General features: G+C 56.9%; 4 protein-coding genes across 7 annotated transcripts; 3 read left to right on the top strand and 1 right to left on the bottom strand.

Annotated features, from left to right (window-relative positions):
- Nucleotides 1–452: 452 nt before the first annotated feature.
- LOC102453225 (squalene synthase) lies at nt 453–18362 on the top strand. The gene is made up of 9 exons (XM_075923235.2): nt 453–643; nt 3419–3536; nt 4119–4216; nt 8016–8199; nt 9814–9942; nt 11397–11588; nt 13426–13602; nt 13845–13997; nt 17803–18362. The coding sequence occupies exons 2-9, from the start codon at nt 3435–3437 to the stop codon at nt 17983–17985; spliced, it is 1218 nt and encodes a 405-aa protein (XP_075779350.2). The 5' UTR covers nt 453–643; nt 3419–3434; the 3' UTR covers nt 17986–18362.
- Nucleotides 18363–27081: 8719 nt separating this feature from the next.
- On the top strand, nt 27082–33138 carry NEIL2 (nei like DNA glycosylase 2). Of its 3 annotated transcripts, none has more exons than XM_025181102.3 (6): nt 27082–27165; nt 27375–27446; nt 29615–29812; nt 30781–31127; nt 31529–31725; nt 32450–33138. In XM_025181102.3, exons 3-6 carry the CDS (start codon nt 29675–29677, stop codon nt 32776–32778), a joined length of 1011 nt encoding a protein of 336 aa, XP_025036887.2. In that variant the 5' UTR covers nt 27082–27165; nt 27375–27446; nt 29615–29674; the 3' UTR covers nt 32779–33138. The 3 variants fall into 3 exon arrangements, with proteins under 3 accessions (XP_025036887.2, XP_006115887.2, XP_025036886.2); XM_025181101.3 differs by having other exon boundaries at nt 27095–27179; XM_006115825.5 differs by having other exon boundaries at nt 27089–27446.
- A 2880-nt stretch (nt 33139–36018) lies between these two features.
- On the top strand, nt 36019–61422 carry LOC102453483 (squalene synthase-like). Of its 2 annotated transcripts, XM_075923232.2 has the most exons (8): nt 36019–36178; nt 39924–40021; nt 49951–50134; nt 50341–50469; nt 53263–53454; nt 54909–55085; nt 55319–55471; nt 59269–61422. In XM_075923232.2, exons 1-8 carry the CDS (start codon nt 36077–36079, stop codon nt 59488–59490), a joined length of 1257 nt encoding a protein of 418 aa, XP_075779347.1. In that variant the 5' UTR covers nt 36019–36076; the 3' UTR covers nt 59491–61422. The 2 variants fall into 2 exon arrangements, with proteins under 2 accessions (XP_075779347.1, XP_075779346.1); XM_075923231.2 differs by lacking the exon at nt 36019–36178 and having other exon boundaries at nt 39649–40021.
- A 4212-nt stretch (nt 61423–65634) lies between these two features.
- CTSB (cathepsin B) lies at nt 65635–96797 on the bottom strand. The gene is made up of 11 exons (XM_089776985.1): nt 96648–96797; nt 96082–96189; nt 80464–80613; nt 79112–79197; nt 77482–77596; nt 76748–76866; nt 71143–71228; nt 69712–69858; nt 68839–68955; nt 66890–67018; nt 65635–65863 (listed from the first exon to the last, which is right to left on the bottom strand). The coding sequence occupies exons 3-11, from the start codon at nt 80587–80589 to the stop codon at nt 65766–65768; spliced, it is 1023 nt and encodes a 340-aa protein (XP_089633111.1). The 5' UTR covers nt 80590–80613; nt 96082–96189; nt 96648–96797; the 3' UTR covers nt 65635–65765.
- Nucleotides 96798–121896: the final 25099 nt, after the last annotated feature.

Below are 121896 nucleotides of genomic sequence, written 5' to 3'. Positions count from 1 at the left end.
CAGCGACATGCCAGCAGCCACACGGAGCAAGTGGGCAGGAAGCCACTCCAGCCCTGCTGCATTGCCAGTGATGGCGGGAGAGGGGCATTTGAAATTGCCCTGGGGTGGCAGGCAGGCCAGAGGACACATGGTGGAGGGTGGGGGCGCAGCACGCAGGAACGGGGAAGAGCTCCAAATTTAATTGGAGCCGGACCCCTGGCCCAGGCGTATTCTGCAGCCCGGGCAGCATGGGTTCATACCACTCGCCCCCCTGCATCGCCCAGCGTCAGTTAACCGCTGGAACAGCACGAAGCAGGGACCAGGCACTTGTGACCCACCCGGACTCTGCTACCAAAAGCCTCCAGCCCCGAGCAATGGGGCGCACAACCGCTGAGCGTGCAGCACCCGCAGGGACCCATCTCCAAGGGAAGAACCCCGGGGGATCCGCTGGGTGGGGCCGCGTTGGCAGGTGGCAGTTGGGGTCAGGCAGTTGGTCCGGCAGCAGGATCGGGGCCGGGCAGAGCGGAGAGGGAGCCCGCCGGGGGATACAAGCCGGGACAGCGGCCGTGCAGGCCCAGGGCCCGGGCTGTCCCTGCGATCCAGCTGGACACTGGGCGGCTGAGGGCAGCTGCTCGGTGGGAGGCGGGAGCAGGCGTAGGGTTGGGTAGGACCGTGCCTCCATACACGGGCAGGGAAAGCCCCGGGGTGATGGGGCGGGCTGGGCTGGGGGGAGGGGGCGGCTGCCAGGCCGAGGAGGTGGGGGGCTGTATTGGGGTGGGGCCGCGAGGACGCAGGTAGGGTTGGGGGGGATCAGGATCTGGTGGGGTCAGGACAATGCGGGAAGGGCAGTGTTTGGCCGGGGGAACAATGGGGCAGCTGGGGCAGGGGTCAGTGTCTGAGGGGGCAGTGGGGGAGGGGCAGTGGGGCAGTTGTAATGTGTGGGGGTCAGTGTCTGAGGGGGCAGTGGGGCAGTTGGGATGTGTGGGGGTCAGTGTCTGAGGGGGCAGTGGGGGAGGGGCAGTGGGGCAGTTGTAATGTGTGGGGGTCAGTGTCTGAGGGGGCAGTGGGGGAGGGGCAGTGGGGCAGTTGGGATGTGCAGTGGGGGAGGGGCAGGGGTCAGTGTCTGAGGGGGCAGTGGGGGAGGGGCAGGGGGCAGTTGAGATGTGCAGGGGGCAGTGCCTGGGGGGGCAGTGGGGGAGGGGAAGGGGGCAGTGTGGGGGTGTGTCAGGGGGCAGTGGGGAGGGGGCAGTGGGGCAGGGGCAGTGGGGCAGTTGTAATGTGTGGGGGTCAGTGTCTGACGGGGCAGTGGGGAGGGGCAGTGGGGCAGTTGGGATGTGTAGGGGTCAGTGTCTGAGGGGGCAGTGGGGGAGGAGCAGGGGGCAGTTGAGATGTGCAGGGGGCAGTGGGGGAGGGGCAGGGGGCAGTTGGGATGTGTGGGGGTCAGTGTCTGAGGGGGCAGTAGGGGAGGGGTTGGGGGCAGTTGAGATGTGGGGTCAGTGTCTGAGGGGGCAGTGGGGGAGGGGCAGGGGGCAGTTGGGATGTGTAGGGGTCAGTGTCTGAGGGGGCAGTGGGGGAGGAGCAGGGGGCAGTTGAGATGTGCAGGGGTCAGTGTCTGAGGGGGCAGTGGGGGAGGAGCAGGGGGCAGTTGAATGTGCAGGGGACAGTGGGGGAGGGGCAGTGGGGAAGTTGTAATGTGTGGGGGTCAGTGTCTGAGGGGGCAGTGGGGGAGGGGCAGTGGGGCAGTTGGGATGTGCAGGGGGCAGTGGGGGAGGGGCAGTGGGGCAGTTGGGATGTGTGGGGGTCAGTGTCTGAGGGGGCAGTGGGGAGGGGCAGTGGGGCAGTTGGGATGTGTGGGGGTCAGTGTCTGAGGGGGCAGTAGGGGAGGGGCAGTGGGGCAGTTGGGATGTGCAGGGGTCAGTGTCTGAGGGGGCAGTGGGGGAGGGGCAGGGGCAGTTGAGATGTGCAGGGGACAGTGGGGGAGGGGCAGTGGGGAAGTTGTAATGTGTGGGGGTCAGTGTCTGAGGGGGCAGTGGGGGAGGGGCAGGGGCAGTTGGGATGTGCAGTGGGCACTGTCTGTGGGGGCAGTGGGGGAGGGGCAAGGGGGCAGTTGTAATGTGTGGGGTCAGTCTCTGAGGGGGTAGGGTAGGGGCAGTGGGGCAGTTGGGATGTGCGGGGGTCAGTGTCTGAGGGAGCAGTGGGGGAGGGGTTGGGGGCAGTTGAGATGTGCTGGGGGCAGTGTCTGAGGGGGCAGTGGGGGAAGGGCAAGGGGGCAGTTGTAATGTGTGGGGGTCAGTGTCTGAGGGGACAGTGGGGGAGGGGCAGTGGGGCAGTTGAGATGTGCAGGGGGCAGTGTCTGAGGGGGCAGTGGGGGAGGGGCAAGGGGGCAGCTGTAATGTGCAGGGGTCAGTGTCTGATGGGGCAGTGGGGCAGTTGGGATGTGCAGGGGTCAGTGTCTGAGGGGGCAGTAGGGGAGGGGCAGTGGGGCAGTTGTAATGTGCAGGGGTCAGTGTCTGAGGGGGCAGTGGGGAGGGGCAGTGGGGCAGTTGAGATGTGCAGGGGTCAGTGTCTGAGGGGGCAGTGGGGGAGGGGCAAGGGGGCAGCTGTAATGTGTGGGGGTCAGTGTCTGATGGGGCAGTGGGGGAGGGGTGGGGCAGTTGGGATGTGTGGGGGTCAGTGTCCGAGGGGGCAGAGGGGGAGGGGCAGTGGGGCAGTTGGGATATGCAGGGGTCAGTGTCTGAGGGGGCAGTGGGGGAGGGGCAGTGGGGCAGTTGGGATGTGTGGGGGTCAGTGTCTGAGGGGCCAGTAGGGGAGGGGCAGTGGGGCAGTTGGGCATGTGTGGGGGTCAGTGTCTGAGGGGGCAGTGAGGGAGGGGCAGTGGGGCAGTTGGGATGTGCAGGGGTCAGTGTCTGAGGGGGGGGGCAGTAGGGGAGGGGCAGTGGGGCAGTTGGGATGTGCAGGGGTCAGTGTCTGAGGGGGCAGTGGGGGAGGGGCAGTGGGGCAGTTGGGATGTGCAGGGGTCAGTGTCTGAGGGGGCAGTGGGGCAGTTGGGATGTGCAGGGGTCAGTGTCTGAGGGGGCAGTGGGGCAGTTGGGATGTGCAGGGGTCCGTGTCTGGCAAGGGGTAGCATTTGTCAGGGGGACAATGGGGCAGTTGGGGCAGGGGTAGGGGCAGGGCAGGCAGTGGGGGCTGGGCAGTGTCTAGGGAAGGACACGCTGCCCCTGGCCTGGTTTTCCTCGGGCTGTCGGATGCCTTCTCCCCACAGGGCCCGTGGGGTGCCGCCTCTCACCCTGCTCCCCCCCAGCTCTCTCCCTTTGCGGGAGGAGGGCAGTCGATGCGTGTCAGGAGGGGGCTGGGGCCTGCCCCACGGCGCGCAGGGAGGGTGCTGTGGCCCGGCAGCAGGTCTAGGTAGACATTCTGCGCGGGGCTCACTCGCCCCCAGGTGCCCTCGGCTGCCCATGGAGCGGATGGAAAAGTGGCTGGGCCGCCCGCGGGAAGCCTACAACCTGCTGCGCTTTAAGGTGGGCGGCGGCGCGCCCGGGATGCCCCGGCAGGACCAGGTGAGCTGAGCGGGGTGGGGTGCGGGCCGGGCGGCCACGGGGTGTCTCGGCTCTCAGAGCTCCGTTCTGGTCAGCCTAACAGCCGCCCTGGGAGGTACCAAAGCCCCACTAGCCCCATTGTACAGACAGGGACTGAGGGGCCGGTGGCGAAGTGACTTGCTCCCCTCACTCAGGAAGTCGGGCGTGAAGCTGGCCCTACAGTCCGGGTCTCCAAGTCCCAAGCGGCTGTGCCAACCACCGGAGCCCCCGCCCCTAAGGGCAGCGCTCTGGCGCCTGTTTTCTCGCTCACTCAGTAATACCAGCCCCATGGGACAAGACAATTCCATTCCCAGCCCCTCTGCCTGGCTACTTCATGACTTCCCTGAGGGCATCCCCAGAATCACCGCCACCCAGGCACAACTGGGTACCTGCCCCATCCCCGCCGCCATCGGGGACCCCTTGTTGGCTCAGGCCTCTGCTTCGGCTCGGGCGGTGGGGGAGCCAGCTGGCAGGCCCCGCCAGTTTTTGCACCAAGGCTCCCTGCCGGGGGCTGGCCTGATATCGTCCTGCTTCCAGCCCCCACCCCCTCTGCTCTGCCCGCAGGACGCGCTCAGCGACAGCCTCCGCGCCTGCTACCGCCACCTGAACCAGACCAGCCGCAGCTTCGCCCCCGTCATCCAGGCCCTGGACGGGGAGCTGCGGTGAGTGCCGAGGGCGGGGGGGGGGGGGGTGCTGCGGTGAGTGCTGAACAACCCAGGTCCCAGTATAGACCCCTGGGGACACCGTTACTTGTTTCCTTTCTGAAACCTGATGGTTATTCCTACCCTTTGCTATCTTTTCAGTTACTGGTCCGTGTGCGGACCTTCCCTTTTATCCCATGACACCTTACTTTGCCTAAGAGCCTTTGGTGAGGGACCGTGTCAAAGGCTTTTTGAAAATCTAAATACACTATATCCATGCATCACCCTTGCCCACATCATAAAAAGTCTCTGAGAGGTCACCAGGTTAGTCTGTAACTGTACAAACAGCAAGTGGTCCTGTAGCGCCATAGGGTACGTCTACACAGCAGCGTTAAATAATAAAGAGCGCGTCTACATTGCAAGCCGTTATTTCGAAATCATGGTGAGCTGGAGGACTTCTTACTCCGATTCCGGTAACCCTCATTTCACGCGGAGTAAGGGAAGTCGAAGGAAGAGTGCTCGTCCTTCGACTTCCAGCTGTGGAGACAGCACCGAAAGCCGAGTTAAGCTATTTCGACTTCAGCTACGCGATTGATGTAGCTGAAATTGCGGGGCTTAATTCTAGTTTTGTCCTGCTGTGTAAAAGTGCCCTTAGAGACTACGAAAAGTATTAGGTCATGAGCTTTTTGGGGCAAAACCCACTTCATCAGATAGGTAGGAGTGGAAATTATAGAATTCGGGGTATATCGAACAACAAAAGAAGGTACCTGTCAATTGTAATTTCCACTCTAGCTCATCTGATGAAGTGGATTTTACCCATAAAAGCTCATAACTTAAGATGCCATAGTAATGCTTATTGTCCACATGTTTTTTACCCTCTCAAGGAAATCGAATAGATTGGTGAGACTTCCTCCAACAAATTGTGTTCTTCTGTGTGTCTGATAACTATTCTTTACTATAGTTTCAACCAGTTTGCCTGCTACTGAAATTAGGCTTCTCAGCTAGTAATTGCCAGAAGCATCTCTGAAGTCTTTACAAAATTGGTGTTACTTTAGCTCCGGTCAACTGGTACCGAAGCTGATGGAAGTGATAGGTTACAGAACATAGTTAGTAGTTCTACAATTTCACATGTGAGTTCTTCTGAAGCCTTGAGTGAAGAGCACGCCTGATCTGACTCCTAGTCCCCTTTAATATTAGGCAGCCAAGTTCACCCATCTTAGTATACCAGCACTTACAAAATGTGTCCCTTTTTAGTTGTTGGCCTTTATGGGTGTAATGGGATGCGACCGTTTTTCGTTTGACTGTTTCTCTTCAGCTTCTACCTGTACTTTATCGGCTTGTATCCTCTCCTCTTTACGAGACGTGACAGCATCTCTCAAGGGTGCCTTCTGCTGGTTAGGTGTGTCTGAAGTCCTTAAACAGTCCTGGCCCTGAAATCCGGCCATATCCTCACAGCTTCCTCCCTCTTCTGTTTTTTGTCCTTTCTGGGTTCTCTCCAACTAAGTAGTGACCATCTGGGGCGTTATGACAGTCCAATTGTAGGTCAAATCCCGCATGGTCCGTGGGGAGATCCAGGCCTGCGCACTATTCCCTGTCCCATCCCAGGAACCGTAAGAATAGTAGCCACATGCCACTGTGTCCCTTGAGCGAAACTGCCTTCAATTCCCTGGAAAAACTTTAAAACACAACAAATAGTCTAGCAACACCTTAGAAACGAACAAAACCGGTAGATGGTCTCATGAGCTTTCGTGGGCACAGCCCACTTCTTCAGATGACTGGAGTGGTAGAAGTCCAGATCCAAGCACAAATAAGGAAAGGTCGGGAGGGGGGGTGAGGAGAGGGAAAGGATTTAACCAACCAATGGATACTTATAGAGGTGCAAATCGTTCTTATCAGCCTCTTGTAACTTGAACAATCCAATTCACTATTTTTCTCTTTTTTTCCCCTTTCCCCACCCCCCACTTTCCCTTATTTATTCTTGGATCTAGACTTCTAATACTCCAGGCAGCTGAAGAAGTGGGTTGTACCCACAAAAGTTCATGATCCCAGTGTGACATAGTGGTTTGAGCAGTAGCCTACTGAGCCTAAGGTTGTAAGTTCAATTCTTGAGGATGCCATTTAGGAAGCTGGGGCAAAGTCTGTGAGGGATGGTGCTTGGTCCTGCTGTGAAGGCAGGGGACTGGACTTTAATGACCTTTCAGGGTCTGCTCTAGGAGATAGGCATCTCCATTCATGTCATTTACCCCCTGGAGCTTTTGATTCCATAGGCCACTTCCCTGTGGCCCCAGCCTTCACCGAAGCTTTGTCCCAGCAGGCAGACTGGAGCTTTTCCTCACTCGGAGCCCTGCCAGCGTAACCCGCATGCCTGCTGGGGGTGGGGCACGGTCCCATGGTGTGGCACTGAGCCCGCTGACAGAGAATGAGTTTGCTCTGCAGCCTGAGCCCAGCCTGGGTTCTGAGCTGTCCCTGGTGCTGCAGTTCCCTTTAGCCAGGCAGGAGCAGCATCTGGTGTCATAGAATCACAGAACCCCAGGGCGGGCAGAGACCTCAGGAGGCATCGAGTCCAGCCCCCTGCCCAAGGCAGGACCCACCCAACTCCATCATCCCAGCCAGGGCTCTGTCCAGCCGGGACTGAAACACCTCTAGGGATGGAGATTCCACCCCTCCCTAAGGAACCCAGCCCAGGGCTTCCCCACCCGCCTAGGGGAATGGTTTGTCCTAATCTCCAACCTCGACCTCCCCCTCTGCAACGTGAGCCCATCGCTCCTTGTTCTGCCACCTGCCCCCACTGAGGCCAGCCTCTCTCCAGCCTCTTTGGACCCCCCTGCAGGGAGCTGAAGGCTGCTCTCAAATCCCCCCTCACTCTTCCCTTCTTCAGACTAAACAAGCCCAAACCCCTCAGCCTCTCCTCGTAGGCCATGTGCTCCATCCTGAATCATTTTGGTTGCCCCCCGCTGGACCCTCTCCAACGCGCCCACATCCTTTCTGTAACGGGGAGCCCAGAACTGAATGCAAAACTCCAGATGTGGCCTCCCCAGTGCCGAATGCATATGGTCCTCCTGGGCCCTGACTGGCTGTTTCCCCTGCAGCAGCCGTGTTAGGCTGCTTGGATGATCCCTCTACTGCTTTTTTCCAGAGATGGGGGTGGCAGGACACTCAGGTGAGCGCTAAAAGGCCTCTGGGCCTAGCCCACCCTGGCACACGATGATACAAAGCAGTGCTCACCAATCAGTGGATCGGGATTTCCTGGCAGATGTTGGAGTATCCGACAGGTGACCCTGCCTGGTTTGGCTGGGAGGAGGCCAAGTGTCAGCACTTCAACTGCCCTGCTGCTCTTGCCCTCTGCTTTGGAGCCTGTGGGTGCTGTCTCTCCTTTTTCTTCTTCCAGAGAGTGAAATGTGGGTCTGTGCATTTCATCATTCTCATTCCTCTCTTCTGCCAACAGGCGATTCTTTTGTAATTCTTTTGTAAGTCAGTGAGTTCTAAAATGCCTCACCTGGAGTAACCATCCCTATGCTAATTATGTAGATATGGGCACCCACAATTCCACCAAAAACAACCTGGAGCCAGTCACTGAAGATGATGTGGCTAAAAGGACCAGAGTCTGGAGCACAAGTAATGTTCCGCCCAGCCTCCCTGGTGAAGGAACAGGCCCAGGCAGGGACTGCCAGATCATGGAAGTAAATGCACGGCTGCGCAGGAGGTATCCGCGAGAGGGCTTTGTCTTCTTTGACAATGACCCGCTCTTCCAGAAAAAAAGGATTTTTTGATCAATAGGGACTTCCGAGTAATAGGGAATCCTTTTCTTTCCCTCCCATAGCCACGCTGTGTGCATCTTCTACCTGGTTCTCCGAGCCCTGGACACCGTGGAGGATGATATGACCATCAGTTTAGAAACCAAGGTCCCCATGTTGCACAATTTCCACTCCTACCTGTATCAGCCGGCCTGGAGATACACGGAGAGCCAGGAGAAGTACAAGCAAGTGCTTGAGGACTTCCCAACGGTGAGTCGCTCAATTCCAGGAAACGATCCCGCAACCCATATGGTGAGCAGCGTCCTTCAAACCTCCTTGCAACGTGGAACATAGGAATTGCCAGACGACTGAAGACATGGTCACGGGCAATGCCTGCTGGCGTGTCACTGGGTTTTATGGGAATAAGGAATGCAGAAAACAACTCCTTTGTAACTCTAAACTGCCCTGGAATTTCAGTCCCTTCCTAGTTTTGACATGGAGGGCTGGGGTTTAAAGACCAGAGGCCCAAGATCATGTCCACTCACATAGCTACATTTACGTACATTTCACTGCGGTTGTGCGCCATTGTGGTGATTTTAAAGGTTGTCTTACTGGTACATGGGACTCCATTGAAAATTGGGGGGGCCTAAATGCTGATAAACTCTGCTTGTGCGCAAGTGAGAGCCACCCGCTGAAAACTTGGCTCTAAAAACCATATGATCCCTGAGTTTTGAAACAGGAGATCTGCTTCCTGCAGGGAAATGACAGACGTGTCGGATCTTGCCCTCTCTGCCACTAGACCTCCGGGGTGACAATCTGTCCCCCTGGCAGGAAAGGGGGATGACAACACCTCACTCTGTGATCTGCTGATGCCCAGTTTATGAAGGGAGTTGTTTTGATGGAGGCTTTAAGAGTAGGGGTCAGCAAGATCTGGCCCAGGGGCAGATCCGTCCCACCAAGCCTTTCAATCTGGCCCGTGGCCCACCCCACTGGACCCACAGACAGGGAGCAGTTCCAGGGCTCAGCGTGTCTGGCTGCTCCATCTGCCTCTCTGCACTGAGGGGAAAGGGGAAACTTCATGTACTGAGAACCCCTCCTTCACCCAAACTCCCTCTCAGACCCCACACCCTCTCCTGTACCCCAATTCCCTACCCTGAGCTTCCTTCTGCACCCAACCTCCCTCCCAGATCACAGCTCCCCCGCCATAGAAAAGTGCGGCCCTGGACCGCTTACCAAAATGTTGAAGTGCCCGCCCCTGCTGTAGAGAGCCTGTTACTTACAAGAGTCTGGAGCTAATTCTATTTTGTTTATCAAAGTGAAGGTTCCGACCAGAGCCAGTCTTAGGAGCGGGTGAGCCGGACGGTCGCCTGGGGCCACCATTTTCAAGGGGCCTCTGACAGAAGAAAGCCTTTTTCAACAGATCCTGTAAACCTCCTTGCAGGAGGCAGAAGGGATCGGTGGGAAAAGGCTTTCTGTCTCGACAGATCCCCCTCTAGACTGCTGCTTTTTGCCGACAAAGTGCTGAGTCGCCAAAACGCGGTGGCCATTTTTATGCAAATTAGGCGCGGGATATTTAAATCCTTGCCTCGTTTGCAATGTCGACCTGCCTAATCTGCATCCCTTTGCCGACAGAGGGATGCAGTCTAGACATACCCTTAGAGACGAACAGATTGATTTGAGAGTAAGCGTTCGTGGGGAAAGCCCACTTCCTCAGATGCTTTGGAGGAAATGGTTTGTACCCCTGAAAGCTGATGCCCAGATCTGTTAGTCTCTAAGGTGTCACCGGATTCCTCAGTGTTCCTGTCCGTCTCTTAGCCCACAAATGAATGCCAAATTCAGCTTCACTTCCACACTACGTCTATTTCCTTGTGGTGTCTGCTGCAGATCTCTCTGGAGTTCAGGAACCTGGCAAAGGTGTATCGGGATGTGATTGTAGACGTTTGTCAGAAGATGGGAGCTGGGATGGCAGAGTTCTTGCAAAAGAAGGTGGATTCCTTGCAAGATTGGGATAAGGTAAGTAAATCTGTAAGTGAGCAGCGAGAGAGCCACACCCACAGGCAGTGCTCCCTGTAAGTGGGCACTAGTCTGAGAGTCAAATGTGGCCCTGTGGATTAGCAGAGTGCCCACAGCTAGGTTTCTTGTTGGTGCATGTCTGCACCATTCTACTGGTGGTGCACATCTGCACATACCTTGGTGCACATAACAAAATTTATTCCTCACGTGGATGGACAAGATTAGAGGGAACATTACCCATAATTCTTGCTGGAGGCCTGGCATTCTGCCCTGGCTGCACATAATAACTAGTTTCTTCTCCCCTGGGGTTGGTGATGCTTATCCAGTCGTACCTAGGAACCCCAGATGAGAAAAGGACAAGTGTTAAGTCCGAGTCTGGCTACTTGCACAGCCTCTTTCCAGAGGGACGTAAAGCATATTTTAGTGATGAAATCCCTGTGTACATTTCACCAGGCATTGACTAGCTTCTGTGTGTTGCTACTGATCTTTGTGAATGGCAATAATCGTAAGTGTCCTCTTGGACCAGGATGGGCCCCTGGAGCAGCTGCTCTCATATGGGTCTTTCCTCTGGAAGGTGGAAGCCCCAGGCCGTTAACGGCTGTGGATGACACATTTCCTCTTTTTTCTGAGCAAAGCAGAGCTCGGCAGAAGCACAGTGCTGGTGGAGGGAGGCTGCCTGTTACATACAGACTAGGGGAGATGTGCCAAAGAATGCTCAGTCCTTGTCACTCAAGACACGAGGAGTCATTCTTCCACTCTGCTTTGCGCTGATTAGGCCTCCGTTAGAGTTTTGTGACCAGTCCTGGGCACCACATTGCAGGAAAGAAGTGGAGAAATTGGGGAAGGTCCAGAGAAGAGCAACAAGAATGATGAAACATCTAGAGAACATGAGCTATGAAGGACGACTGAAGGAATTGAGTTTGTTTACTTTGGAAAGGAGAAGACTGAGGGGGGACATGAGAGCGGTTTTCAAGTATCTAAAAGGGTGTCACAAGGAGGAGGAAGAAAAATGATTCTCCGTGGCCTCTGATGACAGGACTAGAAGCAATGGGCTTAAATTGCAGCAAGGGAGGTTTAGGTTGGACATTAGGAAAAACTTCCTGCCTGTCAGGGTGGTTAAACACTGGAATAAATTGCCTAGGGAGGTTGTGGAATCTCCATCACTGGAGATATTTCAGAGCAGGTTGGACAGACACCTGTCAGGGATGTTCTAGACGGTGCTGGGTCCTGCCGTGAGGGCAGGGGACTGGACTCGATGACCTCTCGAGGTCCCTTCTGGTTCTAGGGTTCTATGATTCTATGAATTGAAAGATGAAATCAAATACCACTGCCACAGTTGTCGAAACAAGGAAAGGCACGTCCGGCACATTCTCTATGGGTGTACGTTTGAGGCAGCCATTGGGACTAGGGGAGAGAGATCATTCAACATTTTTCTCCTTTTCCAAACCTCGCAGTATTGTCACTATGTCGTCGGGCTGGCGAGTATTGGCCTGTCCCATCTGTTCTGTGTGCTGGAGTTAGAAGACCCCGTCATAGGAGAGAACACCGAGCTTGCAAATTCCATGGGTATCTTCATTGAGAAAACCATCATCATCCGTGATTATCTGGAGGACCAGCTGGCCGGAAGAGAGTTCTGGCCCAGAGAGGTAACGGAAACATGCCCCTTTTGAGATGAGAACTTCTGCCTGAGATGGCACATTAGAAGGGCTGACGTGGGGATGCAGCCGACTCATCTGAAAGGGGCAGGACTGGGATCGCTTGGATGCAGTTTCGTCCTAACTAGTTAGAAGATTTCTGCCATAGGCTTTTCTTGCCATTCCCAGTCTGATATAGAAGCCTTAGGGGTGTTTTCAGAAAAAATGTGTCCACGTCTGCCATTAGGCTAAACTCTTCTGCCATTGAGTTCTAACCACGCTCTAGCTGAGCCGGCCGACTTAGCAGTGTGAGGCCTCACAGGGCCTTCGCTCTGTTGCTAATAATGACACCTTTGCAGACCTGTCACTGCCATGGCAAATGCCTGGTTCGCAGCCAAACATCTCATGAATGTGCCCATTAAAGCAAAACTCAGAGGAGAACCTGGAGCGTCTGGGGTGGTTTTCTGTCTCACTGATCATGACCCAAAGCTGTGATCTAGGTGATCATGGTTATTAGCCTGGTTCTGGTGTCTGATCAGCAGAGCCTCTGGAGAAACTCTGTTGTTAGCGGACATCCTGGAGGCGTCGGCGGTGTTCTATACACCAGCCCCGTTGGCAGGACACAACCTCACTGCTGCAGGAAGCGTGGAAGTGTGTTGCTCAGTGGCCTGGGGGTTCCCTTTCAGAGCGCCCATGTGGGTTCAGGACATCTCTGCAGAGTGGGATCCACGTGCCTTTGTCTTGTGTCTGTCTAGAAATTCACCACTTTGGTAGGACTCTCTTCTAGAAGTGAATCTCTCTCTCCCAATGTGGCTCATTGAGAAGGACCCTGTAATGGGGCTGAATGAAACCGACGACCAGTGTAAACTTGAGCGTTTTAAGGGCCCTTCTGATTGCAACAAGGTCTGCTTATGAGAATGAGGCAGCAGTCAGAAATAAGAGTTTTATTTAAATAAAAACAATGAAGAGGACTGTGCCACCTTGAAGACACTAGAGTTCTAGGTTGGATCAGGGCCAGACCAAGGGATGGGCTAGCCGAGCAGCTGTGCAGGGCGCCAACCTACGGGGGGCACCCAGCTCCCGGTGGGCTGCAGCGGCCGCCCGGGGCAGGGGCCGTGTTAACCCCCACAGCACTGACCAGCAGCGTCCTTCTCCCTGCGGCCACAGGGCCCTGCATGGCCAGGTGCAGCCCTCTCTGGGCTGCACGCCATCAGCAGTGGCCGGGCTGACTGGGCAGCGCAAGTGCCGTGTGTCCACCCACACACCCTGGGGGTGGGCCCGTGCATGCGCCGTGCACCTGGAGGCGGGCCGGGCGCCCCAGGGGGCAGCGCCGCACACCAGGGACCCAGGGTGCCAAAATGGCTTGGATATGGGTTGGATATTAGGAAAAACTATTTCCCTAGAAGGGTGGTGAAGCCCTGGGCTGGGTTCCCTAGGGACGGGGTGGAATATCCATCCCTAGAGGTGTTTAAGTCTCGGCTTGACAAAGCCCTGGCCGGGTCGATTGAGTTGGGATTGGTCCTGCCTTGGGCAGGGGGCTGGACGTGATGACTCCTGAGGTCTCTGCCAGTTCTACGATTCTCTGATTTGGCCATAAGCTTCCCTGGGCTGGAGCCCACTTCATCAGATGCACCAGAAGTTAGACATGAGCTCCAGGCCACAAAAGCTTAGGCCCAAATACATCTGCTAGTCTTTAAGGTGCCATAGGACGCCTCATTGTTTTTGCTGGAAGAGACTCACAGGGCGACCCCGTGGAGGTTTGTGTGGCTAGTTTGATACAGGCCCCCTTTGAAAATGTCTGGAAAGTGCTAACTGCCGGGCGGGGTTACTCCACACTCTCGCCGTCCAGGTCTGGAGCCGGTACGCCAAGAAGCTCTCGGATCTCGCCAGGCCGGAGAACACAGACATGGCCGTCCAGTGCCTGAACGAACTGATCACAAACGCTCTGCACCACGTCCCCGATGTCCTCACCTACTTATCGAGACTGAAGAACCAAAGCGTCTTCAACTTCTGTGCTGTCCCGCAGGTGGGTTAACGTTGGCGGCTGTTTTACCCAGGATCTTCTAACTGCTCCAGCCTCTCCCGTGGTTTCTTTTGCAGCCTACACAGAGTGGTCAGTATTAGCACGCTTTGGTAGCTGTGCACACATAGCCTGGAGCTCAATCAATAGCTCAATCAATGGGCCATCAGTTTCAAATGGGGCCAGGAGCCCATTCCGCATGCACTGCTTACAGCAGAGTACAAGTTTGTTTTCTCCTTTCTCCCTAGGTGATGGCCGTGGCCACGCTGGCTGCCTGTTACAACAACAAGCAGGTGTTCAGAGGGGTGGTGAAGATTCGGAAAGGACAAGCGGTCACGTTAATGATGAATGCCACAAACATCAAGGCGGTCAAGGGCATAATGTACCAGTATGTGCAAGAGGTGGGTTGGGTGGCTTGCCTTGAGTGACGAGCTGTATCCGTTTCCTCTTTGCTCTATGCACGGCAGCCCTCTGTTTTGGCAGCTTCGTAACTTTCATTTTGCTTTGGCCAAAGCTGCTGACCATCTAGAAACAAGGGCAGCGTGAAACAGCTTGGCGGAGTCAGGTTTGGAATGCGGCTGTTTTCCTGGTTGCTTTAGATTCTCGGTCCTCGCTCATGACAGGCTCTGATGTCATTCAGATCCTATACAAATGGTGTCATGATGCAACACCCATATTATACACCTGCACGCAATTACATAAGAACAGCCTGACTACTTAACCCAAAAGGTCCATTTAGCCTGGAACACTCCCTGTGACAGGGGCCAGTGCTGGGCGCCCCAGAGGGAGTGAGCAGTACAGGGAATCATCAAGTGATCCCTCTCCTGTCACCCATTCCCAGCCCCTAACAAACAGAAGCTAGGGACACCACTCCTACCCATCCTGGCTATTAGACAGGGATCACCAAATGAAACGAATAGGGAGCAGGTTTAAAACAAACAAAAGGAAGTTTTTCTTCATGCAGCACAGAATAAACCTGTGGAACTCCTTGCCACAGGGTGCTGTGAAGACCAGGATTTTATTAGGGTTCAAGAAAGAGCTAGATAAATTCATGGAGGTGAGGTCCATCAATGGCTACTAGCCAGGATGGGTAGGAATGGTGTCCCTAGCCTCTGTTTGTCAGGGGCTGGGAATGGGTGACAGGAGAGGGATCACTTGATGATTCCCTGTTCTGTTCCCTCCCTCTGGGGCATCTGGCCTTGGTCACTGTTTGAAGACGAGATACGGGCTAGATGGACCTTTGGTCTGACCTGGTCTGGCCATTCTTATGTAGTCCGTGATGGATCTTTCCTCCAAGAATGTATCTAGCTCTTTTTGGAACCTGTGTAATGGGTTCATCCTCTTGTGAGCACCCCCTTCGGCCGAGGGCATGTATCTACATACTCCAACTCCTTCTCCTTCACTCTGGGATTGGATGGTGTCCCAGGTGCCCCTTCCTCTGGATTGCCTAGGATCAGGTTTCTTTCTTCCCCTCCATTAGCTACTGGAGGATTAGGGGGGGAAAGGGGAAGAGACCCAGGCCTGTCCACGTCTCTGGTCCCACCCAGGGACCCTGTAAATAGCAGTTGTCTGCTGATTGCCAGTCCTTAAAATTTCACTGCTATTCTCCCTCCTGGGGCCACTTCCCCATGGGTCTGCACCGTCCTTTCCCTCACCTCACGGCTTTGTCTCAAAAGTTCCAGCAACACCCAGGGTCCTGCAGCTCTTCCTACCCGCCACGCCCAGTCTTCAAAAACCAGCCCTGGGCTTCAGCCGGGTCTGCAGTAAGCTCCTCACACTGAGCTGTCCAAAGTACTGCCACTTTCCCAGTCAGCCTGTCCTTCCCTCTGCAGGCCTTGAGCTCCCTAGAGCAACTGCCTGGCTCTAGCCCAGCAGCTTCTTTATACTGGCTTGCTGGGCCCTGATTGGCTGCTCTGCTGTAGCCACTCTAGCCTGCTTGGAGGACTTCCCTCCTGCTGTTTTCCGGGGGCAGGGTGTGGTAAGGCCACAAGCTTCCAGCAGTAGGCTTTGGGGCCGAGTCCATCCTGTCGTAATTGTGTAATATGGGTGTTGCATGATGGTAATACAGTAGAGTTTCCTAGTGAGACAACAGGGAATTTCCATTTCATTGTGCCTGTCTGGAATGTGTGTGTTTCCAGAGCATCATGGAAAACAAAAGGCCTTTAATTGCTATGACTGTGCAAATTGGCCTATATACAGGCCAGAATTTTGGTGGTTTGACTCACCTACTACTAAAACTGTCGTCTCCCAGCGGTACCGTCCCTTGCGTAGGCACCGCCGCAGTCAGTAGGAGCTCTTTGAAGGGTGCTGGATGCTGTACAAAAATTAAGACGTGGTTCTCATCTGTAAGGAGCTGCTGAGCAGCTGCCAGCCCCAATGGCACGAATTACGGTTTGAAAATCAGGCCAGGCAAATTTGGACTGAACAAAACCGTTCCTGCAGGAAGATTGCTCGGGGGCAAAGCAACCCATGCACCGTGTGCTGGAACAGAATCTGGACACCGTGTATGAAGCAAGCCGGAGAGTTTTTTACACACAGCGCTGGTGGAGTGTCACTTCGCTTGTTAGGCTTGGTGAACACTGCCAGACAATAGGTTACAATGAATTATATAAGATGCCGATGGGCGAATGAAGTGATGGGGGGAGAGGGGGAAAATCCCAGACCCCCTGGATAGATGCTAATCATGAGGCAAAATGAAAGCAATAATCTAAAGGTTACATAGTGTTTTCCGCCCATAGCTTACAGAATACCTTATACAGTAGACTTCCGATAATCCGGAACCTCTGGGACCTACTTGAAAGTAGGAATAAGAGATCCTCCGGAAAAGGGCTTTATTCCGGAGGATCGCGCCAGTCTAGACGCTTTTTTTCCGGCTTTTCCCCAAGCCGGAAAAAAAGCGGCGGACATGTTTATTTAAATCCGTGGGGGATATTTAAATCCCCTGCGGATTTCCCTATGCTGACTTACCTGCTTTGCATCCCTTTTCCGGAATTTGGGGCCAGTCTAGACGTAGCCTTATTGTCCATTGGTTTTTCCTAGGTTGATGGGGACCCTCAGATAACTGGAATTTTTAGATAACCGGAATGCCCTAATGCCCGAGCATGCTGGTTAACACAGATTTTACTGTATAAAGAATAACAAGGAGGAAAGAGAAAAATTGTTCTCAACCTCTGAGGACAGGTCAAGAAGAAATGGGCTTAAATTGCGTGCGGTATGGGAGGTTTAAGTTGGACATTAGGAAAAACTTCCTGCCTCTACCTGTCAGGGTGGTTAAACACTGGAATAAGTTGCCTGGGAGGTTGTGGAATCTCCATCCCTGGAGATATTTAAGAGCAGGTTGGACAGACACCTGTCAGGGATGGTCTAGATGGTGCTTGGTCCTGCCGTGAGGGCAGGGGGCTGGACTTGACCTGTCGAGGCCCCTTCCATGTCTAGTGTTCTATGAATAACTCCTTATTAACAGGAGTATTGTGAGCAAGACACGAGAAGTCACTCTTCCGCTCTACTCTGTGCTAATTAGGCCTCGGCTGACGTATTGTGTCCAGTTCTGAGCACCACATTTCAAGAAAGATGTGGAGAAATTGGAGAAAGTCCAGAGAAGAGCAATACAAATGATGAAAGGTCTAGAGAACATGAGCTCTGAGGGAAGACTGAAATAATTGGCTTTGTTTAGTCTGGAAAAGAGAAGGCTGAGAGGGGACATGAGAGTAGCTGTCAAATTCCTAAAAGGCTGTTATGAGGAAGGAAGAGAAAAATTGTTCCCCTTGGCCTCTGAGGACAGGACACGAAGCAATGGGCGGAAATTGCAGCCAGGGAGGTTTAGGTTGGACATTAGGAAAAACTTCCTTACTGTCAGGGTGGTTAAACACTGGAATAAATTGCCTGGGGAGATTGTGGATTCTCCATCACTGGAGATGTTTCAGAGCAGGCTAGACAAGCATCTGTCAGGGATGGTCTAGATGGTGCCTGGTCCTGCTGTGAGGGCTGGGGACTGGACTTGATGACCTGTGGTGATTCCTCCCAGTTCTATGATTCTATGCTGAGAATCCCAGTGAAGCTTTCTAACTGGGGAATTTACCATTGGCCTGTTTGAATATACATGGCCCAGCGCCTGTGAGGGAGGTCCCATATCATGTTTGAGGGGATACTAGACGGTGTGGTGTTTCCATGGTTACGGCCTGACCTTGGGTGGGTTTTTCTTTCCAGATCTATCGGAAGGTCCCCAGCTCTGACCCGTCTGCCAACAAGACCCAGCAAATCATCGTGTCCATCCGGACAATGTGTTTGCCCAATGGCACGGCGGTATCCCGTAATCATTACTTCCCCATCTGCCTCTCGTGCGCCATGCTCCTGGCAGGGCTGAGCTGGCAGTACCTGCGGGCCGTGTAAGACATGTTGGAGGAGGACGTCCAGGCCAGCAAGAACTGAGGGTTGGTTGGGAGAGGGAAGGCAGTGGGTGGGTTACAGCGGGAACGGATTCGTGTTTCTTCCCTATTGGGTCTGCAGCCCTGCGGAGTTCCAGACCGGTGTGGGGCCTTGCAGCTGGGGACAGAAGGCAAACCGAAGGTGCCGCTTGCCTTGCAGCTGTTGGGTGTGTCATCACAGCTAGTTCGTAGCCGGCCGCCTGACTTGGGCACGTTGGTTTCGGATGAACAGGCTCCAGATGTGACAGTTGGAGTCGCCCCTTTCCTCTTTGTGCGAAACAGCGTCCCCCTGGACTCTAGCTGGCATGTTTTTCCAATAGAAATTCAAACGGTCTCCCTGCATTTTGGTTGCCTCCGTTGATTTTTTGACCCTCCTTTCCCAGTACAAGGCTCCGTGAGTTCAGCATTTGTGGTCTTCCTCTCGCCTCCTCCTGGTGCCTTGTCCTCCTACCCCCGTGTCTTCATTGCTCTGCAGACGAAACCGTCCCACTCTGGCCCACGGGCGGAGAAGCTCACCTATCCTGAGCCGGAGCTATGCTGGGGAATCTCTCTTCTGACCCCCATCTGACTAGGTGGTGGCTTTCCATTCCAGGGGTGCGTGGGGGCGTGCTGGGCCTCCCATCCTTGCGCTAAAGATCGCAGGCTGGGGGACGAAGTTGTGCCCCAGAGCTGTCACGAGGCAGGAAAGCTGAGCTATTTATGTCACATGGCCATCATGCCGCATCTGCCACTTTTAAAGCCTCCCCACCCCCACCCACACAAAGGATCTCCCCCAAGAAAATGCAACACCTGGGAAGCTTATTCCTCACGTGACGTGCCCATAACTGGTCACTTCAGCTCCTTCCCTGGATTTAAGAGCAGGAGTACAGCAAATGAGCATTGCACGGCTAGGGCACAACTAGCCACCTTCCAATCTCTTTGAGTCGGGCCCAGCTATCTGATCTGACGTGACATTGGGTGAGAATGACCTGAAGAAAGCAGCACCAGCGGTGTCAAACTGCTGCCGCTCCTCTGTGCTTTCACACCTACTAGCATCGGGGTTAAGAACAGGGTCACGTGCTCCTGGAGCGGAACGCCATGGCTTCCTAGAAACGATTCCCAACCAGAGGGGATTTCTCCACCTGCCTGGCTCCTTTTCCCGTTACGCCACTGCCCTGTTTTCCTTCCCTCCGTATCCGTTCCTTCTAGCTTCCCGCCATGTGTCAGTTTTACCTTCTACCTTGTGCTAAATATGAGCCAAGAGAATATGCTACTGCAAAACCAAATGTAACCCACACATCTAATGTGGTTCACTGTCCCATGCAGTGGCACCTAGACCAAGCAACAGCTAAGATCAAGAGACCTCCACAGCAGTGTTTCTTAAACTTGTTAAGTCTAAGGAACACACCAAACAATATTTTCTTTTATGAGGAACACCAAAGATTATTTTGTTGACAAAAAAAAAAAAAAAAAAAGTAACCTGCCCCTTGAAGGGCAGCCATTTTGAACTCTGTTGTGCTCTGCGGCACACCTCCGGCTGCCGCAGCACACCGGTGTGCCGCAGAACACAGTTTAAGAAACACCACTCTACAGCAGGGGTTGGGAGTCAGCTGTCTTTTAGCTCAGAAGGTAGAGGCTCCTATAGTAAGCTCCAGAGGTCCCGGGTTCAAATCCACTTGGTGGTGATTACACAACACCCATCATTCTGGGATATAGTAGCAGGGTTGCAGGCAAGACATAAGCAGTAATTCTTCCTTTGACTGATTCGGCCTCACCTGGAATATTGTGTCCTGTTTCGGGTGCCACCTTTCAGGAAAGATAGAGACAAACTGGAGAAAGTCCACAGAACTGGTCCTGCTTTGGGCAGGGGGCTGGACTGGATGACTCCTGAAGTCTCTTCCAGCCCTAGGATTGGGGAGGAGTGAGCTACCTTTTCGAGGAGGGGAGCAGAATAGCACACTGTAGCTTTGGGCTGGCTGGGGAGGGGAGAAGAGTGAGCTAAGAGAGGTGACTGCTTTGCAGTTGCCTGTACTCTTCTCGCTCCTGGCTACTAAGGGAAGGGCCTGGGGCAGCGCTCCCTGTCAGCAGGGCGCGTGTGCGGCTGCCCAGGAGAGATGCCGATGCAGCCCAGCAGATTGGCAGACCGCCCACAGCTAGGTTCGTGTTTCTATTTGTGGTGCACATGACACCTAACTTGGCGCACATACAAATTATTCCGCACATGGGTGGAAGAAATCTGCACGTGGATGGAAAAGAGTAGGGGGAACGTTGGGCAGGAGACAGCTTCTTGGGATGGTAGGAAAGTTAGGGGCGGTTGCTGCTTCTCCACTGCCCCCCCGCATGTGGCGCCCTTGTGCAGGAGCTGGAGAGAGGCGAATGGAGTTTGTCGGCATGGCAGCACATCTGTGTGAGGAGAGAGGCGTCCTGTACCGCACGTGGACCCAGCTCTCTGCCCCCACGAGGCTGGCCAGGCGCGTTGCCTTGGTATTCTCTGCCTCATCCCTCGCCCTTGGGGCTGCCAGCCCGGGCTGCCTGGGGCCAGGCAAACTGGACCCCCCCCCCCCACCCCCGGCCAGGTGCACTAGGGCTTGGGCTTTGGCTTCCCCTCACTGGCTGCGGCTGGACTCCAGCTCCCCCCCGCCCAGCACTGGGCCAACTTCTCCCTGACCCCAACTCTGCCCCCTTCCCCGCTCGCTCCTCGGCAGGCCAGTCGAGGGCTCTGCTGCCCCAGCCCAGGGACTGGGAACCCCCAGCAGCGTGGCCAGTTACTGGCAGCATGGCAGGCCAGGCCACCCCGCCCCGGAGTGGAGCCCCTCCCCGGACCCGGCCTGCCTGCGCTGCTCCGTCTCTGGAGCCAAGAGGAGGGAAACACCCACCCGGGTGGGGAAGGGCGGGTCTCACAGTGGCTGTGGGGGCTCATTGGCTCTCACACATCACACACACTCACACATTTGTGTGTGTCACCAATGGGGAGGGGGATCTGAGGGTTCCCGGTTGTGCCCCCTTAACACACGGGTCAGTGGAGCCACCCGGGGGAGGGGCCCCCCTCAGTGGAGCAAAGGGGCACCTGTTGAAGAATACTGCATAGGAGTGTGTGACAATGCATCGGGGAGCCCCCGACCCTGCACCCCCCGTCCACAGCCAGAGGTGACTCTGAGTCAGGCAGTAGAGTAGGAGGCTTTTCCTGGGTCTCAGAGACACAGCACAGCACAGGCTGGCTGCACCCATAGCAGGGGGAGGGATAGCTCACTGATTTGAGCATTGGCCTGCTGAACCCAGGGTTGTGAGTTCAATCCTTGAGGGGGCCAGATAGAGAGCTAGGGAAAATCTATCAGGGATGGTGCTTGGTCTTGATGTGGTGGCAGGAGACCGAACTTGATGATGTCTGAAGGTCCCTTCCAGCTCTATGAGATATATAGGAGCCAGGGCAAATAGCCTTAGTTCTCCCGGGGGGAAGGGTTCACAACGCTGTACTGGACTTAGTCTGCTTTCTCCATGCCTGCCCACCTCCCAGGCCCTCTCCCCCCTGCAACCTGGTGGCCATCTCTGCCTTCCTTCCTTTGTCTCTGGGGAAGAGCCTTGTACCTTGTTGGCTGGTCCTATAGGTGTGTGGGCCACTACAGGAGTCAATGGGAATCACACAGCCAGGAGGGAACACTGGGTTACAAAGCAGACAGCACCCCCACTACATCACATCAGGGCCTCCTTAGGCCAGCCTCCACTGCTAAAAATAGCAGTCAGCAGAGACACACAGCCAACCTCTTTCCATGTGTGCAGAATAAATTTTGTCCTGTGCACTGACAAAAATGTAGATGTGGACCATCCATAGAAACATCCTGCCGGCTGTGGGTAATCAGCTGGGCAGCACTTGAATCTCTCCTGGGCAGCTGCCCAAGTGCTCAGCTTCCAGCAGGGATGGAGACCCTCAGGCCCAGGGGCTGGATGGGGCCCCTGCCTTGCCTGGATCTGGCCCCCAAGGTTCAGGGCTCCCCCCAGCATTGAGGAGCCTGCACTGTGCTCCATCCCTCTGTGGGACTGGATCACACAAAACCCACTAGTCCGGGTCCCCCCGGCTCTGATGTGCAAGGGGAATGGTGGGGGAGGGTCTTTCTCCTTCTCTGTTGGGGGCCACCTCATTGACGGTTTGGGGGTTTTTCTGCTTCTCACTTGTGTGCAGCCCCCGACTGATTTTTCTGAGGATCAGCAGCCCCCAGCCCCAAAGGCCTAGCCATCACTACTGGGAACCGAGCGCCTGGCCCAGCAGGCGTTACACCAGGGGTGGGGAACCTTTTGTGGGGCGGGGGCCACTGACCCACAGAAAAATCAGTCGGGGGCCAGGGGCTGGAGCGCCAGCGCAGGCTCCCCAATACTGCGGAGGCCCTAAGCTTGGGGGGCCAGATCCAGGCAACCCAGGGGCCACATCCGGCCCCCGGGCCTTAGGTTCCCCACCGCTGAGTTACACACAGAGTCCCAGTGTATGTATATATGTAGCCCACACACCTGCTAGTTGGCACTAGCGGCTACACCTGTGCACAACAAGCCCCTGAACAAGGGAGGCAGTGCAGTCACACCCTTTCTCAGCCAAGACCTGGGCTCTGCACCGCTCTCAGAAGCAAGCTCTTATCCCAGCCACCTGACACCTCCTGGTCCAGTGCCAACCGCCTGGCCCCACGCTGTTCAGCCTGTCTGGTGACAATCCAGTGGTACCGCCCAGACAGGTCCGTGACACAGCACCTCCCGCCTCCTCTGCTGCCTCAGGAGCAGATTTCACCTTGGGCAGCCATGCAAAGTACCGAGGGAAACTGAGGCAGGCGTAGGCATCATCGAATTACTGGAAATTCCTACTTGGTGATGCCACTTTCGCCATTTAGTTCATTGGACCATTTATGAGGGGGATTAGTGCTGTGGCTAAGTACAACTAATCCGTGGGTGGTGCATAGGCTGATGTAGGACGGGACCCAAGGAACAGGAGCTGGATAAGTATTTCCGAGTGATGAATTAGGTGTGAAAGCAAAGTCAGGCGGTAATGCAAGACCTACAGGCTGAGGCATGTAAGTTTGCAGCAGACCGCCTGGGCAGGAGTGCCAGTTACAGGATGACTGTAAAGAACGTGTCCATGGAGAGTTTGCCGCAGTGCACCTGGCTAGCCCCCGTGTGGAACCTCATGCTGTCACAGCGGATTGCTGCGGGGACTCGTCTACCCACATGCTAATGAGAATCAGGGAACGAAGGAGGCCAGCCTGTGAAAAGTGAGAGACCCACAGCGTATGGGAGTGGAAGTACAGACAGAGCTGTCCCAGCCATAGGATGGCTTGGGGCACCCGCCCCAGGTCCCGCACTTTGGGGCAGTCCCGCGGCCGCTGCCCAACTATTCTCTGTAGAGGATGGTCCCCCTTATTGAGGGTCACTTGTAGGGCTCAGAGCAGCCTGGGGGATTACTGGCAGGGCCTGAAGCCGGCAGCAGGGCTCAACCAACCCTGGCATTAGGGACCCGGCCATCTCGCCGTTGACGAGGGGAAACACCTCGCTGGGGGTAAGCCGGGAGCGGCAGCTGTTTCTCTGTCGCTCGGTGGCTGTCTTTCAGGGATAACACGCCCATTTCCCCGGCCTGGCTCGGGGTGCCGCTCAGGGGATGGGCGGTGGGAAATACAAGGGAACCGCAGCTGTGTGATGTGAATGTTTGTGATTTTCAAAGAGGAAAGCGCGGCCTGGCCCCACGAGGAGTTGCGCGGGGCGTGGGAGGTGGGGGACTCCCCAGGCTCCTAGAGGAGTGGGGTGGGGCGGGGGTGAAGTGGCAGGGAGGAGAGGGGGAGAGGGGAGGAGGGATTGCCACGCCCCCATGAGGCGCGGTGAGGGAGGGGGGCGTGTAGGGTAGGCAGAAGGCGGGAATCCTCAGGCCCCGTAGCAGGGTGTGTAATGCCCAGACCTTGTAGCTCAGGAGGGGAGGGGAACCTTTCCAGTAGAAAGTGGTCTCATGGGTGGTGGGTGAAGCCCTACCTGGGGAAGGCAAGACCAAGGCCCACCTCTTCTGCCTGAGGCCCCGCCCCTGGAGCCAAGCCCCACCCACCTCCAGCCGGATCCTCCCTGTCCACGTGGTGAGGCCGTAGTCCCAACCCCAGCAACCAGGGAGCAGGGCTGCTGTGCCACAGCCCCAGCCTTCCTGGGTGGCTGGGGCATATAGACAATTTTGGGAAGGTTGTGCCTTCCCTTGTCTACATCACCAGCCACCCATGGGTGGCTAGGGTTGCCAGATGCTTAAAAAAAAATTGCTTGAGCAAAAAAAAAAGGGGGGCACAAAAGAAAGGCACCGTGCCTTTAAATCCCCACGCTAACTGCTCCCCCCTCCTTGCCCCCGCCAGTCGTAGCAGAGGGGAAATGTCCCAAGTGGTCTTCCATCCGAGAAAAACATAAAATACCAGGCCACTACTGGACACCTGGCAACCCTAGCTGTAGCCTCTAAAAACTCTTAGGCTGTGTCTAGACTGGCCAGTTTTTCCAGACAATCATCCGCTTTTCCAGAAAAACTTGCCAGCTGTCTACACTGGCTGCTTGAATTTCCGCAAAAGCACTGACTTCCTACTGTCTGAAATCAGTGCTTCTTGCGAAAATACTATGCTGCTCCCGTTCAGGCAAAAGTCCCTTTTGCTCAAAGCTTTTGCGCAGAAGGGCCAGTGGAGACAGCTCAGATTTGTTTTCCGCCCAAAAGCCCGGATCGCAAAAATGGCGATCGGGGCTTTTTTGCGGAAAAGCGTCCGTGCCAATCTAGACGCTCTGTTCCGAAAATGCTTTAACGGAAAACTTTTCCGTTAAAAGCATTTCCGGAAAATCCTGCCAGTCTAGACGCAGCCTTAAAGAGGCTGAGGGCATCAGAACCCCTCTGGAGGAATAAGTCTTACTGTCTTTTCACAGGTCCCCTGTGCTCACAGACCCAGCCTGCAGAACTGGGTTGTCGTCCCTATTTCCAGAATTTAATCGCCGGTGGAGACGTTAGCTGCTCTGTTCTTCCATGCAGGTTATTCTATTGACTTGCTAGGGCTCTCTGTGGTGCCCGGTGATTGTTCTGGCTCCAACGCCCTTGCTGCAGACTCTCTTTATTCAGCGCAGGGTTTCTGACGGTCCTAGGCATCCAGACACAGGTTCCATTCCCTGCTCCTTCCCAGACTTCCTGGACAAGGCCGAAGCTGCTCCAGCTGCCGCTGTGGAACAGCCCCTGAGCTTCTGCAATCCCAGATCATGAGACTTCCTGACTCTCGGGCTAAGATGCTTGGAGGCACGGTTCCCAATCCGCGGGGGAGGCTGGGTGTGAATCGGAAGCGAGGGCCCGGCATGGGAAGTGGCCTGGACTAGGCCTCTCAAGGTCCCTTCCAGTCCTATAAGTGTGGGGAACCAATGACCTACGAGAGGGACAGAAGAGAGGGGAGACAGTGATGGAGGCCCCAACCCTAGCCAGGCCGGAAGCCAGAGCCGAGCAGTGGAAAGATCTGCCCAGGGAACCCAAGCAGTTGTGGGGAGCCCCGGGCGCCTGGACCCTCCACTAGTCCTGCAAGGTGGGGCAGGGGGCTGCATTTCAGCACCGGCCCCTTCCCACAGCACGACAGGTTCCTTGAGCTACCATCACCCAACTCCAGCCTCCGGGCAGGCCAGGGGGCGTGGCCTCAGGGGGAAGAGGGAGGGGCAGGTCTCTGTGGTGGGCGGGGCTAAGAACATAAGAACGGCCAAGCCAATAGATGATGCTCCTGTATATGCCCCATGTTTGCATTTAGAAAAGGTGGCCGCCAGGCAGAGATAAAGAACAAAAGAGGGAGGGAGGATGGGGCTGGAAGTACCTCGGAGTGAGGAGGGGAAGTGGCTTGAGCTACATTTGGGGGGGACAGGGACAGTCCCTTCCTCACCTGCACACTGGCTAGCAGAGCTCCCAGCTGGGCCGGGAAGTGCCCCTTTAAAGGCAGGGGGACTGGGTGTGCTTCTGGTTGTTCTGGGAGGCGTTGTTCCTTTGGGAGGCACAAGGGTTTCTGGAACTCCTCTGGGGCAGTCAAATTCAGTGGTGTAGTGGGTGGAGGGAAATTGTCCCTGGGCACCATGCTGGGGGGGGCGGGGGAGGAGAGCGCGCCAATTTAGTCCCCCTCTGCTCCCTGTCATCCCTCGGCTCGCCTGCTCCTCCTCCTCCCGCCGGCGGTGGCTGGAGTCTCCTCCCCGCCTCTGCGCCCCCAGCCCAACCCTCCTCCATCTCTGCCGGGGGGTTAGAGCGTGCGGGGGCCCGGCCTCAAACTGGAGGGGGCGGGGGAAGATGCAGTACAAGCTCCCCCCTCCTCCCAGGGTCAGGCTCAGCTGTGCCCCAGGTTCAGGTGCAAATTTTACCTTTGCCCATGGGTGCATAACATCCTCGCTACGCTCTGGTCAAATTTCACAGGCTGCTCCCTCCCCCCGGGCATGGGCCAATGCAGCCAAGGCATAGCCACAACTTGGACGCAGAGTTGGCAGCCTCCTTAAAAGCCCCGCTCTGTGGAGAGAGGTGATTGCGTTGGACTCTCTTCCGGGCTTTGTTCATTGCTCTGTGTTTGCACGTCCTCCTAGTGCCCCTCCGCCCTGCCCCACTACACACCATCCCTGATAACTCGTGGGTGCAGAGACCAGCCTTGCTTGTAAAATAAGCACACAAGGTCGGTTCTAGCCCTCCCCAGTGCACAGGAGAAACCCACAACAACTTGAAAACAAGAACTCGTGAGGCTCTTGTCTAGAAGACAAAAGCCTCCCACCCCTTTTTATAATCTCAGGATTTTTAAGCCCATCCCATGGTTTTGGGAGCCCTCTGGGCCTTCTGGGTTTTGAGCCCAGGGAGGGGGCATTGCTGTGTTTTTCTCCCATTGACTTCAGTGGCAGTGGGATCACGATTTACGCCTCCCCGCTTTATCCCCTCCCCACCATCAGAACCTAAGCAGGGCCCCATTAGTCACTCTGGGCTCAACTGCTCTGCAGAACTGGGGTTAGGTATTCGATTGAGTGGGTCTGAGGAATGGAGACTTCTCTTTGCAGGCTTGCAGAGAGGGGGTGGTGGGAGATGGGTGGCAGATCTGGGGTGGGGTGGGGTGGGGTGGGGTTGGGCGTGGGGCACAGCAGAGCCTGGGAGTAGCAGGGTTTTGCCCTAACTTTGCAGCGAGTGCCACTGGTGGGTTTTCTCAGGTGCTTGCTATCACCACATTTACAACAGTTCCAAAGAAAGTGCCTAGGTGCTTACGGCCTCTCGCTGCCTGGCCAGTCATGCAGCCCTGCTGCCAGTTGACAAAGGCCCAAATGCGGGACGTGGTTCAGGGTGGCAAAGGCCCAACCTTAGGGTCATGCAGGAAATGCCCAGTATCATGCGATTTCTTCCTACAGGCGAATCCCCAGCGTTCCCTGTAAGCCGTGCGCCTCGGAGGCCACCCAGGAGAGATTCTGGGTGTCTGGCTGGTGAGTCTTGCCCATGTGCTCAGGGTTTAGCTGGTCGCCATATTTGGGGTCGGGAAGGAATTTTCCTCCAGGATAGATTGGCAGAGGCCCTGGAGGTTTTTCGCCTTCCTCTGTAGCATGGGGTACAGATCACAGCTGGAGGATTCTCTGTATCTTGGGGCCTTCAAAGTATTTGAAGGCTTCAATATCTGAGATATAGGTGAGAGGGTTATTCTAGGAGAGGTGGGGGTGAGATTCTATGGCCTGCACTGTGCAGTGGGTCAGACTAGATCAGTGGTCCCCAACCATTTGGGGTTGCCGGGCGCCAGGGGGCGTGGCCGTTCGCCCGCCAGGCGCCCGGGGGGGGCGGAGCCCCCCCATAGCCGCATTCCGGGGCCAACGCTCTCCCCTCAAGCGCCGCGCGCCCGGGGTCGGTGCTCTCTCCCCCCCCCTTCCCCAAGCGCCGCGCTCCCGGGGCCGGCACTCTCTCTCCCCCTCTTCCCCAAGCACCGCGCGCCCGGGGCCGGCGCTCTCTCCCCCCCCCTTCCCCAAGCGCCGCGCTCCCGGGGCCGGCACTCTCTCTCCCCCTCTTCCCCAAGCACCGCGCGCCCGGGGCCGGCACTCTCTCCCCCCCCCCTTCCCCAAGCGCCGCGCGCCCGGGGCCGGCACTCTCTCTCCCCCCCCCCCCTTCCCCAAGCACCGCGCGCCCGGGGCCGGCGCTCTCTCCCCCCCCCTTCCCCAAGCGCCGCGCTCCCGGGGCCGGCACTCTCTCTCCCCCTCTTCCCCAAGCACCGCGCGCCCGGGGCCGGCACTCTCTCCCCCCCCCCTTCCCCAAGCGCCGCGCGCCCGGGGCCGGCACTCTCTCTCCCCCCCCCCCTTCCCCAAGCACCGCGCGCCCGGGGCCGGCGCTCTCTCCCCCCCCCTTCCCCAAGCGCCGCGTGCCCGGGGTCGGCGCTCTCCCCCCCCCTTCCCCAAGCGCCGCGCGCCCGGGGCCGGCACTCTCTCTCCCCCCCCCTCTTCCCCAAGCACCACGCGCCCGGGGCCGGCGCTCTCTCCCCTCCCTTCCCCAAGCACCGCGCGCCCGGGGCCGGCGCTCTCTCCCCCCCCTTCCCCAAGCACCGCGCGCCCGGGGCCAGCGGTAGCGCTTTTCCCCCCCCCTACCCTCCATGCGCCGCGGGGCATGAATCCGCGGCGCCCCCGGGGCCGGTGCTCTCCGTGCGCCACGCGCCCGGGGCCAGCTCCGGCACCGCGCATGCGCCACGTGCCCGGGGCCAAGCCAGCCCTGAGCACTTGGCGGGCGCAGAGAAATGCCCCCCGCGGGCGCCATGGCGTCCGCGGGCACCGTGTTGGGGACCACGGGACTAGATGATCATAATGGTCCCTTCTGACCTTAAAGTCTATGAGTCTATGAGATTCGCATGCTGCCCAGCTGATTAGCAGAGCTCCCCCAGTAGGTGTTTCTACTGCTGGTACACATCCGCACATGCCTCTGGGCACCGAATAAAATGTATTCCACACATGAGTAGAAAGAATTAGAGGGAACGGTGCTAACGGCTTTCTCCCCTCAGTGCTGGGATTCTGTATTTCTTCTGTGAATAATTCTCAGCAGTGAAAAGGAGGGGTACTGGATGGTTTTCGGAATGTAGGGCATTTCGGGGGTGAGAGGAGTGATGCCCCTTGAAACGAGGTCTGTGTGGGAGGGATGAACACAATAGCTGTGCTAAGCTGTCTTGGAGATAGCTGTGTTAGTCTGTAGCTTTAAAAACAATGAGTAGTCCTGGGGCACCTTGGAGACTAACAAAATGTGTGTGTGTGTGTGTGTGTTATCAAGAGCTTTTGTTGGTAAAATCCACTTCTTAAGGTGGTATGTTTAAAGCAAACAAACTTGTTTTGTGATCTCATGTGCATTGTTATCTGGATTTGGTTGTATCAGTTTGTTCAGACTCAAGTGTCACTAACTTTATTTTGCTGTTTAATCAGAAGCAAGTCCTTGTGCTTAGAGCAGGGGTCAGTGAGCTCCCACTTCAGACTTTTACTCCTCAGTGGGGAATTGGAAATGATCCCTGTTTCTCTGACCCCACCCTCCTGCCGATGGGTGAGAGGCATGGGTGTGGAAGATGTGGGGACCAAAGATGTGGGGAGTGCAACCTATTTGTTGCAGTCACTGATTGTGTGCACCTTGGCTCTAGGTTACCCAGGGTGAGCCCCCCGCCGTGTGTATCTGCAGCTCCCACTGACTTCAGCCGGAGATGCCTGAAGGCCCGTCGGTGAAGAGGTTCCAGTTGCTCACTGCTCCTTTTGTGGGGCAGGTCGTGGCCAAGGTGGGAGGAAGCAGCAGGCAGAGCAGCCTGCAGGATCTGAAAGCAATGAGGCTCCAGGACTCTCAGGTGAGCTGTGCTAAAAGGCAGCCTTGTCGGGACACGTCAGCCCAGCCTCCCAGTCCTGCCTGAACCGCAGTGCTGGTGCAGCGGAGATGGTGGTGTTGGATTTGGGCCAACCACAGTAACATCAGAGAGCCTCTTGTGCTCAGTGGGAAACATGTTCTGTGAAACGTTTGTGGCTCTGAACAAGTGCTGTATAGGCAGGTTTAGACACTACCCACATGGCTCCAGGACTCATCCTAGAGCACTGGAAGGGACCTCGAGAGGTCATCGAGTCTAGGCCCCTGCCTTACCTCCACTGCTTCACCATCCGGAAGCCATCTCAGTTAAACGGGCCCAGGCACAGCCTGCTTCCTGAACCCCTGTCCCAACCCTGAACCTCCTCCTGCACCCAACCTCCTGCCCCAGATGTGAGTCCTCCTACACCCAAACTCCTTCCCAGAGCTTGCACCCTGAAGCCCCTCCTGGACCCCAATCTCCCACCCTGGGCTAAGCCCGGAGCCCCTCCAACAGTCCAAGTCCCTTGGCCCAAGACCAGAGCCTGCACCCCAACCCCCTATCCGAGTCTGGTGCAAGTGAGTGAGGATGGAAGAGGAAGGGTATGGAGCGAGCAGGGTGAGGCCTTGGAGAAGGGATGGAACAAGGGCCGGGCCTCAAAGAAGGGGTGGGAAGGAAGTGGGGCAAGGGTATTTGGGTTTGAGGTAGGTCTTACATTGCCTTTAAATAGAAAAAGTGATCTTGTGCTCCAGAAGGCTGGAGACCACTGCTGTAGCAAGACTGACAAAGCGAATAAGACTTCACAGGATGTGGGCTTCTGCCCTGACGGAGCTGGCTCCTATCTCCCAGAAAGTCCTCCAGATCCCTCCCATCCCTTGCACATTTGCCCTGTGGGCAGTGAGGGCCCCTAATCGTAAAACATTCACTGCTTGCAAATGCTCAAGTCCTCCGCCGATTCCTCTGCCCTTCATTTTTAGGTGTCTGGAAAGAATTTATTCCTGGCATTCTGTGCTGCTCTGGAAGCCCAGCCCATGAAGGGAAGCCAATCCCCAGTGGAAGAAGGGCCAACCCCCCAAGGAAAAGCTGACAGCGGGGCATGCTCCCTTCGCCAGGCTCGGGAGAGAGAAGTGGATGATGTCTCTCTGCGAAGCTCTGAAGAACACAGCGTGCAGAGGAAGCAGGAACCTGAAGGCTCAGAAGCACCAGGGGACACTTGGAAATGGCTGCGTTTCCATTTTGGCTTGTTTGGCAGCATCCGAGCGAATGAGTTTGCGAGAGCTAATAAGGCAAACAAAAGAGGGGACTGGAAGGATCCTGTGCCCAGGTATTGATTGATTCCCCTGTTGCGGCAAGCACGGATTCTCTTCCGTCTCCCTTTGCCCGCCTCCCTCTCCCAGTGCCAAGTTTCTAAAGAGGCAAAAGTCAATGGGGCTTCATTTTTGCTTGCTCCTTTAATGGCTCAACAGGACAGTCCATGTGTTTGTTCCTGCTGAATGTTCCCATGAAACCGATAAGTTTCTCAAGCTGAGAAGAAATAAGTCAAGTTATGCTCAAATGGAAATAGGGATGTAAACTCCCGGGGGTAAACAACTTTGGAAGAGCTAACCCAGGGCAAGTTAACTAGATCCACAACTGCAAATGAGGAAAAACAAGGCTGCTTTTCCCAATCCACCCTTCCCCCCACCTCCACCCATGCTCACCTAATTTCCATACTCCTCATTGTAGGTTGGTTCTGCACTTCGACACCATGGGCTTCCTCGTCTTTTACAACTGCCAGATACGCTGGTGCACCTCTCCCGCTGTGGAGCCTGCTGCTGACATCCTGTCTCCCGAATTCCATCGTGGGCAGGCCTTGGCAGCCCTTCGCCAGCCGACGCCCATCTGCTGCACCCTTCTGGACCAGAGATATTTCTCCGGTCTGGGTATGTCCCATCAGAGAAGGCAATGGCCTCCAGGAATAAGTGATATTTTGGCCCAGAGAGAGATGGTTCTCAGATGTATTAGTAACTTCTTATTCTGGCTCTTCGCTGGTAGCTCTTTATGAAAACAAACTTGCTAGGACTTAATTTTCTTGGGTGCCAATTTTTGTGGGAGCTGTGATTGCTCAGCACCTCTGGGAATCAAGCTCTTAAATTTCATAATCCCCTGTGGCACAGTGAGTTGACCTGGCTTACTCAAGGCCACAGAGGGAGTTGGGATCATAGGCACAAAGAGACATCAATAGCTCCTTTCTCTTGGACAAGCAGTCAGGCCATTAGACCTTTTTTGGTCCGGGGGCCACTGACCCACAAAAAAATCAGTTGGGAGCTGCACACATGTGAGAAGCAAAGAAAAAACCCTCACTAATGTGCCCCCTGACTGAGAAGGAGAAAGACTCTCCCCACATTCCCCTTGCACACCAGAGCCTAGGGGGTCTCAGGCTAGTAGATTGTGTGTGCTCCAGCCCCGCAAGGGGGTGGAGTGTCAGTGGGGGCTCTCCAGTGCTGTGGGGAGAGAATCCTGAGCCAAGGAGGCCGGATCCAAGCAAGTCGGGCTGCATCCGGCTCCCGGGCGTTAGATTCCCCACCCCTGATTTATGTTATTGGTTCTCACTGTCTTGTTATTGCATCTATGTTTAAGAATGTCTCTTCTGACCCCATGTTCCAGGGAACATCATTAAGAACGAGATCTTGTATTTGGCAAGGATCCATCCGCTGTCCCAAGGCTCACTTTTGGCTGTCTCAGATCTTGAATCCTTGTTGGACCATGCCGTTCAGTTCAGTACAGACTGGCTGCATAAGAAGCTGGCTGGAAAAGGGTTACACTATCAGATCTACCTGAAAGAAAAATGTCCCCTTGGGCATGAGGTGATGAAAGGAACCTTTGGACCCCCTGATGGGTTTCAGAGGCTTAGCTGGTGGTGTCCTCAGTGCCAGCCTCAAGTACCACCTGAAGGGAACAAGTCCACTCACCCCAAATCACCAAGCGCTGAATGAGCAAATATGCTTGCCACCCTTACTCGGAAAGGAGCAGACGCACCTTTCTCACCAAATGTTGCCTTCTGGCCTTTTGGTTACATGCCGTCAGTTGTTCCGAGCAGGAAGACGGTCAGAACTCCGTGGAGAGAAAGGTGAAGAGAACAGAGCTCCGTTAAAAAGAGAGGGAATGTTTCTGTGACGCGCCGAAGCCCCTACTGTACTATGGAGAGAAAGAAAGCAAACAGTAGCGGGTCTAAATCTCCTCCAGAAGACAAACTGTGGTCACTGGAATACTGGACGCCTCAGATTTGATATACAAAGTTGAATGTTATTTTTTTTTCTTCTGCCAGAGAAACAATAAAAATAACTTGGGTTTGATTGTCTTGGTTGTTTGAAAGCTTTGCCAGCCTCCTGCCAAACCAACAGACCATGAAGAGGAAGTAAGGGGAAGTGGAACTTTCCGCTCTTAAGCAACGATTCGAGTCCAGCTGGCTTAATGGTGATTACGCATGTTTATCACTCTCCTAACGTGGCACCCAATGTGTGATGAAACGCTGTCAATAGTGAGCAGGGGGGGTAGTGTCTGGCGGAGGGTGGTGGGGTCAGTGTCTGAGGGAGGGGAGCAGTGGGTGGGGGGGTCAGTGTCAAGGAGATGGGAGCTGTGGGGGGTCAGTGTCTGAGGGAGGGGAGCTGTGGGGGGGTCAGTGTCAAGGAGATGGGAGCTTTGGGGGGGTCAGTGTCTGAGGGACGGGAGCTGTGAGGGGGTCAGTGTCAAGGAGATGGGAGCTGTGAGGGGGGGTCAGTGTCTGAGGGAGGGGAGCTGTGAGGGGGTCAGTGTCAAGGAGATGGGAGCTGTGAGGGGGTCAGTGTCAAGGAGATGGGAGCTGTGGGGGGGTCAGTGTCTGAGGGAGGGGAGCTGTGGGGGGGTCAGTGTCAAGGACGTGGGAGCTGTGGGGGGGTCAGTGTCTGAGGGAGGGGAGCTGTGGGGGGGTGTGAGGGGGATGGGCGCAGGGGGGGTCAGTGTCTGAGGGAGGGGAGCTGTGAGGGGGGTCAGTGTCTGAGGGAGGGGAGCTGTGAGGGGGATGGGCGCAGGGGGGGTCAGTGTCTGAGGGAGGGGAGCTGTGGGGGGGTCAGTGTCTGAGGGAGGGGAGCTGTGAGGGGGGGTCAGTGTCTGAGGGAGGGGAGCTGTGAGGGGGATGGGCGCAGGGGGGGTCAGTGTCTGAGGGAGGGGAGCTGTGGGGGGGGGGTCAGTGTCTGAGGGAGGGGAGCTGTGAGGGGGGGTCAGTGTCTGAGGGAGGGGAGCTGTGAGGGGGATGGGCGCAGGGGGGGTCAGTGTCTGAGGGAGGGGAGCTGTGGGGGGGTCAGTGTCTGAGGGAGGGGAGCTGTGGGGGGGTGTGAGGGGGATGGGCGCAGAGGGGGTCAGTGGGGGCCGTGGTGGGGGGGTGTGAGGGGGATGGGCGCAGAGGGGGTCAGTGGGGGCCGTGGTGGGGGGGTGTGAGGGGGATGGGCGCAGGGGGGTCAGTGGGGGCTGTGGGGGGGGTGTGAGGGGGATGGGCGCAGGGGGTCAGTGGGGGCTGTGGGGGGGGTGTGAGGGGGATGGGCGCAGGGGGGTCAGTGGGGGCCGTGGTGGGGGGGTGTGAGGGGGATGGGCGCAGGGGGGTCAGTGGGGGCTGTGGGGGGGGTGTGAGGGGGATGGGCGCAGAGGGGGTCAGTGGGGGCCGTGGTGGGGGGGTGTGAGGGGGATGGGCGCAAAGGGGGTCAGTGGGGGCCGTGGTGGGGGGGTGTGAGGGGGATGGGCGCAGGGGGAGTCAGTGGGGGCCATGGTGGGGGGGTGTGAGGGGGATGGGCGCAGGGGGGTCAGTGGGGGCTGTGGGGGGGGTGTGAGGGGGATGGGCGCAGAGGGGGTCAGTGGGGGCCGTGGTGGGGGGGTGTGAGGGGGATGGGCGCAGGGGGGGTCAGTGGGGGCCGTGGGGGGGGGTGTGAGGGGGATGGGCGCAGGGGGGTCAGTGGGGGCTGTGGGGGGGGGTGTGAGGGGGATGGGCGCAGGGGGGGTCAGTGGGGGCTGTGGGGGGGGTGTGAGGGGGATGGGCGCAGGGGGGGTCAGTGGGGGCCGTGGTGGGGGGGTGTGAGGGGGATGGGCGCAGGGGGGGTCAGTGGGGGCTGTGGGGGGGGTGTGAGGGGGATGGGCGCAGGGGGGGTCAGTGGGGGCTGTGGGGGGGGTGTGAGGGGGATGGGCGCAGGGGGGGTCAGTGGGGGCCGTGGTGGGGGGGTGTGAGGGGGATGGGCGCAGGGGGGTCAGTGGGGGCTGTGGGGGGGGTGTGAGGGGGATGGGCGCAGAGGGGGTCAGTGGGGGCCGTGGTGGGGGGGTGTGAGGGGGATGGGCGCAGGGGGGGTCAGTGGGGGCCGTGGTGGGGGGGTGTGAGGGGGATGGGCGCAGGGGGGTCAGTGGGGGCTGTGGGGGGGGTGTGAGGGGGATGGGCGCAGAGGGGGTCAGTGGGGGCCGTGGTGGGGGGGTGTGAGGGGGATGGGCGCAGGGGGGGTCAGTGGGGGCTGTGGGGGGGGAGCTGTGAGGGGGATGGGCGCAGGGGGGGTCAGTGTCTGAGGGAGGGGAGCTGTGGGGGGGTGTGAGGGGGATGGGCGCAGGGGGGTCAGTGGGGGCTGTGGGGGGGGTGTGAGGGGGATGGGCGCAGAGGGGGTCAGTGGGGGCCGTGGTGGGGGGGTGTGAGGGGGATGGGCGCAGGGGGGGGTCAGTGGGGGCCGTGGTGGGGGGGTGTGAGGGGGATGGGCGCAGGGGGGGGTCAGTGGGGGCCGTGGTGGGGGGGTGTGAGGGGGATGGGCGCAGGGGGGGTCAGTGGGGGCTGTGGGGGGGGTGTGAGGGGGATGGGCGCAGGGGGGGTCAGTGGGGGCCGTGGGGGGGCGTGAGGGGGATGGGCGCGGTGGGAGGGGGGGTCAGTGTCGGGGGGGGGGGGAGTGAGGGGAAACGGTCGCGGTCCCTTTAAGAAACCCGGCTCCTGTTCCTCACCCGCTCGCGTCGCGAGGGACGAAGGGGCGGCGCCCTGCCCCCCACTCAGCCAATCAGCGCCGGGCCTCATCCGTCACACCAGCCCGGGAGCCGGGCCGTTGGCCAGCGTCTTCCTGGTGCGAGAAAGGGGCGACCTATGAGAGCCCCGCCCGCCGCGAGCGCCGCGCACCGATTGGCCGGAGCGGCGGGCGGGGCGGGGCTTGCCCGGCGGCCTCGAGCGCCGCGCAGGGAAGATGCTCGCGCGCGGAGCGGGCAGGGGCAGGGACAGGGGCAGCTCGGCGCGCGCGGCGGCCCATGGAGCGGCTGGGCAGCTGGCTGGGCCGCTCGCGCGAGATCTACAACCTGCTGCGCTTCCGGATGGGCGGCGGCGCGCCCGGCATGGCCCGGCCCGAGCAGGTGAGCAGCGCGCGCTCCCGGGGACCCGGCCCGTGCACGGCGCTGCCGCCCCGGGAAGCAGCCCCTTTTGCAGGGAGCGGGTGGAAAATCAGCTCCGGGCTGCACGGGGGGATTGCACCAGCCTCCTGGATTGCACCAGCCTCCTGGGTGCTGCACGGGGGGATTGCACCAGCCTCCTGGGTGCCGAGATCTCTGGGCATTGGGACAAGGGCTCAGCAATGAGGAGGGGTCTGGACCGGGTCCCTTAGGAAGAGAGATTACAGTCAACCTGTGGAACTCCTCGCCAGAGGATGTAGTGAAGACCAGGGTTTTAACAGGGTTAAAAGAAGAGCTAGGTAGATTTATGGAGGTTAGGTCCATCAATGGCTATTAACCAGGACAGGTCGGACTGGTGTCCCTAGCCGTTGTTTGGCTGGAAATGGGTGATGGGAGGGATCACGTGAGGATTACCTATTGTGTTCCCTCCCTCTGGGGCATCTGGTATTGGCCACTCTGGGCAGATAGGATACTGGGCTGGATGAATCATAGCATCATAAAACCATAGAGCTGGAAGAGACCGCAGAAGGTCATTAAGTCCAGCCCCCTGCCTAAGGCAGGCCCAATCCCAACTCAATCAACCCAGCCAGGGCTTTGTGAAGCCAAGACTTAAACACCTCTAGGGATGGAGATTCCACTACTTCCCTAGATGGACCTTTGGTCTGACTCAGTATGGCCCATTCTTTGTTAGCCACCTGCTCCCTTTTGCTGGGGAGGGGGCTGGGTCTGTAAGACAAATAGACTCAGGAATGGTCTCATCAGACCCAAATCCTGGGGCTGTGTCTAGACTGGCCAGTTTTTCCGGAAAAATCAGCCACTTTTTCGGAAAAACTTGCCAGCTGTCTACACTGGCCGCTTGAATTTCCATAAAAGCACTGATGATCTCATGTAAGATTGTCAGTGTTCTTGCGGAAATACTATGCTGCTCCCGTTCGGCCAAAAGTCCTTTTGCGCAAAGCTTTTGTGCAAAAGGGCCAGTGTAGACAGCTCAGATTTGTTTACCGCAAAAAAGCCCCGACTGCGAAAATGGCGATCGGAGCTTTTTTGCGGAAAAGCGCGTCTAGATTGGCACGGACGCTTTTCTGCAAAAAGTGCTTTTCCGGAAAAGCGTCTGTGCCAATCTAGATGCTCTGTTCTGAAAATGCTTTTAACGGAAAACTTTTCTGTTAAAAGCATTTCCGGAAAATCATGCCAGTCTAGACGTAGCCTGGGAGTTGCTCCTTCCCAGGCTCTGAAAGATGGGACCTGTTTCCTTTTTGACTTCTCTAGGACCAAAGATGGGGAAGCAGCATTTCCACAGTCCTTTCCTATCCCTGAAATTCTCTCTCCTATATCTCTGGTCAGTGCTCATGGAGAAAAAACAGGTGCATCCAGGCACCTGCCTATGTGCCTGTAGAAAGATCAGGTCAATGTTGACCTGTACAGTAGTGATAAATAAATCACCATTCGTGCTCATGTCTTGAAGACCCCACCATCCGTCTGAAGAGTAACTGCTAATAGTCACCAATTTTGGCCCACAAAAGCTGAACAGCATAGGGGGAACCCCAATGAAGTCAGCACAGCACAGAGCATCCTGTATCCAGCCCCACAGATCTGGAGTCCTGCCTAGATACAAAATTTGGACCCACCAAAATGAGTGGTGGATATTTGCATCTATATCTGCAGATGCCCTGCCTCCAAACAGGGTGACTTGGAGTATTAGGATCCCAAGTAAAATGAGTTTCAAGAGTAACTGATGATGTGATTAATACAGCACTGGATTCTGGATTCTTTAGGACCAGAGTTCATTCCCTCTATTTTGATCAGCTAGCGGGATCTATACCTTACTTTGTGGTCCCAAATGGGTGCCCATTAGCAGTTACTCTTGAGTAGAGTGGTAGGTAGTGCCAGGTTTAATTAACCAGTTGTCTTCACACTTCTGCCCCTTTCTATGAGAGGTGAGTCCTTCACCCTGAGGAAAATCTTTAAAAATTTCCTGCTCTTCCCAAGCAAGCTTCCAAGTCTTTGTCCATTTAAATCTCCAGCTGATCATGCTGAGATGATCTAAGAAGGGGCAGGCTGGGTCAGACCAAAGGTCCATCTAACCCTGGTCCTGTCTGCTCACGGTGGCCAATGCCAGTCTGTAATTCCAGCAGAGCACAGAGAAGGGGGCCCTGGCATTTAAGATCTGCGATGAGGCTGCAGCATGTTAGGGAGAGAGATGGGGGAGGGAGTTTAGAGGATGATCGCAGGAGCTGCTGGAAGCTGAGGGGGTCTGAGCAAGTGTCCAGGGCAGTTTGGGATGCGGGTGCCTCAGCGCCTCACGCTTGCTGGGGGGGGAGGGGGGTTCTCTCGTCCCCAGCACCTGTACGCATGGGGGGGGGGGGTGGCACGAAGGGTTAAGGAGCTGGGGGTGGGAGAAAGGGGAGGCTCAATGCTGGTTCAGACGGAAGGGGGGGTGCGCTGGGGCGCCCCGCTGGGAGGCTCCGTCCCTCGGAGCGCGGGGGCGTTTTGGTCTCTGGCCGGGCGCCCGAAACGCAGAGGGGCGGGGACCTCGGGAGGAGGGGCGCTCTCCCGGGGACTAGCGGGGCCGGGGGAGGAGGCGGCGCAGTGTCCCCGGGACGCGAGGAGGAGGCTCGGTGTCCGCGGGGCGGTTCCCAGCGGGGGCGGAGCGGGGCTGGGGGCGCGGCTCGGGACAGGGCTGGGGGGGGGCGGAGCGGGATTGGGGAGGCGAGAAGTGGAACTAACGGGGGAGGGGCCCGGAGTGGCGCTAGCGGGGGGGGGGGGCGCGGAGCGGGACTGGGGGGCGGAACGGGACTAGCAGTACTGGGGGGCGAGGAGCGGAACTAGCGGGGGGCGGGGCTGGGGGGCGGAGTGCAGCTGGCGGGGGGGGAGAGCAGCTAGCGGGGCTGGGGGGGCGGAGTGCAGCAGGCGGCGGTGGGGCGGGGTTGGGGGGCGGAGTGCAGCTGGCGGGGGGCGGGATTTGGGGGGGCGGAGTGCAGCGGCGGGGCTGGGGGGGGGGCGGAGTGCAGCTGGCGGCGGTGGGGCGGGATTTGGGGGGCGGAGTGCAGCTAGCGGGGGGGGGAGCAGCTAGCAGGGCTGGGGGGGCGGAGTGCAGCTGGCGGGGGGCGGGGTTGGGGGGGCGGAGTGCAGCTAGCGGGGCTGGGGGGCGGAGTGCAGCTGGCGGGGGGCGGGATTTGGGGGGGGGAGTGCAGCTGGCGGGGCTGGGGGGGCGGAGTGCAGCTAGCAGGGCTGGGGGGGCGGAGTGCAGCTGGCGGGGGGCGGGGTTGGGGGGGCGGAGTGCAGCTAGCGGGGCTGGGGGGGCGGAGTGCAGCTGGCGGGGGGCGGGATTTGGGGGGGCGGAGTGCAGCTGGCGGGGGGCGGGATTTGGGGGGCGGAGTGCAGCTGGCGGGGGGGCGGGATTTGGGGGGGCGGAGTGCAGCTGGCGGGGGGGGGAAGAGAAGCTAGCGGGGCTGGGGGGCGCCTCCTTGTGTCGCTCCGGCCCGCGCGGCCCCGCCCGCCCATGGCCGCCAGCACCAAGGCCGTGGCCCTGTTCAAGCGCACCCTGGCCCTCTCCCCGCCGCGGGGCCCGCGCGGACCCGCCTCGCCGCTGCCGCCGCCCGGGGCCCGGCCCCGCGGAGCCACCCGCCTGCCGCAGCCGGGCTCCCCCCCGGGGCCGGGCCCCGCCTCGCCCCGCTTCCAGCCCCCGGCCCCTCTGCTCTGCCCGCAGGACGCGCTCAGCGACAGCCTCCGCGCCTGCTACCGACACCTGGACCAGACCAGCCGCAGCTTCGCCGCCGTCATCCAGGCCCTGGACGGGGAGCTGCGGTGAGTGCGGGGGGGGGGGGCTGCGGTGAGTGCGGGGGGGGGGGGGGGAGCTGCGGTGAGTGCGGGGGGGGGGGGGGCTGCGGGGAGCGCCGGGGGGGGAGCTGGGGGGGAGCTGCGGGGAGAGCCCCGAGGGGGGGGGAGCTGCGGGGAGAGCCCCGGCGGGGGGGCAGCGGGGGAGAGCCCCGAAGGGGGGCAGCGGGGAGAGCCCGGGGGGGGGGGGGGGAGCTGCGGGGAGAGCCCGGGGGGGGGGGCAGCGGGTTAAACCCCCGCCCACGTGTCTGGCCACAGCCGGGGTACGTGCTCCTTCTCACAGCCTGCTTGGCTGCAGGGCGTGGTCCCGGATCCCTGTCTGCTGCCCTGCCCCAGGTGGGGGGGCTGGCCCTGTGTGCCACCCTGGGGGATGAGGCCCTAGGGCCATGGGCCTCCACTCTGCTCTCAGTTGGGCGTTTGTCTCCTGCTGCTAGGAGGCTCCCCAGAGCTGTGTGGAAATGTGCAGCTGGAGTGCGAAGTTAGTTTCCCTCTAGCGCCTTCCCTGCATTTGTCTCTACAGCTACCACCTGCCAGCAGCGCACCGCACGGGGTACAGGTGACAGGGTCCATGTGGATGTGTCAACCTCACGCTGCCGGGGCTGTGATCTTGAGTGCCAAGGAGTTGTTTGTTGTTTGTGTTACCGCTCCACCTAGGAGCCCTTGTGCTGGACCGGCCCTAATCTTTTGGTCTTTTGACCATGGAACAAAAAGATCATCTGTTCCCCCAGCAGTTTAGTCTAAATGTAGGAGAAGAAATAACAGATGGATGCAGACGGACAGGGCTTAAGCTTTTATGGGGTCCATGTATTTTAATATGGAGTATTTATGTCAGGGATCCAATTAAGTAATGAACAAAGTGCACTAGTTAAACGTACCTATGATATTTGGTACTTCTTAGCCAAGGGTCTGCCTTAGTACTTCTGTGCCCCTTGTGCGTGTAATCCAGGGGTGGGGAACCTAAGGTCCAGGGGTTGGATGTGGCCCTGGCTTGCATGGATCCTGCCCCCAAGGCTCAAGTCCCCCCCCCCCCCCCACCATTGGGAAGCCCATGCTGGTGCTCCATCTGCCCCACCATGAAGCACACAATCTACTAGCCTGAGCCCCCCTGGTGTGCGAGGGGGAATGTGGGGAGTGCCTTTCTCCTCAGTTGGGGGCCATGTTGGTGAGGGTTTGTTTGGGGGTTTTTTGCTTCTCACTTGTATTTGGCCCCTGGCTGATTTTTCTGTGGGTCAGCAACCTCCGACCCAAAAAAGGTTTCCCACCCCTGCTGTAATCCATAACTGAGCTCCTGTACAGTGCCCCTGAGAGGCAAGGATGTACTGCTGCTGTTTTACAGAAGTGGTATGCAGGGATTAAGTGACTTGCTCAAGATGATCTCAGAAGGCAGTGGCGGAGCCAGGAACTGAAACTAGCTTTCTGGAGACCTAGTGCAGTGCCTTGAAAAGGAGAGATGTTTTGGTCCTCCCTTTGTCTGCTCCAGGAACATTAACTTCCTGTAGTGATGAACAGGCTGTGTGTGTGTGTGTGTGTTTGTGTGTGGGGGGACGGGACCAAATAGGTTGTTAGGAATTATTAAAAAAGGGATCGAAAATAAGACAAATAATATCTTACTGCCCCTATATAAAGCTACGGAACACCCACATCTTGAATACTGCATACAGATGTGGCTTCCTCACCTCAAAAAAAGATATTTTGGGCATTGGAAAAGGTTCAGAAAAGGGCAACTAAAATGATTAGGGGTTTCGAACTGGTCCCATGTGAGGAGAGGCTAAAGAGACTGGAACTTTTCAGTTTAGGAAAGAGGAGACTGAGGGGGGATATGATAGAGGTCTATAAAATCATGAGAGGCGTGGAGAGGGTGAATAAAGAAAAGTTATTTACTTGCTCTCGTAATATAAGAACTAGAGGACACCAAATGAAATTAATGGGTAGCATTAACACTAATAAAAGAAATCAGAGGGGTAGCTGTGTTAGTCTGGATCTGCAAAAGCGACAGGACTCCTTGTCGCTTTAATAAAAGAAAGTTCTTCTTCACACAACGCACAGTCAACCTGTGGAACTCCTTGCCAGAGGAGGCTGTGAAGGCTAGGACTATAACAGAGTTTAAAAAAGAGCTAGATACATTCATGGAGGTTAGGTCCATAAAAGGCTGTTAGCCAGGGGCTAAGGAATAGTATCCCTGGCCTCTGTTTCTCAGAGGCTGGAGATGGATGGCAGGAGACAAATCGCTTGATCATTGTCTTTGGTCCACCCCCTCTGGGGTACCTGGTGCTGGCCACTGTCGGCAGACCGGATACTGGCCTAGATGGACCTTTGGTCTGACCCAGTACGGCCATTTTTATATTATGTTCTTAGTGTGGGTATGTCTGCACTGTGCAGCTTTTAGTGACAAGGCTGTGTCGTCGCCGCCGTATCGCTAAACGTCCGCTCGCGTAAACGCCGTGTTAGCACTTTTGCTGACAAAATACTGCCACCCACGAAGAGGGGGTTTCACTGAAGCAGCGCCTGCACTTTCATCTGACACAGCAAAACCTTGTCATTCACAGGTGCTTCAACACCCTCCCCCTGGCGAACAACATCATGAGTGTAGCCAGACCCTTTGAAATTGCCATGTATGCCCGGAGTTGTCTGTGACTTTGCCATTCTATTGCTGCTTTTTTTCCATCCCCGCTTCATTTTTGCTGTGAGCTCGCCTGTGCCATGTGGTCTTACCTAGATCGCAGGTGCTCTGGGCATAGCATATTTGTACAAAGGCCCAGTGTCATTGGCCCTTAGTTTTTCATCAGTCATAGTGCATACCAGTATAAAACTTTGCAACCCCTGTTAGAGGGATTGCTTCTCCTGGCTCTGTACTATCGCCAACACAAATGGATCAAGACAGCTATAGAACATTGCACTTCGACGCTCCTTAACAGCGTAGGGTAGAAAGAATGATCGCTCCAACATGGATATCATCGTCATTCTTGTAAAAGTCGCATGGGACTTTTGGGAACTGAAGTAGCAAAGGCTTTAGCGTTGGGGGTTCTTTTTATTAGCGGCGCGGGGACATAATCCTGAATAGCGGTATCTCTGCTCAGCTTGCAGTGACGTTGGACATGCTAAAACCCCTCGTGGTGCTGAATGAAAGTCCGAAATTGTTTCTGTGCCCTGCACGTTACAGCAGTGTTTAGAGAGCCTCTGAGGGACAGGTCGGCGTAGCTAGCGCAGATCCATGCGCTGAAAACAAATACATGCTATGTGCCTGGTGTACTGAGCCGGTTGGGCTCACTTGTGTTTTTTACGCGCCGCCTTCCGTCGGGCTGTGTCCGTCTTGTTTTAGATGTTAAGGCCTTGGGGGCAGGCTGGTCCTCATCTTCTGTTTATACAGCTTGTAACCCCAGGAGTCCTTGGCTCTTGCCTGGGGCTCAAAGACGCTACAGTCTCTAATAATAAGCAGCCTGGGAATTCAGAGCTACGCTTTGTGGGCTGGGATGTGTTTGATCAGGGCTACTCAACACGCGGCCTGTTGGTTTGCGGCCCGCGGTGTGGTTTGGGTTTACACGGGGCTCAACACGCAGCCTGCAGGTACGATCCTTTGAACGTGGCCTCCACAGGGAACACACTCCACAATGGCAAGTCAATATCATGGTCGTCTGTCGAGATGCATTTTAGTCGTTAAATTCCTGGACTGTCATTGCTCATTAAAAGTGCTGTCCTGTGAGTGGAAATCGGGTCACTATTCCATTTTATTAATATCAGCAGAACTGACTTAAATGGGGCCTGCGTGTTGCGTAGTCTTGCCTTAATCTTTGTATTCATGCCTGTCAGTGTGAAAGACACTATTTGCATATATTTGCATGTATATTCAACCAACTTAAGTTGCGGCCCTCGGCATGTGCTGTGAGTATCATCATGGGCCACAGGGCTTCCAGAGTTGAGTAGCCCTGGGTTTGATTGTATTTCTTAACTTTAGCCAATAGCTATTTATCTCGGGGCTTTCGAAACGGTGGGGAAGTGTTCATGCCCCTTGCAGTGTATAGACACCCGTCTTGGGGGTGTCAAGGGCAGAGCTCCCGTCATCACTCTGAGTGCCCCCGGTTACTGTTGTCGGAAACTAGCACATCTTGGACAGTTTTGCTTGGCATCTTTTGCAACGTGAGTTATAGCCCAGAGCTAAGGCACCGTGTCAATTAAGCATATAGCCCCTGGGATTGGTAGCAACCTTTTGTAAACATCTCCTGTACAACTCCTGGGGGAGCAGAATAGCTCAGTGGTTTGAGCATTGGCCTGCTAAACCCAGGGCGGTGAGTTCAATCCTTGTGGACGCCATTTAGGGATTGGGGGCAAAAATTCATCAGGGATGGTACTTGGTCCTGCTGTGAAGGCAGGGGACTGGACTCAATGACCTTGCAAGGTCCCTTCCAGTTCTAGGAGATAGGCAATCTCCATTATATCTATATCTAACTCCTAGCTCCCAATGTTCCTTTTGGGAATTTAAAAAAAGAGGGGATAGGAGAGATTATGTAAAAATACTGTGTGATAAGCAGGGCCGGCCCTAGACTAGCTGCCAGCAACTGGCACCCTAGGCGAACCATGCAATCGGCGCCCCCACCTCCAAACCCCTCAACGATATTGCACCACTGTTTGGCACCCCATTTAACTTGGCACCCTAGGCGACCGCCTAGTTCACCTATATGGACGGGCCGCCCCTGGTGATAAGAACAGGTCTGGATAAGTGTAAGCATGCATGTGGTTTGCATTATTCCCAAACAAAAGCCAAACTTTCTATCCTCCTCCTCCGGCCCGCCCGAAGTGTGTTCCGTGAGACCTTGGCTAGCACTGCGGAATACTTACAATTTTTTCACACACAAAAATCCTCCTTGAATAAAACGGAGCCCAGGTGAAGTGTAATCACGAATAGCTAAATGATCCCCTCCCTTTCCTGTTGCTTTGTCATCTATCCCTGCTCATTACTGTCTTAGCTCATCGCTGTTCGGGAGCTCGGAAACCTCTCCAGAGCGCCAGACGCACAGGACTTAATGAACCGTTGCGGGATCTCTTTGAAGCAGTCATTATCTAAGCACAGGTGCTCTGGGCTGCCTTGATCCCCGCCCCGGGCCTGCTGCCAGGGAGGGGGAGATGCCCCTTGCCTGGCCTCAGTGCAGCCCCAGACTTGCCGCGACCACAGGGGAGTTGCCCCTACCCTGGGCCTGGACTTGCCATGCCTGGGGGAGAGGCACCTATCCCATGGCCCCACCCCAGAGCTCTTCAGTTCAGGGAGGCACCTTTCCTCCCTACCCCCAACCCAGGTGCTGCTGCGGGGAGTCCTCTCTCCCTGCTGTTGCCTTGGGGCAGCCTGCACCTTAAATTCCTCATCCCTAGCCCCACCCCAAAGCCTGCACTCCCAGTTAGAGCCTTCAGCCCCTGCATCCAGCCTTCTGCCCTGAGCGGCCACCCTCCCCCCACCCCCATAACACGACCCCCTGCACTGTATCCCACACTTACATTTCTTACAGGTCCTGTCCTGTTGCTGCCCCCGCACCTGACGGATTGCAATCATAGAACACTAGGACTGGAAGGGACCTCGAGAGGTCATCGAGTCCAGTCCCCTGCCCCCGTGGCAGGACCAAATACTGTCTAGACCAGTGGTCTCCAACCTTTTTACACCCAAGATCACTTTTTAAGTCTCAAAACAGGCGAAGATCTACCGCCCCACCCCTTCCTTGAAGCCCCGCCCTCTCTATTCTCTTGTCCATCACTTGCTATCCCCAGCCCTTATACACTCTGTTAAACAGTTTATTTTTAAATGATGCAATATATAAAATTAAAATCACATGTTTATAGTTATGAAATAAATGGTCTGTTTTTAATTCATGCTATTTAAATGTCAAATGAAGCATTTACAATCATACATTTTGTTCTCTGCTATTTTGTAAATCTAAAATCAAGGATTGATCATTATATATTTTTCTTCCAATAACAAAGTCTCAGTGTGACACCTGTGACTGAACAGTATCTGCCAGTGTCTTGAAGTCTGGGTGGTAGTCTGAGATTGCTAGTCGTATACAGTCCATCAGATGGGCATCTGTGATCCTGCACTCAGCCTGGGAAGCTTGCCCCAGCACAGATGGAGCTAAACGCAGCCTCCCTGGGCTGAGCGCAGGGCATCCGGGCTGGAGGGAAGAGAAGTAGCTGCCTGGCCAGCTGGCCATGGCGCTCAGCCAGGGTGCACCAAGCTCCACGTGTGCAGGCGCAGAGGAGAAGCCGCCAATCAGCTGGAGTGTGGGGCAGCTTCTTTCAGCTGAAAGCCACAGTCAGCTGGCTGGGGTGTTTCAGCCCTCCAGACCTCCCAGCTCCCACCATTCCTCGCAGCTACTCACCTGTGTTGTTGATCAGTGAGTAGCTGCTCCTCAAATGAGGAAATCTAATGTAAATGCAATGCGCAGGCGCGCAGTTCAGAGAGGGCTCAAGAGCTACTCTTAGAGCCCCTGAGATCTACTGGTAGATCGCGATCTACTGGTTGGTGACCACAGGTCTAGACAATCCTTGCTAGACATTTCTCTAACCTACTCTTAAATATCTCCAGAGACGGGGATTCCACAACCTCCCTGGGCAATTTATTCCAGTGTTTAACCACCCTGACAGTTAGGAAGTTTTTTCTAACATCCAACCTAAACCTCCCTTGCTGGAGTTTAAGCCCATTGCTTCTTGTCCTGTCCTTAGAGGCCAAGATGAACAAGTTTTCTCCCTCCTCCTTATGACACCCTTTTAGATACCTGAAAACGGCTCTCATGTCCCCCCTCAATCTTCCCTTTTCTAAACTAAACAAACCCAATACCCCAGTACCTGTAAGAAATGTATGTTACTTTCATCCCTGATGCTAGGGCTGGAACTAAGGATGTGAAGGGTTAACTTGAGGGGCTGGAACAGCCTGCTGAGGGCCTGGGGCTGCTCAGGCCCAGCTGAGGTGGAGTGCCCCCCCCCCCCCCCGCCCTGCCCTGTCTAGCCAGTTAACCGTTTAAAGGTCTGTTTAACCGGTTAACTAATTAAATGAGTGTCCATCCCGAGCAGGCCCCTGCAGTCCTTGCACCCCCCAAATGTCAGAGCGTTGAGAAACGATTTCTTGATCAAAACCCCACCGCAGGCTAGAGAAGAGGAGTCAAACTCAGGCACCGTGTTGCATCGGCCGTTGCTAACAGAAATCTTCGTAGATTTCGGTGCTTGAAATCACACCGGGAATACGTCCGCTTGCATGCCAAGATCCCGGCCCCGGGCTTTCCTGCTTGGATCCCAGGGCCCGGCTGCCGCAGAGCAGGAGGGGAGAAAAGCCGCTGCAGCAAAGGGTCAGCTGGCAGAGAAGAGTTTAGCCTTCCCCCTTGGAAAGTCGTTTTTCTCCCGGGCCCTTGTGCCCGCTGGGTTTGGTGATGTTTCTTGTGTGGCTCTTGTGTAGGGTTGTTGCTAGTTTGGCTCTCTCTGAGCTCAGTGTTGCATCTGTCTGTGGAGAAGGCAGTCCCTGGACGGGAAACTCCACGTTCCCTCGCCTACCCCGGCAGCAAGCAAGCCAGCAAAACGCAGTTTGAAGGAGAAGTGGAGGGGGAGGAGTGTGTGTGCGTGTCTAACGGCACTGGGGTGTGTTGCAAGCCACTGAAGAGTCTGCCCCTGTAGGGCTAAGATTCCACTTGCGAGCACATAAAATGCACTCCAGTCTCACAGTGTAAAGATTCAAGGCCCTTTCCTTCCACCTTTGGGCTGAGGGGAAGGGTGGAGTGGGAGTGGAATGGCCAGCCTCGGTCGCAGAAAATGCTGTGTGGGTATCGGCGGGACTTCCATGACGTCCCTTCCTGCTCCTCACACCCTTCAAACCACCCTGAGGTAGGACAGTACTGTATAGTCCCTCTCTGCTAAGGGACTGTGCCAAGGTCGTGCAGGAAGTCTGTGGCAGAGCAGAGAATTGAGGCCAGGCTCCACGTTGGCGCACTAGCTACTGGACCATCCTTCATTTCTAGCATCTTAAGGCCTAGCCCACGCTTATAAGGAAGCAGGAATTCCTGGTCTCTACAGTGGGGCCTTTATTGATTCTCTGCCTAGGCTGAGGTGGGCAATAATTTTTGCAGGGGGGCTGCTTAATGTATTTTGGTAGGTGGTCTCGGGCCGGCTTCACCCAGGAAGAGGAGGGGCCTGGGGTGGAAGGGGAGGGTCTGGGAACTAGCCTTCCCCTGGAGTTGTCTGGGGTTAAAGGCTTTGAGTTAAAGACCCAGCAAAAGGCTCCCAGCTCCTAGCCCCGGCCGCTCCCCCGGTGCCGGCGTCGCTGCGGCTGTTTAAAGAGCTCATTGCGCCGATGGGGTAGCGCCACAACAGGCAGCCGCAAGCCATTTCAACTGGCTCCTGCTGCCTGAGACACTGCCGGGAAATCCGGTGGCACAGGCAGCAGGATAGAAAGAGAAAGCAGCCGGATGCCGTCCACGGCCTGTATCAAAGTGTTACAGGGGCCGGAGGTTTCCCGCCCCTGGTCTAGGCCAGGGTGGGCAAAAGGGCCTCAGTGGGCCAGATTTGGGATCCGCTCCCCCGGCCAATCAGGGACTCGGGGGTGGGGAAACGTGCAAAGTTTCCTCCGCCCTGGCCCCGCCCTTAGAAGTGCCGCACGCTCCTGGCAGGCGGGAGAAGACTTCGCACGTTCCCCCTGATTGGCCTGGGTGGGGGAGCGTGGGACGTCTCCTCTCAACCAGGGCATGGGCACCTAGAGGAAAGGGGAGGCGGGCCGGCGCTCCCCCAGACCAATCATAGTCTGGGGGTGGGGAACCCAGAAGTATCCCGGGCCCGCCCCTTCCAGAGTGGTCAAAATTCAGAAATGTTTGAAGTGGCCCCTGGCCAAAAATTATTGTCCACCCCTGGTGTGAGCAGATGTGGTATGTAAAGCTGGTGGAATTATGTCTGCAGGGGTGGCCGCTACATTGTTCTCAGAGGGACTCCCGTTTTAACGCTGGCATCACTGCTGCAGAGACAGATGATGGTGGGAAATAACATTTTTGCTTCATGGTTTTGTAGTTGTAAATGCCCTTTCTGGAAGGAATGGCCCCGGAGCAGAGCCGTGGTTCTGCGGTGCCCGGAGGTGGGTGGTGGTAGAAATAGTGGTCTGAAGGCTATGGCTTGGGCCCATCTCTGATTTGTGTGCAGAGCTAGAAATACATTGCAGGGTGCAGCATCAGAAATGTCTTTGTTTCACTTCATGTTTAGCTGCTCACCTGTGTAACAGGGCGCCCTTGTAGCCAAGAAGGCTAATGGCATGTTAGGTGCATTAAGAGGAGCATGGCCAGCAGATCCAGAGATGTCATCATTCCCCTTTATTCTGCTCTGGTGGGGCCACATCTGGAGTATTGTGTCCAGTTCTGGGCCCCCCACTACACAAAGGAGGTGGACGCATTGGAGAGGGTCCAGCGGAGGGGCGACCAAAATGATTCGGGGGCTGGAGCATATGACCTACGAGGAGAGGCTGAGGGATTTGGGGTTGTTTAGTCTGCAGAAGCAAAGAGTGAGGGGGGATTTGAGAGCAGCCTGCAACTTCCTGAAGGGAGGTTCCAAAGAGGCTGGAGAGAGGCTGGTCTCAGTGGTGGCAGATGGCAGAACAAGGAGCGATGGGCTCAAGTTACAGTGGGGGAGGTCTAGGTGGGATATTAGGAAAAACTATTTCACTAGGAGGGTGGGGAAGCCCTGGGATGGGTTCCCTAGGGAGGGGGTGGAATCTCCATCCCTAGAGGTGTTTGAGTCTTGGCTTGACAAAGCCCTGGCTGGGTTGATTGAGTTGGGATTGGTCCTGCCTAGGGCAAGGGGCTGGACTGGATGACTCCTGTGGTCTCTTCCAGCTCTGTGATTCTATGAATAGAAAACCTCGATTAACAGGAAATCCTTCCCTCCCGCCATAGCCACGCTGTGTGCATCTTCTACCTGGTTCTCCGAGCCCTGGACACCGTGGAGGATGATATGACCATCAGTTTAGAAACCAAGGTCCCCATGTTGCACGATTTCCACTCCTACCTGTATCAGCCGGACTGGAGATACACGGAGAGCCAGGAGAAGGACAAGCAAGTGCTGGAGGACTTCCCAACGGTGAGTCGCTCAGTTCCTTGTCTGTCTAATTCCTGGTGTGGGGCTTGACTCTGCTCCCGTTTAGAGACAGACAGGATTTTGCCAGGCCCTACTGTCGGAGCAGCCACATCACACCCCTGCGCCTATAACATTTTTCCTCCCTTCCGAGTCTACTGACAGAGGCCACTTTCTGCCCAGTGTCTATGTCCTTGTGGTTTCTGCTGCAGATCTCCTTGGAGTTCAGGAGCCTGGCAAAGGTGTATCGAGACGTGATTGCGGACATTTGCCACAAGATGGGGGCTGGGATGGCAGAGTTCTTGGAAAAGAAGGTGGACTCCCAGCACGAGTGGGATAAGGTGAGAACGCGAGTTTGGGGTCGGCTTCCTGCGCTTGCCGCTGCCTCGTGACGCGGGGGAGAGTTGTCCAGCTCGCCCTGGCCGTGCGTCGTACCCACGAGGAGCGGAGGACAGAGCGTTAACTGGGCAGCTTGTTGTTCGATGGGATCTCATCGTAGAAGCAGGCTGCCCGGGGTGCATCGCCCAAGGCGTCCGCGTAAGAACGGTCGCACTGGGTCAGAGCAAGGGGTCATCTGGCCCAGGGGCCTGTCTGCCCACAGTGGCCAATGCCAGGGGCCCCGGAGGGAGGGAACAGAACAGGGAATCCTCAAACGATCCCTCTCCTGTCAGCCACTCCCAGCCTCTGAGAGACGGGGAGTAGGGACAGCATTCCTACCCAGCCTGGCTCTCAGCCATGGGCAGACCTCACCTCTATGAATGTGTCGAGTGCTTTTCCGGCCCCTGTGAAAGTCCGAAGAGCTGTTTGGTCCCTGGCCTTGTGGGGAAGAGCAGCCACGTGCACGGCTAGGTAAAGCGTATTGAAACCGCCGTGCCGCGTGGTACCTGGGCCATCTGAGCCCGGGGCTCCTTGGCTCAGAACCCAAAGTACTGTCGTCCCTGGCGCTGGCCCCCAGCCAGTTTCTTGCAAAGCCAAGTATGCGCCCTAAATGGGGGTGGGCAATAATTTTTGATGGGGGGGACCACTCACAGTATTTGCAAAGTGGCCGAGGGCTGCACTCCCCAGGGTACTGGTGGAGGGAGTGCGGGGTCTGGGAGGGGGGTTGGGGGAAGGGATTGGGGTGCAGGAGTCTGGGGGGGAAGGGATTGGGGTGCAGGAGTCTGGGGGGGGGGATTGGGGTGCAGGAGAGGGATTGGGGTGCAGGAGTCTGGGGGGCTTGGGGGAAGGGATTGGGGTGCAGGAGTCTGGGAGGGAGGTTGGGGGAAGGGATTGGGGTGCAGGAGTCTGGGGGGGGGGTTGGGGGAAGGGATTGGGGTGCAGGAGTCAGGGGGGCTTGGGGGAAGGGATTGGGGTGCAGGAGTCTGGGAGGGAGGTTGGGGGAAGGGATTGGGGTGCAGGAGTCTGAGGGAGGTTGGGGGAAGGGATTGGGGTGCAGGAGTCTGGGAGGGAGGTTGGGGGAAGGGATTGGGGTGCAGGAGTCTGGGAGGGAGGTTGGGGGAAGGGATTGGGGTGCAGGTGTCTGGGAGGGAGGTTGGGGGAAGGGATTGGGGTGCAGGAGTCTGGGAGGGAGGTTGGGGGAAGGGATTGGGGTGCAGGAGTCTGGGAGGGAGGTTGGGGGAAGGGATTGGGGTGCAGGAGTCTGGGAGGGAGGTTGGGGGAAGGGATTGGGGTGCAGGAGTCTGGGAGGGGGTTGGGGGAAGGGATTGGGGTGCAGGAGTCTGGGAGGGAGGTTGGGGGAAGGGATTGGGGTGCAGGAGTCTGGGAGGGGGGTTGGGTGAAGGGATTGGGGTGCAGGAGTCTGGGAGGGAGGTTGGGGGAAGGGATTGGGGTGCAGGAGTCTGGGAGGGGGTTGGGGGAAGGGATTGGGGTGCAGGAGTCTGGGGGGGGTTGGAGGATTTGGGGTGCAGGAGTCTGGGAGGGAGGTTGGAGGATAGGATTGGGGTGCAGGAGTCTGGGGGTGGTTGGGGGAAGGGATTGGGGTGCAGGAGTCTGGGAGGGAGGTTGGGGGAAGGGATTGGGGTGCAGGAGTCTGGGGGGGTGGTTGGGGGAAGGGATTGGGGTGCAGGAGTCTGGGAGGGAGGTTGGGGGAAGGGATTGGGGTGCAGGAGTCTGGGAGGGAGGTTGGGGGAAGGGATTGGGGTGCAGGAGTCTGGGAGGGAGGTTGGGGGAAGGGATTGGGGTGCAGGAGTTGGGGGGGGGTTGGGGGAAGGGATTGGGGTGCAGGAGTCTGGGAGGGAGGTTGGGGGAAGGAGGTGGGTGTGATCTAGGGCAGGGGACTGGAGTGCAGGGGTTTGGGATGTGACCTAGGTTAGGAGGGGTGTGTGATCTGGGGTAGGAGATTGGGGTGCCACATCTGGGAGGGGGTGTATGGGTGCAGGGTGGGGGACAGAGGGTTGGGGAAGGGAGGGGCTGGAGTGCCAGAGGCAGGCTCTGCTCCGGCCATGAGAGAGGAGGGGGAGGAGGGAGGGAGACAGCTTCCTATGCTGCCTCTGTGCCCAGCAAAAATCCTTGGCTTCTATTGGCCGGAAACTGAGAGATTGGCCAATGGGAGCGAAGAGATTTTGCTGGGGGGCGGGAGCAGCATGAGTAGTCTCCTTCCTCCCCCCCATGCCCTTGGGGCCGAGATCAGCTGGCTTTCTAAAAGGGAACTGATCTTGGCCTAAGGGCTGCGGCGAGGGGGCCGCAGGCCGGATCTGGTGGCTTGGCGGGCGGATCGAGCTCGCTGGCAGCCTCTCGCCCACCCCTGCCCTAAACCCTGGCCTGGAGCGTGTCTGCCGGGCTGCATGAGCAGCTGCTCCCGTGTGGGTCTTTCATCCCGGGCTGCTGCCAGCTGCAAACGACCCGCCTGCTGCTTCCCCGGGTGGAGAATTCACCCCGGGAGTCGCGCACGCCTGTTGTGCGGATGTTTCCTGTTGAGCCCGGCCAGGGAGCCCTCACTCGGCGTGGCTCTGTATTCACAGACAGAGCCCAAAGCCCACGGCCGTGCCATCCACATGGGCTTGGCCTGCTTGGGGGGACGCCCCCTCCAGACCCGCAAGAGGCACGTTCAGTAACCTCCGGGGGGATTTGGATGTAGCCACCTGCACTAGCAGAGACGCTGTTCACAGCTCGATGTGTTCTCCCGCTCCTTGCAGTACTGTCACTACGTGGCCGGGCTGGTTGGCATTGGCCTGTCCCGCCTGTTCTCTGCCTCCCAGCTGGAAGACCCTGTCGTAGGGCAGGACACGGCGCTTGCAAATTCCATGGGCCTCTTTCTTCAGAAAACCAACATCATCCGGGATTATCTGGAGGACCAGCTGGAGGGGAGAGAGTTCTGGCCCAGAGAGGTAACGGAACCGTTCTTTCTAGATAAGAACTTGAACTAGCTGGGCCTCATTAGCAAGCAAAATCGAGGAGCTGTAGGAACTCCAGGACTCCCTGCTGTTTCTGCAGATACAGACTAAGGCGGCTGCCCCTCTGTGTCGCTAGAAAGTGTTCAGAGGTGCGACGCAGACAGGGGCTTGAGATACAGTGGCTGCTTGGCTCTGGAGTTGGCCAGGCCTGCGAGTGAGGAGATGAACTTCACAGAATTTCTCATTCGGTTCTTATTCTGGTATCAATGGTTTCTGGCCTTTTTCAAAGGAAGTTGCACAAATTCAACTTTAGGGAATCCTCGGCTCTCCTAGATCTTGTGCAATGATACAGCTGAAAGGCACAATTTGCCAGCCTGCCTGTCCCGTGGGTAACATCTGTTGCTAGGATTAATAAGCCTTGCGCATCATGGAGTGGGTGGAAAGGAGTAGCAGAAACACTGTTAAAACCCAAACTCCCCCTTCAATTGTCCGGGAAAACAAACATCCAGGAGAAAGTGGAGAGGCTTTGGGGTCTGATTGTAGAACAAAGCAGTGCTGATAAGACCCTGTTTCTTATTAATATTAATAGATTTATTGGTCATGCACAACTTTCCCTTGAATCTTCTCCATTCATGTGCATATTTTTCTCTAGTCCATGTGTGGAATAAATTTTATGTGCACCATGGTGCGCGGCGGTGCACCATTGTGGAATAAATTTTATGTGCACCATGGTGCGCGGCGGTGCACCATTGTGGAATACATTTTATGTGCACCATGGTGCGCGGCGGTGCACCATGGTGCGCGAATCCTAGCCATGGGTGCTGTTAATCAGCTGGCTGGCACTGGAATTTCTTCTGAGCAGCTGCCCAAGTTCCCGGCTGACAGGGAACACCGATCATGCATCCGTTCAGCAGAGTGTCTGGAGAAGACTCTGCTGGCCCCATGCTGGATGCTCTTGCTCTGCTCCTTGCACCACCACTCTGGAGAGGATATGGCCATGTTCTTATAATCTGGGGAGGGTGGGGGTCCAGTCAGGCCAGGAGACCGCCTTTGACCGTCTATAACACAGGGCCCTGCTGTACCCGCCCCCGTGCAGCAGAGCGTTTCCACACACAGGAGGTCAGCGCGGTTACTCCCCGTGCTTTAAAGTTGTGTGTGGAAACGCCTTTCTGGATCAGAGGCATGGATAGTTCACAGGTGCCGGCAGGGTCCAGTTCTTCCCAGGAGCATGGGATCCGCCTGCCTGCCTGTCCACAACGTCATCATTTAGTCAGGCCCAATCCAGCTGCTGGCCCCTCTCGCCTTAGTGAACGGGTCGCTGTACTGGGAGTGGAGTCCAGAATGAACCGTGTGTCCCGGGTCTCGCTTCGCGCTGTAGCCAGGTGGGGTTTGCGAACGTCAGCCAAGCTAACTGCTGGGCGGGGTTACTCCGCACTGTCGCCGTCCAGGTCTGGAGCCGGTACGCCAAGAAGCTCTCGGATCTCGCCAGGCCGGAGAACATAGACGTGGCCGTCCAGTGCCTGAACGAACTGATCACAAACGCTCTGCACCACGTCCCCGATGTCCTCACCTACTTATCGAGGCTGAAGAACCAAAGCGTCTTCAACTTCTGCGCTATTCCGCAGGTGGGTGCGTGGCTGGGATGTGTGATCGGCCGTTTCCCCTGCCTTTTTGCCCCCTTAATACAAGCCTGACTTTCCTCTCGGCGACGAACTCCGTTTCTCACGCAGATCACCACGCGGGCTGTTATGCCCTGGGCCCCGTGACGTGGCTCTGCTCTTCCATAGACGTGCCAGTCTCACTAACCTCCACAGCGCCTGCACGTACAGAATACATTCTCCCTGTCCTTTCTCCCTAGGTGATGGCCGTGGCCACACTGGCTGCCTGTTACAACAACAAGCAGGTGTTCAGGGGGGTGGTGAAGATTCGGAAAGGACAAGCGGTCACGTTAATGATGGATGCCACCAACATCCAGGCAGTCAAGGCCATCATGTATCAGTACGTGGAAGAGGTAGGACCGGCAGCTCGCTTTGAAAGGCTGATTTCAAACAGAACTCTTCCTACGTGCAAGCTCGGCACTTGGGGGCTAAGCTGGGGTTTCTGCTGTGATCCCCTGGCTCAGCAGCTGCCATTTTGCTTGTAGCTCCAGCTGCGGACGAGATTTTAGGAACGGCAGCATGAAAAAGCTGGAAAGCGGCAGCTTCCTTCTCCGATGCTACACGTGTGTCTAGTCCAGAGTCCCTTCTCCAGAAGGGTCGGCGCTTCCCAATGGATGAGCAGAGCCACCCTTCTCTTTTCGCAAAGGCTAGGACGGCTTGTGCAGGAGCAAAAGCCCCAGGGGATGACAGATTAACCACTAGCGTGAGCCTCTGTCCCTTGCCCCCCTTCCAGAGTGTCTGCGGAAGCGTAGGACAGGAAAGGAGTTCAGTTATGCACTGATTCGCGTTAAGCGTTGTACCGTGTTCTGCTGAGCACGCTTATTGGGGGCGTCCTCATCTGTATGCCAGTGCACCCCTTACAGCTGCCATCAGGTGCCCTCCCACCCCCGTCAGTTGGCGCCCTGGGCAGCTGCCTGGCTTGCCCTGCTCCTGTCCCAAGTGAGACCGGCAGACAGCAGATGGGGAAAGGGAGAGGCAGGGAAGGAGTTACAAAAATAGCCTAGATCCCCCGTCTCACCAAGACACTGGATGCCGATGCGGCTGTGCGGTGTGTGAACAGGCTGATCACAAACCCGCTATGCTGTGTCCCTCATCAGATCTACACGGAGAAACCGAGTGTCTCCCCCACAGGCCAACCAGCCGCCTTCGGTGCCGGGAGGTCGCGTTTGTTGGGCAGCTCGCTAGAGGGGAGCTTCCCTCGGCTGGCGGAAGAAACGAGTGGTCCCGTAGCCCCTTGGAGACGCGATAGGCGGGGTCGGGAGCTTTCCTGGGCACGGCCCACTTCTTCAGAGGAGTGGAGCCAAAGCACAAAAGGCCAAGTGCCAGAAGCTGGACACAATCAGCTGGTTTATTTCCTAGCCCCTTGCCAAGATGCGGAATCTCTTTAAACAATCCCCTTGTAAATATTGACGTTCGGGGATGTGGGGGGAGAATCCTGCCTCGGGTACGGTCCAGGGCAAAACCGGACCCAGCGTCCCGAGTTCACCCTCCGTACCGAAGCAGAGAGCAGGAATTCTGTTCAAGCGTGATTCTTGGAAGACGCTGAGGGCGGAGTCACATCCCCGTGGGCGGGGCTCGCTACACTTGTCCGGTTTCCGCTGGCGCCCTTCCGTCAGGATTTCCGTGTACGGGGTGGATGGGACGCTTGTCTGAAGGAGGGATGGAGCAGTGGAGTCGATTAACTGATAAGCAAAAGCTGACGGGTCAATGCTATAGGCTACATGCATTCCCCTCCCACCAGTACATTTTTTAGCAGGCTAGCTTGGCTCCCGTCAGGTCCGGGACCTACCCCCCTGTATTTAAAGTGTAGTAGGAGCTGGGTGGGCAGGCAGCCTGTCTCGTTTCTGGCTCAAGCCAGGTCTCGGAGCACAGTCCTCCCCGGACAGGGGCTGCTGCCACCCCACGCTGCTGCTGCTGTATCAGAAGCAGCAGCGCAGGCGACAGGCAGCTAGCAGCTCCTGCCTGGCACCCAGTGCTGCTGCCTCTGATACTGAGGCAGCAGTGCGTAGAGTACACTGGCTGCCGGCCCCCCAGAGACTATAGAATAGTCCCTTAACCGCTAAGAATTCACGAGATTACTCGACTATCCAATTAACTGGATATTTAACATCCCTAGTCTGAAGTGTATATGAGACCGAGCTGTCTGTGCGTGCCAGGAAGTCCCTGGGTTCTCTGTCAGTTACCTCTTCAATAGACATCCTAACATGGTGCAAGTATTGTTCTAGATCCCAGTGTCAGGCCGCTCCTAATGGCCACACAAATCCCTCGGAGCTCTGGCCTAGCCAGAGGAATAACGTTCTCCTGGGAACACGTCGAGGTCCCCTCTTCCCTGGGATCCGCTTTGCAAGGGTTTCAAAGCGAAAAGCAATTTGAATGTTTGTGCGCTTAGCTCCACAGGGCCTGGCGTCGTGTTGGTCAGTTTCATGGCCAGAGGGTGTAAAATTGGTCAGTTTCACGGTTCCGGGTGTGGGCAGCCGACCTTGGACAGTGTTGTAACTAGAGGGGTCCCGGGGCTGCGGGTTGCAGGACTGCCACTCTCCCTTGTGCGCGGTCTGCAGGGCTGGGCTCCGGAAGGCAGCTGTCGGGAAGCTTCCTGTGGCTGGAGGAGACTCAGGGAGGTGGGATTCGATCTGTCCCAAGCTGCTGGGAGCGCCCCAGCCGGGAGGGCGCAGCCAGTGGTCGTGGCCAGCGGCGGATCAATGCGCAGGCCTTTGGGGCCCGTGCCAAGGGGCCCCAGCCAATTTGAACCACGGGTGCTCTGAGCCCCTGCTGAACCAGCCCTGCTGCCCTTGCGTGGAAGCCCCGAGCCCTGGCAGGAAGCATGGGGGCAGAGAAGCCCTGGCTGGGGCCACTGGGGGGGGACTGAAGGCTGGAGTCTGGCCATGAGCTGTGGGGGGCAGAAGCCCAACCCCATATACCTGGAGCCCCGGCAGGCGTTGCAGGAAGCCCTGACCCCCAGCAGGGGCTGTGGGGGTAGAAGCCCAGAGCCCAACTCTGGGGTGCTGCAGCACAGAAGGGCGGGAGCCCCACACTGTTGGGGGTGTGTCTGACCTCCATGATTATGGCCATGCAGGGGAAGGGCAGGTTCTCTTCCTCCCCCACCCGGCCCAGCCAGCGGATTTGGGGGAGCTCCGATTTCCGGGACACGTTTCCTGTGTGACGTTGGTCGATTGCTCTTTATGTAACCGACTCCCGTGTGGGGCCGTCCCGTGGAAACCCCAGCGGGGCTAGTGGCAAGGGCATTGAGGAACGGGTGCTAATTGTGTAGCTGGTGCACTTGTATCGATGACGCGGCGCAGCGTGACGAGGAGGCTCGCTCCGGAGCCGCTGCGCCCGGTGGCTCTTCCGACGTTTAAAACGCAGCGGCGCAGAGGGGACGAGCAGCCCCTGACCCCGTGTCCTGGAAATCAGAGCTCCCCCAAACCCGCTGGGTGGGCCGGGCGGGGGAGGAAGAGAACGTGTCCTTGCCCTGCATGGCCATTATGGGACGGAGGTCAGACCCACCCCATGTGCAGCGTGGGGCTCCCGCCCTTCTGTGCTGCAGCACCCCAGAGCTGGGCTTTGGGCGTCTGCCCCCACGGCTCGTGGCCAGTCTCCAGCCTTCGGTCCCCCACAATGGCCCCAGCCAGGGCTCGGTTCTGGGAGGGGCAGCAGCCCCTGTTGGGGGGAAGGAGGCAGCTCCCTGCTGGGACCTATGGACAGGGGCTGCTTCCGGACCTGCCTCCCCTATCCCCCCCCCCCCCCCAACCCCGTTGCCTCTGTTAGAGGCAGCTGCGGGGTGGGGAAAGGTGTCATGGCAGAGACAGTGCTGGGGGGGGACTGGCTTTTACATGGGCTCCCCCTGCACTGGCTCCTGCCCCCCCATTGCTGCCTCTGATACAGAGGCAGCACAGTGGAGGGAGGACCAAGTAGTCCAGTACTCCCATCCCTGGTTAGTAGCTGTTAAGCCAAACTGGGGCTTGGACGCTGTTGCAGACTGACTTTGGGGGTGCAGCCTCTACCTCCAGCCAGGGCCGTGGGGCCAGAGCAGGCCAAGTCGGGGCAGTTCTGCTCCCACGGTGGCTCTCCTGGCCGGATTGCTGTGAGAGTGTCGCCCTGTCCCGGGAGTGCTGGGGGCTCCCTGATCTCCTCTGGGTTTTTCTCTCGCCAGATCTATCGCAAGGTCCCCAGCACCGACCCGTCTGCCAAGCGGACCCAGCAAATCATCGTCTCCATCCGGACGATGAGCCTGCCCGAGGGCGTGGCCGTGTCCCGGGCCCACTACTCGCCCATCTACCTCTCGTGCGCCATGCTGCTGGCGGCGCTGAGCTGGCAGTACCTGCGGGCCGTGTCCAAGGCCTCCGAGGAGTACGTCCAGGCCAGCGAGAACTGAGGGTCGCGGCGGAGCGCGGCCGGATGTTGGGAACCGAGTTCTGGCCTCCTCCCCGGCGGCTCTGCGGACCCCAGACTGGCGTGGGCCGGGACGCTGTGGAGGGAGCGGCGGGGGATGGCTGTCCCGCTCCTAGCTAGCGCCTGGCAGCCGGGACTGGGACAAGGAAGATGGGCTGAGCCTCGCTCGTCCCCTTTGTGGGAGACTTCCCTGCGTTCCGGCCGGGAGACGTCGCCTGGAGTTTGGACCCCTCCTTTCTGTAAAGAGCAGCATGACGGGAAACTCTGCGGCCTCCCCACCTGCCCTGCACGTGTCCTGCCCTCAGTGATCCCCTCGCTCGGGCCCTGCCTGCGAGGCCGTAAATCTGCCACTCACGGGGGCTGTGTTCTGACCCTCTCTTAATGGCTGGGGATCCCCCCCAGGGCGGAGAGGGGTGCGTCCGTTCTGGCCCGCCCCATCCTAAACAACTGGGCCGAGACCGCAGCCATGATATTGGAGCTGTGCGGGTGCCCTGGCGCTCGCTTTGCGGAGAGACGCTTGTGTGGTTCAGAGCGCTCCGAGGCGGGGAGAGGCGCTCTGTCTCCCGATGGCCGTGTCTGGTCCCTATGATAAGTACAGAGCTTATTTCTCAGCAGCCGTTAGGGGGTGGGGGGTGTGTGTGTGGGGGGGGGGCTCCTATCTGAGCAGTGACCCCGCAGTCTGCTGCCCAGTCTGGGGGGCGCTGCAACGTCTCTGGCTCCGAATGCAGCAGTGCAGAACCCCCCGGGACTTGGTGAGGAACAAGCCCCCCCCCCGTGGGCACCTTGGGATAGAAAATGTGGCTCTGGATCCCCCTTGGGGCGTAGTTTTCCCATCAGTCCATGCAGGGAGGGGCCGTTGCTACCAGGAGATGCGCTGGTCACTGGTAGCGAGCCCTCCGGCGCGGGCAGCAGGAGCAGGAGACAGCTGGGTGGTAGTGGAGCGAAAGGAGGCAGATCTTGAGTCCGCCAATCCTGGTGAGGAGGAGGGGCTTGTTGGAGCCACGCCCCCATCCCTCTCGTTCGGGCCCTGGCTCCTGCCGGCAGCTTGGGGCCGTGTCCTCGGGCTGGTAACGAGCTGGCTGCGGCCGGAGGAGATTGTGTAACTTGCCTGTGCACTCGTCGCCCCTTGAACCCCATCCCATTTCCTTTCGCCCCGGCCCTCTCCGCGGTGGAGGGGGACTGTGCTTTCGGGGGGGTGCCCGTTGGCACTGCGAGTAGTGTCCCGGGTGAGGTGTGGATGGCTTCCGCTACGTGCCCGGCTGTGGGACCTGCTCAGCCCGTGTCCGGCTCGGGGGCTGCTAAGAGTTCCGCTTAGAAACGCAGCCTCCGGCCCCTCTGGCTGGAGGAAACCCCTCCGGCAGGCTGTCATGGGCTCTGTCTCCCGCGAGTGCAGCCTAGGGTTGCACTCAAGCAAGGTGGCCGCGTTGGGTTTTGGCTCGGGCTTGGCGGCAGCCCTCTCCCCTCGTCCGTCTTTAAGCTACGCCAGCTCCCGTTCTAACGCTGAGTAGAGAGGTAGGTGTGTTGGCTGCTGCTCATCTCCCCCCGGCCTGTGGGGCAGTGGGTGCCTAACATGGGGGGTAGAGGCTGGGAGTTACCATCCGTGCTGTCCAGGGGAGTAGCTTCCCCCTTGCAACCTTCCGGTCTCGAGATCAAGCTCGATGGGGCTGCTCCCATGTAGCTGGGGCGTTAGCCGTGCCCCCAGCGTCGACCAGGGGCTCTCCCTGGGCTCTCAGTCCCTTGGTGGGGTAAGACCAGTGGGGCGCCAGGCCCGTGGCCAGCTCTGCTAGGGGCACCCAACCCACAGCTCCCGCTGTACATAGCTGTATTCAGTGTTCATGCAACCGGGGGCCTGCTCACTGGGAAGTCAGGCCTTTGGCTCCTAGCCTGCTGGAACAATAAACGGATTTCTGCTAAACCGTCCCTGGCTGCCGTTACTCCGCTGGATCGGTGTGCGCCGGCGCCCTCTCGTCTGCAGGGGGAAGAAGCAACTCGCACCCGGGGAAGGGTGGACAAACCCGGGGCCGGGGACGAGCGTTTCTGCATGTAGAAAGCAGCAGCCACTGCCAAGGTGGTGGGCGCTCGAGCATGGTAAGCAGCGGAGGGGGGCTGGGGACTGTTTGTTCCTGGGTCGTAGGCAATGCCAGAGCCGGGGCTGGGAGGTGAAGCAAGGTCCGCTGATGCCTTTTGTGCCAGGCTGCAAGGGCAGCGGGTGCACGCTGCTCACTTGAAAAGGGCAAATATTGTGCCCATCTATAAAAAGGGGAATAAGAACAACCCAGGAAACTACAGACCGGTCAGTTTAACGTCTGTCCCAGGGAAGATAATGGAGCAGGTAATTAAGGAAATCATATGCAAACACTTGGAAGGTAATAAAGTGATAGGGAATAGCCAGCATGGGTTTGTGAAGAACAAGTCATGCCAAACTAATCTGATAGCTTTCTTTGATAGGATAACGAGCCTTGTGGATAAGGGAGAAGCGGTGGATGTCATATACCTAGACTTTAGTAAGGCATTTGATACGGTCTCGCATGATATTCTTATTGATAAACTAGGCAAATATAACTTAGATAGGGCCACGATAAGGTGGGTGCATAATTGGCTGGATAACCGTAGTCAGAGAGTTGTTGTTAACGGTTCTAAATCCTGCTGGAAAGGGATAACAAGTGGAGTTCCTCAAGGGTCTGTTTTGGGACCCGTACTGTTCAATATCTTCATCAATGATGTAGATATTGGGATAGAGAGTACGCTTATTAAGTTTGCAGATGATACCAAACTGGGTGGGGTTGCAACTTCTTTGGAGGATAGGGACATAATTCAAAATGACCTTAGCAAGTTAGAGAAATGGTCAGAGGTAAACAGGATGAGGTTTAATAAAGAGAAATGCAAAGTGCTCCACTTAGGAAGGAACAATCAGTTCCATACATACAAGATGGGAAGCGACTGTCTAGGAAGGAGCATGGCGGAAAGGGATCTAGGGGTCATTGTGGACCACAAGTTGAATATGAGTCAACAGTGTGATGCTGTTGCAAAAAAAGCAAATATGATTCTAGGTTGTATCAACAGGTGTGTTGTAAGCAAAACTCGTGAAATCATTCTGCCGCTCTACTCTGCACTAGTTAGGCCTCAGCTGGAGTACTGTGTCCAGTTCTGGGCGCCACATTTCAAGAAAGATGTGGAGAAATTGGAAAGGGTACAGAGAAGAGCGACAAGAATGATTAAAGGTCTAGAGAACATGACCTATGAAGCCAGGCTTCATGAACTGGGCTTGTTTAGTTTGGAAAAAAGAAGATTAAGGGGGGACATGAGAGCGGTTTTCAAATATCTAAAAGGGTGTCACAAGGAGGAAGGAGAAAATTTGTTCCTCTTGGTTTCTGAGGACAGGACAAGGAGTAATGGGCTTAAAGTGCAGCAGGGGAGGTTTAGATTGGACATTAGGAAAAAATTCCTAACTGTCAGGGTGGTCAAATATTGGAATAAATTGCCAAGGGAGGTGGTGGAATCTCCCTCTCTGGAGATATTTAAGAACAGGTTAGATAGACATCTGTCAGGGATGGTGTAGACGGAGCTTGGTCCTGCCTTGAGGGCGGGGGGCTGGACTCGATGACCTGTCGAGGTCCCTTCCAGTCCTATGATTCTATGAATCACAGGATGCCTGCACGTGGCTGTCGTTCAAGCAAGCAGGAGGCGGGGGAAGACTTGGGAGCCGTGTGTACAGAGCTGGGCTCCCTTCCGGCTTTGCTTTTCCCTCGCTATACCATGAGGCTGGGCGTTCCCAGCCCTGGGGCAGGCTCTGAGGCAGCTGCTGCTCTAGGGCAGCCCAACGGGCCCTACATCCCTGCTGCTTTCTTTGATCAGGAGCTGTCCTAACTCCTGCTGTTTGTACTGGACTGCCCCGGCCCAGTCGTTCAAGCTGTGGAGGCGCCTGGCTCTGTACCAGATGCCACTGCCTCCTGCTGAAGTGTGTGACTACAGTAGCAGAGACAGGCACAGATGAGCCAGAGCTTACAGCAGGAGGCTGGGGTGTCCACCTAGCTGCTTCACACAGCGCACAACCTGTGGAACTCCTTGCCAGAGGAGGTTGTGAAGACTGGGCCTTTAACAGGGTTCAAAAAAAGAACTCAGTTCATGCTGGTGAGGTCCATCCAGGGCTATTGGCCAGGCTGAGCAGGAAGGGTGGCCCTAGCCTCAGTGTATCAGGGGCTGGGCAGGGGTGACATGATTCCCTGTGCTGTTCTCTCCAGGACGTTGGGGTGGATGGACCTTTCGTTGGACCTAGTCTTCTGGTTCAGTTCTGGGCTGGCCGCTCCCTGGAAGCTCTGGGGCAGGGTGGCTGAGAGGGCGTGAGAAGGGGAAGGAGGCTGTTCTGAAACCCCCAGCACCAGCCCTGGTTGAGCAAGCTGCTGAGCCAGGGCTGCCAGAAATCAAGGGCAGGCCGGCTGGGCTGACTGCAGGGGGGGGGGGGGGATGCTGAGGGGAGTGGATAAGGGAAGAGCCCAAAGCTGCTGCCCCACCTCAGTGCCGGGGCATTTGGGTTCCCTTCCCCCAGTGGCCTGAGCGCCCGGCCGGCCCAAGCACACAAGCCCAGAACACGGGCCAGGGCCAGTGAGATGGGGGAGGGGTGTGGTGGTCAGAGCAGGGGTCTGGGACCCAGGCCCAGCGCTGAAACAGCTGGGGGGCTGGGGCCGAGCTCTCTGCCGGCCCCCAGCCCCCAGTGGAGGCATTGCCCCCCCCCCTCGCACACGGCCTGGGCTGAAGCCGAGGGGCTCGCTCACCTCTGCCCCTGCAGTGCGGGGGGGGGGGGGAGGTAGTGCGCGACTCCCCAGGGCTCTGGCCAGCCCGTGTGGCCAGTGCTCGCTACAGCCACGGGGCCACAGGAACCTTCCGGCCTGGGTGAGGGGCCCGAGCGGCCAGGTGGAAACACTCGGCCCTTTGGGCCTGGGCTGCACCTCCTGCCTCCCGGTCCAGGCCCTGGGAGAAATCTTATCGGCACCACCCTTCCTACCAGCCACACTGGAGCCCTGGTGGGAGGGGGGAGCGCCACAGAAGCAGGGGGGGTCTCCTACTCCCAGCTGATTCTGGGCACATGGGATCCCTCCACCAAAGAAAACCGGCCCTGGGCTTTCCCCAAGGCGGGTACCGGCCCTGGGCTCTCCCCGAGGCGGGTACCGGCCCTGGGCTCTCCCCGAGGCGGGTACCGGCCCTGGGCTCTCCCCGAGGCGGGTACCGGCCCAGTCGGCCTCCTTCCCACCCCTCCCCAAACTGCAACAGTTGCAGGAGCACCCTCCCCTCTTCAGAAACACCACACCCACCCTGGCTGCGTCTAGACTGGCACGTTTTTGCGGAAAAGCTTGCCAGCTGTCTCCACTGGCCGCTTGAATTTGCGCAAGAGCACTGACGATCTCGTGAAGATTGTGTGTTCTTGCGGAAATACTGTGCTGCTCCCGTTCGGGCAAAAGCCCTCTTGCTCAAATGCTTTTGCACAAGCGGCAGCGCTCCCCCCCCCCCCCCCCCCCCTCGGCCCAGCTGTACGAGGCTCCGAGCCGAGTTTCCTAACCAGAGCGGCAGAGCCGAGAGAGGAAAAGCTGCTATGGCCCAGCCCACGGCAGTAGGGGCTGTTGAAGACGCCCCCCCCAACCCCGTCAGGAGACGAGGTTCACCCATCAGCTTCAGCCTGAGTTCAGCCGTGCCAGGCCCCCCCTGCCAGGCAGGGCTGTGCATGTGTGCCCCCTTCCCCCCCCGGGAAGCCAGGCATCTGGGCTGAGGGCAGCCACTGCGCTCACCTGTGTCACTTCAAGATGGAAGGGAGACCCCAGTGGCCAGCGCGTCCTGCCACCGAGCTAGCACCGGCCGTTGGGCCTAGGCTGGGGTGTTTCAACAATGGAGTGATGGCTTGCCCCAGGCCGCGGCAGCAGGGGGCCTGGAACCCGGCTGGTAAGAGCCAGGGTCCCTCCATCCCTTCCCCCCCCGCACTATAGGGAACAAGCCCCCTACCACCAGTTCCTGGAGAAGGGAGCCCGTGGCAGGGGGAGGGGAGGGAAGGGCCCCCCAAGTTGGCTTGGGAGTGGCGATCCAGTAGAGACAGCCGCTCGCACGTGGCTCCCGCCGCATCTTCATCCCCACCACACGATTAAAACGAGAGAAAAGGCTTTAATAAGTGGTTTCCTCAGTCCCCAGTGGGAGGCCCTGGGGCCGGCCAGCTCCTGGCTAAATCAGAGGCATGATTATGTGGTGTGAGCTCAGCTGCCCCCAGCCCCGGGGTTAGATCCTCTTCCAGTACAGTTCTGTTTTGGGGACGCCCGCCACGATCTCCGACTCGATCCCGCAGTGGTCCTGCCCTCGCAGGATTTTAAAGAAGCCTGAGGAGGTTGGAAAGAGACAGTCACGCCTGGCCCGGGAAAGAGCCGAAAGGCTCCCTCAGCGTTCCCTCCGATCCCTTTCCTAGCCCTGCGTAGGTTGGTTTTCCCCCAACCCTGGGTGGAATAAAAACATGCGCCGAGGCAGGTGTGAATGTGCACCACCTTAACACACCAGCAGGGGGTGCTCTGACTCAGCCGGGTGGCTTTGCAATCTCTCCTGAGCAGCAGCACAGCTTAGCGCTAACGTCCCCGGGGGCCTTTCTTACTTTCCAGCCTGGCATCACCCCTCCCGCCCCCGGTTCTAGCCCCCGGCTCGCCTCTGGCTTGCGCCACCCCCTGGCAGCATCTGTGGAAACACAGGGCAGGCCAGGTGAGGTTTGAGGGCCGGTAGGAGCTGCCGTCCCCTCCCCGCCACCGGCCTGAGCTCTGTCAGAGGAGCTAAAGCCAGGCCTCCTGGGCCACGTGCCGAGCCAGGAACGGAACCCCGCTCTCTGGGCCCCCTGCCCGGTGCCCCAGCCCCTCCCCAGTGCAGCTCCCTCTGCCCTCTGGTGTCCTCAATCCAGGGCCCGAAGGCGGCGGAAGCTACTTCCATCTCCCTGGTCCGAAGGGATGGGGCAGCTCAGGCCAGAAGCTCCCCAGCACCCAAGGGACTTGACTTCCCAGGACTCGCACATGCCGCTGGCTGGGTCCCCCTGGAACCTCTTCCTCCTCCTCTTTCGGGGGGAACGGAGGCAGAAACCCCGTTTCAAAGGGGTCTCGAGGACAGACACGAGATGCTCTGCCACCCTGGGGTGTCTGGAGAGCCCTGCAGGGGACACCCCATCACCCATGTCCTCCCCCAGACGGAGTGCCCAGGGCACAAGCTCATGGACGGTGTCGGGCTTGGCTACCCGCTCAGCTGGCTAGGGGCGGGCGGCCCTGCTACACAAGGAGGCCAGCTGGAGGCCTGCTTCTCAGGTCAAGGACGGGGAGATCAACCCAGGTGGCGGGACATCAAGTCCTCCGCAGCCCGTCCCGGCAGCTTACCGCTGTCCCCCCAGTCCGTGTTCCAGGAGTTGGCCGCCAGCCAGTAGGGAGTGCCGTTCTCCACGCCCCAGCCGAGGATCCGGATCGCATGGCCGCCCACCTCGGCGCCGGAGACGTGCTGGTAAACACCTGCCGGGGCGAGGCAACGCCAGGGGAGGCGTCAGACACCCAGGCCGGTCCGGGGCCCCAGGTTCGGACGCCACCGGGGGACTTAGGAACGCATGAAAACGACGCCCGTTCCCCTGCAAGGCCTGAGGGCGGCGGCACCGCAAGGGGGGAAGGAGGCGCGGGGGGAGGGGGGGTGGAGTTGAGCTTACAAAATCAGCGTCTTCATAACACACCCGACGTGCGCGACCCTCCCCCCAGCAGGGACCCGAGCTGCCTTCCCTGGGATGGCCCGACACACCGGGGGTGGGCAAGAGGGGCTCCGGGGGCTGAATCCGGCCCGTCAAGCGGGTGGATCTGGTCCGCGGAGGCCTTGCTGCTCCCCTGCCCCCGGGTCAATTAGGGCCTGGGGGAGCGCGAAGCCCCCTTTGCCCTGCCAGGAGCACATGGCACCGCTCACAGGGCGGGGGGGAGCGGAGGAGGCATCCCGTGCTGCCCAGGCCCCATTTGGCCTAAGGGCTGGGGAGCGCTCGAAATCTCCCACGCCAGGGGCATGGGAAACATGGGGGGGGCGGGGGCGGGGCAAAGGCACTCCCTCACCGCCAGACCAATCGTCGTCTGGGGGTGGGGACCTGGAAGTATCTTGGCCCCGCCCCTTCCGCTTGAGGCCCCGCCCCTTCCGCTTGAGGCCCCGCCCCTTCAAAAACTTCCCAAAATAAATAAATAAAATTGCCCGCCCCCGCGACACACGAAGCCCCAAGGCCGTTCTGGCGGTCTCTGCACACCCCACAGCTGAGCGCCAAAGCAAGCAGCCGCCATTTTCCAGCCCTGCTCGCAGGGGGCCGAGGAAGAGGGGTGTGAACGGGGAGGAAAGGTCGCCCTTTTGAAGGTGCTGACCCGTTGGTATGGGGTGCCCGGCTTAAGCCTGGTTTCCTGAGGCACGAAGCGCCCACAACTCCCCGAGGGAGCAGCAGACGCTGGGGCTGAAAGCCTCGGGAAGCCGTGCCCGTGTTCGGCGTTCCAAAAAAAATATCAAAGGCTCCCCGTCAAAATGGGGTTGTGAACCCCTGCCTGAGATTTCCCCAATACGAGGCATTGGAAAAAGGTTCAGAAAAAGGCAACAATTGTTAGGGGTTTGGAACGGTGCCCTACGAAGAGATTAAAAAGTCGGGGACTTTTCAGCTTAGAAAAGAGGAGAACTAAGGGGGGGGGGGGGGCGAATAGGACAGAGGTCCTATAAAATCATGACAGGTGTGGAGAAAGTGAATAAGGAAAAGTTATTTACTTGTTCCCATAACCTAAGGACTAGGGGTCACCAAATAAAATTCATAGGTAGCAGGTTTAAAGCAAACAAAAGCAAGTTTTTCTTCATGCAGAGCACAGTTAACTTGCGGAACTCCTTGCCAGAGGAGGTTGTGCAGACCAGGATTTCAACAGAGTTCAAGAAAGAGCCAGATAGCCATTGATGGACCTAACCTCCATGAATTTATTAGCCAGGATGGGTCGGAATGGTGTCCCTAGCCTCTGTCAGGGGCTGGAAATGGGCGATAGGGGAGGGATTAACTTGATGATTCCCTGTTCTGTTCCCTCCCTCTGGGGCCCCTGGCATTGGCCACTGTGGGCAGACAGGACCCTGGGCTGGAGGGACCTTGGGTCTGACCCCGACCAGATGTTCATGATAATCTTCCAAGATGAGGGCCAGGCATGTACCCAAACAGCATCTGCCTTGGGGGATGTGGCGCATTACGTTTGCCCATGACCAGCCTGAAACGTCCTCATAACCCCACCTGGAGAACTTCCCCCCCAACTCCTTGCCCCTCCGGGCACGTCCCTGCCACGCTTACCGGACTTGTACATGAGGAAGTCCTCGTAGACGGAGAACGCGCCCTCCACCGGGCCGTTCTTGTAGATCTCGGCCATTATCTCCTTCTCGCTGCGGGGGACGTTGTACGAGGTGGCGCCTGCAGGGCAGAAGCAGACACGGCTCAGCCGAAGCGAGGGGAACCTGCGTCGCCCCGGGGGGAGCAGCTGTGGATAGCTGCCAGCCTATTCCCAGGGAGCGCGTCTGCGACAGCAGCAAAAGGCGCGTCCGGTCCCCCTCGGTCCCCGTTTGCCAGGGCAGTGACAGACGCACTTTGAGAGGTGGGACCTTTGGCTTCTTCCAGAGGCGCAATGAGACCGAGCCGCCTGCGAGGCCGAAAGCGGCCAGCACAAGAGAGCAGCGCGTGCCTCAGTTTCACCATCTAGCTGAGCCCCAGTGCTCATGGAGGGTGTTGGAGGGACTTCCCCTGGGGGGTCACGCTGGCAGGCAGGACGCTGACCTCCGTGGACGAGAAACAAGCCCCGTGTGCTTTTAAGCCAGCAGGGGAAGGGGGACTGGAGTCAAGCGCTCCTTGGGAACGGGGCAACTCCCGGAGCCGGCGCCCGCCCTGCTGGGTTGTTTGCCTGCGCAGCGCCATGGGGCAGGGCTGGGTCCCGGGCTGGGTACTGGAGCACGGCACCCGGGTGCTGTCAACGTGAGGGGATGCCAGAGGGAGACCCGGCTGCCGAGGGACGTTCCACCTCGGCACAGGAAGGAGGGTGGGTCTGACGCACCCCTTCCTTGAGGGGATCCATGGGAGGCTCCCCCCCGCCCGCCCCGAGTACCTCAGGCCCTGGAACTCCGAAAGCCCCCCGCGAGCCCACAGCCCTGGGTCCCGCACGCGCCTTCCTCTTACCAAAGTGCTTGTCAGTCTCGTAGGACGGGGAGTAGCCTGCTTCACAGTGCTGGTCGCACTTGGGGGTGTCCCCTTGCTCCCCAGTGCACGGGGGCCGGGACCCGTTGACGTGGTGCTCGCACGGAGGGATGGAATACGGTCTGCAGCCTGCGGGGTGAGACAGACGGTCAAAGGGCTCCTCCACCTGCCAATCTCTTTCAAACAGGCTTCTCCCCTACAGTCCCCTGCCCACACCCCATCACTACACAGCCCTTTGCCCCAGGGCTGTGCTCTCGAGTCCCTCAGCGCGAAGCGACGCGCCGGTATCTTTCGCCGTCGGCCTGGAATGGCCCCCTCTGCAGAGAGCTGTCAGGCCGTTCACTCTGAAACCTAATGATGAGCCAGGTCCCACCAACATTTCCATCCACCAGCAGGGGGCGCAATAGCCAGCCAATGCACTTATGCCACATTCTCCCTCATGCTTCCCTGAAGCCAAGTGCCCCAAACCCAGCTACCAGCACGTCCACCCCCCCCAAGTCTCGCTGGGCTGTCCATAGGGGAGGCCACAGCAAACTTGGAACAATGCTTCGCACGTGTTTTCAGAATGCAGGGAGACTGGACGCTGCTGCAGAACCCAGGGCCCTGCGAAGGGGGGACCACAGGACTGCGCCATCACGCTCCAGAAGCCTCCCGGTGAGCGGGACGGGACGGACTCACGCCCGCTGGCCGGAGCAACCGGCAGAGAAACGGCCGCGCGAGCCAGGTCTCTGGACGGGCCTGGTGCCCCGACGTGCCTCTGCCAGGGCCGTGCGTCACTACCCGCCGGTCCCCAGGGGAGCACTGGCTGCTCTGCAGTGACGAGCGCAGCGCGCGGTAAGGACGTTTGGCGTGCGCAGATACGCGGTGAACATTTGCGGGAGGTTGAGGCAGCAGCCGTAGGGCTCCCCCAAAGCGCAGGGTCTGGGCTGGCCACCCCGAACACTCCTATGGCCAGGCCAGCTCTGGGGCTGACGCATGTGGGGAGAGACGGCCTTCCCAGACCCGTCTCACAAACACGACCCTAGAGTTGCCCCTCCAAGGCCTGCCCACCGTTGGGGCCAGCCGAGGGAGAACGCCGGGAGGTCCCTCGAGGGCAGGAGAGCCCCCTGGACCCGGACGGCCCCCCCAGGCCCAGGCAGGACAGACACCCGGCGTGAGACCCAGTTTGTACGCTCTGTCCCAGCGGCTGCTCCGCCCATGGCCCCTTCAGGCACCTGGGCTGCCCCCGACGGGCTGCGGGGCAAGCCAGGCTCAGGCCAGGACCCACCTACGGGCGGGCAAACGATGGGATGTTACCTCAGGAAAGGAGCCGGCACAAGGCCTCCCGCAGGCCTCGGGGTGAGGGGGTTCAGAGCAGAGACGGGCTCCACCACGCAGGCAGCCCTGTGACCGTGGCCCCCCTGGCGGACTTACCCACGTGGGAGTCATAGAGGCCGCCAGACACCAGGCCTTTCTCGGTCCAGAACCGCCACGCGCCGCTGGGATAGCCGCCGTTACACCTGCAAGAGCCACAGGCGCCCGCCGGTCACAATCCTCCCACACAAGCCAGGTCACCTAGCAACACCGGCGCTCGCGCCCTCGAGAGCCAAGACGCTTCGTGCGTGTGGGCGTGCCTTGGGCACCGGCTCCCACATGCCGTCTGGAGACGCCAGGGGCTTGAGGGGGTTACTTGCAGCTGGGGGCTCCCCCCGATGTCTGTGCTTAAAGGAGGGCAGCAAAACGCAGCTCCTGTTTACAGAGGGGAAACTGAGGCACAGAAAGGGGAAGTGACTCACACCCCTGGTCTCAGAGCTGAAAGCAGGTCTCAAGCCCCCAGGAAGTTCTCTGGCCATAGGCTGCCCTGCCTCCTCGCCGGCCACCTGCAGCTGCTGCCTGTGTGGCCTTTTCCTCTTCCTCAGGTGCGCCGCAAGCCAAGTGCTGCACCAAGGGAAGGCCAAGAGATACTAGGCCATGCAGCAGGCAGGGACTGCAGGGAACCCAGGAGTCCTGCCTCCCTAGCTCCTGGTCTAACAGGCAGGGACGGCTTGGTGCTGAGGGGAGACAGGGAAATTCATTACCCCACGGGTGCTGTGAGACCCTGGTCCTGCCGACCCCCACCCCATGCTTAGCTCAACCACTGCAGCCCAGGGGAGGGTGAAGACCTGTTTATAATATGGAGAGATAACTGTCTCAGAGCTAGAAGGGACCTCGAGAGGTCATCGAGTCCAGTCCCCTGCCCTCACGGCAGGACCAAGCACCATCCCTGACAGATTTTCCCCAGATCCTGAAATGACCCCCTCAGGAATTGAACTCACAACCCTGGGTTTAGCAGGCTAGTGCTCAAACCACTCAGCTATCCCTCCCCCCCTTACTTGTGAGTAAAGGCCTTACACGTGAGCCCCTTCTCGGGCAGGGTCTCCACGCCGGCCGCTGAAGGGACGCGCCGCCCCGGCCGGAGGGATTTCGCATTTCTGCCAACGGTCCCGTTTGGAGACGGGTCACTGGCCAGCATGGCTGGACCCAACACGGACGCTTCCACTCCTAAACGAAGAGCCGGAACGCATCCCACTTCGGCCACAGCTCCGGCGCAGGGAGCCGGCAAGTCCAGCCCAGGGATGTCACAGTGTAGCTGTTTAAAACGGGTAACCAAGCGGTTACCCGAATGGCTACAGGCAGCTCAGGTCCGGCTCCCAGGGAGCCGCCTACCGTCCTCATCATACTGTGTACATAGTTGGGATTACGTTTTCCTATGTGCTTCACTTTACATAGATCAACATTCAATTTCATTGGCCATGTTCTTGCCCAGTTACTTAGTCTGCTGAGATCTTTTTGAAGCTCTTCACAATCTGCTTGGGTCTTAACGAGCGTGAGCAATTTGGTGTCATCTGCAAATTTTGCCACCTCCTTGTTGATCCCTTTCTCTAGATCATTTATGAATAAGTTGAATAGGATGGGTCCCAGGACTGACCCTTGGGGGACCCCACTAGTTACCTCTCTCCACTCGGAAAACTGACCAGTGATTCCTACCCTTTGTTTCCTGTCTTTTAACCGGTTACCAGTCCATGAAAGGACCTTCCCTCTTATCCCATGACAACTTACTTTGGTGAGGACCTTGTCGAAGGCTTTCTAGAAATCTAAGTACACTACATCCACTGGATCCCCCTTGTCCACATGTTTGTTGACCCTCTCAAAGAACTCTTGCAGATTAGTAAGGCAGGATTTCCCTTTTCAGAAACCATGTTGACTTTCCTCCAACAAATTATATTCATCCATGTCTCTGACAATTTTATTCTTTACTATAGTTTCAACTAATTTGCCCGGTACTGACATTAGATTTACTGGTCTGTAATTGCCAGGATCGCCTCTAGAGCCCTTTTTAAATACTGGCGTCACATTAGCTATCTTCCAGTCATTAGGTACAAAAGCCGATTTAAAGGCTACGTTACAAACCACAGTTAATAGTTTCGCAATTTCCCATTTGAGGGCTCCTTTAGCATCTCGATCATCCAAGGGCCCCATTGGTTGTTTAGCCAGCTTCCTGCTTCTGATGTACTTAAACATTTTGCTATTACTTTTTGAGTTTTTGGCTAGCTGCTCTTCAAGCTCCTTTTTGGTTTTTCTTATTATAGTTTTACACAATTTGACAAAGTTTATGCTCCTTTCTATTTTCCTCACTAGGATTTGACTTCCACTTTTTAAAAGATGTCTTTTTATCTCACTGCTTCTTTTACTTGATTGTTAAGCCACGATGGCACCTTTTTGGTTCTCTTACTGTGTTTTTTAATTTGGGGTATACATTTAAGTTGGGCCTCTATTATGGTGTCTTTGAAAAGTTTCCATGCATCTTGCAGAGATTTTACTTTTGTCACTTATCAGAGGGGTAGCCGTGTTAGTCTGGATCTGCAAAAGCGACAAGGAGTCCTGTGGCACCTTATAGACTAACAGATGTATTGGAGCATAAGCTTTCGTGGGAAAAGACCCACTTCGTCAGATGCATGTAGTGGAAATTTCCAGAGGCAGGTAACTTGAAGACAAGCCCAAGAAAGAAACCAACAGAACACCACTGGTCATCTCCTCAGCTAAAACCTCTCCAACGCATCATCAGTGATCTACAACCCATCCCGGACAATGATCCCTCACTTTCACAGGCCTTGGGAGGCAGGCCAGTCCTTGCCCACAGACAACCCGCCAACCTGAAGCAAATTCTCACCAGCAACTACACACCGCACCACAGTAACTAACTCAGGAACCAATCCCTGCAACAAACCTCGGTGCCAACTCTGCCCTCATATCTACACCAGCGACACCATCACAGGACCTAACCAGATTAGCCACAACATCACTGGCTCATTCACGCGCACATCTACCAATGTAATATACGCCATCATGTGCCAGCAATGACCCTCTGCTATATACGTCGGCCAAACTGGACAGTCCCTACGTAAAAGAATCAATGGACACAAATCAGCTATTAGGAATGGCAACATACAAAACCCTGTAGGGGAACACTTCAATCTCCCTGGACACACAGTAGCAGATTTAAAAGTAGCCATCCTGCAGCAAAAAAAAACTTCAAGACCAGACTTCAAAGAGAAACTGCTGAGCTACAGTTCATCTGCAAATTTGATACCATCCGTTTAGGATTAAACAAAGACTGCGAATGGCTAGTGTGACGGCACGTTGGGGTTCCCCAGACTCCTGCAGCCCCGGAATGGCACGAACCGACTTCACCAGGGTGGTTTATTGCTTCTCCACCATACAGCACAGCACAGATGTAATCTGGTTACAGGAACTGGGGCTAAGAGGCCTCAGTGCCCCCCTTGAGATAGGGGAATCCCAGCCCCCTCCCCAGTTCCTTCTCCCCTGCTTTCCAGCCAGGAACTAACTCCCTCTCCTCCAGCCCTGCCCCCCAGCCAGGGCAGCATTCCACCTCCCTTTGTTTCTCCCCATGGGAGGTTGGCTGGTTCAACCGGTTTGGAGTCACCTTTGCATAATGAGGTTTTCCCTGCTGGGTCTTGCTCCAGACAGCAGAGGTCACCACCGCCCAGCAAGTACCCCCACTACGTCACAGCTAGCCACTTACAAAAGCAGTTTCTCCTCTCTTGGTGTTCACACCTCCACATCAGCTGCTAGAAGTGGGCCTCGCCCTCCTTGACTGAATTAACCTCGTTATCTCTAGCCTGATTGTGGCCGGCATATTTATAGCTGCCTCTGGAAATTTCCACTGCATGCATCTGACGAAGTGGGTCTTTGCCCTCAAAAGCTTATGCTCCAATAGATCTGTTAGTCTATAAGATGCCACAGGACTCCTTGTCGCTTTTAAATTTGTCACTGTACCTTTTAACTTCTGTTTAACTTCCTCATTTTTGTGTAGTTCCCCTTTCTGCAATTAAATGCCAGTGTTGGGCTGCTGAGGGGTTTTTCCCACCACAGGGATGTTAAATTTTATCACATCATGGCCACTATTTCCAAGCAGGCCAGTTATAGTCACCTCCTGACCCAGATCCTGTGCTCCACTTAGGACTAAATCAAGAACTGCTTCTGCCTTGGGGGTTCCAGAACCAGCTGCTCCACGAAGCAGTCATTTAATGTCTCAAGAAATTTTATCTCTGCATCCCGTCCTGAGGTGACAGGTACCCAGTCAATACGGGGACAGTTGAAATCCCCTATTGTTTTTATTATTGTGGAGTTTTTTAATTTGATAGTCTCTCTAATCTCCCTTCGCATTTCATAGTCACTATCACGGTCCTGATCAGGTGGTCGATAATAGATCCCTACAGTTATATTCTTATTATTGGAGCATGGAATTACTATCCAATGGGCTTAAACTGCAGCAAGGGAGGTTTAGGTTGGACATTAGGAAAAAGTTCCTAACTGTCAGGGTGGTGAAACACTGGAATAAATTGCCCAGGGAGGTTGTGGAATCCCCATCTCTGGAGATATTTAAGAGCAGGTTAGATAAATGTCTGTCAGGGATGGTCTAGACAGTATTTGGTCCTGCCATGAGGGCAGGGGACTGGACTCGATGACCTCTCGAGGTCCCTTCCAGTCCTAGTGTTCTATGATTCTATCCATAGAGATTCTATGGAACATTTTGGCTCATTTAAGATTTTTACTTCATCTGATTCTACATTTTCTTTCACGTATAGTGCCACTCTCCCACCAGCATGACCTGCTATGTCCTTCCGATGTATTTTGTACCTGGGTAGGACTGTCCCCCATTGATTGTCCTCATTCCACCAAGTCTCTGTGATGCCTTTTGTATCAATATCCTCCTTTAAAACTAGGCACTCCAGTTCACCCATTTTCCTATTTAGACTTCTAGCACTGGCATATAAGCACTTCAATAATTTGTCACGATTGATCTGCCATTCCCTGATGTGTTAGACCCTTTCGTTTGATTCTCATTTGATCGGACCCATACTCCCATCACCTCCGCCTGACTAGAACTTAGAGCATCTCTATTCATAGACCCTCCCCCAAGAGATGCCTGTCCAATCCATGCGCTTCTCCGCACCAGTTGGCTTTCCCCCAGTCCTTAGTTTCAAAACTGCTCTGTGACCTTTTTAAATGTGACGTGTCAGCAGTCTGGCTCCATTTTGATGTAGGTGGAGCCCATCCTTTTTGTATAGGTGTTCCCTATCCCAAAAGTTTCCCCAGTTCCTAATAGGCTGCAGAGGGTCTGAACTCCCCGGTGTGCCTGCTTCCGTGTCCGCGTCTTAGCGTCCAGGGGTCTGTGCCGCTCAAAGACACAGCGGGTACCAAAAACTGAAACTGAACTGGGAGAAGCCAGACATTTCCGCAGTGGGGGGTTTGAGATCTTTAAATCGCGGGGAGCGTAAACCCAGCAGGGCTGTGTCCTGGGTTTGCCCTCTGCCCCTCGTGGGCCACCCAGGGAACGCCGCTACGGAGCGGAGGTCTCCCTTTCCCGGCCTGGGGGCCACGCCGAGTGGTGACGTTTATCGATCCCAGGCTGGAGAGTCCAGGGAGGTCCATGCAGGGCGTGGTTTGTGGCGCGCACCACGCTGGAGCTGCTCACCCCATCCCACATTCGAAGCCACAGCAAGACAGCAGATCTTCCGCCGAGATTTCCACGTTCATCTTGCCGTTGGTGTGCACGCAGACTCGGTCCGAAATGGCCTCCACGGCCCCGAAGGCCTACAACAAACAAGCCCCCCGAGGGGGGAGAGCGTCACGCACCCTCCCGGAGGAGGGGAGGGGCCCGCGTGTTTGCTGCCAAGGAGACACGCAATTGGACCAGGCACTTGGGGAATTTGTTCCCACTGTGGGACTTGCTAGCTGGGCCCCAGGGGCGCGTGGGCAAGGCTGAGCTAAGCAGGAAGGACGGACGTTTTTCCCAGTCTGCAAATTGAGCCCTCAGTGTCGAGAGCCAAGTGCAGGGGGCTGGGAAGTTTGCTACAGGTCGGACCTCCCTGGTCTGGCACCCTCAGGACCTGACCAGTCCCAGATGAAGGGAATTTGCCGGATCAGGGGAGGTCTCCTGCCACCAGTCCCCCAGCCCCGCTAACTCTCCCTGCTCTTTGGTCCAGGAATATCCAGGATCCGGACCAGAATGTCCTGGTGGAGGAGGTACGGTCTGTAGAACCAGCAGCAGGGCCGCGGGTCGCTGCGCCGGGCTGCCTAGCAGTGCACGTCTCCCTCCCGGAGTTTGGAGAGGCTAAAGCTTTGGATCTAGCTGGCTCTGGCAGCGCTGCCCTGGCGCAGCCGCAGCTCTGACTGCAGGCCCCCCCTCGGACAGCCCCCTCCTCTTACCCAGCAAGAGCCACAAGAGCCCTGGTCACGGATCTCGTTGATGGTTGGACAATTTGGCCACTGCTTCCGGGAGTCAAAGCTGTCCGGCAAGTTGAGGTCTCCAGCAAACTCCGCCCTGGGAGGGAAGACGACAGGTTACGGGGGGGGACTGCGGCCAGGTTCGCAAACTCAGCGCTCGCCAGCAAGCTCTTAAGCTGGAACACGTAGACAGCCGCTGATGAGGTGGGGCCAGGGCACAAGAGTCCCAGCGCAGGACGGGGCAGGCCACGGTACAGCAGAGCCCACCTAACTAGGATTGGGGCCACATGAAAGCAAACTCGGATACTCCCAAGCATAGGAAGGTGCCAGCCACATGTAGCAGCCACAAGTGAGGTCTCCCGCCTTGGGACTGGCGCACACACGGCGCGCTGGAAAGTAGGGATGTGAAAACCCGTTTCGTTGGTTAACGAGTTCAATATCCCGGGAAACGCGACGTGGAACTGATTAACCGATTAAGAGGGCAGCAGGTGGGGGGCCCTGCCAGCCCCGTGTGGGGAGCACCCCTCTCCCCGCAGCAGGCTGCTCCCAGGTCTGGGAACCGGTTCCTGTGCACATCCCTACTGGAAAGACGGTTCTACTGTCGTTTGAGACACAGATCAAGGCCTGAAGAGGCCACTCATCCGGCCTCCTGGAAACCCAAGGCTGGAAGACTCCACCACGGATTCCCGTATCCAGCCCATAAAGCTGGCTGGACGCTGGCTGTGTAAACACACGCAGGGGCGCGAAAGCCCCGGACTAGGCATCTGTTCTGGTTCCATTCCCTGCACGGCCCAACTCCCTGTAGGATGCTGGACGAGTTGCTTCACTTCAGTTCCCTTCCCGTACGATACAGGGACCCCGCTTCAGTTCCCTTCCCGTACGATACAGGGACCCGAGAGCTCAGAGCGCTGGAGACGGAGGCACAGAAGGATGAGGATTATGGAGGCTTGGACAGAGAAGGGAGGTTGTGGAATCTCCATCCCTGGAGATATTTCAGAGCAGGTTGGACAGACACCGGTCAGGGATGGTCTAGATGGTGCTTGGTCCTGCCGTGGGGGCAGGGGACTGGACTCGAGGACTCTCGAGGTCCCTTCCCATTCTAGTGTTCCAGGATTCTCAGCTGGCCCCCGCGATTCAACTTGGAATCTCTCCCAAACTGCCCAACGCTGGCACATCGCAAGCGACACGGGAGGTAGCTGGCAGCCCCCGGAACACAGGAAAGATAAGGGGAGCCCAGAGGTAAGGAGGCAGGGGGGAGCCTCCAGTGGCGTAGTGTACAAGCAACATGCCTCCGGAGCCAGAGGTTGAGGGCTCAAGCCCCGCCCGCCCTGGAGGCAGCCACCCCAGCTCACAGAGGGATGTAGCTGGCTCCCCTCCAAGGAAGTGCAGGGCAAGGTGGTGCTGACGGAGCAGGTGGCCAAGGGTTGAAGCCAGCAAGGCCTCTCCATGCTCTCGTGGGGGACCAGCTGGCCGTGGCCAGGAGGAAGAGGGCGACATGAAGCGCTGGAGCAGTTTCCAGCCCCAACGCCTCCCCTCCTGCCCCACAATTCATGCTCAGCCCCAAAGGAACAAGCCCCCCAGCGTGGGTCCCCCCCCCTTCCCCAGCACCCACCTGACTGGCAGCTTGGGCCCATGCAGGAAGGTGCCACACAGCTGCTTCACGTAACTCAAGTCGGCGTTGCGGAAATTGTGCCCAGCCTGGGGAGAGGAGACGGAACCTAAAAACCTGCCAAAAACCTGCCACGGCAGAGCATGTCCCCCAGCCAAGTGTCTGAAGGGCTCTTGCCAGTGAGGGAGGGGCTCAAACACCAACACAACACCCCCTGGTGCTACCCAGGGGCCTCTCCAGCCTGCAGGAGCACCGCACCGCACCACACGGCCTTCAGTGCATCTCAGCGCTCCCATGAAGAAGGGGCCTGTCACCCCCTCACCCTTTACAGACGGGAAACTGAGGCCCACTCCTGGGATCTGGGTTTTGTCTGCCACTGAGAAAAGCTCCAAATCCAAGTCGTAGGCTCACACATCACCCCTTACCGGAGTCACACGCTAGGGGCATGTCAGCAGTACAGTACAAGTTAGGGGTGTGACTCCCAGCTCCTGGTCACAGCAGACGCGCAGCTTGGCCACGCCCAGGATAAGCCTGCAACACCACCGGCAGACAGACAGACTGGCTACGTGCCTACACTGGGACTTTTCAGCTTGGGAAAGAGGAGGCTAAGGGGGGGGGTAGGAGAGAGTCTGTACAATGACGACTGGGGTGGAAAAAGTGAATAAGGAAAAGTTATTGACTTGTTCCCATAACGTAAGAACTAAGGGTCACCCAATGACATGAATAGGCAGCAGGTTTAAAACAGATGAAAGGAAGTTTTTCCTTCATGCAGGGCACAGTTAACTTGTGGAACTCCTTGCCAGAGGAGGTTGTGAAGACCAGGGCTTTATCAAGGTTTTAAAATTAGAGCTGGATACATTCATGGAGGTTAGGTCCATCAATGGTTATTAGCCAGGCTGGGTAGGACTGGTGTCCCTAGCCTCTGTTTGTCAGAAGCTGAGCATGGGTGAGAGGGGAGGGACCTTGGAAAGTGACTCCTTCTGGAGCACCTGGCACTGTGGGCAGACAGGACTCTGAGCTAGTTGGACCTTTGGTCTGACCCAGTCTGGCCGCTCGGATGTCCATTAACGTCTATACCCGTGCGACTCGCTGAGCTCACACGAGTACGTCCATGTGAGCTGGGAGTCGCCGCTAACGAAACCCACAGCCCCAGCTGGCAACCTCCCAGGCGGCAAATCTGACTCGACACGGCTCTCTGGGCTCTGCAAGGCGGTCCCCTAAGCCAGGGCTGGAACATGCTTGCACGCAGGGGCGGGCGGGCAGGATGGGTGTCATCCCCAGGGACAGGCACAGGGCCACTGCTTTCCGCCTGCCACCAGCACGGCGCATGCAAAGAGCAAAGCGTCGCGACTCACCTGCCACGTAGTGTTCAGCTTGTTGATGTAGTTGACCAAGTCGGGCGAGAGGGGAGCGAAGTGGGGGACGCTGCGGGCGCTCGCGAGGGCCACCAGGACACACAGGGCAGCGACGGACGGCCACATCTTGGCCAGGGAGCAGGACCCCACCTGGAAAGAGAGCCGCACGTCAGCCACGCCCGGCATCTGCCTGGGCGCACCGCTCACGCCTCCCCAACGGCGTTCTTCCTGGCAAGGACGCGGAGGGACAGGCGCCAGGCACCGGTCGGCCAAGCCGGCCACGCGGTTAGAACGCGCATCCCAAGAGAGCAGAAAAGGATGTTGCAGGTAGAGGCCCCGTGCTGCTGTGTTAAGACTCACAGCGTCTCCCCGGCCACGCAGAGATGCCCAAACCTGCGCTCAGGTCGGGGGCAGGGAGCCAAGCAATTTGCCGGTTCTCTGGGACGCACAAGGATCAGCGTGAACGCAGCGGCCTCCTCTTTTCACGAGAAGAGAGGCAACAGGACTGCCCCAAATCCGGACGCCAACCCAGACGGGCAGCCCCATGCTCGATGGCGCATCGGTTCGCCGGTGCTGTACCCTCTGAACCAGGGCCCCAGCACGGCACCCTGGGCTGCTGGCGATGGCCTCTGAGGTCCGATTTTGTGTCATGACAGCCCTGCCCACACTTGGGAATTTCAGCAGCAGCAGGAAACCGTGGCTGAAATCCCCTAGCACAGGCAGGGCTTAAAAAAGCCTTTTCGTAAGAGACGGAGAGGCAACCTCTGGGTGCCTTAGGAAGATCCCAGCTACGGAAATCCCAGTATCAGAGGGGTAGCCGTGTCAGTCTGGATCTGCAAAAGTGGCAAGGAGTCCTGTGGCACGCATCTGAGGAAGTGGGTCTTTGCCCATGAAAGCTTATGCTCCAACACATCCGTTAGTCTATACGGTGCCACAGGACTCCTCGTCGCTTTTGGAAATCCCATTGTTTACCAGACTCCCTCTCTCAAAACAAACACACAAACACACACTTTAATTAGCCACATTATTCTTTGCCTCCAGTACAGTGCGGCGGGGCACTGGTGAACTGTCCCCTGTTCCACCCCAGAGGTAGCTGCAGCGACGCTGGCTTGGCCTTTTTGGTACCTCGCAAGGAACACACAATGCTGCGCCTAATTCCAGGGCACAGTCCAGGCAAGGAATCTCATGCCTGTACCTGCACGCCCTGGCCAGACAGACTGAAAACTGCAGCAGAGACGCACCCGTAGACAGGCAGCCACCCGCGGCCGGCTGACTTGGACTCAGTCCAGGAGGCTGTTTACCGGTTGTGCAGACATCTGGGATCAGATTGCTGCTCGGCTGGCCTCTCCCACCTCAAGGGGCCCTAAACCCCAGGCTCCAGTCCAAACAGCTGCACTGCAATTCAACAGCCCCTTAGCTGCAGGCTTTTAACGATGGTGTAGACACACCCTCGACGCTGCTGCAATTGATGTTCCGGAGTTCGATTGAGCGAGTCTAGTCAAGGCCTGCTAAATCCAACTCAGAGGGCACCCCTGTCGGGGGACTGGCCGGTGCTCCTGCTTGTACAAGGAGTAATTAACGTAGCTGGAGTTGCGCATCTTGATTTGATCTTCCCTTTTATGCAGGCCTGGGGTCAGCGGCCTGCCCAGCAGCGTTAGAGGTGCCGAGGCATCCTTTCCACAGACGCTGTTCTAGTGAAGGGCATTCCCAGAGCATCGATTTCCGCCTCCCACATAAGACTAAGTTCCCAGACACTTGCCAACAGAGGCATCCTACTTTCTGCTGAAGACGGACGGGAGCCAGCGCAGTGGGCAGCTGGGTGATCTTTACGGCTAACGTTACTCCGGCCCTTGCTGGAGTTTACACATACTTTTCTTGGGGGCGGGGGGAGAAAGAGGTGTTAAGAACTCCCCTGGAAGAGAAGTTTGACTTAGTCAACGTTCTCACCCTCCAGTCTAACCCTCTTCCAGCATTGCCAGGGAAACGAGGTGTCTAAGCGCCGTTTCAGAGAAGTCTGATGTTTCCGAGGCTGCCCCTAGATGACATTCTTGTTTGCGGTTTTCAGTCACGTTTTTTCTGTACAGCAAACATCTTTCTCCCCGCACCCTTTCTGCCTACACACAGAGGGGAAACTGACTAACATGGAGGAAGGGTGTGGGTGGAGGGACAGTGAAACTGACGTACACTGTCAAATACAAAAATGATAGCAACAGACAGAATAGTCTGTTTTCCTCTCCCCCCTTGTAGCTCTCAGGCGCTTGGGAATGACTTGCGGGGACCCGGCAGACACTGGTGGGACTTTTCAGCTGAGAACACCCCCTTCATTGGGGTTGGAATAGTGGAGTCGATTAACTGATAAGCAAAAGCTTATAGGTTAATGCTTAAACGACACGTCCCTTCCCCACCCTTTGCCAGTAGTAACCGATAAGAATTCGAGTAACCGATAAGAATTCATAAGATTAATCAACTATTGAATTAACCGATATTCAACATCCCTGCCCTTCATTACACACCGTTAACGGGATTAAACAAGAGGCTAGTCTGTACGAATCTTACCCAGTGCCCAGAAAGGAGCCAGCGGTATTATGGAGCAATCCTCATCCTTCCCTTTTAGATTATACCACAAGGGAGAGGAAACGCAGCGATTCGAAACCCACCGCCGCTCCCGGTAGCCACTGAAGATGCAACATTCACTTCCCTCCATCCTCTGTCCCCCTCCCTCCTCCCAAAACCCACCTTATACAAAAAGGATCGAGACCTTGAGCGTGGGGGATACTTTGACCAAATCTTTGAGATTATGTATGTGTGATCTGGTGCTGCGCCGTGCAATGAGCCTCTATTAATGTTGCACCAAGGTCACACAGCTACACCGAGTTCCTGGAGAGCTAGCTGCTAACTATTGAGATTTTCAGCCGTTACCTAATTACCCGCTTTTTAAAATCTTTAACGCCAGCTGCCTCCTCCAACCTCCACTTGCAGCCTGCATACGGCGGCCCTTGTCTAACCACAGGAGGAATTCAAAGCGGGACGGAAGCGGTAAGGCTCAACAAAATGTTAGGTCTTTGAAGAGTCGACACCAGTATAGTGACACAATATGGCGGCGAACTTCCTATGCAGAAGAAAAATGCTGCTTTAAACCATCATAAATGGAACAAGCCCAGAAACAATTTTCTTCCCTTGACCAAAAACCCTTCCCTTTTTTTTTTAAAGTAGTTCTACTTTCACACTGCACTGTATCGGATTTGCTTTTTCGGTCTGCGCTGCTGCCTGAGTGCATACTGTCCGCTCTACACGAGGCCTGTGGCCGACGGATCAGTGTGCAATGCTTGTGTTCGTAACTCTGAGGTTCTATTCTTTGCTACCCCTTCTCTGGCGAGTGATGCTGAATACAACAGCGAGCTACACAGGGCTCATTTCTACCCACCTCCGCTCACCCTCGTGAAGCACCAAGGGAGCTGCCTCATATGCCAGATCTGCTGTTAATCGATAAGCATTTCAACGTATTCATTTTAGCAGAAACTTTCAGCAAGCCTGCAATGCTGTCATTAGGTTTCAGAGTGAACATGCACTGAGCCTTAATATACACATATTCAGCTTATTATCCTGTGACTCAAGTAGCCATATAGGTCAGTGGAAAGTGAGCCTCTCACTAGCAAGTCATTTTATACTTGCTCACCACTAACGTAAGAGGCTAGGCCACATGGGGTAACAGTGAATCACAACCCGATGGCTTTCTTCAGTCACAAGGGCTAAAATCTGAAGCCAAATATCAAATTCTGCTGAATCTTAGCTTCTACGATGGGTCACAAACACATGCAGAAGGCTGCTCCAACCTGGGAAGCGATTCACAGTTTTCCTGGATGGCAGGGTTTGGCCAGGCCAGTATGTGCCATGTAGGCTAGCAGACATTGTCTGGACTAAGGATGTAAAGGACTACTTGACTACTCGTTCCCCGCTGCCCCGATGAGATAGAGGCAGTGAGGCAGAAGAAGAGGGGGGTACTTAAAAGCGGCAGCGCCGCACAGATCTTGGGATCAGATCCCAGGCTCCATACTGCACTGCCGCTTTGAAATGCCACGCAGAGCCCAGGATCAGCTGGGGACTCTGGGCTCTGCGCGGCATTTCGAAGCAGCAGCGCCGCTTGGAGCCCGGGTTCAGCTGGCTCCGTGCCAGCTTTGAAACATACGAGAGCCCCCAGCTTCCCCCTGGCCCAGGGCTCCATGCGGAAATTCCATCCGCGACTCGACTAGCCAACGAACCGCTATGTAACGTCCCTGGCTCGGACGCGGTGGGATGTCGCGCCATTCTACAGAAGCGCTGCCGGAACAAGCCAACTCTTGCTGAATTCTTAGCTGAAAGAGACTCCGTCTGAGAGCCAGACTGTCCAAGGGCACCCACTGTGCATGCAGCCTGGGCTAGCGTTTCGAGAGCTCCTCTCCCACTCCAGGCCCTGATCGCATTACTGAACGCGCCGAGCGCAGAGCTCTTTGGAAGACGGGTCCTAGAGCCCGGAGCACGTCTGTTAGCTCAGAACGGGGGCGGGGACCTTTTTTGGGTGGGGGGCTGCTGACCCATGGAGGTTTAAAAGTCAGTTGGCCGCACACCACGTCGCTGACATGGCCCAACTGAGAAGCAGACAGACACTCCCCACATTCCCCTTGCACACCAGAGCCTGGAGGGGCCTGGGCGGGGGCCCAGAAATGAGGGGTTCAGTGTGCGGGAGGTTGCAGGAGAGGCCTGGGGTTCAGAGGGCCGGTGCTGGAGGGAGATGGGGGGGGGCATATCTGGGTGGGAGGGACGTACTTGGATCCATGTCCCCTGATGCTCCCAGGCACCGCCCCCTGCTGCTCCTCTTGGCCATGATTACGGCCAATGGGAGCGGCGAGGGAAAAGCCTCCAGAGCTGGGGGGGGGCGCGCACAGAACCATTTCCATCCCCCGCCTGGCAGAGCCCGGATGTTGGATCCAGCCCCAGGCTTGCCTGACTCCTGCCCGTGAGGCTCAGGGCCCCCCAGGCGGGAGCTGGCACTCCAACCCTGCAGGGGATCACAGGAGGTGCACAGGGCTGGACCCTTCTGCAGAGGGGGGAAGCCCTGAGCATCAGAGGCCAGATCTGAGCAACCTGGGGGCTGGATGCAGCCCCTGGGCCTTAGATTCACCCCCCCCCCCCGAACTAAAACTTGGTTCTAATCTAATATTCCCGCTGCTGTCTGAGCGGGTAACTGACCGGCTGCAGCGAGAGGAGGGCAGTGCTGTGCCCTCGGCAAGAGGGTCAGGAGACGCGCCTGGCCCGCGTCCGGCACTTCCGATCTCAACGCTCTCTGGAAACGGTGGGATTGTGTTCTCAGGCGGCGGGGCAGGGAACGGGAACGCTGCCGCGTTTCAGGCCTCGCAGCCAGCACTGTACAGATTCTGCAACCTGAGACACCGAGACCTCTCCACTGAGCCAGAACCAAACACAGGCTCTCCGCGCTTCACCGCCGGCCTTCGCCAGAGCGCCGGGCAGGCTCCAACCCCCCCGACACGTCCGTTACTCGTTCGGCGAAGCCGTCAAGGGCTTCCCACGGCCGGCTAGGCGAGTAAGAGGCAGCCCGAGTGTCTCGGAGCGAGGAGACGCTGCTGCTGCGGCGAAGTTGCACACAAGAATCCAGGAGCTGAACGTTGGCCAAGGGGGCGACAAACGGAGCCTTCCCCGCCCGCTCCCACCAGGCTAGCTGGGGGCACAAGGGTTCCCCAGAGGTTTTAACCGTGCTCAAGGGGAGAGGCAGGAGATAGCTAAGCATCCATTTCTGTGCTCTATTCCCCCCACCCCTCATCAAGCTGGGCACGGCTGGATGACGTGCACGGTGGGCCCCGGGCAGCTCACTGCAGGGAGTTACCAGATTCAGCTGGCTTCTGCCCATGTCACCCCCCGCCCCATACGAAAAAAATCCTACATCCCAAGTCCGTCCATCACCAAGTTGGTGATGGGTGACCTGGGGGGAGGCCAGGCTTGAGACCTCGACCTGTGGCTCCCGAGGCGGGTACCTTGCCCACTGCGCCACTCCCTAACATCCCTATGTTCTGGGCCCCCCTTATCCGTCCTATGTCCCAATGGTGCCAGGTCCGTCCATCACCAAGTTGACGGTGGCTGCCCGGGGGCGGGACACACGACTGAGCTCCTGGACCCGGCATGAGCTAGAACTGAGCTGGGCTGCTGGCCAGCCTGCTAAAAAGGGGGGGGGGGGGGGGGAGAAATGTGTGTCTTCTACAGCAGTGTTTCCCAAAGTGTGGTCCGCAGCCCAGTACCGGTCCTTAGAAAAATTATTGCGCACAATCCTATTAATTTGTGAGATGAGGTAGCAGCAGCCCACTCCGCTGAGCGCGGTGGTACAGCCCTCTTAGGAGACAGCCTGCCGCCGCGGCATCTCTGCCGGGCATGCGCCCAGGGGGCAGGGCTAGATCCGGCGGGCGCTAGGACCCAGAACAGGGGGAGAAGGCTGTGCGCACCAACGCAGAACGCTCGGCACCGGACATAGCCGGGGGAGCCAGTGTCGGCCGATAAAGAAGCCAGGGTTGGAGCCAGGAGGGCAGAACAACCCACCAGGGCCAGCAACACACTGTATTTGCATATTCATCATTTGCTTAATGAATACGCAAATGAATGTTACCGGTCCTCCAAAAGCTTGTGAATGGGTTTACTGGTCTCCAGTATCCAACAGATTGGGAACCGCTGGTCTATCGCATTAACCCATCAGCTTTCCCTTATCGGTTAGTCGACTCCACTCTTACATCCCTACCGTGCAGCCCATCAAAGCCCTGGACGGTTCCCCAAGGGCACCGCTGATTCCAAGCACGCAAGCGCAGTCAGCAAGAGCGCTTTCTCCCGAGAGACCGACTTTACGTGGGCCATGCAGCTCGCTGAGACGGGGGAGGGTCTCTCGTCTCGGTTTGCCCATGGCCGGATTACATAGGGGAGTGACTGCCAGCATTCTGCCCTGCCCCGGTCCCTTCCTCCTCTCCGCAGCAGCTGATCGGCTCATCTTGCATCAGTTGCACCGCCTCCTTGCGAGCCGGAAACGCACAGCCTGCATCTGGGGTGCAAGCGCTGACAAGGTCGGGGGTGTCCCGCACACAGCGCTACGCTAAGCTTCGGACGAGCGTGTTCACACTACTTCCTCCTCGGCAGGATTGCAACATGGTCGCGCCCTGTTTACAGCCAGGGAAACGGAGTTTCGGAGCAGCTAACTCCGAGAGAACGCCGCCATGCAGATCGGCTCTCCTGTTCTGTTTGGACTTCGTCCCAAACCATCTTTTAAAAAGCCAGGTCGCGCGCTCTGCAGCGGTCGTGCTTTGCGCAAGCCAGCTAAGTAGGCTGCACCCGGCCTTTATGCCGTTCGTGCAGGGCCAGACGCAAGCGGCAACAGACGCCGCTGGAGGTTTTACAGATAAGTCCCAGGGCAGCAGTGGATTTTTCCTGCAAGTTTCTTGCTACAAGATAGCATTAGAAGAAAGTGACCCACAGGCTATTTAACTCTTGCAAGTCCTGTGCAACTGCGGATGTCCCAAATTGTGACCCGCATAGGCGAGGACGGAGGAAAGACCTGGCATAAACCATCAAAAGGGTTCGCATCACATTTGAAAAGGGGGTTTGGGCTCCTACGTTTTGGAGCGTCTAAACATTTCACCCCTTGTCTTAGGACGGCCAGCTCTGTACGAGATGCGCCCTGCTTTACAATAGTGGCATCGGATGTATATGCTCCCCTTACCACCAGATCTATGAACTCTTACAGTACATGCAAGAAAGGATTAATGCAGCGTTTCTCAAACTGTGGGTCCTGACCCCCGGGGGTGGGGGGTCGTGAGCAACTTAGAGGAGGATCGCAAACAAACTAGATGTGGGGGGGTCGTGAGCAACTGAGAGGGGGGTTGCAGTATCACCAGTTTGAAAACCCCCGGCTTAATGGACACCAATCAGATGGTAACACACAGAAACCAGTTGGGGAACATTTTAACTTGCCCAGGGCCCCTACTAATGGGTCTAGAAGTGGCTCCACTATTACAAACCAGCTGGAATGAGAAGCAGAACTTGGTTTCATTTACAAGCTTGACACCTGTAATCAGGGTCTGAACAAAAACCTGACCCGGATGAAACAAAAGACAGAACTACGTAGCATTTTACAGACTAACAAGATGGTTTATTAGGGGATGAGCTCTCCTGGGCCAGACCCACTTCCTCCGATCAATTGTGGAAGAAAATCGGCATGAGCATAGATGCCAAAGGGATACAATCAAAAAAGTGAACACATATAACATTGACAAATCAGAGTTTAGAACAGAGGGGGGGTGAGGAGGGAAGGTTAGTGGCTATGAGATAATGATATTAGGGGTGATAATTGGAGAAGCTATCTTCTGGATGGGTCACTACATTCCGCACCCTAAGGACATCAAAAGCCAAGTACTGGGTACTTAGGCCCTGCTCAATTAGCTTCATTTATCAGGGACAGTAATTTACAAGAATTTTTTCCTACAATTTTTTTTCCTTCTCTTTCCCTCCCCATCCCCCCTCTCTTTCTCGGCTATTTATTTTTCCCCCCTAGACCCGTTACTCCATTCATCCGAAGCGGGTTGTGCCCACGAAAGCTCATAAGACCATCGCTGTGTTTTGTTAGTCTCTAAGGTGCTGCAGAACCAGTCATTGGGTTTTTTAAGTGACCACAGTACAAACACAGAGGAGCTCCTCCATGGATTTAAACGGCTAGATCCTCTGTCGGCAAAGAAAGCCTTCAGACTGGGAAAGATCCTGAGGCCGGATTCTGCAAAGGAGCCAAAGTAGAACGGGGAGTTGAGAATTTCACCATTCGGCTCGAGAGGCCCCAAAGCAAGAACCTCACATTAAAACACACAATTCAGGCCCGAGGGGAACCAAACGGCTCAACACCAACCGGACCCGGCAGACTCCGAGGCGGCTCCCCTGGCTTTCAACCCTGATCATGCGTTTAAGGAGAGTCAGAAGCCTCCAAGGTGGAAGTGAAATAACCACTTCTGTTAAGGACGCTTCAGACATGTGACCCAGGGTTTCGTTTCCCGTAATACTGTCCAATTCGAAATCAGAAGCCTCTATGAGCTGAAGACAGGAACAAATATTTGGACCCAGGAACTAGTCTTCAATGACCAAGTGTACCTTTGTAGCATTTCTATCCACCAAACCCTAGCTCAGTGGTTCTCAAACTTCTCAGAATCATGCCCGAGGGGAACCAAAACTGTTTGTGTTGTAAGCAAAACTCGTGAAGTCATTCTGCCACTCTACTCTGCACTAGTTAGGCCTCAGCTGGAGTACTGTGTCCAGTTCTGGGCGCCACATTTCAAGAAAAATGTGGAGAAATTGGAAAGGGTGCAGAGAAGAGCGACAAGAATGATTAAAGGTCTAGAGAACATGACCTATGAAGCCAGGCTTCATGAACTGGGCTTGTTTAGTTTGGAAAAAAGAAGATTAAGGGGGGACATGATAGTGGTTTTCAAATATCTAAAAGGGTGTCACAAGGAGGAAGGCGAAAATTTGTTCCTCTTGGTTTCTGAGGACAGGACAAGGAGTAATGGGCTTAAAGTGCAGCAGGGGAGGTTTAGATTGGACATTAGGAAAAAATTCCTAACTGTCAGGGTGGTCAAATATTGGAATAAATTGCCAAGGGAGGTGGTGGAATCTCCCTCTCTGGAGATATTTAAGAACAGGTTAGATAGACATCTGTCAGGGATGGTGTAGACGGAGCTTGGTCCTGCCTTGAGGGCGGGGGGCTGGACTCAATGACCTCTCGAGGTCCCTTCCAGTCCTATTATTCTATGATTCTATGCCCCCCCTTTTTGATTTTTGAGAAACCCTCACGCCTGCCCCCCCCCCCAAAAAAAACCCAGCAGCGAAACTTGTTAAGAGGGGGAACAAAGAGAAGAACTGACTGAGACAGAAAAATATAAATAGCAGCAAAACTTGGAGTGGGGGGGAGGGACCTGACTGGGGGGGGTTGGGCGCAGAGCTGGGTCACCTCGTGCCCCTCCTGGAATTTCTTCATGCCCCCCCAAAGGGGGTGCACCCCTCCTCCCCCGCCCCCAGTTTGGGAATCCATGTGGGCCTAGCCTTTGTATGTCTGGAAATTGGTGACAGAAAAGGGATCGCGTGAGGATTACCTGTTGGGTTCCCTCCCTCTGGGGCACCTGGAATTGGCCACTGTTGGCAGACAGGACACAGAGCTGGATGGATCGTTGTTCTGACCCAGCCTGGCCGTTCTTATGTTCATATTTCAACTAGCTCCCCAACTGACAAGAAGATTTGGAAGGTGAAGACAAATCCAAGTGTATTATCCCTGCCTAGCCAGGCCAAAGGAGGGAGCCAATGACTCCTGCGTGTCATGCTAGAGATTTAGAGGACTGAAAATGCATGTCCCACCCCCCTACGGCTGTAGCACTCGGAGAAGACACACCTCTCTCCACCCGCCACAAAAGCGTATGCCTGGAAGACCCATCCAAAAAAAAATCAACTCTGTTCCCATTTGGAGCCATTATCACAACAACCTTAGATGCTGGAGTTTTAGCAATTCACCCACGAGATACAACCAGAAAACTTTCCCACGACAGAGGGTGGGAAAGTTCACAGCAGAAACGAGACACCCCGGCTCCTGATTCTGTCCCTGCCTCTGACCCATGGCAGTTGAGCCAGTGGTTTAGTTTAGCCATCCGTAGGCAGACGCAAAGCTCGCCCTCAGCAGGCATAAAACATGTTTATACCCTTGATCAAGAGGTGGAGATAAATCATTCTAATGTCGGAGATGAAATACAATCCCAAACTGACCGTTTTGGTTCATTTGCACAGGAACTGGAAAATAAAGCCTGGTCTCTCCCAAAAGGACTTTATTTGTCCCAAAACCCACAAATCTGAACTTTGCCCCCTCAATTGCGTTAGCTGCCAATGCTTCGGACAGGACACTGACGTCACCACAAGCAGCATATACACAAAGAAACTGGACTGTGCTTGCTTAGCTGTTAGTCTCTCATTCTGTTCTAAAGCAGCTACCAAGCCCGATGTATTGTATCCGTTACTGGATCAGCGCCAAAGGTTAATGGTTTTCAACACACACCAGCCAGAGCACCCATTCTTCTCCGGGAACAGGGTGAGTTTCCCTGTTACAGAGGCTAGAAAGTTAGCAAAAATACTTGCAAAATCTGATGCCACTTCGGGATGTAAGTGACTAATCAACTATCCGATAAACAAAAGCTTCGTCAGATAGTTGACAAGCTAGTCGACTAATCGCTCCTCCCCACTTCACTGCCTCTATCAGAAAGAGGCAGCAAGGGGGTGCAGGGATGAGGAGGGAGTGCGGGGGGCAGCCGGCTTAAAAGCTGGCTCCTCCCAGCTCTACCTCACTGGGAAGGGGTAGGGGTGCAGCGGCGGCACCCCACCTTTGAAATGTACAAGTGTCTCCGCGGGGGCTTTTGTACATTTCAAAGCAGAAGCGCCGCATGGAGCCGGGGGACTCAAGAGACCCCTGCTGGCCCCGGGCTCCATGCACATTTCAAAGATTGGAACACGTACAAGAGACCCTACTGGGGCTCTTGTACATTTCGAAAGTGGAACGCCACACAGCACTTCCACCTTTGAAATGGAGCAACAGCCAGGTGGCTCTTGCTTCATTTCAAACGGAAGCACCCTTATCGACTCAAATAGTTGATGGAAATTCCATCGACTATTCGATTAGCTGATTAATCAGCCACTCCTAGTGCTTTGTCTAAAAGAGAGCGAGGCTGCTTTGTGTGGTGTTAAGAAGCTGCTTCTCTTTCAAACGGCTTCTTTCACTAGGGCTGTTGACAAAAGAAGTTCCACTCCAGATTCTAGGTGCCAGTAGTACAAACTGGAAAGCTTGCAAAAGAAATGCCCTCACGTCTGTAGCAAAATGCAGGACAATGTAGCACTTTAAAGACCAACAAGATGGTTTATTAGATGATGAGCTTTCGTGGGCCAGACCCACTTCCTCAGATCAAATAGTGGATATATACCATATATACCAAAGGATACAATTAAAAAAAAATGAACACATATGAAAAGGCCAAATCACATTGCAGAACAGGAGGGGGATGCAGGGAGGGGGGAGGAAGGAAGGTAAGTGTCTGTGAATTGATGATATTAGAGGTGGGATATCTGTGTGTGTGTTCCCTGCCTTGAGGTGTTTTAGCAGGTTGTCCCCCCCTTTGGGGTTCTGTATTTCGCACACATGCATACACAAGGCTGTGTGTGTTTTAAACAAACGTTGTAAGCCACCTCAACTCTGAGAAAGAGAGGCGGAGTAAAAATATTTCAAATAAATTAAACACATTAATTAAGGAGAGCTGTGCAGTAACTCAAGGCTCCGGAAGCGATATTCCTTGGGTAAGAATGGAGACTGCCTCTTTCCAGTCTGTTGATCCGGGTCCCCTCAGGCCCCGCATCTTAAGAAAACCTGAACACTGAAGCATGTGACTCTAGAAACTCCATCCTGCAACAGCAGTTAGGGGAGTTCTGGTTTAAGAGATGCAATTCTGGGCTCCAGCAAGGCCCCAGATGTCTGGCGACACTGATGTTTGCTTGTTCCCCGCCCCCCCCCCCCACCGCCTTCCTCCAAAGTTAAGTAGCTTCCAAGCGAGTTCAGCTCAAGCGGTTTCATAAGCTGTTGGAGCCTTGGCCTAGAAGAAGTGCCCATGTGGTCTGAGCAGCTTTCGGGGAGCAGAATCATGAGCTGACCCCGTTCTCAGGCTGGGTCTGCACTGCAGGTTTTGCAGACACAGCTACACCCGTCAGGTGTGATCATTGACAGATGCATCGGGGCCAGCAAGAGCCCCTAGTGTTAGGCACGGTTCTCACTAATCACAGTGATGCTTTACCGGTGTAGTTCATTTAGCTTGCGGGGGCGAGGGGGGGGGGGGGGGGGGAGACGAGGTTGCCCTATAGGTCCTAAGCCCAGCTTTGCCAGTATAGCAGTGTCCATGCCAGAAGCATGCTGCCAGCATGTCAGCAAGAGCACGCCGAAAGTAGATTTAGTTTTCGGCACCGATTGGCATTTTTGGCAAAGTCACCCTGGGATAGTGAAGTCTCACGTTCCCGCCAAGAAGATCCCTGTGTTTGGGATGCATCAGCCCCAAAAGATGCTGCATTATTCATAGAATCACAGACCTAGAAGGGACCTCGAGAGGTCAAGTCCAGTCCCCTGCCCTCATGGGCTTCCAAGGGTTGGATCCAGCCTGCCAAGTGATGCTCCCTCCACCCTCAGGCCAATCAGGTCCTGGGGGCAGGAGCGCACAAAGTCTCCTCCCACCCTGGAAGGGGCTCAGCACTTAAAGTCAACCACCAGCTGCTGCTCAGCTGATGGGTGACTGAGCACAGCACCCCTTGCAGGGTGGGGGCAGGGAGCGAGAGACATCACATGCTCCCCCTCCTGAGGCCTTGATTGACCGGGGGCGGGGGGGGGGGGGGGAGAGACACGGACATGCAAAGTCTCCTCCCACCACAGAAGTGCCCTGTCCCCGCCCCTTCTGGGGTGGCCCAGGGCCACTTAAAAAATTTCTGAAGTGGCCCCCGGTCAAAAACGATTGCCCACCCCTGGTCTAGACCATCCCTGACAGGTGTCTGTCTAACCTGCTCTGAAATATCTCCAGGGATGGGGATTCCACAACCTCCCTGGGCAATTTATTCCAGTGTTTCACCACCCAGACAGGCAGGAAGTTTTTCCTAATGTCCAACCTAAACCTCCCTTGCTGCAGTTTCAGCCCCTTGCTTCTTATCCTGTCCTCAGAGGCCAAGGGGAACAATTTTTCCTCCCTCCTCCTTTGACACCTATTGATCTGCTGTGCACAGTCAATTTGGGACTGCCCAGAGGGCCCTTCTTAGCAGCTCCTATGATAGACTGAAAACACACCACCCATCCGGTGTTTAACCCTCCCTTTCCTCGGGCCTCGTCGACGTTCCGGGATAACTGGATTCGTGCTAGCCCCAATAGGCAGAGGTGCCACAGGGGGGTCACCTGGGTGGTCCAACACATCCCTGGGCACTAGGGTCTTTGTACCACGGCAACTACAGCAGTGACTGAAGGCCCCATAGGGGCCTGGCTTCAAATTATGCCACTTTTTAATAGCGGGATTCCTGCAGCAGGGCAGACCTAACTCCAGGGGCAAAAACTGCACAGCTGCCATCCCTGGGCATGTCCCATTGGCTGCAGAAAGTGTTTTGGCTGCTCACTCTTCCAGCACAAAGCAGCAGCCACCCCTTTCAGCCCACACCCGGTGGGAGTAATGCCAAGGCCGTGGGCACGTGAAGGTAATTAAAAAGGGGCGGGAGGAGCAGTGAGGTTCCCTGCTCAGTGCAAGTGAACTCTCTTAAAGAGACAAGATAACCAGTATCTGCCAGAGTGGAGTCTCCAAACTGGAACGGGCTTTACTGCACCAGACTGGAAAGTGGACTTCCACCCTGCTTTACAAGCAGCACTGATATTTAGCAACGGGGGAGACGGGCAGTTCGGTCAGGCTGCTAGATTTGGATACGGGACAAGGAGCAGAAGATCAAGTGACCACACACAAGAGGGGACTTTGGTTTGGAAGCAGCACCCTCCTGGGCGAGGCTAGCAGAGCCCCGCCCGGCAGAAGCAGGTTCAGCTACCATGGGAACCACTCTCCCCAGGTTCCTTCCAAAAGGACAGCTTCGCGTGTGAGCACCAAAAGGAGCGGGTTGCATTTATAAGCAAGGCGCTCGGCCAGTATCAACCTCAGCAAAAACAATCAGGTACAGCTCTTATGATTTTTTTACTAATACCAAATGTTCCTTTTTACAGGGTAAGATTTTCAGAAGCCACACTAGAGGGGGGGGGGATTCATTGCTGGAGTTTCAGTCTGGAAGTTTCTGCTGCTGCAGTTTTGGGTTTAGTTTATTGATCTTTCCACCATCTTGCTGCCGGAAAACAACACTCAAAACAGAGGAATCTAACTGAAGGCCACAGAATTAAAAAACAAACAAACCATAAATTCCGCTCCCTACATTTCCTCTTCCTTGGGCTGCCCAGTTTGCAAATTTAGGAGGCATCCGAACTTACTCCCTGCCCATCCACAACCTAGTCACATGGCGCTGGTCCCTCCAGAATCAGAATTCATAACACACATCACACGGTGTCCCTGCAAGCTCGGGATGTGGCCAAAGTCCCCCTCCCCTGCAAGGTTTTTAGATGTCACACTCCCATTGAAATTAATGCAAATTTGGAGCCAAAATTCCTGTGAGGAGGTGGGCTGAGATGCTGGATCCCCTAGAAGAGCACTGCAGCTACTCGGTAACTCCGAGAAGCAGGCTCAAAGGGACAGGCCCAAGGTCACCCCAGACGTGCCCAGCAGAGATAAGAATTTGACTCCTATATCCAGAATTTCAGTTCTACAAGCCCATGAGGCTGCAGTTCGCTGGCAGGACACAGAATTGCTTTTTGGCCGAGAGCTGCTCCTAAAAAACCCCGGAAAACCCTGCCACAGGCCAACACCGAACTCGCGAGGGGAATGACTTTGTGCGGCACGTCCCCAGCCACCCATCAAGCCTGCTGTGAGAAAGTCGCCTCCCGTAACCACAACACAGGCTGGGCCGTACCTCTGAGCTCAGCGCCGGGAAGCGGTTATGCAAGCTCCGGAGCAGAGGGGCGACTCCAGCGCGCAGACACTGCCTGGACACCGGCGGGGATCCGGATTCGCAGATCAGCTGGAAAAAGGAAGAGGCGGTGAGAGGCCAGGCCTGCGCCAACCCCCCCCCCCTCGCATTTCCTGGCGGGGGGGGGGGGGCACAATCTGAGCCGACTTCCCCAGGCTACGGGCTTTTCCCACCTGGGAGAGGGAGGGACAGGAGAGGGGTTCCCCCCCCCCCCGCCACTTCCAAACATCTCCCCCCCCCCCCCGCCCCAGCAGCTCTCTCCTGTTCCCTCCCCCACTGGGTCTCCCCCCCAACCCCATCCCCCACGGCCAGCCCAGGAACCCCACAGCCCCCCGCTCGGCCCCAGATCCCCCAGCGCCCCCCTTCTGCCCCAGCGCCCCCCTTCTGCCCCAGCGCCCCCCCAGAGCCCCCCCTTCTGCCCCAGCTCCCCCCAGCGCCCCCCCTTCTGCCCCAGCGCCCCCCAGCGCCCCCCTTCTGCCCCAGCTCCCCGGTGACCGGCCGCCCCTCACCCGATCCGAGCCCCTCGCTCCGCCGCCCCGCGCCGCCGCCCGGCTCCTTATGAGCCGCCCCGCCCGGCGCTGACTCAGCCCCGGCTCCTCCCGCTGCAGCAGCGCCTGACCCCGCAGCAGGCTCGGTCATGTGATTGCCCCCCCCGCCGAGTCATGTGACCGTACCCCCCCCCCGCGAGTCATATGACGGCGGCCACTGCCCGAGCTCTGCGGGGCGCGTCAGCTGCTACCTGCTCTAAGGCTGCATCCCTGCACCCCCCCCGGGGCCCCGCAATGGTGCGTCCCTGCACCCCCCCCGACTCCGCAATGGTGTGTCCCTGCACCCCCCCGCGGGCCCCGCAATGGTGCGTCCCTGTACCCCCCCAGGGCCCCGCAATGGTGCGTCCCTGCACCCCCCCCCGGGGCCCCGCAATGGTGCGTCCCTGCACCCCCCCAGACTCCGCAATGATGCGTCCCTGCACCCCCCCCCGGGGCCCCGCAATGGTGCATCCCTGCACCCCCCCCCGGGGCCCCGCAATGGTGCGTCCCTGCACCCCCCCCCCAGACTCCGCAATGGTGTGTCCCTGCACCCCCCCGCGGGCCCCGCAATGGTGCGTCCCTGTACCCCCCCCCGGGGCCCCGCAATGGTGCGTCCCTGCACCCCCCCCCGGGGCCCCGCAATGGTGCGTCCCTGTACCCCCCGGGGCCCCGCAATGGTGCGTCCCTGCACCCCCCCCCGGGGCCCCGCAATGGTGCGTCCCTGTACCCCCCCCCGGGGCCCCGCAATGGTGCGTCCCTGCACCCCCCCCGGGGCCCCGCAATGGTGTGTCCCTGCACCCCCCACTACCCCCCTCTAGGCCCTGCAATGGTGCATCCCAGCTACCCCCCCCCCCACCTGCCCCCTCTCCAAGCCCCGCAGCGGGCCTGGCTGTGGTTGATGCAGTGCCCCCGCTGTTACCCCATTTCCCAGGCCCCCGCCTTGCCTTTGCCCCAGGCCAGGAGCAAGTTCCCATTGAGTCTTGCCGCCCTGGGTCCCCACCGCAGCCCATCTCCCCTGCCTGCCCCCCAGGCCAGAGCCGGCCCCGGCTTGCATGCCCTGAGACAGTCCCGAGCACGGCCGGGCATCTGACAGTCACTGATGCGGTGGGTCGCCTGGGGCGTTGCCACATCGCGCAGTGTTGGGCCGGCCTTCGGCAACTCGCCCCCGGTACGCTCGGATGTTGGTGCCCTGACTCCTGGGGGTGCAGCGATGCCCCTGTACCCCTAGCCCCATTGGTACCCTCCACTGGCTCTGGCTCCTACGGGCAGCCCACCTCCCTTGGCCCCCTGAACTCCTGGATGGTGCCCTGTTGGCCCCAACCCCTGCTCTGTGGCCCTTTCAACCCTAACTCCAGCACCTCCTTCCTGTTATCAGATTTGCCCAATACTCTGGGGTATGCTCATTTATCAGGGATACCCTTATGGGACTGGGGGAAGGTTAACAGTTCTATCAGTGTGCTGTTGGTGCTTACTTGGGCTCTCATATGGAGCTGAATTCTCCCTGCTGCCAATTCCCCCTCCCACTGGAGCTCTCCTGCAGGAACTAGGTTCCTCAGGACGGGGTTCTTCCCACCTTGGCAACACACACAGACACTCACACACACTAGTCAGAGCACGTCTGAGAGGACTGGGTACTCAGCACTCACAAGCTGACCCCCTCATATGTCCCTGGACTCAGCTGGCTGGGTTTCACAGCAATGCCACACTGCACCCTCATGTGCCTTTGGACTCCGTGGGCTGGATTAAACAGCACTTTAAGCTGCCATCCTCATAAGCCCCCAGGTTCAGCACCCCCTATCCCCACTTTCACACCACAGTCATTCACTGGTAAACCACACGATGAGCAAACCCCACAGGATTTTGGGCACTACAGGGATCTTTTGCTTGGGTACAAGAAGCGTTGTTGCAGAGCGAATGGGGAACCCAAAACAACACCCCTTAAGGAAGAGTGAGCAAAAGAGAAAGAAAGAGAGAGAAGCAACCAGCTTAACAATGAAAGTGATTTATTTCTGAGTAGTGAATAGATATCAAACAGTTACAATATTAAATCTAACAATTACAATATTAAATCTAAATTGAAGCTGATTACACATGTTAGGTAACCATATAACAGTTTACACAGGGCAGGGTCAGGAGGCTATGCTTAGAAAGAGAGTTGAGAGAGAGAGAGAGACCTCACCACTCCACGGAGCTTGCACTGATCGGGGTTCCCAGATGATGATGGTAGCCGGGGGTCCAGAGGGCAGGAGAAAAGCAGGACAGAGCCCCCAGCACGATCAGACAGGAGATGAAGAAGTCTCAATGGAACTGATGCAGTTTAAGTCCAGGTATCAGAACAGTTTTCTTGGGGCAAGGAGAGGAGTTTTATAGAGATAGTTCAAAGAGAAAGAGGAGAGACAATAGAGACTGATCACCCCTGGTTATGGGTGATGTTACTTGAACGAGCTCACAATGCAACTAGGCAGTTTCAGTATTTTAGGTGTCAATAGGATCGTTACTAGAATTGGTCTGATAATGACTAATCTGGGTGTGAGCAGGCTTAGGTTCATTAGCATCTGGAGCAGGGATTTCCCATCAGGCAGTGCTTCTCTGCTTTCGGTGTCCCATAGTTCAGTGCGGTTCCTGCCTTGGAAGAGCTGCTCTCCATTCTGTATGCTAATGAGATGTCCCTCTGTTCCATCTTTAATGCAAATGAGGCTGGGGTGTTTCCTTAATTGTATCACCCTTGTCTGAAGCAGTTTAGGTGTGTCTTCCCCGGCCTTTTCATTGCTTTGTCTTTGATTCTAGCAGAGGCCTGAGGGAGGGGGATGGTTTTCCATGAATGTCACTCCCTGACTCCCCAAGAGCACAAGGTTGACAGGCGACCATGTTCTGGTTCCCCAAGAATCATAGAGCTGGTGGGTAACATTCCTGCACCCTACTCCTAACTCCCTCCTGTCCCCAGTGCACCCCAACCCCTGCCCCTCCTGTGCCCCTAACCTCTGCACTCCCCTCTTGCACCTCCACCCCCGTACACCACCCCCTGCTCCCTTCTGCACTCCTAACCTCTGCCCATCCCTGCACCCCTATCCTGAGCCCAAACTGATCCGAGGGGGCTGAGAGGGGGAAGCCAAGTCCCCCTGCACCCAGGTCGCTTTCCCTGCCAGGGCTGCATAAGGGGAGTGCAGGGAGCAGCTCCTGATGCCTCCCGGAATACCCCAACAGAAACGGGGCCAATGAAAGATTTGCCTCCTCTACCATGTCTTTCTAAGCAAGGCTGCCGCTTCAGAGGAATGTAAAATCCTGATGAATCATTTAACCGGTTATTGACCATTTACCCGTTCCCATCCCTGTTGGAAACTAACGGTTTTCATTCAACATTCGTAATGATTAAAAAGGTTTCTAGGTAGGCCCCGGGCACGTGGCATTTGGAGGGGGGTGCCGGCCTCAGGCACGTGGCACTTGGAGGAGGGCGCCAGCCCCGGGCATGTGGCACTTGGGGGGGGCGCCGGCCTCAGGCACGTGGCACTTGGAGGGGGCGCCGGCCCCGGGCATGTGGCACTTGGGGGGGGTGCCGGCCCCGGGCTCGCGGTGCTTGGGGGGGGCGCCAGCCCCGGGCTCGCGGCGCTTGGGGGGGGGTGCCGGCCCAGGGCGCACAAGTGTCCCCGCCCTCTGGCGCCCGGTGGGCGAACGGACACACCCCCTGGCGCCCGGCAGCCTCCAGTGATTGGGGACCACTGCACCAAAGGGACAGGGGTGGAGGAGAGACCATTGCCAGGGGGCCAAGCACAGACAATGAGGAAAAGAGCAGGAGGGGAGAGGAGGTATCAGTGGGAGGGGGACAGGGTGATGCTGGGAGGGGAGAGGGTAAGAGCATTGGGGGCTAGAGGGGTGAGGGGAGGTGCTGGGAGAAGGCTTGAAAGAAGGGGTGGGCATGGGGAAGGCAGGGATGGAGCAAGGCATGTGTGAGGGCACAGAGGGGCAGGAGGAGAATAGGGACAGAGGGTGGTGAGGGGTGGGCATCAGGGAAAAATGGAGCAAAGGGGGCAGGGGAAGTGAGGGAAGGGGGAGGCACCAGGAGGGTGCAGGGGATTCTGGGCAGACACCTGCCCAGTGGAGGGACCACCATCAGAGGAGAGACACAGGGCAGGTTTGTAGAGGGAGGTGTTAGAAGAGGGGATGAGGAGGGGTAGCTCCCATGATCAGAGTGGGGCTACTGGAGAAGTGGGCATGGTGGGGAGAGAAGGGCTGGTGGGGGGGGGCAGGTTGCAGGAGGGCTGAGGACAGTGAGAAGAGCAGGAGTCAGGACAGCAGAGGAGGGTGAGGAGTCGGGGGGGCAGCAGGCACCGGGGAGCTGACGTGGCAGCAGAGGGAAAAGGTCGAGGTTTAAAAATATTTCTTAATAACGTGGGTGGCACATCCAAACAAGCCACATGAACTCAGGACTGGTGCACAACACAAAATTCATTTTGCTCATGTGAGGAACCTCTTAGGCTATGTCTACACTGGTTGTTTCTTGTGCAAGAACACGTCCACTCTTCCATGTGCGAGCTGTGCTTTTGCACAAGAGCCTCTATGGCAGTGTGGACACTCTCTTGTCCAAGAAAGTGCCGATGGCCATTTTAGCCATAGGGCTTTCTTGCTCAAGAAATTCATGTTGCCTGTCTACACTGGCCTCTTGCGCAAGAATAGTTGCTCAAAAGGGCTTATTCCTGAGTGGGAGCATCGTAGTTCTCGTGGAAGAAGCCCTGATTTCGTACATGAGAACGTCAGTGTACTTGCGCAAGAACACACGGCCAGTGTAGACAGGCAGCAAATTTTTGCGCAAGAGCGGCCGCTTTGGTACAAGATCGAGCCAGTGTAGACACAGCCAAGGGGAGGGAGGAAGGCAGGGGCAGGGAATCAGCACTGGCTCAGCATGTCTGCATGGTTTGGGGGAAGGTGCAGGAAACTGAGCTCAGCTGGGTTGCAGAGTGGGGAGGTCTGGGGAGCTGGGCTGTGGGGTGGGGTGGGGGGTGTGTGTGTGTGGAGCTCAGAGCTCAGTTTGGCTGCAGGAGGAGGGAGGTGCTGGGAACCGGGGCTAGACTCAAGGGGAGGGAGGGACAGGGAATCGGCTCTTGGCTCAGCAGTTTTGTGGGGCTTGGGGGAGGTGCAGGGAAACGGGGCTCAGCTGTGCTGTGGGGGAGGCATGCAGGGAACCAGTGCAGGGCTCAGCTGTGCTGTGGGGGAGGCATGCAGGGAACCAGTGCAGGGCTCAGCTGGGCTGAGGTGGATGGGGGAGGGCATGCAGAACAGACGGGCAGCTCAGCTGGGCTGGGAGGGGCTGCAGGGAACTGGTGCTGCATTCCCTTGGATTGTGAGGGATGGTTTTGGGGGAAGTGCAGGGAACCAGCAGGGGTGGGCAGCTTAGTTCGGTTGCAGGGGATAGAGGTGCAAAGAAGCCTAGTGGGGAAGGGGGGGGGACGAGGAGCCCTGAAATGACCTCCCCTGGTCCAAAAATCCCTCATCTGGGACCAGTCAGGTCTAGAGGGTGCCAGATCAGGGAGGTCCAACTCCTACCCAAGTCCCTTCCTTGCACCCTCCCTCATAGCCAGACACCCTACATCCAGCCTGCTTCTGCACCCTACCTACCACCCGGACCTTGTCCCCTTCCGCCCCCCAGCTCCCTCCCAGATCCTGCACCCCATCCCTATACCACTCCTTGGCAGCCCTGCCATCCACCCTAGCACCACCCTGGACCCAGCACCTTCCGTCACACCCCAGGACTCAGCACTGCCCTGGCCCCGGCCCCAGCACCCTGCCATCCACGCTAGCACCCAGCAGCACCCTGTTCCTTGTCCCAGCACCCTGCCAGTCACTCTAGTGCCCCGCAGGACCATGTCCCTGACCCCAGCACCCTGCCACCTGCCTACCCCAGCACCTTGCCCCAGCACCCTGCCACCTGAGCCAGCATCCTTCCACCCAGCAGCACCCTCTCCCTAGCACCCACTAGCACCCTGTCCCCTACCCCCACCAGCACATTTGGGACCACATTAGTGAGGCTTGGGGGTTTTGGGAGGAGCTTTTTTTTGTTTTTTTGCATCACACTTGTGTGTCCCCAACTGACTTTTCTGTGGGTCAGTGACCTTTGACTCAAAACAGGTTCCTCACCCCTCTCACATATAAAGACAATGCTAAAACCTTTTGAGTTTGACAGAATATTTTATTTAAAAATGAAGCCAGGCCAACAAGCCCCCAATTGGGACCAAACCCCCATTTCACTGCAGCATCATAACACTCCTACACCACCTGACCCCAAATCTGAGCCTATCATACACTGGAACCCCCGTCCTGAGCCTCTTACATCCCCACACTCCTGCATCCCCACAGCCTCAGTCTTCTGCCACAACATTCCTCCACCATCCACACATCACAAATCTGTGTCCTGAGCCCATCATACTCACAGCCTTATTGCCCTGAGTCCCTCACATATCCAGCCCAAACTCCAGCACCCTCACATCCACAAGCCCTGGCTGCTCAGCACCCCAACCTTCCACCTGCACCCAACACTCCCCAGCCTAGAGCCCCCTCCCACAGTCAACAGCCCCTTCTCCTGCATCCAAATTCCCTCCCAGAGCTTGTACTTCTCACCCCTTCCCACACCCAAATCCCTCATTCCCACCCCACACCTCACTCTCATTAAGTTGAGACAAGTATAAGGGCTGGGGATAGCAAGTGATGGAGAGGAGGGGAACAGAGTGGATGAGGCCTCACAGAAAGGAGATGGGGGGGGGTCTTGGGTCATGAATTGGTGGGTCCCTCTCTCCTCCCCCGCGCCCCCCCTTTTTGTTTTTGCTTGACAAACCTAGGGGTTCCTTGAAATTTTGAAAAGCTGAAAAGGGTTCCTCAGCCAAATACAATTGGGAAACACTGGTCTAGACAGTACTGGGTCCTGCCATGAGGGCAGGGGACTGGACGCGATGACCTCTCGAGGTCCCTTCCAGTCCTAGTATTCTATGATTCTATACAACCCCCCAAGTCCCTCCCTGACGTGGCCCCTGACTGAGAGGGAAAACGACCCTCCCCACACTCCCCTCACACACCAGAGCCTGGGGGGCCCAGGCAAGTAGATTTTGTGTGGTGGGGTGGTGGGAGCACTAACGCAGGGCTCTCCAGTGCTGGAGGAGAGCTCTGAGCCTTGGGAGCTGGATCCAGGCAAACCGAGGGCCGGGTCTTAGGTTCCCCACCCGTGACAGAGCAATAGTTCCAGATACTCCTCTACCTTAATTGGTTTACACCCAGCACAATTAATCATGCAGGAGACAGAGTCAATCAATGAAACAATAGCAGATGGGGAATGGGTCCTTGGGGGACAGAGCTCTCAACCTAAGTTTCTAGGCTCGGTCCTTTATCTGTAGGCCATAGATAACAGCCCTAATTTGTTGGAATGTGCCTTCTATCAGTATGAATGCCGAAGGCCTTAGCTTAGGACAAGGCCTCAGACAGACAGACGTTGTTCTGATATAGGCCTGTGCAGGCAGGTCACCGGGCCTTGTAGATCAAAGCACCTGGGATCTCGTCTCAGCTTTGCCACGGAGCTGCTCTGTCCTTGCAGACAAGCCCTGGAGAGACTCAGGAGCCACCTAGCTGATTAGCAGAGCGCCCACAGCTGGCAGCATGTGTTTCTACTGGTGGTGCACATCTGTGCATGTCTAGGTGCAAGTCATACAATTTATTCCACACGCGGATGGACAAATATTAACAGGAACACTGCTCTGCATCTCTGAACCTCCGCCCTCATATTTTCAACGTAGACCCCCCCACCCCCAGTGACCCTTGTGAAGTGTTGGATTTTGGTGTCACACAGAAGAACCGTGATATTGAGTGCCCAAGTGATCCCTCGTGAAAGCCGGGACAGTAATACTCCCATACTTCATGGGCATCTTGAGAGGGTGGATTGCTTCATGTCTGTGATGAATTCTGTAGTAAACATAGGACTGGAAGGGACCTCCGTAACAGAAGTTACATTACAGACGCACACACAAACCCTTACAAGATCGGTGCTAAGGTTGCAAACTCAAGCGCTCAAACATTAGGAAATGACAGCATGAAAGTTGTCCAGGCCTCATTTGCCACACACCTTCCAAGTGCTTCCACAAATGAGGCAGGGATCCCCTTGAAAACAAGTCTACTTGAGGTACAACATTGCTTCATTTCCAAGCAAGTCCATCCTGAGCACTAAATGAGGCAGAGGTCCTGGATAAAAACCAGTGTGCGATCACAGTGTGGCAGGCTGTACCCCATCGTGGTCCCTAGCATGCCATGGGAGTAGTCTTTGTACAAAACGAAGACATTCGAAATTGCAAATGAAGCTGGGATTTAAATGTCATTTGCATATTCATTTGCATATTCACATTATGGCGCTATTTCAAAATAACAGACACTGTTAAGACGCGGTTATTTCGAGAGAAAACCCTTCTCTTGAAGTAACCGGTAAACCTCATTGCATGAGGAATAAGGGTTATTTCGAGAGAAGGGTTTTCTCTCGAAATAACCGCGTTTTAACAGTGTCTGTTATTTCGAAATAGCGCCATAACGCAAATATGCAAGTGAAGCGCAGGATATTTAAATCCCGGCTTCATTTGCAGTTTCGAATGTCTTCATTTGCATCCCTCTCTCAAAAGGGTGCAAGCGTAGACATACCCTTATTGTGGCAAACACAAACGAAAATTGTTTTCAATACCATTCATAAATGCTTACATACATTTTTTTAATCATAAAATGTTGTTGTAATGGAATTTTCTCATGGAACCCTTATTTTCACAGGGTTCCGTGGAACACCGTTCGGGAAACACTCACCTAGATCATCCTGACAGGTGTCTGTCCAACCTACTCTTAACTATCTCCAGGGATGGAGATTCCACAACCTCCCTGGGCAATTTATTCCAGTGTTTCACCACCCGGACAGGCAGGAAGTTTTTCCTAATGTCCAACCTAAACCTCCCTTGCTGCAGTTTGAAATGATGAAAGATCTAGAAACATGAGCTCTGAGGGAAGACTGAAGGAATTGGGCTTGTTTAGTTTGGAAGACGGAGAGGGGACATGAGAGCGGTTTTCAAGTTTCTAAAAGGGTGTCACAAGGAGGAAGAAGAAAAATTGTTCTCCTTGGCCTCTGAGGCTGGAACAACACGCGACGGGCTTAAACGGCATTTCGAAATACCCACGTGGTGTAGACATTCTCTCCGGGAGGCGGGGTTTTCACACTCACAGGTCTACCGGCGACGCCCGCCCAATTGCCATCTGCCAGTGCAGCCCTTTTCAAAAGTGGACTCAGCGTTATCTTCCTGAAAGTGCACTCACTCCAGCTCGTGAGCCCTTGCTGAGTCAGCATGCCTGGGGCACGGATGCTGCCGAGTCATCTCAGTGTCTGGTCTCGCTTGCTGGTGTTCAGGAGACTTACCCCATGGAGGGGATTGTGTCGTCAGCTAGTGTGTGGCCCGCTGGGGTGGAAATCCACCTTGTGCCAGCTTGCCATGCACTAAGCACGCTGTGGTCTCTGCCGCCGGGCACTCCCAGTGCACAGCACGAGGGCTAGATGGACCCAGACACCCCAACCTGCTGCACACCCCTAACTGCTCGTCTGGACAAGCCCTGAGGCCTCGTGCTCCTGCAATTGGCGTGGCCCACGCAGACCCCTCTCCTGGGGCACAGACCAGTTGAGGTCAGGGGGGCTCTGCATGGGCCATGCAGCTGCCAGTGTGGACATGTAGCAGGATCGGGTAGGGTTATTCGCAGGGCCTAGTTGGCAGGAGCGAGATCGGGTGGCGCCAAAAAATGATGGAGGAGACCAATCTGGAAACCTGTAACGAAGAACATAAGAGCAGCCAGACGGGGTCAGACCAAAGGTCCCTCTAGCTCAGTGTCCTGTCTGCCCACAGTGGCCAATGCCAGGGGCCCCAGAGGGAGAGATCACGGCCGGGAATCCTCACGTGATCTGTCCCCTATCACCCACCTCCAGAGAAACAGATGCTAGGGACACCATTCCTACCCATCTTGGCCAACAGCCATTGATGGACCTCACCTCCATGAATGCATCTAGCTCTTTTTTGAGCCCTGTTAAAGTTCTAGCCTTCACCGCATCCTCTGGCAAGGAGTTCCACAGGTTGGCTGTGCGCTCAGTGAAGAAAAACTTCCGTTTGTTTTAAACCTGCTGCCTACTCATTTCACTTGGTGACCCCTAGTTCTTATACTGTGGGAATAAATAAACAACTTTTCCAATTCATTTTTTCCACACCAGTCATGATTTTATAGCTCTCTATCACATCCCCCCTTAGTCGCCTCTTTTCTAAGCTGAGAAGTCCAAGTCTTTTTAATCTCTCTGCCTATGGGACCCGTTCCAAACCCTCATCATTTTTTGTGCCCTTTTCTGAACCTTTTCCAATGCCAGTGCATTTTTTTGCGATGAGGCCACTGCATCTGTGTGCAGTATTCAAGATGTGGGCGCCCCATGGTACACACATCCCACTGACCTGCATCCTGCCGCAGCCATGTCATGAGCACGCGCAAAATAGTCTCCCGGGGCCTGGCGCAGGAGCATCTCTCTACGCTTGACGCTGCAGCGTCCGCATCACGGGCTGCCCTCGGCGCTCGGTTCGAAATGGACGTCCAGAACAGCCTTTGCCCACGGCAGGCCGGGGTGTCCCCCAGGGAGGATCTGCTCCAGCATCCGGAGAGGGCCCAGCCTGGCAGGAATGGCCCCTCGCCTGAGCCCCCTTTAATGGGTCAACCTAGGCTACCCCGTGGCGCTCTCCCGAAATAGCTATTCCGCCTAAGAGCCCCTCCCCCTGCTATTTCGAAATACTTAGTCGAGGGCTAAGGGACATTTCGGAACAGCGCCAGTTTTCGAAATTACCTCAAAAGAAGCCGAGCAAACCACAGAGCTTATTTCGGGGGACAGGCGCTGTGTAGACGCACCCCTAGTCCGCAGCATGGAGACATGCAGGGGTGGAGAACCCAAGGCTCGAATGCGGCCCCCAGCTGCCTGGATCTGGCCTCTGAAACTCGGGGATCCCCCCAGTATTGGGGAGCCCGTGCTGGTGCTCTAGCCCCTCCCCCCAGCTTGCTGCCCCACCACGGGGCTGGCGCACACAAAATCCACTCGCCTGGGCCTCCCTAGACTCTGGTGTGCGAGGGGACTGTGCGGAGGGTCTCTCTCCTCAGCCGGGACCCGCCTCAGGGAAGGGTAGTGGCTGGTTTTTTTTAAACTTTGCTTCTCTTTTGTCCGCAGTCCCCAACGGATTTTGCTGTGGGTCAGCGGCTCCCCCAGCCCTGGCGCCTACCCGGGAGAGCGTGGTAGCCCCTGGCTCTGTAAGGGAGAGGGGGTGGCGGGTCCGCCCGGGCGCGTGGCACACGTTGCCACAAGAGATTCTGAGGCGTTCAGACGCCCAGCCCCACCCTAGCCCAGCCAGCTCCTACCGTGCCTCTCCTTGATCTGCGCCTGGCACACCCGTCACAGACATTTCCCAGCCTGGGCAAAACATCCCTCTGCCTAGCGCCGCGCTGGTTAACGACCCCTCCGCCGTAATTAGCGTTTAAACCTCTGCCAGCACAACATGGCCGCGCCACGAGGCAAGAGACTGATGCCAGGGTAATGTGTCGGGCCATGCAGCCTGACAGGAAGGTCACACCTGGCTCTTTCGCTTGGGGATGGGTAATCCCCAGTTCACGTCAGGCTACTGAGGCTGTTTTTAGCCAAGTCATCCTGCCTCAGTTTCCCTGTCTATAAAATGAAGGCAATACCGGCCTGAGGAGAGGGATTATCCCATTGAATCAGATAACTGGTTAAATATTAACCGGTTAACCCCTTAAACAGGATCCCATGGGCCGGGGATTGGCTGGGCTCAAGTAACCCCTCGCCCATGGTGGGCCCGGCCAGACCCCTGCCCGGCACCGGCCGCCATGTTATCGACATGGATGCCGCCAGGCTGAGGGGCAGGCGTGAAAGTAACTCGCATTACTTACAGGTGCGGCCCTATTGCAACCTCCCCGCCCCAGAGGGAGGCCAAGGGGCTGGGGGGTTGTTAGGACAGGACCGGTCAGAAATGTAAGTGTGGGATGGAGTGGGGGGGGGGGGGAGTGCAGGAGTCAGGGCAGGAGGTTGGGAGGTGTGGGGGCTCAGGGCAGGGGGTGGGAGGTGCAGGAGTCAGGGCAGGGGGTGGGGTGTGGGAGGATGCAGGGGGGTGGGGGCGCAGGAGTCAGGGCAGGGGGTGGGAGGATGCAGGGGGTGGGGCCGCAGGAGTCAGGGCAGGGGGTGGGGTGTGGGGGGATGCAGGGGGTGGGGGCGCAGGAGTCAGGGCAGGGGGTGGGGAGTGGGGGATGCAGGGGGTGGGGGTGCAGGAGTCAGGGCAGGGGGTGGGGTGTGGGGGGATGCAGGAGGTGGGGGTGCAGGAGTCAGGGCAGGGGGTGGGGTGTGGGGGGATGCAGGGGGTGGGGTGCAGGAGTCAAGGCAGGGGGTGGGATGTGGGGGGATGCAGGAGGTGGGGGTGCAGGAGTCAGGGCAGGGGGTGGGGTGTGGGGGGATGCAGGAGGTGGGGGTGCAGGAGTCAGGGCAGGGGGTGGGGTGTGGGGGGATGCAGGGGGTGGGGGTGCAGGAGTCAGGGCAGGGGGTGGGGTTTGGGAGGATGCAGGGGGTGGGGGTGCAGGAGTCAGGGCAGGGGGTGGGGTGTGAGGGAATGTAGGGGGTGGGGGTGCAGGAGTCAGGGCAGGGTGTGGGGTGTGGGGGGATGCAGGAGGTGGGGGTGCAGGAGTCAGGGCAGGGGGTGGGGTGTGGGGGGATGCAGGAGGTGGGGGTGCAGGAGTCAGGGCAGGGGGTGGGGTGTGGGGGGATGCAGGGGGTGGGGGTGCAGGAGTCAGGGCAGGGGGTGGGGTGTGGGGGGATGCAGGGGGTGGGGGTGCAGGAGTCAGGGCAGGGGGTGGGGCTTGGGGGGATGCAGGTGGTGGGGGTGCAGGAGTCAGGGCAGGGGGTGGGGTGTGGGGGGATGCAGGGGGTGGGGTGTGGGGGGATGCAGGAGGTGGGGGTGCAGGAGTCAGGGCAGGGGGTGGGGGTTGGGGGGATGCAGGGGGTGGGGGTGCAGGAGTCAGGGCAGGGGGTGGGGTTTGGGGGGATGCAGGAGGTGTGGGTGCAGGAGTCAGGGCAGGGGGTGGGGTGTGGGGGGATGCAGGAGGTGGGGGTGCAGGAGTCAGGGCAGGGGGTGGGGTGTGGGGGGATGCAGGAGGTGGGGGTGCAGGAGTCAGGGCAGGGGGTGGGGTGTGGGGGGATGCAGGGGGTGGGGGTGCAGGAGTCAGGGCAGGGGGTGGGGTTTGGGGGGATGCAGGAGGTGGGGGTGCAGGAGTCAGGGCAGGGGGTGGGGTGTGGGGGGATGCAGGGGGTGGGGGTGCAGGAGTCAGGGCAGGGGGTGGGGTGTGGGGGGATGCAGGGGGTGGGGGTGCAGGAGTCAGGGCAGGGGGTGGGGTGTGGGGGGATGCAGGAGGTGGGGGTGCAGGAGTCAGGGCAGGGGGTAGGGTTTGGGGGGATGCAGGGGGTGGGGGTGCAGGAGTCAGGGCAGGGGGTGGGGTGTGGGGGGATGCAGGGGGTGGGGGTGCAGGAGTCAGGGCAGGGGGTGGGGTGTGGGGGGGATACATGGGGAAGGGGGTGGGGGTGCAGGAGTCAGGGCAGATGGTTGTGGGGTGTGTCCCGGCTTCCTTCCCCTCGGCGGAGGGAGCCGTACGACGAAGCTCCGGAGCGGTGCCTCTGATGCAGGACACCAAGTGGGGCTCCCCTTTGGGAAATGCGGGGACCCTCCCTCATTCAGGAAGCGGCTCCCCTCCCCCCTCCGGTGATCAGCTGGTTTGCGGCGGGCAGGGACCTGGGCCGGGGCAGTCTGGTGACACTCATGTGATTCAGGGAAGGGGTGACTCACCAGGAGACAAACAAGGAAGCTCGGGCGCAAGCAAGAATCGGTTCCCCCCAGCGCGGCCCGGGCCGGGCGGGGCAGCGTCGGCTCCCGGTTCAGCTCAGCAGCAGGGCAGAGCCCCGGGGGTCAGAAACACCCACCAGGGAGTGACACGAGCGCCGGCTGCAGGGTGCGGAGGGACCACTCGGTCAGCGTGGGCACACTGCTTCCCGCACGCTTTCAGCCCAGCACCCCTTTCCCGCCCAGCAGGTCCCCCTCGGCCGGGGCAGAAAGTGCACGAGGCAGGATCGTGCCTAGACAAGGCAGCACCGCCCTAGGGCACATGGCCCCCTGCGTTCCTCTGTCAGAAGGCTGCCCCACAAGCCCTGCAGGGAGCGTGACATGTCTGGAGGATCCCCAGGACCAGCTGGGGGGGGGGGGCAGAGGAGGGGACACTGCACTTCCAGAGTACCTCTGGCCTCCTTTTCTCTGGTGCCTTTGGCTCAGTGGCATGATTCCCATTTTACAGATGGGGGAAACTGAGGCACGGAGCAGCATTGTAACATGCCCAATATCACCCCATAGGCCAGTGGCTACGCTGGGAATGGAACCACGTCTCTATCCACTAGGCCACACCACTTCCCCTCAGGGGAGGGGGGTGAATGGAAATGTAGGCAACACAGAGTCTGAACATTGCGGTCCGTTTCTAATTACGATCATAATTATCCAAAAGCACTTTGGATAGTCTGTGCAGCTGTGAAACCACCATCTCGCTTTTCCTACCCGGTCTCCCTGTGTGCTCCGAAAGTTTCCATTTAGTCCTTACAGTCACAGCAGTCCTGTAACAGAGAAGACATGCCCCCACCTTGCTGTGCTGGAGACTTTACTTTTGTTCTTTCTTCCCTGGCTGTTTTCCTGACTCTAAAAAAAAAAGGAAATCAAGCGGAAAGCAGATGCTTTGCCCCGCGGGGGGTAGAATAACAGAACAGAAAGTTGGCCAAGCAAATTCTTTATTAGCGTAACACTGACGCTCACTCCCCCGGTCGTCTCATCTGCTCCGATAAACGGCTGCATCTGAGCGGCACGTTGCTGATGTTGGGGAGGGGAGGAGGTGGGAGAGAAGGGGGACGTTTCGCATGCGGGTGCAAATGTGGCTGAGTTGTGAAATCAAGGCCTCAGCGGCTCCTTCCCAGCCGTGATCGCATCGTCCGTCTTGTCAAGAAAAGCTCTTTTCGGGGCCTCGCATTGGTTGTCCCATATAAAGGATCGTTACGCTCCAGCCAATGGAATTTTCCTTGCAGGCTTCTCCCCCCCCATCCCAGCATCTCAGCCTTAGAGCCCGTGAGCAGCGCAAAAAGCCCCCCAGCCGAATCCTACCCCAGGCCAGCTGGTGCAACCCAAGGACCACAAGCAACACCTGGCCCCCTCGGTTTGAAAAATAACCGCAAAGCCCAAACGTTCTTTTCTCCTCCGGGGCAGAGGAAGCCTGAGTCTTGGGACTCCAGCTACCGCAGGGCCCTGCGGATGTGGCCCTGCTGGACCGTGCTCCACTCTCCTCCCTCCCGAAAAGCCACTGCGTGATTCCCTGGGGGGCTGGTGGCCTTCCTTCCGCTGCATGACGTGCTCTGAGCTCCCGCTCTTGCGGGCCTCGCAGTTCTCATTCTGCTCCCTGCACCTCCTCTTCCTGGCCATGGCCGCCAGTGATCTCCTCCCGGCCAAATTCTGGGCTCCTCCTCCTGCCTCTCCCAACCTGGAGTGCTGCTCCTTCTCCCTCTCATCTCCCCACTGCCCCGAGTCATTCCCCTTCCTCGCCCGCTGAGCCATCTCATCTCTCCTGGGCCTGGCTTGGTCTCTGGGTCCCCTCATCTGCTCCCCAGGCTCTAGGGGCAGCTCCGCAGCGCGAATCCCAGATCCACCCCTCCCACGCCAGCCTGTTCCCACCCTGTCTGCAGCATCGCGCTCTGGAGGCTGCCAGCTTGAACTCAGCAGGGCAAAGCGAGGAGGCCTCCTTTGCCCACCCCAACCTTCCCGTCTCCAAGAACAAAGGGCCACCCAATGAAATCACAAAGGAGGGGGTTGAAAATAAGCCAAAGGATGTTTTTCTTCAAGCAGCACACAGTTAACCTGTGGAACTCCTTGCCAGAGGAGGTTGTGCAGACTAGGAATTTAACAGGGTTCAGAAAAGAACTAGATACACTCATGGAGCACAGGTCCATCAATACTTACTGGCTAGGATGGGCCCAGATAGTGTCTCTAGCCTCTGTTTGTCAGAGGCTGGGAATGGGTGACAAGGGAGGGATCACTGGATGATTCCCTGTTCTGTTCGCTCCCTCTGGGGCACCTGGCATTGACCATTGTGGGCAGACAGGACACTAGGCCGGATGGATCTTTGGGCTGACCCAGTCTGGCCGTTCTTATGTTCATCACTCATGGTTGCTAATCCCCCCCCCCCGCCCTCCCGTCCTGCTTCTGTGATCTCCTCTCTCTCTCTCTCTCCCGGCTGGCTCTTCTAATACAAACCCTCTAACCTCTCCCTATCCCGCCCCATTGCCCCGGCTACACCTCCTACCGCCAGCGTGGTCCCCTCGCCCCTTGGCGATGTGCACGCCCTCCATTCCAGTCTCCCGGACACGCGCCTCCTTCCCCCTAGGGTGTCCACGCCCACCCCTGCAATCAACTCTGGTGCCAACTCTGTCCCCACAAACCACATCATCCGAGGGCCTACCCACAGAAACCAGCACATCACAGGCTCATACAACTGCACATCCTCTAAGGCGGGGAGGGGGGGGGGCGGGGAGGGAGAACCTCCGGCCCCCGGCTTGCCTGGATCTGGCCCCCTCAGCACTGGTCAACCTGTGCTGGCATTCCAGGTCCCCCACTGCGGGACTGGAGCGCACAAAATCTAGCCTGGCCCCCCCCCAGGCTCTAGTGTGCGAGGGGAATGTGGGGAGGGTCTTTCTCCCTCTCAAACCACATCAGCGAGCGTTTGGGGTTTGTTTTTGGGGGGTGTTTTGGGTTTGGTTTTTTTTTACTTCTCACTTGCGTGCAGCCCCCGACAGATTTTTCTGGGGATCAATGACCCCCCCCAACCCAAAAAAGGTTCCCCTTTCCTGCTCTAATGTGAGGTACGCCATCAAGAGCCAGCAGCACCCCTCTGCCAGGCACACTGGCCAAACCGCAGTCTCGGGGCACAAATCAGATATTCAAAACAGTCACACACAGAAACTCGCAGGGGAACATTGTAACCTGCCTGGAGCAGCAATCACTGATTTCAAAGTAGCCCCGCTCTTTACAAAGTAATCTCAGGAACCAATTAGCGAGACAGACTGTGGACCTGGCCTTCATATGCAAATTTGACATGTTTACCCAGGGTGTGGATAGGCCGTAATATTCAACACCCCAGGACAGCAAAGGCTAAGTATGGGACACTTTCAGCCCACTCCAGTAGTCTCATTTAGCAGGGACACTTTAATTGACGGGGGTTTTCTCCTCCCCCTCGCCCCTCTTTTTCTGCGTTACATTTTTGGGTTTCTGCGCCCCTCTTGCCCCGCGCATCATCTGAAGAAGTGGGCTGCACCCCCGAAAGCTCACGAGACTATCTATGTAGCACTTTAAAGACTAACAAGATGGTTTCTTAGGTGATGCGCTTTCGTGGGCCAGACCCACTTCCTCCGATCAAATTGTGGAAGAAAATTGTCAAATTTAAGCATGAATGACAGTTCAGAGGTTTCTCTTTCAAGGCTGGTGTTAAAATGTCTTCGAAGCGGGATGCAGGTAATCAAGTTGTTCATGCTTCAATTTGACACTTTACGCCAGGGTCTCAACAGAGATGCTAATTATCTTATCCATTACAAAGATAGCTTCCCCAGTTATCACCTCTAATATCATTAGCTCACAGACATTTACCTTCCTCCCCCCCCATCCCCCTTCTGTTCTGAAATTTGATTTGGCCTTTTTATATGTGTTCACTTTTTTTTGATTGTATCCCTTTGGTATATATGGTCGTGTCAATTTTCTTCCACAATTTGATCTGAGGAAGTGGGTTTGGCTCACGAAAGCTCATCACCTAATAAACCATCTTGTTTGTCTTTAAAGTGCTACACAGTCCTGTCTTTCGTTTCCGCTAGACCAGACTAACATGGCTACATCTCTATTACGAGACTATCTATATATTTTTGGGAGCCTCTAAGGGTACGTCTACACTGCTGGCTATTTTGGGATACCGGAAGTATCCCAAAATAGCTACCCCGCGTCGTAACAAACTGCCCGTTGTTTTGAAAAATATTTCGAAACAACGGGCATGCTATTTCGGCATCCCGGGAACCCTCATTCCACGAGGGTTAAGGGATGTCTCGAAATAGCGCATTATTTCGAAATGTGCTGCTGTGGAGACGCGCCCGATTTCAAAATAAGCTATTTCAAAATAGAATCGAAATAAGAGATGCCATTGCGCTGTGCAAATGGCATCTCTTATTTCAAGTTTCGGGTGCTGTGTAGACGCACCCTAAGATGCTACAGGTCCCCACGTTGTTTTTGAAGTTTTGCTAATAGCTCGGGCAGGCTATTTCACCGCTAAGTGAGCTAGATCCTCCACGGCGGAAGCAGAGCCACAACAGACGCACTGAAAGAAGGAGGTGGGTGGACATTCAGACCGGGCGGTGCCCCGAATTTTTGGGTGCCCAACCCCGCTGGGATCTGGGCCTCTGTGTCTGACACGTTCTGTTGGACATAGACCGTGGAATCCTGGGGACAGAGAGTCAGGGCCTGATTTCAGTCCCACGTAAACTCCTGGTTTACGCCAGCGTCAGAGGAAAATTAGGCCCCGTGCTCTAGTGAAAGAGAGCGATGCTGAACCACCAAGCTCAGCCAAATGCATCTTTTAGCTTCTCTTCTTCCCCTTCACAGAGCTCGTTCACGCAATTTCCAGCCGGACGGGAGGGGCCGTGGCCGGCAACCTCTGTCTACGTCCCTTCCCCTGTGGCTAAAGGCCCTGAGCCAGCCTCCTCCTCTTGCACCATCCCCGTCAGCCCCTGCGTGCAGGACCAAGCTTGTGCAACAGCAGCCGGCTGGCGCAAGGAGAAACCAGCCCCACAGAGCTAGCAGCGCAGAGTCCACAGCTGCTGCTCAAAATGAAACGGCAGCCAGTGCTGGGAGGAGGAAAGCCAGGGACCGCAGGAAACGAAAAGACGGATGCAGGGACATCGGCGGGCACTGGGAAGGGTGGGCTTGGACTCTTCTCACCTGTCTGATGGGGGGACCTGGAACAATTTGTGGAGTGGGGGGGCACGGAAAATCACTGAACCAAACTGTAAGCCAGGGTGGGGAACGTCAGGGCCAGGGGCTGGATGCGACTCCCGGCTTGCTTGGATCCAGCCCCCGAGGCTCAGGGCTCCCCCCAGCCCTGGGGAGCCTGCGTTGGTCCTCCAGCTTCCCACCATCCCTGGAGCACCCAGACCCTACTAGCCTCAGCCCCCAAGACTGTTGTGAAGGAGGAACGAGGAGGGGTCTTTTTCTGTCTCAGTCGGGGACCACGACTGTTTGTATGTTGCTTCTCTCTTGTGTGTGGCCCCCGACTGATTTTTCTGTGGGTCCGCAGCCCCTGGCCCAAAACGTGCTCCCCGCCCCTGCTGTAAACCCCACATATAAAGGAAACGGCTTCAAGGCAGGAGGTGCGGCAGCCCCCCCTTTGACCCCTACTGCCCACACGTCTGCAGTCTGGGCTCTGAGATAGACGAGTGATCCACAGACGCGAACACCTGCTCCTGCCTCTCGATCCTTTTACCCTGCCAGGAATTGCTTGTTCGAGTAATTTACAATCAAAACCCACCATCCTCCTAAAGATCACTTCCCCGTCGCTTTGGGTATGTCTAGACTACATGCCTCTGCCGACAGAGGCGTGAAAAATAGGCTACCCGATGTAGTCAACGAAACCAGGATTTAAATATCCCCGGCTTCATCAAAATAAAAATGGCCGCCCCGCTGTGCCGGCTCAGCTGATCGTCGGCACAGCGCGCGAGTCAAGACGCGGCTCGGTCGACAAGGGAAGCCTTTGTCAACTGCTCCCTTGTGCCTCGTAAAACGAGGTTTGCAGGAGCGATCGACAAAGGCGTTCCCTGCCGACCAATCCATGTCTAGACTGCCGTGTTGTGCCGACGATCAGCTGAGCCGGCACAGCGCGGCGGCCATTTTTATTTTAATGAAGCCGGGGATATTTAAATTCCGGCTTCATTGACTGTCAGGTAGCCTATTTTACACGCCTCTGTTGGCAGAGGCATGTAGTCTAGACATACCCTTTGGCTACGTCTACACTGGCATGATTTTCCAGAAATGCTTAAAACGGAACAGTTTTCCATTATAAGTATTTCTGGAAAAAGCACGTCTACATTGGCAGTATGCTTTTCCGGAAAAGTATTTTTTCTGGAAAAGCGTCCTTGCCAATGTAGATGCGCTTTTCCGCAAAAAAGCCCCGATCGTCATTTTCGCGATCGGGGCTTTTTTGCGGAAAACACGACTGTGCTGTCTACACTGGCCCTTTTCCGGAACAGTTTTCCGGAAAAAGGACTTTTGCCCGAACGGGAGCAGCATAGTATTTCCGGAAAAGCGGCTGATTTCTTACAGTAGATCGTCAGTGCTTTTCCGGAAATTCAAAGGACCAGTGTAGACAGCTGGCAAGTTATTCCAGAAAAGCGGCTGATTTTCCGGAATAAGTGGCTAGTGTAGACAAAGCCTTTAAGTGTAGAAGGAAAAGTCAATCTGTCCCGCTGGCTTTTTCTTAGTGCTGGTTGCAACAGGCCTCCAGCTGGTGCTCCGGAAAAGGAATCTCAGCTACGAACCTGCTATATCCCACCACCTTGTGGCCACGATGGGGATTTCTGGTGCGATGGGAGGTTGCCGAGGGGGAGCCGAGTTAGTCGGTTTCAGCAAAACCAGCCGAGTCCAGAGGCCCGTCCCAGACGAACACACGTAGGAGGGTATTAGCGCACAAGCCGTCGTGAGCAGCCACTCGCTTCCTCAGACGCGGAAGAGAAAAGAAAACCAGGCCGGGGTACAGATCCTTGCTTTGCACCTCATTGTGCACCCGTGCCCACCCTCCTCGCACGTGCGCCCGCACACACCCTCCTCGCATGTGCGCCTGCGCACACCCTCCTCGCACGTGCGCCCGCACACACCCTCCTCGCATGTGCACACACGCACACCCTCCTCGCACGTGCGCCTGCGCACACCCTCCTCGCACGTGCGCCTGCGCACACCCTCCTCGCATGTGCACACACGCACACCCTCCTCGCACGTGCGCCCGTGCACACCCTCCTCGCACATGCGCCCGTGCACACCCTCCTCACACGTGCGCCCGCGCACACCCTCCTCGCACGTGCGCCCGCACACACCCTCCTCGCATGTGCACACACGCACACCCTCCTCGCATGTGCGCCTGCGCACACCCTCCTCACACGTGCGCCCGCACACACCCTCCTCGCATGTGCACACACGCACACCCTCCTCGCACGTGCGCCCGCACACACCCTCCTCGCATGTGCACCCACGCACACCCTCCTCGCACGTGCGCCCGCGCACACCCTCCTCGCACATGCGCCCGTGCACACCCTCCTCGCACGTGCGCCCGCACACACCCTCCTCGCATGTGCACACACGCACACCCTCCTCGCATGTGCGCCTGCGCACACCCTCCTCACACGTGCGCCCGCACACACCCTCCTCGCATGTGCACACACGCACACCCTCCTCGCACGTGCGCCCGCACACACCCTCCTCGCATGTGCACCCACGCACACCCTCCTCGCACGTGCGCCCGCGCACACCCTCCTCGCACATGCGCCCGTGCACACCCTCCTCGCACGTGCGCCCGCGCACACCCTCCTCGCACGTGCGCCCGCGCACAGCCTCCTCGCACATGCACCCGTGCACACCCTCCTCGCACGTGCGCCCGCGCACACCCTCCTCGCACATGCGTCCATGCACACCCTCCTCGCACGTGCGCCTGCGCACACCCTCCTCGCACGTGCACCCGCACACACCCTCCTCACACGTGCGCCCGCGCACACCCTCCTTGCACGTTCGCCCGCGCACACCCTTCTCGCACGTGTGCCCGTGCACACCCTCCTCGCACATGCACCCATGCACACCCTCCTCGCACGTGTGCCCGCTCCCACCCTCCTCCCACCCTCCTCGCACCGGCCACTTCCATGGACTTACTTTGGATTTGCACAGGCATAGGGGGAATCCAAATCCAGCCCTGCAGGTTTGAAACAGGCATCCGTGGTATGTTTCCACGTGATGTCCCCAGTTTCTGTGGGGGCCAGGATTTCACCCAACATGCACCGTGCAGGCACGTTCTGGTTTGAGCATTGGCCTGCTAAACCCAGGGGTGTGAGTTCAATCCTTGCGGAGGCGATTTGGGGCAAAAATTCATCAGGGATGGTACTTGGCCCTGCTGTGAAGGCAGGGGACTGGACTCGATGACCTTTCAAGGTCCCTTCCAGTTCTAGGAGATAGGCAATCTCCATTATAAAATTAGCAGCTCTGAGGCTGCAGAAAGGTGTAGGGAATCTCACAGGACAGAGTGACTTACAAAGTGTCTGGCGTTTTTGCCTCCCAGCCCCGCCAGAACTGGGAACTTCAGGAGTGTCTTTCCCTGGCTCCAGGACACGCATAGCCATGACCTACGACGGTTCAGAAAATAAAGTTTAGCTCTTATGGAAGGGAGGAGTGTGGTCTAGTGGTTAAAGCTGGGAAATGTCAACCAGGACTCCTGGCTCAATTCAGGACGTTGCCACTGGTTTGCTGCATGACCTTGGTCAAGTCACTTAAAAATCCAGGTTTTGCATCTGTTTGCCCATCTGTAAAATGGATCTTGCATACCTCACAGGTGGAGCCAGATTCGTTTCCTTCCTTTTCTCGTCCTACTTCACAAGGGATCCCGGTGCTATTTCTGGCAAGCTGTTATTTAGGGGCAGGCTGGGGGCTGAAGCTTAGCCCGGAGGGTTTGCAAAGCACTTTCATCCCATGACACCCTTTTGCATCTTTCCCCTGCTGACCCTGCCGGCCGAAGGCGCTCGCCAGCTGGAAGACACTCGGCGAGAACCCGACGGAGACGCAGGAACGTGCTGGGAAAGAAAGGGGAGTTGTTTATGCCGGAACATGAACCCGCAGCCAAAAGGAGCAGCCCTGACCCGGCCCAGCATGCTCCTTGCTTATCTCCACCGACATGTAGACCCAGGGCAGCTCTCTTGGTGCAGATAGCCTAGGACTCCGAAGCTTTTGACCTCCTCGCTTTTGGCTTCCGAGAGAGGTGGCTCGTTTCTTCCTCCAGGGTCCGCGCGGTTGCCAGCGGCAGGCCAGAGGCGACCCCCGTCCCTGTCCCGCGACGCCGCTCGGGCTATATTGGGGAAGTCATTTGTCCGAGAAGGAAACTTCTCGACAGTGGCCAATGGCAGAGCGGCCTGCGAGACCGGTGGGGCCCAGCTCAGACGGGAAAACAGGAAAGAGGCAGGAGATAAGGGAAAGCGCCGGGAAGAGATGGTATAAGAATAAAGGGGACCATGGAAATCCTGACTCCTCACACGGCAGACTCTGTGTCGCTGGAAGAAGCAGATCCAAAACTGTCTCCATTGGGGGGGTCAGACTCAAAATCCTAAAACTGGCAGGGACCTCGAAAGTCATCGAGTCCAGTCCCCTGCCCTCACAGCAGGACCAAGCACCATCCAGATCAGGGCTACTCATCTGTGCCAATCTAGACGCGCTTTTCCGCAAAAAAGCCCCGATCGCCATTTTCGCCATCGGGGCTTTTTTGCACAAAACAGCACTGTGCTGTTTACACTGGCCCTCTTGTGCCAATGATTTGCGCAAGAGGGCTTTTGCCCGAACGGGAGCAGCACAGTATTTCCACAAGAACACTGACAATCTTACATGAGATCGTCAGTTGTTCTTGCGGAAATTCAAGCGGCCAGTGTAGACAGCTGGCAAGTTTTTCCGCAAAATCATCTGATTTTGCAGAAAAACTTGCCAGTCTAGACACAGCCTAGATGCGTTTCTGAAAATGTTTGTGCTAAGTGAAAACGTGCTAAGCGGGGGGTCAATTTTCCCATTAAAAACCATGGAAAAGGTGGGGGTTGCATTTCAGGTAGTGGTGGCAAAGTCAATTTTTTGTTGGTGCTGAGTCGTCAATGTCAACATTAGATATCTAGCAACACAAGTCGCTGCAGTTTGTTAAACACAAAGATCAACACGTGAGTGAGCGGAGGAGCGCTGTGACCACGGCTGTGTCTAGACTGGCCAGTTTTTCCGGAAAATTGCCGCTTTTCCGGAAAAATTTGCCAGCTGTCTACACTGGCCGCTTGAATTTCCGTAAAAGCACTGACTTCCTACTGTAAGAAATCAGAGCTTCTTGCGGAAATAGTATTCTGCTCATGCATATTACCACTGTTTTCACCGACTTATACCACTGCACAAAGTAATCCTCCACTTAAATATTTTCATGTTATTTCGGGGATGGTCGTGTTATTCAAAAAACGTTCCCTAAAAAAAAAATCGTGTTATTGTGAAAACGTGTTACGGGCACATGTTAAACGAGTAATTACTGCATATGCAAATCTATGCAAATAGCTTCTTTCACACTAACGGGCATGAATACAAAGATGAAGGCAAGACTACACAACACACAGGCCCCATGTAAGTGAGTTCTGCTGCTATTAATAAATTGCAGCATTCACCCGATTTCCACACGTGACAGCACTTTTAATGAGCAATGACAGTCCAGGAATTTAAAGACTAAAACGCATCTCAGCAGAAGACCATGATATTGACTCCTTTTTTGTTTTGGCTTCCACCTGCGGGCTGCGTGTTGAGCCCCGGGTGAACCCAAACCGCACTGCGGACTGTAAACAGGCCGTAGTTCGCATGCAGCCCACGGGATGCGTGTTGAGTAGCCCTGATCTAGATCATCCCTGACAGGTGTCTAAGCTGCTCTGAAATATCTCCAGGGATGGAGATTCCACAACCTCCCTGGGCAATTTATTCCAGTGTTTCACCACCCTGACAGGCAGGAAGTTGTTCCTAATATTCAACCTAAACCTCCCTGACAAGGCCCAGTGTCCTGCCAGATTCCATCCTGAGTAACGCTCCTTGGCCTTCCACAGTGCCCTCTGCAAGATTGTTTTCAGAACCCACCCCCTGTTTCCATCACGGTGGACAATGCCAGGGCCCAGCCTGTTGCTCCTGTAAACTGGGCGTCGCCCTGTTAACTGGGCATCGTCTTCCACCTAGACCTCTCTCTAGGTCCTCACACCAGGCGCAGTCTGGCTCTTGCCAGCTCTTTCGACATAACA

The sequence above is a fragment of the Pelodiscus sinensis genome, chromosome 3, assembly GCF_052426305.1.
Source record: "Pelodiscus sinensis isolate ZL-2025 chromosome 3, ASM5242630v1, whole genome shotgun sequence".
Taxonomy (NCBI): Eukaryota; Metazoa; Chordata; order Testudines; family Trionychidae; genus Pelodiscus; species Pelodiscus sinensis.
This window is presented reverse-complemented; position numbering and strand designations above follow the sequence as displayed.

Excerpts from the sequence above, each read along its gene's own strand:
- NEIL2 (XM_025181102.3), top strand. The coding sequence starts at position 29,675 with ATGCCTGAAGGCCCGTCGGTGAAGAGGTTCCAGTTGCTCACTGCTCCT. Across the intron at positions 31,128-31,528 it reads TGGAAGGATCCTGTGCCCAG|GTTGGTTCTGCACTTCGACA; the intron begins GTATTGATTGAT and ends TCCTCATTGTAG. Across the intron at positions 31,726-32,449 it reads GAGATATTTCTCCGGTCTGG|GGAACATCATTAAGAACGAG; the intron begins GTATGTCCCATC and ends CCCATGTTCCAG.
- LOC102453225 (XM_075923235.2), top strand. The coding sequence starts at position 3,435 with ATGGAGCGGATGGAAAAGTGGCTGGGCCGCCCGCGGGAAGCCTACAAC. Across the intron at positions 8,200-9,813 it reads TGCTTGAGGACTTCCCAACG|ATCTCTCTGGAGTTCAGGAA; the intron begins GTGAGTCGCTCA and ends TGTCTGCTGCAG. Across the intron at positions 13,998-17,802 it reads TGTACCAGTATGTGCAAGAG|ATCTATCGGAAGGTCCCCAG; the intron begins GTGGGTTGGGTG and ends TTTTCTTTCCAG.
- LOC102453483 (XM_075923231.2), top strand. The coding sequence starts at position 39,717 with ATGGCCGCCAGCACCAAGGCCGTGGCCCTGTTCAAGCGCACCCTGGCC. Across the intron at positions 50,135-50,340 it reads TGCTGGAGGACTTCCCAACG|ATCTCCTTGGAGTTCAGGAG; the intron begins GTGAGTCGCTCA and ends TTTCTGCTGCAG. Across the intron at positions 55,086-55,318 it reads ACTTCTGCGCTATTCCGCAG|GTGATGGCCGTGGCCACACT; the intron begins GTGGGTGCGTGG and ends CTTTCTCCCTAG.
- CTSB (XM_089776985.1), bottom strand. The coding sequence starts at position 80,589 with ATGTGGCCGTCCGTCGCTGCCCTGTGTGTCCTGGTGGCCCTCGCGAGC. Across the intron at positions 77,597-79,111 it reads GGGCCCAAGCTGCCAGTCAG|GGCGGAGTTTGCTGGAGACC; the intron begins GTGGGTGCTGGG and ends CTTCCCTCCCAG. Across the intron at positions 76,867-77,481 it reads GCTCTTGTGGCTCTTGCTGG|GCCTTCGGGGCCGTGGAGGC; the intron begins GTAAGAGGAGGG and ends TGTTTGTTGTAG.